We start from the raw sequence: 144,179 nt of genomic DNA on the forward strand, positions 1-144,179 counted from the left end.
ATACATATAATGACAAAATACAACCCAATACTCCACATAATGAAACTCTAAATTCTGTGATGTAAATAGATGAGCTGGAAAGAAAGGGAGATTTGAGTAGTATGGAAGTCTTATGTGAAAATGTGAGGAGTTCTGCAAAAGCCTTGTGGATATTTAATTCACCAAAGACACATATTAAAGACACTTATGGTCTGTTTAAATAATTAGGTGCTTAATGGAATACAGAGATGAATAAAATATGATTCTTATGTTTGGAGCTTTACAGTTTAGTGAGACCTACAGATGTATAGCTAAGCCCAGAACAGATATTGTGATGAGTACTACAATAGCAAGGGCACTAGGAGATTGGCTAAATGAATGATTTAATTCCCCAAAAAAGAACATTTTTTAGAGAAGGTGTATTTGAGTTAGCTCTTGAGGTATTGATAGGAATCCAATAAGAAGAATTGATGAAAGATGCTAGGGAGAGAAGAGGATGTGGTGTATTTATTGTATTCATGACCATAATTAAAATAGCCACTCTGATTCCATGCCCTTTGTCCTTTACCTTCTAATTATTTTGGGTGAGTAGGAAAATAACTTGTCTTAGTTGATAATTCTCCATATCAAAAGGAGCCAAATCTGAGATTAATGTAGACCTGATGTAAATCACAAGACCCTGAACTTTGATTCTGGTGTTGATTAGGTGAGACTCACGGGTGTACTGTGAGTGGCTGGGTGTCTTTTGCAAGCTGAGGGCCAGAGAGGAAGACTGCAAAATATTGATTGCATTAATGACCCTAGTTTGTTTTCTTCCATCTATGCCCTTTATCCTGTAACTTTACCTGTGGTCTCCACTCTGACTTTGAGCTCAGCCACATAATGTTGTAGCCAATGGGATGTTAGTAATGTGATGCAATCAGCAGCTTGAAAAGTGAATTTCTGTTGAAAGTCTTCCAGAGTTGTGATTCCTCTCTCTTGCCCAGGATAGCCTGCTGGAGGGTGAAAGATATAAAATAGAGATGAGTTATCTCAGCCAAGGCCATCCTAGATCAGTCCCAAGACAGGTATCTCCTAGATGAGTGAGTCAACCCAACTGAGACCATAGATCAGAAGAATCACCCCTTCTAATCTAGCCTATATCATTAACCTGTAGACTCAAGAGCAATAGTAAATGGTTGTTATTTTAAGCCACGAAGTTTGGAAAAATCATTTGTTATGTAGCATTATTTAACTGATACAAAGATTGTTCCAGGTAAAAGAAGATGAGGGATGTGTCCCTGTGGTCTGTCAAAAGACATAACAATATATATTAAATGATGGTTATTGAATGATTACTCTACTAGTCTCAGTTGCTTTACATGTACTCAATCATTTCTCATAATTCTTACGACAAAGTTTAAGTAAGTAAATGCTATTATAATGCCTATTTTGTCAATGAAGAAACTGATGTATAGAAAGGTTTAATAATCTGCTTGAATTCACACAGCTGCTAAGTAGCTGTTATAGTGAGAACACTACAAGAAGACCTAAGTGTGAAATACGAGCATTGGTCTGTGACTCACATTGAATTTTGAAGTCAGCAAGATTGTCCAGTAGATCACAGGTTTAATTTAGCAGTAGAGGAAAGGTCAAGATTGTATATTGAATTGGTGAAAAGTAATATAAAAGAAGGGCAAAGGAATAAGGCCCAGAGAGCATCAAGAATTGAGAGGCAGACAGGTGGAGACAGTAAAGGATAATAAAAAGAAAAAAAGAAAGTGGTCAGATAAGAGGAAAGAAAGGTTGAGAAAAGTGATGAAGGAGAAGAGAAATGAAAGGGGGAAGTAGGCAACCATGTTTCTTGCCCCAGAGAAGCTAGAGTAACTTCAGGACTGATTAGTTTCTGTTGATTTCTACAAAATGCACAATTGTGTAGTGCCCAAGCATCAGATGCAGAAACAAAGATGATTGATCCAGGATTAAGGCTGGTTGGGAAGGAGGAACAGAAGGAGAAGGAATGAGGCAGTAGAAGTTGCAGAGAGAGCAGCAAAGTAGTCTCTGTTGGGTCCAGGCTCAAGTAGGGAAGCACCTGGAGGTGAGGAAAATGAATAAGAAACACACACCCACCCCACACCACTAGGCCCAGGTCACGTTGGACTTTTCTCTGTTCCTTGAAAGCACCAAAGATATTCTCGATCTAGATCTTGTTCCATTATTTCTTCTGTCTGGAACAGCCTTCCCTGAGATCTTTACTTACAGATTCTTTCTTTTTATTCTGATTTCATCTCAAATGTCTCCTGTTCATGGAGGCCACATCTGTGAACCTTGTCTCAGTTGCTTCCCTCCTTCCTTCACACACTCAAGTAAAAGGTAATGTCTTTTGTATTATTTTGTATCATTATTATTTGTATTATTTTCTCAGCATCTTTATCACCTGCTCACTCACCACAATGCAAACTGGGAGAGGGCCTTTATCTGGTCTTAATGGGAGCATATCCATACTCTTAACATGGGGCCTGGTACCCTGGAGTGACTCAAGGAATATGTGTGGCCTGCTCAGGGTTGTGTTCAGAAAATAGAATCCAGGAGATTTGATAGGTGGACTAATTCTGTATGAGGAAAATATCGAGAATATGGCCACAGAGCTGTTGCTGAATTAGACTGAAGTGAGGTTACTGTCATTGAGGAGAATAAGGGAGAAAATCTAGAGAGAGTTTGATGGGGTCACCAAATGCTTTTTAAATCAACAAGATTTAGAATGCAGGGGAAGACAAAAATCTATGAATCTGGTTCTGCGACAACTGCAGTGAGTTTCAAAGGAAGACAAGACCGACCAGAGGACGGCCTGAGGGACTCAGAATAATGAGCAGGCTTCATTTTGAGACCTCAAAGGGAAGTGTGACCTCCAGAGACGGCCAGTCCTTAATCGAGGCAGGAGTGGTCTCTGAAAAAGCTGAGGAAAGAGAAGAATGTGTTTAAAATGAATTATTCGTTCCTGATACACAACGTGTTTCCTCCTCCTCCCCCTCCTCCTTCTTCTTCTCCTTTTTTCCTTCTGAATCTCTCAGCTTAAATCATGAACAAAACATGATATTTTAGAGTCTGAGTGAGAGATAATAGGGCCATAATGGTGGAAGCCTGTGGATCAGCACATATTAATACTCAATAAGTAACTGTTCAGTTACCAAATGGATGATGATAAATCTCATCAGGATCCAGAACACGTGGCCTTGATTTGATCTGATTTTCTGTCTCGGTGAAAATGTTGACATTGTTGTTATGCCCTAGAACTGCTCTATCCAGTATGGTAGCCACCTATCACATGTGGCTATTTACATCTCAGGTGAAATTAGTTAAAATGAAATCAAATTTAAAAGTCAGCATTTCTGTCCCACTAGCCGTATATCAGAGGCTCAAGAGCCACTTGTGGGCTAGTGGCTATAAGATGGGACAGCGCAGATAATAGAACATGTCTGCTATCCAGGGGAATTCTATTGGGGAACACTGCCACAAAACAAATGCAGCCATGGCCTCGTTTCCTAAATCATTCATCATTTTCCATGTATTTTTTTGATATTTCCATCTGTTCTATACTTGTTTTTCTAAGGCATTGGAGAACTACATTAAGATACACACTTTTTTTTTCCCCCATTGATGCTGTACTTAAGATTCCTGCAAACATGCTGAACATCAGGCCAACTTCAGCTCAGGTTTCTTAGACCAGCCTATGCTGGCTTGTTTCCATCTCTTGTGTGACCAACACAAGTCACAAAAGTCCTAGTATGCCTGAAGCCTGGAGATCAGAGTTATCAAAGTGAGTAGTGACTGATGGTCACCACAAGAGAAAAAATGTTTTCTGATGTTGTGTTTTAGAAGAAGATGCAAATAAAATTATATTCCCTGGTGGGGAAAGATGGGTATGAAAGACCAAGTTGCAGGTAAGTACTTTATTCTGGCTCCTGATTTTATCATTTGTTATTCTTGATTTTGTAAACATCTCTTTTTTTTTTTTTTAGAATTTTCTTTTCTGCTTTGATCATGGATATTGTTACTCAACTGCCCATTAAATTTTTCCTCCATTGTCCTCCTCTTCAGCATTTGGGTATTTAGCAAGTTTTGTTCCTTTATGACTGCAATCCCATCAGTATGAATTTGTGTCATATAGGGATCATAATTCAAAGTTTCTCCTTCTTTGGAATGTAGCCAACCTGATTTACTCATTAACTCTTTTCCGATTTGTTTGAAAAGTTCCTTTTAATTCTCCAAAATTCAAACATGCATTATATTATGCTTATTGAAGGTAAATACTGCAGAAGGAATATACCTTTACTATGTTAGTGATGCGTGCATACTTAAGTTTCTAAGTATGCAGTGTGCTAACAGTCTTGCCTGAACATGAAAAAAAATATATATGTATATAAACAAAATGTAATAAAATGCACATAGCCTTTAAAAATCTTATTACTGTTCTTATGTTCAAGAAAGAAATGATGTTAAACCAGATGGCAATAACATTGTGCCTCTTCAATTCCTAAAACATGTTTCTGAAAATCAATTGATTTAGAATTTCAACCTTTACTTTTTAGCAAATATCCACAATAGTAATGAACAATATACAAGTTTAGAATCTTCTTATCAAAAATGCATGTGAGCAGTATTATACAGCTCCACTAACATATAATGAAGGAAAATGGATTCTTCTTTCAGCCTTAAAATCTGAGACCTTTGCTGTTTTGTTATATTTGCAGTTTGCTAATAATCCAATCTAGGTAGACTTCCGCAAAAATGATGTCTCCCTTGATAGAATTAGAAAGGGATATACGTATTTCTTTGATTTGAATGGCCACTAAGAATGACGCAGGAGCAAGATGAAAGATCTTGCCTATATCTATTGGCTTTGCAGGTGTTGCAAACTCCTTCTTCCAATAATCTAGCTTTTCCCAGATATGTTGTGCCTGGCCTTACATGAGCCACCATTTGCAGTGGACACATTTTTACTTTTTAATAGATGTTTTGGTTTTACAGATACAACATCAGTGTGGTTCAGATTAACAGCAACTTAGTGAGTCTGTGCCTGTTCCAGGGCCAAGCGTGCATTCTGGTCATGGCAGTGCCAGTCTGTCTACAACGCACACTCAGAATGCCTGGGGTAACTGTGACCTAAGCTAATGAATTGTGGAAAAATAATTTCCTCTGCCTATTTTTCTCTTTAAACAAATTGCAGCCTCATATTTCAAGCAAATGACCTTTCTAAAGCTCCACAGTGACTAATTATAAAAGAACGAGAGGGAATTTACTATTACCAGAAATGAGATTAAGTTTTGCCATAACCTTGGGAGGCAACATAGCCAATGATGTTTATAATCTGGGGTGATTAGAAGGGGTTCTCCTCCAAAGGCTGTTGCAGATTGCTCCTGGCGCCGTGCTGCTGAGCTGAGTCTATCCAATGCCACAACATCAGCAGCTTAAATTCCCTGTCTGGTTTTTATGTTGCTAATAATCTTCAATTGAGTAATGTTGAAAGGAAGGAGGGAGCAAAGAGGAACAGAGAGGATGGGGGATAAAGTGACAATATGAGAAAATAGAAATAAGGAAAGGTAACAGAGAATAAATGAAGTATAACTATTTATCAGTTCCCAAAATATTCATTAAGAACTTATTATTTATAAAGCATGAGGTTCTGGGTATTCAGAGGGCAGAGTGGAAATGACATGCATCGTTCCCAGCTTGGAGGTGCCTATAATCAAGTTGGAGAGACAGACCAGAAATAAGAAAGCAAGTAAATAAAAACATAATCACATCTTGTGAAGTAGTCTAAAGAAAATGAATAAGGTACAGTGATAGCCAATACTAAGAAATTCTCTAAAAATAAGAGAATGGGTTTTAGATTTAAGCAGAAGGACGAGAATGATCTGGACAATTGCAAGATCTTAGAAAAGAGGAAAAGGGAACAGCATGCATGAGTCTAGGAATATGAAGAAGGTGGGTTCATACGATAATGGTACATAAGAGGCTAATGAGACAGAAAATGAAAGTACCATGGGGAGACCCAAAGGAGGGGGAGTCGAAGACATATGTCAGATCCTCTACAGTCTTGGATAACAGATCAATATGCTTGATTCCAAGTGATGGGATTCCTCCAGGGTTTTGAGTACATGACATGTCTGGTTTATATGTTACAGGGAGTGGATGGATTGGGCATGGACCAAATGGGAAGGGTAGAGTTGAGCAAGACGATCACATCAGTGTATAGGCACAAGATGGAGATGTGATGGGGGTGCAGAGTGAAACAGACATGGAGAGGTATGGCAAATACTTTAGAAGCAAGCAGTATTAGATTTACTGATGGACTGGATGTGAGGTGTGGAGAATTTCAAAACATTTCCCAGATTTCGGACTTGAAAAACTTGGTTGATGAATTTAAATATGTCAAGTAGGCTATCGTCAGTTCTAGAGCTTTGAAAAGGGACCAATACTAGTAAATTAGTCATAGTTCTCCAGAGAAATAGAACCAATAGGATAGATACAGGCATCCGTACAGACACAGATATATATATTGAGATAAATAGTATTGATAGGTAGATAGATAAATAGATACGTACATACATACATATTGAGAGAAAGAGGAAGTGACATTTATTATAAGAAATTAGCTTATATGATTATGGATTATGGAAAAGACATATCTCAAGATCTACTGCCCACCAGCTGGAGACCACAAGTGGAACATGGGTGTGTATTTTCAGTCCCAGTCAGAAGGGCTGAGAACCAGGAGTGCCCATGGTGTGCTTTCAATCTGAAAGCCAGCAGGCCCAAGACCCAAGAAGAACCAATGTTTCAGTTCAAGTTCAAAGGCAGGAAAAAACTGATGTCCCAGCTTGAAAGCAGACAGAAGGAATTACCTCTCACTCAGTCTTTTTGTCCTATGCAGATTCTAAACTGATTGGATGAGACAAACTCTTATGGGGAGGGCAATCTGTTTTACATACTCTACCAATTCAACTGTTAATCTCATCAAGGAACTTCTTCACTAGACACACCCCGAATAATGTTTGTTTAAATATTTAGGCACCTAGTGACCCAGTCAAATTGACATATAAATAACCATCACAGCTAGAAATAGAAATTTGAGAGCTAGAAGAATGGAGGCACTATTTAAGCCATGGAGATGAATGAGCTAACACAGAACTAACATACAGAGAGAAGAGCAGAGAGCCTTGGATTAGTCCCTAAGGAACTGCACATTTTAAACATTAGAAAACAGAGGAGGGGGGCGCCTGGGTGGCTCAGTCGTTAAACGTCTGCCTTCGGCTCAGGTAACGATCCCAGGGTCCTGGGATTGAGCCCCGCATCGGGCTCCCTGCTCGGCAGGAAGCCTGCTTCTCCCTCTCCCACTCCCCCTGCTTGTGTTCCTTCTCTTGCTATGTCTCTCTCTGTCAAATAAATAAATAAAATCTTAAAAAAAAAAAAAAGAAAGAAAAGAAAAAGCAGGAGGATCCAGAAAAGGAGACCAAGAAGGAATATCCTGGTTCTTTATGAGCCAGAACTGTCATGAGCTCCCCATTTCCTACTGAATGAAATTCTAACTCTTTGAAACTTTCTTTGTTTAAGGCTATCTGTGGACTTTCAGGCCTGTTCATCTTTTCCATTCTTGATGTGCTCTAGATAACCTTTTCCCTAATGTGAGTGCACATCCAACTTTTACTGTACTTCTCTTATGACCCACATATTTAAAGAAAATATGATCCATAATATTTAAAAATTGTGTGCAGGCTTCTTATCTCTACTGGAAGCTCAGCTTCTTGAGTATTCAGATTGTTTGTTTTAATTCCCCATGGGACTTTCAGAATATACCTTTTATATACTGTGATGGCTGTGGTCAATGGACATTGCCTTCTAGGAGATTTCTTGTGCTACAAGTTGTGCTAAAAATAACATTTCCCAGACACCTTCTAGCTGGTTCTGTGTGTAAGTTAGATTTTTGCCGAACAGGAGAAATAGCTTGAGAATTGGGAAGTTGTAAGTGAAGTACAGGTTGTCTTCCTTCTTTTGGCAGCTAGGGATGTGATGTTAAGAACAATGGCGGCCCCTGCCTCTCAACACTGGCCCCGTGCATGTTGCAGCAATCAAGATTCCTTGACCTCCAGAACATGACTGTGTGACCACAGGGCTGTGTCCTTTATGATAGTTTAGTGATGTCCGTCTGATTTCCACCTTCCAACAGTTTTGCAAAAATTTAATTTCCTATATTCGATCAGTTTATGCTCAAATTACACAGAGGTGTTTCTGTTTCATTCATTGAACTTTAAGAGACAAATAATAAGGATTCAAATAGAGGATGATTGAAGGTATCAATGAAATAAGAGGCCAATTATGACATTGTTGTGACATTAACTGCAATGAATTCTAAGTGACTCTTCTCAGTCAGGCTCTGGGATGTCCCACAGTTCAATGGTAATGGTAAGCACCTTACCAAAGGGAGGTAAGGTTCTAGGTGTCCGAGCAGAGAGGTTGATAGTCCCAGGAAAAGTGGCTGAAGAAACTTATATCAAAAGTGCATTATTTGGTATATTTTTAATATTCAAACAAAAGGGACTGAAATACTATATGTATGAAATATTAAAATGCTAATGTATATTTATGTCATATAACAAGAGCCTGAATGTCTGACATCCCAGGGTTGGTTTCTCACTACACATAGGGCCCTAGAACTTTCCATATTTGCTTAGACTTTTAAAGTAATAGTTCTCTTCATGGTAGTAAAACAGGTCTGGCATCCCGAAGCATTGTGTCCTCACACTACAAAGAACAAAAGCAAGAAGAGAGACCCAAACTTTCTTTATCCTGCTCTCCTTTTATATACCAAGAACAATCCTTTCCAGAGCTCACTGCGTACTTGCCCGTGACAGTTTCAAGAAGGCTGAGGAAGCAAGTGTCTATTCTTTTTTTTTTCTGCCATTTATAACATGTTTATTTATTTATTTTTTACGGCCATAGGCCAATTCTGGCCCTCCACTTGTTTGTTTATTTATTTTTTTATTATGTTATGTTAATCACCATACATTATATCATTAGTTTTTGATGTAGTGTTTCATGATTCATTGTTTGCGTACAACCCCCAGTGCTCCATTCTGTACGTGCCCTCTTTAATACCCATCACCAGGCTAACCCATCCCCCCACCACCCTCCCCTCTAGAACCCTCAGTTTGTTTCTCAGAGTCCATCGTCTCTCATGGTTCGTCTCCCCCTCTGATTTCCCCTCCCTTCATTTTTCCCTTCCTGCTATTGCAAGTGTCTATTCTTATAGAGTGGAAATTAAGTGTTAGGCTGAATTGTGTCCCCTAAAATTTTACATATTGAAGTCCTCACCCCCAGTACCTCAGAATGTGACCTTATTTAGAAATAACATTGTTACAGATACATTAGTAAGCTCAGATGAGGTCATCCTAGAGTTGGGTGGGTTCCTCATATAATATGACTTGTGTTCTTTTTCTTAGGGTGGGAGGGACAGAGGGAGAGGAAGAGAGAGAATCTTAAGCAGCCTCCATGCCCAGCACTGAGCCCTATGTGGGGCTCGATATCACAACCCTGAGATCATGAACTGAGCCAAAATCAGGAGTTGGACACGTGACTGACTGAACCACCAGGCACCCGGACTGGTGTCCTTACAAGAACATTCATGGGAAGATTGGAACAATGCTGCTACAAGCTAAGGGACTTCCAGAATCTAGGAGGAGGCTTAGGACATATCCTTCTTCAATGACTTCAGAGGGAGGATATATGGCCCTGCTGACACCTAGATTTCAGACTTCTGACCTCTAGAACTGTAAGACTATAAATTTATGTTGTCCTAAGCCACCCAGTTTGTGATACTTTGTTACAACATCTCCAGGAAACAAATATATTCAATATGTGTAAAAGCTACATGGTTTTCCTTAAATGTGGTTAGTAATATTTCCTTTAACTTAGATAATAAGTATAGATATCAGATTTATACTTAATGGGTTTTTTTTTTTTTTTGAGGGGGGGAGAGAGAGAGAGAGTGCACATACGTGCTGTGGGGAGGGGGCAGAGGGAGAAGGAAAGAATCTTAAGTAGGCTCCATGCCTAGCGCGGACTGATGTGGGGCTCCATCTCATGACCCTTAAATCATGACCTGAGCTGAAACCAAGAGTCAGACGTTTAACCCATTGAGCCACCCTGGCACTTCTATATTTGATGATATTTTTAAAGAATTCTGAAATATAAGGCAGAGTCATCATAAACCAGGAAATATATTTGACAATTTTCCTATGTATTTCTTTTTGTGGATTTTTAGTTCCAATTATAATTTTTATTTATGAAGATAATTCTATTTTATGTAGTTATTCTCATGCATGTTAATTGTCCTTGAGAATGAAGCCTAGAGAATGCCATGTTCCCCATTATCTTTGTTATTGCAGTTAAGAAATAGGACATATAGGGGGGTGGAGCAAGATGGCGGAGGAGTAGGAGACCTGGATTTCGTCTCCTCTCAGGAATTCAGCTGGATAGGGATCAAACCATTCTGAACACCTACAAACTCAACAGGAGATCGAAGAAAAGAATAGCAACAACTCTCTGAACAGAAAAGCGACCACTTTCTGGAAGGTAGGACATGCGGAAAAGTGAATCCGAGGCGTTATCCGGGAGGATAGACGGCGGGGGAGGGGCCTCCGTCGGCCGCTTCTGGCAAGTGATAGAGCCGCAGAGCACAAAATCGGAACTTTTAGAAGTCCGCTCCGCTGAGGGACGTCACTCTGGTGGCGAAGTGGGGGGTGGAACCCTCGCAGGACAGTGTGGTCTCAGGACCCTCGGGGTCACAGAGAGACCGGGGGTGCCTGAGTGCGGCAGAGCTCCCAGGTATCGGAGCAGGGAAGCCGGCTGCAGAGACGGAGCCCAGGCGCGGGCTCTCAGCTCGGGGTTGCTATAAACCGTGATCCGCGGCACAGTCGGGCCACTGCTCCTCCAGCAGGGACCCAACAAGCGGCAGATCCGGGGAGACTCACCTTCTTCCCCCGGGAGGAGAGGTGCGGGAGCACACCGCGAGGATCTGCTGGGTTTGGAGACTCCACCCGGGGTCGGGTGCCAGATAGAAAGGCGCGGTCACAGGCCGGGTGAGCACGGAGTGTGGCCGGAGACCGGGGAGACGGGAGTGACTGACTGCTTTTCTCTGGGGGCTCGCTGAGGAGCGGGACCCCGAGTTCTCGGCTCCGCCGGGGCGGAGACTGGGAGGCCGCCATTTTCACTCTCCGCCTCCAAAGCTGTACGGAAAGCTTGCAGGGAACAAAAGCTCCCGAGAGCAAACCCGAGCAGATTACTTAGCCCGGACCGGCAAGAGCGGGGCAATTTTGCCTCCGGCAAAGACATTTGGGAACCACGGCAACAGGCCCCTCCCCCAGAAGATCAGCGAGAACAGCCAGCCAAGACCAAGTTTACCGATCAATGAGAACGGCAGAACTCCAGCACTAGGGGAACACTGCACATAGAATTCATGGCTTTTTTACCATGATTCTTTAGTCTTTCAAAGTTAATTATTTTTTTTAACTGTCTTTTTTTCTTTTTTCTTTTTTTCTTTTTTTTGAATTTTTCTTTTTCCCTTTTTCAACCAACATCTTATCAATCCCTTTTTAAAAAAAAAAATTTTTATTTTTCATTTTTAAAGTCATATTCTGTCCCTTCATAGTAGTTACCCGTATTTTTGGCATATATATATAAGTTGTTCTCTCTTTAAAATCTTGAGATAGTTTCTTCTAACAGATCAAAATATACTCTAAATCTCTAGTGTATGGTTTTTTTCTACTCCCCTGCCTGATCACATTCTCTCCCTTTTTTCTTTATTTTTTTTATTTTTTTTAATCCTCTTCTTTCTTTTTTCAAACAACTTATCAAATCCTTTTTTAAAATTTTTTATAATTTCCATCTTTACAGTCATATTCCATCCCTTCATCATATCAACCCTTATTTTTGTACATATATAAGTTTTTCTTTCTTTAAAATTTTGGGAGGGACTTTCTTTTAACAGACCAAAATACACCCAAAATCTAGTGTGTGGCACTGATCTATAAACCAGCCTGATCATATTTGATCACATTCTGTTTTTGTTTTGTTTTGTTTTGTTCTGTTTTTGTTTGTTTTTATCTTTATCTTTATCTTTTTCTTTTTTCTTTTTTTCTTTCTTTTTCTTTTTTCTTTCTTTCCCTTTCTTTTCCCACTGCTTCAGGTCTTTTCTGATTTGTTTAGAGTATATTTTCTGGGGACGTTGTTACCCTGCTAGCATTTTGTTCTCTCATTAATCTATTCTCCTCTGGACAAAATGACAAGGCGGAAAAAATCACCTCAACAAAAAGAACAAGAGGTAGTACCGACTGCCAGGGACCTACTCAATACAGACATTAGTACGATGTCAGATCTAGAGTTCAGAATCATCACTTTAAAGATACTAGCTGGGCTTGAAAAAAGCATGGAAGTTATTAGAGAAACCCTTTCTGGAGAAGTAAAAGAACTAAAATCTAACCAAGTAGAAATCAAAAAGGCTATTAATGAGGTGCAATCAAATATGGGGGCGCTAACTGCTAGGATAAATGAGGCAGAAGAAAGAATCAGTGAGATAGAAGACCAAATGATGGAAAATAAAGAAGCTGAGAAAAAGAGAGATAAACAACTACTGGATCACGAGGGCAGAATTCGAGAGATAAACGATACCATAAGACGAAACAACATTAGAATAATTGGGATCCCAGAAGAAGAAGAAAGAGAGAGAGGGGCAGAAGATATAATGGAGCAAATTATAGCAGAGAACTTCCCTAATTTGGGGAAGGAAACAGGCATCAAAATCCAGGAAGCACAGAGAACCCCTCTCAAAATCAATAAAAATAGGTCAACACCCCACATCTAATAGTAAAACTTACGAGTCTCAGAGACAAAGAGAAAATCCTGAAAGCAGCTCGGGAGAAGAGGTATGTAACCTACAATGGTAGAAACATTAGATTGGCAACAGACTTATCCACAGAGACCTGGCAGGCCAGAAAGGACTGGCAGGACATATTCAGAGCACTAAATGAGAAAAATATGCAGCCAAGAATACTATATCCAGCTAGGCTGTCATTGAAAATTGAAGGAGAGATAAAAAGCTTCCAGGACAAACAAAAACTAAAGGAATTTGCAAACACGAAACCAGCCCTACAAGAAATATTGAAAGGGGTCCTCTAAGCAAAGAGAGAGCCTAAAAGCAACATAGACCAGAAAGGAACACAAACAATATACAGTAACAGTCACTTTACAGGCAATACAATGGCACTGAATTCCTATCTTTCAATAGTTACCCTGAATGTAAATGGGCTAAATGCCCCAATCAAAAGACACAGGCTATCAGATTGGATTAAAAAACAAGACCCATCGATATGCTGTCTGCAAGAGACTCATTTTAGACCCAAAGACACCCCCAGATTGAAAGGGAGGGGGTGGAAAACCATTTACCATGCTAATGGACACCAAAAGAAAGCTGGGGTGGCAATCCTTATATCAGACAAATTAGATTTTAAACCAAAGACTGTAATAAGAGATGAGGAAGGACACTATATCCTACTTAAAGGGTCTATCCAACAAGAAGTCTAACAATTGTAAATATCTATGCCCCTAACATGGGAGCAGCCAATTATATAAGGCAATTAATAACAAAAGCAAAGAAACACATTGACAATAATACAATAATAGTGGGGGACTTTAACACCCCCCTCACTGAAATGGACAGATCGTCTAAGCAAAAGATCAACAAGGAAATAAAGACTTTAAATGACACACTGGACCAAATGGACTTCACAGACATATTCAGAACATTCCATCCCAAAGCAATGGAATACACATTCTTCTCTAGTGCCCATGGAACATTCTCCAGAATAGATCACATCCTAGGTCATAAATCAGGTCTCAACCGGTACCAGAAGATTGGGATCATCCCCTGCATATTTTCAGACCACAATGCTTTGAAACTAGAACTCAATCACAAGAGGAAAGTCGGAAAAAACTCAAATACATGGAGGCTAAAGAGCATCCTACTGAAGAATGAATGGGTCAACCAGGAAATTAAAGAAGAATTAAAAAAATTCATGGAAACCAATGAAAATGAAAACACAACTATTCAAAATCTTTGGGATACAGCAAAGGCAGTCCTAAGAGGAAAGTATATAGCAATACAAGCCTTTCTCAAGAAACAAGAAAGGTCTCAAGTACACAACCTAACCCTACACCTAAAGGAGCTGGAGAAAGAACAGCAAATAAAGCCTAAACCCAGCAGGAGAAGAGAAATAATAAAGATCAGAGCAGAAATCAATGAAATAGAAACCAAAAGAACAGTAGAACAGATCAACGAAACTAGGAGCTGGTTCTTTGAAAGAATTAACAAGATTGATAAGCCCCTGGCCAGACTTATCAAAAAGAAAAGAAAAATGACCCAAATCAACAAAATCATGAATGAAAGAGGAGAAATCACAGCCAACACCAAAGAAATACAAACAATTATAAGAACATATTATGAGCAACTCTATGCCAGCAAATTAGATAACCTGGAAGTAATGGATGCATTCCTAGAGATGTATCAACTACCAAAACTGAACCAGGAAGAAATAGAAAACCTGAACAGACCTATAACCACTAAGGAAATAGAAGCAGTCATCAAAAATCTCCCAAAACACAAAAGCCCAGGGCCAGATGGCTTCCCAGGGGAATTCTACCAAACATTTAAAGAAGAATTAATACCTATCCTTCTGAAACTGTTCCAAAAAATAGAAATGGAAGGAAAACTTCCAAACTCATTTTATGAGGCCACCATTACCTTGATCCCAAAACCAGACAAAGACCCCATCAAAAAGGAGAATTACAGACCAATATCCCTGATGAACATGGATGCAAAAATTCTCACCAAAATACTAGCCAATAGGATCCAACAGTACATTAAAAGGATTATTCACCACGACCAAGTCGGATTTATCCCTGGGCTGCAAGGTTGGTTCAACATCCGCAAATCAATCAACGTGATACAATACATTAACAAAAGAAAGAACAAGAATCATATGATCCTCTCAATAGATGCAGAAAAAGCATTTGACAAAGTACAGCATCTTTTCTTGATCAAAACTCTTCAGAGTATAGGGATAGAGGGTACATACCTCAATATCATAAAAGCCATCTATGAAAAACCTACAGCGAATATCATTCTCAATGGGGAAAAACTAAGAGCTTTCCCCCTAAGGTCAGGAACGCGGCAGGGATGTCCACTATCACCACTGCTATTCAACATAGTATTGGAAGTCCTAGCCACAGCAATCAGACAACAAAAAGAAATCAAAGGCATCCAAATTGGCAAAGAAGAAGTCAAACTCTCACTCTTTGCAGATGATATGATACTTTATGTGGAAAATCCCAAAGACTCCACCCCAAAACTGCTAGAACTCATACAGGAATTCAGTCAAGTGGCAGGATATAAAATCAGTGCACAGAAGTCAGTGGCATTCCTATACACCAACAACAAGTCAGAAGAAAGAGAAATTAAAGAGTCGATACCATTTACAATTGCACCCAAAACCATAAGATACCTAGGAATAAATCTAACCAAAGAGGCAAAGGATCTGTACTCAGAAAACTATAAAATACTCATGAAAGACATTGAGGAAGACACAAAGAAATGGAAAAACGTTCCATGCTCATGGATTGGAAGAACAAATATTGTGAAGATGTCAATGCTACCTAGGGCAATCTACACATTCAATGCAATCCCCATCAAAATACCGTCCACTTTTTTCAAAGAAATGGAACAAATAATCCTAAAATTTGTATGGAAGCAGAAAAGACCCCGCATAGCCAGAGGAATGTTGAAAAAGAAAAGCAAAGCTGGCGGCATCACAATTCCGGACTTCCAGCTCTATTACAAAGCTGTCATCATCAAGACAGCATGGTACTGGCACAAAAACAGACACACAGATCAATGGAACAGAATAGACAGCCCAGAAATGGACCGTCAACTATATGGTCAACTAATCTTTGACAAAGCAGGAAAGAATGTCCAATGGAAAAAGGACAGTCTCTTCAACAAATGGTGTTGGGAAAATTGGACAGCCACATGCAGAAGAATGAAACTGGACCATTTCCTTACACCACACACAAAAATAGACTCCAAATGGTTGAAAGACCTCAATGTGAGACAGGAGTCCATCAAAATCCTAAAGGAGAACACAGGCAGCAACCTCTTCGACCTCAGCCGCAGCAACTTCTTCCTAGAAACATCGCCAAAGGCAAGGGAAGCAAGGGCAAAAATGAACTCTTGGGACTTCATCAAGATAAAAAGCTTTTGCAAAGCAAAGGAAACAGTCAACAAAACCAAAAGACAACCGACAGAATGGGAGAAGATATTTGCAAATGACATATCAGATAAAGGGCTAGTATCCAAAATCTATAAAGAACTCATCAAACTCAACACCAAAAGAACAAAGAATCCAATCAAGAAATGGGCAGAAGACATGAACAGACATTTTTCCAAAGAAGACATCCAAATGGCCAGCAGACACATGAAAAAGTGTTCAATATCGCTCGGCATCAGGGAAATCCAAATCAAACCCTCAATGAGATACCACCTCACACCAGTCAGAATGGCTAAAATTAACAAGTCAGGAAATGACAGATGTTGGCGGGGATGCGGAGAAAGGGGAACCCTCCTACACTGTTGGTGGGAATGCAAGCTGGTGCAGCCACTCTGGAAAACAGTATGGAGGTTCCTCAAAAAGTTGAAAATAGAGCTACCATATGATCCAGCAACTGCACTACTGGGTATTTACCCCAAAGATACAAAAGTAGGGACCCGAAAGGGTACATGCACCCCGATGTTTATAGCAGCAATGTCCACAATAGCCAAACTGTGGAAAGAGCCAAGATGTCCATCGACAGATGAATGGATAAAGAAGAGGTGGTATATATATACAATGGAATATTATGCAGCCATCAAAAGGAATGAGATCTTGCCATTTGCAACGACGTGGATGGAACTGGAGGGTATTATGCTGAGCGAAATAAGTCAAACAGAGAAAGACATGTATCATATGACCTCACTGATATGAGGAATTCTTAATCTCAGGAAACAAACTGAGGGTTGCTGGAGTGGGGGGTGGGGTGGGAGGGATGGGGTGACTGGGTGATGGACACTGGGGAGGGTATGTGTTCTGGTAAGCGCTGTGAATTGTGCAAGACTGTTGAATCTCAGATCTGTACCTCTGAAACAAATAATGCAATATATGTTAAGAAAGAAAAAAAGAAGAAGAAGAATGTAGCAGGAGGGGAAGAATGAAGGGGGGGAAATCGGAGGGGGAGAAGAACCATGAGAGACGATGGACTCTGAAAAACAAACTGAGGGTTCTAGAGGGGAGGGGGTTGGGAGGATGGGTTAGCCTGGTGATGGGTATTGAGGAGGGCACGTTCTGCATGGAGCACTGGGTGTTATGCACAAACAATGAATCATGGAACACTATATCTAAAACTAATGATGTATGGGGATTAACATAACAATAAAAAAATTAAAAAAAAAAAAGAAATAGGACGTATAAGGAAAATTCATGCAACGCTTTTTGGAAAAGTGTAATGTTGAAACTATGAATTCAATTATGTGAGAAATCCTGATTTATACTTATTTAACTTTAGCATCACAACTTATTTTTTCATTTCTAAAAGAAAAATTAGAAGACACAAAGTTGATTAAGTAAAAATCAATTAATTAAGGCCATCATATTATAGCTGCAAAAAACATGTGTGATAAGATTTGGCAGACTTCATGACACTCTTTGGGAAATCTAGCCAATATATTATCTGTACTTGGTATGAGAATAAAACCTAATTTCACTCAATGAATATATTGTGATGGAATGTTTATTGGCTTAAAAATAAATAACAGGTTCCTAAAATCCAACCAAGTAACAAAACTGATGTGAAGGATTCACTCATAAAAAAATAATAATAATAATAATCCACAGAAAATGCATACATATTGGAAATCTAGCGCATCAGAATGGAAAGGTCCTGGAAGACCACAGCTAAAACATCTTTACTGCAGCAGAAAAAAATTTAAGTAAATCTTAGGTGTCATAAAAACAACACGCCAGGTTTAAAGGAACTACAATGAAGATGTGCCATTGGCCTGCCTTACTTTCCTTTAAATGCGAAGAATATTATTATGATTCAGGCTCTTGTACAACTATTCACTCTCTTGTCTTTTTTTTTTTTAAGCTTAAACTTTTTTTTTTTTAAAGATTTTATTTATTTATTTCACAGAGAGAGAGCAAAAGCAGGAACACAAGCAGGGGGAGCGGGAGAGGGAGAAGCAGGCTTCCTGCAGAGCAGGGAGCCCGATGCGGGGCTCAATCCCAGGACTCTGGGATCATGACCTGAGCCGAAGGCAGACGCTTAACGGCTGAGCCACCCAAGCGCCCCTAAGCTTAAACTTTTAATAGTCACAGTAATGAAAGTAAAATGAAACAAGACCAAATTTTCCTGGAGTTAATTTCAACTCTAAGGTTTTTACAAAAGTACCTGGGTGGCTGTAATTGCTAATAGGCAAGCTTGAAGGTCTAATTCACACCCATGGCCCTGGCGTTTCCCCATACGTTAGAAAGAATGGTGGCTCCCAGGTGATTCTGTCGCAAGTGACCTATGAATGTCTTTTCCACCCGTGAAAGCAACAAACTCACTCTTTCCAGTTCAGGTGTTGGATTCTGTGGTGCATAGCACTGATTTCAAATTAAGTTCTTTAAATACTACTGGTTAGAATAGGACCAGAATGTGGATAGGAGGTATTAGCCTCTCTTATGAGAGAGTTCTTTGAAAATAGACAGTTTTTTTTTGTCCGTTCAAATCCCAATAGACTTGAGAAAAACAATGAACAATACAGCAAAACAAAACATTGTTGAAATGAAATAATTTGTTTCAAAATCTTGCTCAACCCTGGCTACTATCAATTTGCTTGCATTTAACCTTCTTTTACCAAACGCCTGTGTATGGGTGAAAAGACTGAGGTATAAATAATGAAAAGGCAGTTCAACCTTTGTAACCAAATTACTGAATAATAAAATCTTGGAAACAGAGAGGAGCCTCCCAAATCTAGTGTCCCTGCACGGATTCCTTAGAAATTCTCCCTGAAACACATTTCTTCAGTCTCTGCTTACAAACTTCTGGAGAGGGGGAACTCACCATCTTGAAAAGCTGCCACTGAATTTTGGGGCAACTGTTATTGTAAGAAATTTCTCCCAGTATTCACTTGGAATGTCCACTTATAGTTTCCTTCTACTGATGGACATTCAAACTTGTCCCCAAATAAATCTAATTCCTCAAATAGACTCCCAACCTTCCAGTATGTGAATCAGATAAAGTGAAATTGTGCATCAATTTAAGATCCTTCTTCCTCATTTTTTCTGACCTTTTATCATACCTGGGTTTGTCAGCTTTCTTCTGAAAGAATAGTCTGGCAGTAGGGTTGCAGATATGGAGTGAGGTCTACTTGGTTGTGGATACAGTTCTTCGATCAATGTGTCTGAGGTCCATGTTGACCTCAGTGGTGACTCAATCACCCTGCTGGCTCCCGTTAATTTTATAGCTGGCAAAAATGCCTCTAACATTTTAACCCATGCTGCTGTTCAGGCTTGCCTCTCCCTGACTCTTCTGAACCATATGCTTTCTGACCCTGTGGCAGAATATCACATTTAGCTTTATTCAATGTCACTTCTTAAACTCAACCCACCGTTTCAGCCTGTCAAGATGCTTTTGAATCCTGATTCTGTCATCCCCTGTATTAGTTATCTGCCTGAGCTTGTTGTCAGGCACAGATTTGATAACAGCCCTTCTTTGTCCTTATCGAAGTCAATGATACAAATGCTAAGGGGTGCAAGCCAAGGAAAGAGCTATGGAGCTGGCAGTCCTCCAAGCTGTGAATGCTGTGTGTATTTGAATTTCATTCAACCCATTGAAAAACCTACTCAACCATATTAAAATTCCATACATGACTCTATCTCATATGTAAAGATATTTTGAATCTGGTCCCTATCTTCTTCCTTGACATTATCTGGTCCTTTATTTTCAGCTCTTGTTGCATTCCAGCCAGACTAGCAATCTTTCCGTCCTTTGTGGGTACTGGGCTCCTTTCCCATCTCAGAGCTTTTGTAATTTTTGTTCCTGTATCTGAATTAGAACGTGAATTATGCTTCTACCAGATATTTGCATGACTGGCTCCTTATCGCTCAGGTCTTAGCTCAGAAATCACCTCCTGGAGCAGTGTTTCTCATCTCTATTTCTCAACTAGACATTTCAAGCTGGATAATCCTTGTGGGGGATGGTTTCCCTCAGGAATGTTTTGTGATTTTTTAATGTCCAAATCTTGCACTTCTTTTACTAAAAATATTCTGAAATATGCTATTATTTTGATGCTATTTAGAGTGGAATATTTCCTTTTAAACTTAGTCTTAAACATAAATCTTTTAAATATTTTTAAACATTAATCTTAGTGAATATCTTCAATATTGATTGTTAATCAAATAAAATCAGGTGCAGTTCTTTTTTAAGGAACTAGTTTACAAAAGAAAATCTGCCTATGTACCTGTTGTTGGATTTAAGGCTGTTTTAGGCATTTCACCTGGGTATTACATTATATATAAATAAATGCTCTCATTTCCTTAAATAAATTTCTATTCTCCTTCTGATCCTATTCTTAAAATAGAGATCCTATAAAATCACACTTTATAATTTTGTGCACTCATGTCTCAATAATACACTGAGAAATTACGCTAAAATGCCTGGCAGGTATTCTTACAAAACAAAGTGGAAGACTGGAAGAGCAATGCTAATTTTCTCTCATCTGATCTGGAACTGGGTCTCAAAGCAGAAAAATGTGCTGATTTGACTACATGTAGGTGCGGCGTGTGCATGCTTTAGCAGGAGTGTCAGCCTAAGTGATTTTCTTTCTCTCCCTTCCCACCAATTTGCTCCCTCCTTGCACCACTGTGACAGCAAAACAAGACTGAGGCTGTGGAGCTCCATAGCAGAAATAAAGGCATTTACTTATCCCACTTCCATGTCTTAAAACTTGGCTATTACTTGATCAAAAGCAAATTGAGGGCAGGAACCTTATTTTGTTCAATTTTACATTCCGCATGGCTTTCATTTTAATTATGGAGCAATAAAAGGTATAGACAAATGTGTCTTCTTTTGGTCTTCTTTCTTTTTTTGAGCTTAGAGATGCTTAATGAACTTCAGATAACAACAGGGGAAGTATATATCAAGGTAATAGCAACTTTCTGCTTGAATCTTACAAGTGAGCAAAAGAAGTCAAGAAGAGCTTTATCTGGCGCCTGACAACCTGTGTAAACTATTGATAATCACTCATTAGAATTTAGATTAAAATGCTCATGATAATGGTTCTGATTCACAAAGAATCGTCCACAGGTATTAAAGTTCAGGTTGACCTATAGGCATTAGTGCTTACCTGTGTAAGAACAATTATCATCTGAAATTTGCTGAAAACCAGGCAGACACAGAACTAAACAAACTTTACCTTTAACCTTAGAGTGTGGACATCCAATTTTATTTATTTGGAACCTAGGCTATATGCTCTGCCAGAGTACCTTCATAGGTACAACTGTATTAGAGCTATTTTTATGCTATGGGCTATTCTTCTTGGAAATTAATCACTTTGTTTAGAGAAATCGTAAAGAAATAAATATGTATGGAATTGTGTACACACTCATATATAATTAATTAATGTTAAGTAAAAGAAAGAAATGCTTTGTCTCTTTCTGGAGGCTGATGCATAAGCAGCATGTGCGTTAGCACATAAAATTCTTAGAAGTTCTGCAATGAGGGACGCCTGGGTGGCTCAGTTGGTTGAGTGATAGACTCTTGGGTTTGCTTCACTTCATGATCTCAGGGTTGTGGGATCTGGCCTCAAGTCCAGCTCCACACTCAGCACAGAGTCTGCTTCAGATCCTCTCTCTCTCTGCCCCTGACCCTGCTCATGCTCTCTTTCTCTCAAATAAATAAATAAATACAATCTTAAGAGAAAATTCTGCAACGAAACCAGTCAAACCTGATTCATCTCATCATTTTATCATACTTGACCATGAATAACTCTATTCAAGCAACACATATTAATGCTTGTGCTTCACCAATAACAGCTTGAGAAACATGAATGTGGGGCCATAGTGATAAGTTAAAGATGTATGTTATGTGACTTTCTATATAGTATAAAAACATTTCCCATAAGAAGGCAACTGTCGTTTTACGGATTCCAAAATGGTTATCTTTAGGTAGGGTTACCTTCTTATTATTGCTATTTAATATTTCTGTATATATTTTTAACAAAATTATATCTATATCATAGATGCTATAAAGAAAAAAGAATCAAATTATGATCAAAAAGGAAAGATCCAGAATGTACACACAGTGGCCCTCCCTTATCCTCGGTTTCACCTTCCAGGGTTCCAGTTACCTGAAGTCAACCACGGTTGGGAGGCAGATGATTCTCCTTCAGATGTATCTTTAGAAGATCTGTAGAAGCCTAACACTATGTCACGACGCCTACTTCATTCACCTCCCTTCAGCTCATTACGTAGGCATTTTAGCATCTCCTATTATATATCACAAGAAGGGTAAGTACAGTACAAGAAGATTTTTTTTTTACTTTTGACAATTTTATTTGTTTATCTGAGAGAGAGAGAGAGAGAGATTGGGAGCACAAGCAGGGGAGGGACCAGAGGGAGAGGGATAAGCAGAATCCCTGCTGAGCAAGGAGCCTGACTCAGGGCTTGATCCCAGGACCCTGAGATCATGACTTGAGCCAAAGTCGTACTATTAACCAACTGAGCCACCCAGTTTCTCCGAAGAAGATATTTTTTAAGCCTAGATTGACATAACCTGTATTATAATATATTGTTATAATTGTTCTCTTTTATTATTGTTGTGGTTAGTCTCTTACTGTGCCTGATTTATAAATTATAAATTATACCTTATCACAGGTATGTATGTATAGAAATAAATATGGTATATATAGAATTTAGTACTATCTGTGGCATGACTGGGGGTGTTGGAATGTATCCCCTGCAGATGAAATGAAGGGGGTCATTATATATATAATTTCCTTTAGAATAACAAGAATCATAAGGACAGGGATTATAAGTTTCATGCCAAAATTTTTCATATACTGCCTTATTCTAAAAATGAGATTCATTTTAATTCAACATTCATCACTGCAATTTTGTGATAGAACAAGAAATACATATTTTGGTCTTCATCCCTAGTTTGTGGCATATAGCTCCTAAAACCCTCGTAATTTTCTATATAAGAGCTGTGGGGTATCTTCTCACAATATTTAGTTTTGTTCTGAGTTCCTGAAATAGTTCCTGAATAATAAAGGTGAAATGGGTGTATTTTGTTATTCATAACAAGTCCCTTTCAACCACATTTCAGCTTATGTTAATGAAGTGACTTTTGGAAAGCCCTTAAAAATAAGAACAGGTTGCTAGAAGAATCAACTTTATCCTCAGAGTGTTGAAACTTTCCACCCACTCTCAGCCTCATTGGAAGGGAGAAGGGATGGAAATTGATTTAATCACGAATGCTCAATTATTTAATCAACCATGACTACATACTGAAGCTTCATAAAAATCCAAAAAGGATAGAGTTTGGAGCTTCTGGGTTGGTAAACAAGAATGCATTCATGTGACATGAGGGTGGTGCATCCCAAACCCAAGGGGATAAAAGCTCCTGTGCTCAGGACTCTCATCCAGACCTTGCCCTATGTATCTCTTCATCTAGCTTTTCATTTTGTATCCTTTAATGTCCTTGGTAATAAACTGGTAATCTAGTAAATAAATTATTTTCCTGAGTTCTGTAAACCATTCTAGCAAGTAATCAAACCTAAGCTGGGGTCATGGGAACTTCCAATTTATAACCCATCAGTCAGAAACACAGGTAACAACCTGGACTTGCAGTTAGAGTCTGAAATAGGAGCATTCTCATGGGACTGAGCCCTTAACCTGTGGAATTTGTTGCTATCTCCGGGTAGATAGTGTCAAAATTAAGTTGAATTGTTGGACACCCAGCTGGTGTCACAGACTTGCCTGGTGTGTGGAAAAACCAGGCTCTATCAAAAACTTCATGAGTATGGAAAAGTCATTGGATTTAGAGTAAGAAGATATGAGTTTTGGTCCAAAGTCTGAAACTCATGAGCAATGTTCTCTGGGCAGATCATTCAGTCTCCAGGTGCGACATTAGGCTGTTTAAATGTGGCTGCAGAGGACATTCTATGAGTTAGTAACATTCTCAGTGACGCATACTTAAGCCAGAGGACAGAGTCTTCAATAACACGGGATATGGATGAAAAGTATTATTATATCAGCTAAGGAATGAGGTATAGGTGTGCTATGAAATAAATTTCCATCTCTAATCTGCTCAGTTGAATATTCAAATATATGTCTGACCAGAGTATTTTCTCAATGTTGAAATTACGTGGAAAGAAACGGACTCCTTATTCCCAGGAGTAGATGGTGGTCTTTATAGTATTATACTAAAGAGTACTCCAGAACTGGTTTGCCCCATGAAGTGACATGTGCCTAAAATTTCTTGCAATTTTTTTTATTTCATTCCTTGAGCTAAAATATGTAACTCAATTTATGTTACCTGACTTATTACTAATTTGGAACAAATGTATCACTTTAATCAAGCACACACCGGGCTCTAGCAAAGTGAGACTGGCTACCACAAAGGGCAACCCAAGTGAAGGATGAAAGGGACCATGGCCAAATTGGCAAAGTCATGTCAAGGGCAAAAAGACCATCAAATTATGAAACAATTCCCCACAAATGAGGGAGAGTGAAATCAGGTGAAGTAGAGGCTGAAATAGTTATTTTTAAGTTGAAAGTGTTCTTCATTTCTTATTTGTAGGATGAAGGGGATAGAATCCTTGTAGATTTTAAATATCACAACAATTTGAATTCTAGGAGAAAGCTATACTCCTCACCACTAGTGAGAAATTGAAAATAATAAAATTACCTTTAAAGAGAACCAGAGTAGGAAATATGAAAAGATTCAAGCTGAACTTAGAGGGGGTAGTATGAGGATATCAATGTCATGAATTGACTGAGATGGCCCAGGTGAGGCAAATTTCTGAAGGTAAAGAGGGCATTATTTAATGTGGCATTCCATTGTTTAAGGGTAGAAGGCAGAAGGTGAGTAGGCAATGAGGGTGGGTCTGTCCACAGCGGACAGGATCATCAGCCTGGAGGTAGTCTGGGGTAGTATGGTGCTATACGCTTTGTGGTTTTGTCCAGTGGTAACTCAGAACTTGCATAATACTTTGCATTAGAATATATTACACTCAAAAATGGGGCGCCTGGGTGGCTCAGTCGTTAAGCGTCTGCCTTCGGCTCAGGTCATGATCCCAGGGTCCTGGGATCGAGCCCCGCATCGGGCTCCCTGCTCAGCGGGAAGCCTGCTTCTCCCTCTCCCGCTCCCCCTGCTTGTGTTCCCTCTCTCGCTGTGTCTCTCTCTGTCAAATAAATACATAAATAAATAAATAAAAAAGAATATATTACACTCAAAATATATGTATTTGTAGTATAGATAAAACGCAATCTATTGCACTTTGCTTTATTGAGCATCTAAGATACTTAGTTCTTGACAAATTGAAGCAAACTTGCATCGAGCAAGTCTAGTGGCACCATTTTCCCAACAGCATTTGCTCACTTCTTGCCTCCACGTCACATTTTGATATTTCTCGAAATATTTTGAACTTCTCTCTTATTATTATATTTGCTATAATGATCTGTGATCAGTGATCATGAATCACGAAAAGCTCAGATAATGGCTAGCACTTTTTAGCAATAAAGTATTTTTAAATTAAAGTATGAACATTGTTATTTTAGACACAATGCTATTGCACACTTAATAGACTATGGTATAATGTAAATATAACTTTTATGTGCCCTGGGAAACCAAAAAAAAAAAAAAAAAATCATTTGACTCACTTTATTGCAATATTCGCTTTATTGCAGAGGTCCGGACCCAAATTCACAATGTCTGTGAGGTATGCCTGTGTAGAAATCTCAATAAAGATAAATCACAACTATCATAATAAGAGACCTAAGGAACTAACATCACACGCACACTCTCATACACACATGCACACATAATTGATGTTGGATCATTCCATCTGCTTAGAGAGAAACTTGCATAAGAACTAAATCAAGTCACATTTACTCCCCAGAAAGGATTTCTTTCCCCACAAGCCAGACTGTGTCTAGTAAATTGAATACACTGTATGATTTTCATTCAAATACTGGCACAATTGAGAAATTGCACAAAACATAGTCGAATAAGTCATTTAGACATCTGCATCAAGATTTGAATAAGTTTACTCAAAGTTTACCCAACCAATTTATTATCTGTTTTCTTAAGCAATGAAGATGATTTGAGAGACAGAGCTCATCAGTCCAGGCAAGACTACTGGATGGCATATTCGGGTTCTATAGGGAAGTTTTACTTAATTTCATTTCAAATTTAAGAGAAGTGCATCATCCAGCAGTGCATAGTCTCTTACATTTGCTCTAATTTTTTAGTTACTTGTGTCTTAATATGCTAGACCTTTGTATATTGAGTCTTTAAAAAAAAATTCTCCTTTTGGCTCAAGGTGCTCATCAGCCATCTGGAACTCCTTCCCAAGCTTCATCCATTATGCAAATGAGATTTAGTACTCGTCATGTTTCATCTACTGATACTAATACATTAATGTTGGATGTTACAGCTCGAGCCCCTGAGAAGACATTGCCTTTTTATCAGTCATTGGCTTGAGCTCATACCTCATTACTTTTAATGGCTCTGTGGCACTTAAGGTCACTGGGCTCCTAACTGCTGCTGCCTGGGGTGTTACCAATAGAAGCAATTTTCTCTGTTTAAGTGGTGCAGCTTCCCCAATTCATTCTTTTCTTCCTGTTCTTTTGTTTCATTTTAATTTTTTTGTCACTGTGGAATTTTTATCCTTGGGAATAGATACTGATGGTTTGAACAGGTAGAGCTGTGTTTCAGAAATTTAGGTAAACAAAGCTATTTCTGAAAGGGGTTTAAAGAAGACCCTTTCATATATGTATGAAAGCTCTTACAGCATTTTTCAATTATCCCTCTTAAACACGTTCTTTCTTTTAACATAATGTTGTGGTTAAAACGTAAAACACTCTAGAAACAAACAGCTTGGTTTAACTCCTGGCTCTTCCATTTTCTACTCTTCCATTTTTCTAGCTGTGTGAGTTTAGGTAAATTACTTAATCTCTCTGTGCCTCATTTTTTTTTAATCTGGCAAATAGAAATAATAAGAGAAATTATGTCATAGGCTTGTAGAGACAATTAAATAAATATTAAGTGCTTAAATACTCTGGCACATAATATGTGTTAAACAAGTGGTTGTTAAATCAAATGCCATTGATGACAATAATGTATAAATCTAAAAATAATTTTAAAAAAACTATAAAAAAATCAAGCTATTATCTACATCAAGTTGTTAAAAATTAAATGAGAAAGGTGGCTCTTTTTAATGCTAATCAACATAAATATTAATAAAATGTTTAACTTTCAAAGAAAATCTTAAGATGTCTACAAAAATTAATTCGGAAATCCTTTTAGATAATTATGAAATAATTGTGTGCATATATATATATATATATATATACAAAGAGCTTCCTAAATGTGCGAGATCTGGACAACATTATAGGCAATACCCTCATAAACATTTAAGGAACAAAAATTTCCAGCACTCTGCAAACACGCCCAAACAAAGTCTTAGTGTGTGTTTATATGTACCAGTCTTTCTTGAATATAGATGTAAAAATTCTAAAACAAATTAGCAAACTGAATCCAGCATAGTATTAAAATAATATCATCATGAGTTTGAATATATTCCAGAAATGCAATAATGTTTCAGTAATGAGAAACTGTAACATTATTCATCATCTCATAAGTTAAAAGAGAAATAGTGTTGGGATTTGCCCTCTAAGAGACCCAGCTAAGTACATGAATTAACCTTCTCTCTCTCTCTCTCTCCAAATCCCATTGATACAGCAGAAAATGCATAAGAAAATGCACATTAATAATAGCTCTGGAAAACAGCAATAAGTATTAAAATAGAGCAGAAATTTGAAGGATGGTAAAATGCTTTCTAAACAAAGCCTCAGAGGTAGAAAGAAAGGTAAATATTGATGTATTTGATCGCATACATACTCAAAAATTATTTAATGCCAAGAAAATATAAACCATGTTAGAGGGTAAATAAGTAACTCAGAAAATTATTTACAACTTATATGACAAAGAATTAATTTGCTTTATGTATAAATCACTTACTAATAAAAAAGCCAAAGTAAAGCTCTCTAACAGACACAACTGAGTCTCCCTAAGCTGGAACAGTGCACTTTGGTGAAAAAAAACAAACACAATGACTCACAAAGAAACATGTACATAAACACATGTGCATATGTACAAACACGTACAACCACTCAGTCTTTTTATATAGCATTAAGTAATACAATATTAAGTACTATCCAAAAGTATTAATACTTACAGTATTACATAACATAAGAGGTTGCAAAACGTTACCTATTAGTATCTTATATATGCACTCAGTTATTATTCACAGAAGCTATGTTCTATATAAAGTCACTCCAAGTGCTGAATTATTGAATACAGAACTGCTTCTCCTAGAGCAAGTACAGGGGTAGTTTCCTGAAAGCCCCTGGTCACAAGATTTTTATTAACCTCAATATATAATTTTGTTTCATGTATGCTTCTATTTAAGGAATGCCTTACTTAGGGCACCTGGGTGGCTCAGTTGGTTAGGTATCTGCCTTTGGCTCAGGTCATGATCTCTGGGTTCTGGGATCCAGCCCTCCCTGGTATCAGGCTCCCCATTCAGCGGAGAGTCTGATTCTCCCTCTCCCTCTGCCTCTGCCCCCCACTTGTGCTCACTCTCTCTCCCTCTCTCTCTCAAGTAAATAAATAAAAATCTTTAAAAAAGGATACCTTACTTAATATGTATCGTTCATTCAGTAATCAAACTCACTGGCCACCAGCACTATAACTTATGCCTGAACGAAGTGTATATATAACACACATATTTTCTCTATAAAACATATCACAACTCTCTTGTACTTAGGTAGGCTGGCAGTACTTCAGCACGATGCTTGGGGGTTATTTTAAATAAGTAAATTACCCACAAAAAGCACAAAAATGCGACGTTACACTAAATCAACCACAAAAAGGACACTTGTTTACAGTATGAGAGCTGACACAAGAAGACAGAACGTCACCTTGTTTGACTTCAACTGGGAACATGCACATAAGGTGAGAAATTTCTCTTCATTCTTGGCATGTCCACAAATGACCAGGATAGCACCATGACCATTGATTCCAGGGTCACAAATAAATATCAGCAAGTAGACCAATTTGCAAATACAGAATCCATGAATAATGAGGACCAACTGTATGTACAAGTAAAGACCTTTTCAGATGGAAGTGATGCAATATGTCAAACTAGATGGAGTTAAAAGAAAATTTGCGGGATCATAAAATAGGAACAATCATGACATGAAACTTGCCTCAAGGATAACCATGTCGAGGTCTCCATTTTTCTGGCCTTCTTTTGTTCTGCTTTTCCTTCACTGAGGTTGTAGGGGTACAATCTTCCATTTGGCTAGTTCAGTGACTGTACTTGAGATAATGTGTCAATATCTTCAATAAAAGTCACGGGCAGCATCACGAGAGAGCGCTCCATCACATGCTTCTCTCTGAAACTGGGAAGTGAATCAGGTCTGAGATGAAGGAGCCTGCCTGGGACTCAAGCCAATGAAAAGCACCCTCTTGACCAACAGAGGGTGGTGGAGAAGGCCTGATGTGGATATCCTTGAGGACTTGGATCCACTCTTCTGGCAGGAGGTTCATTCCATCAATGTCCCTGTTTTGTGACCCTGTGATTTTCCTTTAGATTAAACTGGTTTAAATTGACATGTTATCAAATCCATCTAAACAATTCTTTACTAAAAACACAGACTGATATTGCAAAAAGGGATATTCCCCATAGTAAGAGGGATAATCCATTAAACTATTTGTCCAGGTAATTTCAGTGAATACATGCACACCAGAAACCATATAAAAATATGAGTTGCCAGCATTGGATGGAGGAATTTTAAATGACTTGATTTTGTTTGTTAGTTTATTTGAATTTTCTTTCTTTTCTTTTTTGGTCTATAATGAACATAAATTATTTGTGTATAGGAAACATCAGAATTAAAATATACAAAAATATAAACGTACATTAAAGTTAGCATTTGGAGAGTAGAGACAGAGCTAAAGTTGTCAATATTCACAGCATAAGACTCTTGTTTGGATCTGGTGGGATGTGGGTGAAAAATCAGCCTCCACTGAATTATTTAGCTCTCCTTTTGATAAGACTCACTGTCCTTGGTGCCTGGTTTATTTCTTTCCCTTTGTTGGAGGCCAGTTGTGCTGATTTTCAGAGGTAAGAAATTCAAATAATGTCACATATGCACTCTAAACCCAATTGAATGCAAACACATGATGTCTTTTGAGCAAAACCTTGATTCTATTCAATGTTTCTCAAAGTGTGGCCCTGGGCCACCTGCATCTGAATTATTATAGTACTTGATAAGAAGTAAAATCCCAACATTGGACATAGTGATCAGAATATTTGGTAGTGGGGTACTGAAATCAGCATTTCTAAAAAGCTTATAAGGTGATAATCCTTATATACTCCAAATTTTATAAACCAATGGTCTAGTGTAATAAAAACTTACAGTGTGTTCATGATAATATGTTCTGAACTCAAATTTATTTAAATTAATGTTCACAAGTAGACATTAGATAAAAGCAAATATCTTTATGTGATTTTCAGCTGAACACAAATACCCTCTCATATCCAGATCAAGGGGAAAAATTAAAAAGTAAAATGTATGTTCTCAAAGGTAGAACAAAGTTTTTATTTCCAAAGAGTCATATCTTAAAGAAAAATACACTGTTAGGCTTTAGTATTCAAGAAAAATAATAGAGTAAAACAATGGTTTTCCTGCCTTCAAACAGAAGAATAAAACGTATCTAAGAAGAGCAGGAGATTGAATTAGTGGTAGAACTAAAAGAAAATGGACCCTGGGATCAATTTCCAGCAAATAAGGGAATCTGATGCTACTGAATTGAAAACGAACTTTCATTACAATATATTTTGATTATAATCCATGCTCTGAGTTCATGTGTTACAAGAATTGTGTATCAATTTTCTGAGTCATTTTTAATCATTCCACAAAGCTGGATGTTGCATTTAAATGACTATAGAGGATTGGCACCACAGAGCTGTTTCTAAGAATCAATTCAGTGAGAAAATATATGGGAAGACACTTTATAAACTATTAGATATTTTTTAAATATACAATATTATTTGCTATTGCATTTGCTTAACAACTATAAAGCAGATCTACATCTTTTTTTAAAAGATTTATTTATTCATTTTAGAGAGAGTGCACAGTGGGGAGGGGCAGAGGAAGAGGGAGAGAGAGAATCCCAAGCAGACTCCACATTTAGCACAGAGCCAGACTGTGGGCTCTGTCCCACGACCATGAGATCATGACCTGAGCCAAAACCAAGAGTCAGATGCTCAAATGACTGCACCACCCAGGCGCCCCAGCAAATCTACATCTTAGTATGATATTGGTATGCTTTCAACACATTGAGACTAAGACACTTTAAAAATAAGTATCTTCACAATATTTGTTCTTCCAATCCATGAGCATGGAACATTTTTCCATTTCTTTGTGTCTTCCTCAATTTCTTTCATGAGTATTTTATAGTTATCTAAGTACAGATTCTTTGCCTCTTTGGTTAGATTTATTCCTAGGTATCTTATGGTTTTTAGGTGCAATTGTAAATGGGATCGACTCTAATTTATCTTCCTTCTGTCTTGTTGCTGGTGTATAGGAATGCCACTGATTTCTGTGCATTGATTTTATATCCTGCCACTTTACTGAATTCCTGTATGAGTTCTAGCGGTTTTGGGGTGGAGTCTTTTGGGTTTTCCACATAAAGTATCATATCATCTGCAAAGAGTGAGATTTTGACTTCTTCTTTGCCGATTCGGATGCCTTTTATTTCTTTTTATTGTCTGATTGCTGTGGCTAGGACTTGATAGTGGACATCCCTGCCGTGTTCCTGACCTTAGGGGGAGAGCTTTCAGTTTTTCCCCATTGAGATATTTGCTGTGGGTTTTTCATAGATGGTTTTTATGATATTGAGGTATGTACCCTCTACCCCTATACTCTGAAGACTTTTGATCAAGAAAGGATGCTATACTTTGTCAAATGCTTTTTTTGCATCTATTGAGAGGATCATATGGTTCTTGTTCTTTCTTTTATTAATGTATTGTATCACATTGATTGATCTGCAGATGTTGAACTTGGCATATAGTTGCTCATAATATGTTCTTATAATTGTTTGTATTTCTTTCGTGTTGGTTGTGATCTCTCCTTTTTCATTCATGATTTTATTTATTTGGGTCATTTCTCTTTTCTTTTTGATAAGTCTGCCGGGGGTTTATCAATCTTGTTAATTCTTTCAAAGAACCAGCTCCTAGTTTCATTGATCTGTTCTACTCTTCTTTTGGTTTCTATTTCATTGATTTCTGCTCTGATCTTTATTATTTCTCTTCTCCTCCTGGGTTTATGCTTTATTTGCTATTCTTTCTCCAGCTCCTTTAGGTGTAGGGTTAAGTTGTATATTTGAGACCTTTCTTGTTTCTTGAGAAAGGTTTATATTGCTATATACTTTCCTCTTAGGACTGCCTTTGCTGCATCCCAAAGATTTTGAACAGTTGTGTTTTCATTTTCATTGGTTTCCATGAATTTTTTAAATTCTTCTTTAATTTCTTGGTTGACCCATTCATTCTTTAGTAGGATGCTCTTTAGCCTCCATGTATTTGAGTTTTTTCTGACTTTCCTCTTGTGATTGAGTTCTAGTTTCAAAGCATTGTGGTCTGAAAATATGCAGGGAATAATCCCAGTCTTTTGGTAACGGTTGAGACCTGATTTGTGACCTAGGATGTGATCCATTCTGGAGAATGTTCCATGGATAAAGAAGATATGGTGTATATATACAATGGAATATTATGCAGCCATCAAAAGGAATGAAATCTTGCCATTTACAATGACATGGATGGAACTGGAGGGTATTATGCTGAGCAAAATAAGTCAATCAGAGAAAGACATGTATCATATGATCTCACTGATATGAGGAATTCTTAATCTCAGGAAACAAACTAAGGATTGCTGGAGTCGTGGGGGGTGGGAGGGATGGGGTGGCTGGGTGATAGACATTGGGGAGGGTATGTGCTATGGTGAGTGCTGTGAATTGTGTAAGACTGTTGAATCACAGACCTATACCTCTGAAACAAATAATACATTATATGTTAAAAAAAAAAGAAGAAGAAGATAGCAGGAAGGGAAGAATGAAGGGGGGGAAATCGGAGGGGGAAATGAACCATGAGAAACTATGGACTCTGAGAAATAAACTGAGGGTTCTAGAGGGGAGGGGGGTGGGGGGATGGGTTAGCCTGGTGATGGGTATTAAAGAGGGCATGTATTGAATGGAATACTGGGTGTTATATGCAAACAATGAATCATGGAACACTACATCAAAACCTAATAATGTAATGTATGGTGATTAACATAACATAATAAAAAAAGAAAAAATAAGTATCATTAAAATTTATTATAGAAAAGTTTTAAGAATAGAAAGACACAAAAAGCATTTATTCATTCATTTAGCAGACAATGCTGAGTTCTTGCTATGAACCACACACTATTAATGTATCGAGAGGCAGTTTAACTGGGAGGCAAAAATAATAGGTAAATAGATTGCAGCATATAAGTGCTTTGATGGGAGCAAGCACAGAAAGTTCTGGGTTTATGTAACAAGGGGTGTATACCTCAGACTTCCAGGGTCAAGGAATATTGTCCACAAAAAGAAACATTGATATCAAGCTGTAGAAGACAAGAAGTATTTTACCAATCTCATAATGGTGAAGGAAGCCTCTGAGGTAAGGACTGTTGGGTGTGGTATGGTTGGGACATCAATTTACATCAGGGAGTGCTTAGAGATGAGCTTGAAGACTGGTGTGGGACTTCTTCCCCAGGGATGATGGAAGACCTTTATTTTTTTATTTTTTTTAAGATTTTATTTATTTATTTGACAGAGACAGACATAGTGAGAGAGGAACACAAGCAGGGGGAGTGGGAGAGGGAGAAGCAGGCTTCCCTCTGAGCAGGGAACCCGATGTGGGGCTCGATCCCAGGACTCTGGCTGGGATCATGACCTGAGCCGAAGGTAGACGCTTAACGACTGAGCCACCCAGGTGCCCCGATGGAAGACCTTTAAAAGCACTTACCCTGGGGGACTATTTGATATTGGACAGGGGTTAGCACAATTGTTCTGTAGAAAGTAGATAACAAATACTTTAGGCTCCTTGGACCGTTTGCTTCACTTTCTTTGTAGCATAAAAGTAGCATAGATACGACGATATAAACAAATGCACGTGCTGTGTTGCAATGAAATCTTATTTACCAAAACAGGTAGCTGGCTGAATTTGGCCCATGGCCATAGTTTGCCAACTGCTGATTTTAAAGTTCACTATGGCTGAAGAATTAAAAATGGATTTAAGAGAGGCAAAGATGGAGGCAGAGAGAACATATAGGATAGCGTTACAAAAATGCCAAGAGTCTTAACTAAGAGAATAGCAGTGCCGTGATGGATAGAAGATGAACACAGGAAATAGTAGGAATTTAAAAGATAGGATGTAGGAGCTGGTGATAATGAAAGATGTAAACGGATGTGATAGATGTAGGTTGAGGATGACTTGGGCCCTGGGAAGGTGATAGTTCCATTTACTGAGATAGAAAACATAAGAGCTGGAGCAGGATTAGTGCCAAGTGGAAAAGAGATGGTTTCTGTTGTATACCACAAGGAATCTTAAATCAGCGACATCCAAATAAAGAGTGATGTGTCTAATAGGCCAGAAACTCAAAGCGGATATCTGGAGTGCAGATGTGACTTAGACATTCTAACTCTGAAGTTCATTTATCTATAGGAATATTGAAGCAAAGCACTATCTCAGCACAAATTAAAAAAAAAAAAAAAAAAAAAGGAAAAACCACAGCACCATCAAACGGCGAAGCCTATATTCTGTGACACATCAATGTGAGGGAGGTGGTAAAGGGGGCTTCCACTGAGAAAATAATTGACTATTGAATGATGTAGAGCAAAAAAAAAATTTTTTTGCATTATGCAGAATAGAGTACTTGAGGATAGCATTTTTTTCCCTCTCTAAACTTTATAATTCTAAGATGATCTTGTAACAATTATAAACCTAACATAATAAATTGGGAATGTTAGAAAGTAGTTAGTTCTCACGGACTCAATCTGAAAATGTCAGCCTGGTGGTTCCATACTTAATGAAAGCAGCTGGGTATTTCACTGACAGGCAGCTTTATATATATATTGAGGTAAAAGTTTTTAAGCCAATGATAATAAAAGGTTTTCTCTCCTTAATAATGGCAATGTCTGTTAAAATGATCTCTATTGAGTAATAACATAATATGATCAATATTGATTATGTTATTGTTTATACTCCTCTTTTTCTTTTAGCTTAGCAAAAAAAAAAAAAAAAAAATATATATATATATATATATATATAATTTCCCTAAATATATTTTCTGTATGCTAGAATTTCATGATAACATGTTTTATGACTGCAGAGATTTGGGACATATGGGAACTCAAAAAGCCCACTGAAACATAATTACATTTAGCAATACCAGGAAGATTTGTGTTAAGCTTATTCCTCTAAAGGTATGTAGTGAAAATGTCTCACCTGTGAAAAAGAAAACCACAGGTCCAAAATGGCATCACTTAGGCCAAGTCAACAACTGGGGCTTAATATTCAACCTAATTGCAGTTTTAACCTCCCCCAGAAATGTTTTAACTGGTCAATCAGGAATTTTTTGATAAACACCAATGAGATAATCTGTCACAGGGGCCCTCTCCATCCCCCAAAAGACAGGAGGCAAAATCTGCATGATAAGACCCTCCCTGCTTTGGTCTATGGGAAAGTGACCTTGCCTGAAACAATCCTTTTCCCTTTTTTTGTTTGTTTATAACTTTCTTGCCACACCCTTCTTCCTACAAAAACCTTCCATTTTGTACAGCTCCTTAGGGCTCCCCTCTATTTGCTAGATGAGATGTTGTGGATTCATGAATCATGTAATAAAGCCAGTTAGATCTTCAAATTTACTTAGTTGGATTTTTGTTCTTTAGTAAACGATATAGGTTTAGATTTTATTTTAGGTTAGTAAAATAATAGCAATATCCAGGGTCATTTTCCCAACTGCCTTCTGCTTAAATTACAATTGCATTGCCACTTTTATTAAAAGTGTGAATGTCATAATCCTAAACCTTTTGTCTGTATGTTGTTATTCTTAACATCGTATGCTACTTGAAGACATACTTGTTCATAACCCAGAGTAAATATTTTATCACTTACTTAGTACACTTTCCATGCTTTCACATTAAATGTCTATAAATATCTAAGAACAAATGTGAAGGGTCAAGGGAAACATGTCAGTGTTGATTAGAGTAGAGAAAAATAATTCTATATTTAGCTTACATGATCAATTATTTCTGTTCTCATGTATTCTGAGCTGAAAAGGTGGTATTTTCTTTTTTCACTTCACAGAAGAGAGTCAACTGGCTGGCAATTCTTTTGTGTAAAAAGTAAAGTTGCACCTCATGACTTAAAATTAAAATGTATGCATAAATAGGATTCAGAAATTTTATTGTCAAATGCACTGTTTCTTAACTGAAAGTTAAGAAAATAATAGAACTGAGTAATAACTATTGATCCATTGAACTGTGGCCCTACTCTGAGGCTAATTCCTTGGGAATGGATTCACCGTGTTGAATTTTATACATGTATTATAAAGGCTTGTGCAATCAACTAAGGTATTCCAGATGGAGTATTAGCATGTCTTGGTGAACATTTTATGACACTATTAAGTGCAAAGTCAATGAAACAGTACCAGAAGAAAGAACCTATCTATAAATCAAAGACAATTTGCAATGAATCATAAGAATATTTTATATGATAAATGCAGTTAAAATGTGCCATCAGGGATATAATTACAACCAAGGTTCATGATGACACCTCTTTGTTTTGCTCTCTCAAGTATGCTTTTCAGTGATCCACGAGACTTCATCATTATGAAGTTTATCATTCCCTGAGTGCTATACTTCATGTCTTGGATTTGTCATGAAAACAAAGCTTGAATGCATCAGTCTTCAAGAAATATTTGAAAGTCATATGTCATAAAGTGCTATCTCATAGAACTATATACAGAATAGCAAACTTGGTGTCATGTTTTCCTGTTTATATTTTACGTAGTTAAGTAATCAAATTTTCAACCTTCCTCTAAGCCATCCAAGAAAAATATAACCTCACTATGCAATAACAGTCATTTCGAAGTGACCCTTACAGGTTTCTTCAGCCAGATATTCAAGCAAAAATCTGACCTCTGTTCAAATATGTAAGATTGAATGTTAGTCTCCATGACTTTGGCCCAGACTAGCTGACTAAACTTGGAAAAATTGATGTGCTCAAGATATGGACTCTTTAACAGCTTTATGCAAATGACTTCTCTCAATTGGTCTGCTTCAAATTACCTCCTTCTTAATTCTTTCCTTACTTAAATTTGACAGCATTCTTCATTTAGTAAAATATTTCTAAAGGCACTGAATATGAATTCAGAATGGGAAACAAAAATTTTGAAGTTAATATACATCCTTCAATGTTATTAACTATCTTCAACAACATGAAATGGATCAAGTTTGCTGCCAAACATTAACTGTTGACTGTACTTTCCTTTGTCTCTTCAATATAATTCATCTGGCTATTATTTGTAGAAGCACATTTTGAAATAGGCATAGAAAATTGCAGTCTTTTAAATTTTCTGCATTTGCTACATAATATCAGAGCTAATTCAACTTTATTCATCCTCCTGAAATTGAGCTCAATTTTATATTTGTGCTTAAAATGAATTCCAACTTGGAAAATCAATAGGAAACTTGTAAATACTCTCTTACCCAAAGTTCTAGATAATTTTGGAATTCACAATGCATGCTCAGGTTGCTTAATACCATTCAAGTACTCTAAAGAGAAGTTTAATTTCATCTGGACTAAAGGCACACTGTGTAAAAAAGAATTCAGAATTAATCCCTGTGCCTCAAAAGAGCGGTATGTGACCAAGGGGTTTGGAATAAAAGAGAAAAGAAGGCAGATGTTTAAAAAAAGATAAAGAGAGATTAGAGCTGTGAAGTGATAGCATCACTTAATCCTTCACCTGTGTAAACTTGTGCTAAAATCCTTTCCAATGTTCCCCAACCCTTGATGCATTCTTTATAGAAACCTAAATTATTTACCCAAGTCATGAAAAATACTACCTATCATGTAGTTAGGTACACGTTCTGCCCAAAAATCTCCAGGAGGTGATGGTTTACATGATTCCCAAGGCTGACAAAGGCCTGAAGGGGTGTAATGGAGACACACACACACACACGTATATATGTATGTAGTTAGATAAATATTATATAGAGAGAGAAACAGTGAAAGAGCTGTGGATGTACTGTTTCTGGCTCAAAAACTTTATGTGTCTAGTTTCATATTATAGTTCCTGTTTTTAAAATAGTCATTCTAATTTGAGCATAAATTTGACCATTTCTAAATTCAAATCCGCAATGGTCACCTAAATACGTCCACAGCATCTATAAAAAATTATCTTTATTTTTCAAAAGCACAAATTAGGAGCAATTGAAATTATTTTACATAAGATTTAACCATAAATAAAGAATAAAATGAAAGAGATGAATTAAGAGAATCTTCAAGAAATATTTAATTATAATGATGTTAAGTTTCAAGCATCCAAGCCTGTATTAAAGTGTATATATTTTACTTATCTTTGAAAAATATAATCATGAATGCTTTAAAAGCATTCAGTGTGATTGCCTGAATCACCATTACATATGCAGTAATAATAATAGAATAATAATAATATTTGTTGTCTTTATATTATCAATAATTAGGTCCATTGTGTCAATTCTATAATTCTATTACCATTGAAGGAGATGAGCCACCATAACAAATCAGTTTATATAACCAAAAATCTATACCAGGGGTGTATAGTTATGCTTTAGCGTTGACAAGAATGTGTATTATTATGAAACATAAATCATCTCCCACTTCCTCTTCATCAATCTCCTTTCTTTTTTTTAAAGATTTTATTTATTTATTTAGTAGTGAGAGTAGAGAGTAGCTTGTGCATGCAAGCGGTGGGGGAAGGGCAGAGGGAGAGAGAGAGAGAATCTCAAGCCGACTCTGCACTGAGCACGGAGTCCTATGCAGGAGTCTATCTCACAACCTTGAGATCACGACCTGAGCCAAAATCAAGAGTCGCTCAATCGACTGTGCCACCCAGGTGCCCCTCTCCCTTCTTTCTGTTATCCCCACTCTCTTCTATTTGCATTGAGGACAAACAAGTTTTGTTTTTTTTTTCTTTGCCTTAACATTATTTGATCATGCCCTTCCTATCTGACTCTCAGGCACCTTGTACAATTTTCACAGCTGATTCATAGTTAGGGACATTTCTCCCCATTTCAAAGATGAAAGCACTGAGGCAAATGCAGCTGTTGACTTGTCCAAGGTTGTACCCAGTATCAGAGATTTGAATCAGAAACAGTTCTGTGGAATTCCCATCCTCACAGGCACAGTCTGGACATGTATTGTTAACAAATGTTATTTTCCTTCCCCTTCTGGCTCCTTCCATGTTATAACCATTCAAAGAGAAACTAATGGGTTAATGGCTGAGGGTTTCTTTCATAAACAAAATACAAATACAACTATTTGTACTGTGTTTTGTGGTGAACAGCTTTGGGGTTGTTTCCTTCTACACTTTAGTGACTTTCTTCCTGATCCACTCACCCAGCTTTAAGGTTACTTTCTTTGGAACTCTGTGACTGTCCAATACTGGGTTTTCCCCCAAGTGCAGCTGTCAGGCTAGCCTTCCTGGTGGCTGAGATTGATCCCTGAGTTGGCAGAGTGTCTCCGAGCAACTTGGTCATCCTCTTATCTTGCACTTTATACTTGCAAAGGTGTTAGCAATCTCACCTGCCCACAGCCACTCCAACTGTCAACTTCCTGACTGACATGTTTGCAAATTCTTCACCGTGTATTTCTTGTCTCCAGAGTTAGAGACCTTGGATGGTGATGTATCTACTGAATGCCATTGCAAGGTGCCAGAAGGACAACTTGGGGACTTGGTTTCCTTCTCAATTTTATTTTAGATGAAACTCTAAAATTCTATCACAGAAACACCTTTTTATTTCCAGACTCACAGCAGTCTCAAAATTATTTCCATTTCTTCTAATTTTATGGTTGAGCTTTCAATGCAGCTTTCTTGTATTTCTTTTCTACATCATGAATTTCTTCTATTATTTTTTTAAAAAATTATTCTATTATTTCTGTTATTAAACAAACAAACAAACAAACAAACAAACAAAAAAAAAACCAACACATAATGTGATCCTTAAGAACTGGATAAGGTTTGGAGTCACTTTTAATGTTACCAGAAATTTGAACAACTGTGTCAGGACATCTCTCTTTTTAGTCCCAAAGCCACAAACATTTCTTATCATCTACATGACTGCACAGCAATTCTCTGTTCCATCTGCTCATCCCACTGCTGATGCCTTCACTGAGGCTCCCGTCGACACTTGTCAGCCCCACCCCATTGATACCAACTCCACCCACAGCGATATATCCTCCTGGATTTATCTTTTTAAAATAGGTGATCACTTTATGACCCTAGCCCTGTATAAAATCTAACATCATTTTCTATTTCTTATAGGACAATCCTTCCCAATTTATCCCAAAACTTTTTTCTTGATAGATCCAATAGAAACGTTTCTGCCCTTAACTTACTACTTCCCTGTTAACTGAAACCCAGTTAACTACTCTCTCCAATTCAGTTTCTCTTACACGGAAAGACTCTCCAACCAGTACCTCTGGCCCTGACCGTCTCTTACCTAAAACATCCCCATGACACTTATAAACAGAAGGATACCCCCATAAGTATTCAGGAGGGCACAGAGGGATTTCACTGTCCAGTGTGGCTCACCTTCACCCAGCTCTTGCTCCTTATGCAAGCTAAACCAAGTGAACTTCCTCAAACTCATTCTCTCTCGGCTCAGGATCTTTGTCATGTCCACTCCCTGTGTTCTTCACACACATATGCATACACACAAAACACTCTCATTTGGAAGACGTCCATTCAGCTCAGGAATAGTATCCTCCGGAAAGCTTGGTTTTTATTGCCATTCTTGAAATGTCGTTGTGCATCTTCTTTTCAGTAATCATCATACTGGATTATAAGGTTCTGCATTTGTTTTTCCATTAGACTATATGCTTGTTTTTTAGAATAGGGCTATATTGTACTTTTGTAATTATTTACTAGTTTCTGAGATGATGTCTGCGATGGTACCAATTCCCGGTAAACATTAGAGACTCAAGCATTTAAATGAAGGAATCACTCTGAAAGAAGGGATGGTCCCCACTCTAATTTCACATGTGTCAATTTGTTCCTTTCCCCACCAACTTAACTTTACAGACTCTGAAAAGAAAATTGTTCCTTATTCCTAAATACGTATACAGTGGAACTTGTCTGTGTTGATGTACATGCAGTTGAGCTCCGACTAGTCTCCATCTGAATACTGACTCATCCTTCAAGACTTAGCACAGATATCATCTCCACCATGAAACCTTCCCTATCTACTCCAGCCACTCCCTCTTTGTGCCCCATGATATTTTGCATACATTATAGCACTTGTGTTTTATTTCACTGATGTGTGTGTCTTTTCTCTTTGCTCAGTTTTAGAGAATGATGTGTTCACCATAAACTATCCAGTTCCTAACACTGTACTAGGCACATATGAAGGATTCAATAAGTAATTGATGAATAGATGTGAACAAATCTCAAATAATTTCGGATTTGTCCTTATTTTCTCAGAATCCCTAGCATTCCGAGTGTGGCACATGTTGGGGGATTACGAATTATTTATTGATTGGATATTTACATGCTGAATTTAATCCGACTCCTTTTGGAATGCACACAACACATATTCCATTTTACTACATGCATTTTAAAATTTATTAAGGATAATTTTTGATGCTACATCTTATGTGCTAGCCTTAGAATATAAAATGAATGGGTCTATATCTCAAACCTCCTTATTGGCTAAACTCTGGTACTATGATGGTTTAACCACATATCTCATCCAATATTTCAAAAAAATGACTCAAGCTGTCATGCTTATCTGTATCTTTCCATTATTCAAGAATCTATTTCTTTATCCTCTATTTAAATATCCACTCAATAAATAACTTTTAATCCCCCAACATATGCCAGACTTGGAATGTTAGAGATTCTGAGAAAATAAAGACATGTTATCCATTGTTCATGCTCTTAGGTTACCAATTATTGGAGAACAAATTATCCCCAAACTTAATGATTTTTGAAGAACAACCATTTTATTATATCTTAGGAATTAGTCGATCAGGGATGTGTGCAGAGCTCAGCTGGGCAATTCTTCTTTTCCCTGTACTGGGTCTCGTACTTGGTGGTATTCAACAGAGGTCTGTGTTGGTCTAGAGGGGCCAAGACCATGTGAGCCTTGCTCACATTCCTAATACCATGGGCTGGGAGGTATGGCTGGAAGGCTGGGTTGAACTGAGTCCCCTTCCCTCCCTGTGGCCTCAGACCCTTTCCACATGCTGTCTCCAGAAAAGTAGAAAGACTTCTTATATCACAACATGGGAGTCCCAAACTAAATAGTTTAAGAGAAAGGAAGGGGAAGAGAAAAGTCGTAATCCTCTGCCTGGAAACTGTCTCATCACTTTCGTTATATTCTTTTGGTTAAAGAAACCACATCAAGGGAACAGCATATAGACCATAGTGGGTAGGGTAGCAAAAGTTTTGTGGCCATCTCTAATCTGCAACATCTACTAATGTTTTAATGGAGAAAGTATATTTATTAATACAAGGCTTTGCTGTGACTGAAAGAAGAGTCGCTAACATTCTTGATAAGATCATTTTCTTCTGCTAAGTGTATCTGGACAGGCTGCGTTAGAGCTTAAGTGACAAAATATTTGCTTTGCCAATCCAAATATGGATAAAGACTTAGAAACCTGAGCCTTAAATTCTTTCCACTTAATGCTCTGCTCGTTAAGGGAAGTGTTTCTGAGAAGGCAAAGACCACCACCATAATCAACAAGAATGTGACACTTCATTTTCCAAATCTCTCTGGCTCCAGGTAACTGATCTCTATAGTCCCTCAAAACTGGATCAGTGCAACAATGGCATAGTAGGGTGGCCACATGTAAAATTCAAGTAAGCAAAATCCCCAGCTCCCGGTGACCCTGCCGAAGAGTGAATATGGGATGGAGACGTAAATCTAATGTTCCCTTGGTTTCCCATGGAAAAGAGGAGTTATTTTGTGGTTATCGAACTCAAGATAATAACAATATTATATTAGGCCCCCGTCGTCTTGCACTGCTTAATGACCCAAAGTCATGTTGTGCAGAAAAGACTGGTTGGACGTAAATGTCAAAGATTAGTAAGCATCCCCACAAACTATCCATGATGCCACTGAAGCATTCAAAGCCAACCCAAAACTGTAAGAGAATTGCTAGAAGCATTGTCCTATATCCCATATGTAGCTGTATGTGAAGCAACCATCAGGAGCAGAGAATAGCCTCAGAGTAGAGGCTTTATTATCTTAGGAGGAAGACTTAGTGCATCCAGAAGGCAAAAATTGTATTTTCTCCAAAAGAACCAGAGCAAGATTGTTTTCTGTCTGAGGCTTCAACACCTGGATCCTCTTTTAAATACTGACTGAAGATTGTGTATTTTCATGAGGAATTAAATGTGTAGTGAAGCAAGATTGATTTTTAGATCTCTTCTTGAATTTTCAGAAGTGACAGAAAAGAAGAAAAAATAAAAAACTCAACAACAGCTTAGGCATCCTAAAATGGAGTGACTTTTTTTTTCTTGATGTATTCTGATCCTTGTAACATCAGCTTTACCTCTCCTGTGTATGCTATTAGAAAAAAAAAAAAGTACCACAGTGGGAAAGAATTCATTAACAGAAGATAGCTACATAAATTCACTTGTAATAAAATAAATTATTTTAATGAGTTATGAATTTTAAAATATTTCTTTCCCCAACATGAACAGTCTTGTAAAAATGATCTATTTTCTTACCAACATGATTATATACTGAAAATATGTTTGTAGCAGTACAAAAATCATTTTTAACTAGCTGGTTTTCAAAATTAGAAGTTTGATTATGAATTATCACACTTATTTTAGTCTTTTTAAAAATAACAGAACATGAATTAGAAACTGGGAATTGTCCACTCTTCATAAAAATATACTGAATTTTAGCTTTAAAGTATTTGATATCTAAACTATAGCTCTAACAAATAGTTTTCTTTTTACTTTGGTCAAAAGGATATAAACGATACTGAAAGGTTAAGTTAAAGAATGCTCATAGTGCCATCAAAATATAGCATTTTATATTTATCTAGCAGTTTACATTTCCTCAAGGTTTGTCAATCCCTTGATTTCATTTACTCCTCACAAATCTCTGTGAAGCAAGTTACAATAAGTGTTCTGATGTGAGTTGTATTTTTCAGATAAAGACACTGAAGTGCAATGAAACAATCAAATTAACAAAGTCCCGTTTGAACTAAAGTCCCTCCTCTGCTACCAAGGGTTCTTACCTGTGTAGACTAATGAAATGCTCAGTCTCTCGTGATTTTGGACCAGTTGGATGTTACACAAGTTGAACAGCTGACTGTTCTATATTTTAGTATCAGATGCTAAATATATGTATGCTTCAGCTCATTCTAAATTGCACTTATGATACTCAGTGAGAGTTTGCTACTGTCTGGATGTGGTTGGGACTGGCAGAATCCTTCAGTCAAGAACAGAAACCACTATGCCCTTTATTTATGTTCTAGCTCAAACATAGATATACGGCAGAACCATTTAGTACTCACTCACTAGGTAAGGATTCCTCTACCTTGTGCAATCTCCCTTGAGGTAAGATTACAGTCATGTGATTATTAATGGCCAATGAAATAGGAGCCAAATTGACATGTGTTACTTCCGGGTCAACACAGTTAATGGGGGCAATGAGTGTGTCTTCTCGATACCCTACTGAATGTTTCAGATTGTGTAGTTTCAGGATGGAGGAGGACAGCCTGACCTACACGCAAGTATAACCAACATGGTGTTAAACCATTAAACTCCTAGGGGTCTGTTTATTGAAGCCACTAGCTTCAAATATTCTAGTGAATACAACATAGTACTTTCAAGAAACAAAAGGGTTTCTGGATCTGGTGCAGGATTCATGATGGTTATCATAAATTGGGTAACAGCAGCATCTCAGCTACAGAGTATATTTAAAAGTCCCAGAACTGGGGCGCCTGGGTGGCTCAGTTGTTAAGCGTCTGCCTTTGGCTCAGGTCATGATCCCACGGTCCTGGGATCAAGCCCAGCATGGGAGCCCGCTTCTCCCTCTCCCTCTACTGTTCCCCCTGCTTGTGCTCTCTCACTCTCTCTGTCAAATAAATAAATAAAATCTTTAAAAAAAAAAATAAAAGTCCCAAAACTTTTGTACTGTTGGGGCACTTAGAGCTTAGGCTCACCTTGGAAAACCCTCATTCCCACTGACACCCAGATCATAAAAAAAAACACCTTCTCTGTTGTACGACATGCGACACATCATGAAATGTTCAGGTCACAGAAGAACTGAGAACCATAACAGACTGTGGCAGGGCCAATCAAGACAGAGAAATGATGGAAAAATGATCAGTCCCTGAAAGATATTTTGAGATGTTGGACAGAGGAATGAAGGCTTAACACATATGTAATTAACAATACAAATAATTAGAGATTTAAATGTAATAGCAGAGACATCTCTGAAATGACATTTCTCACTTCCATCAGTTAAAGATTGAAAGGTGGACACAGGCTTCCAGTTATGGGATGAATAAGTCATGGGGATGAAAGGTACAGCATAGCGAATGTAGTCAAAGATATCATAATAGCACTGTGTGGTGACAGATGGCAGCTATACTTGTGATGAATATAACAGAATGTATAGACTCATTAATCACTGTGTTTCACACCTGAAACTGATGTAACATTGTGTGGCAACTACACTTCAATAATAATAAAAAAATTGAAATACGGAGAGATCTACACTCTAATGAATTTTAAACCTGGTCGTAAAAGAAGTTAGTAGCTTTCCCACTGCACACGCAGGATATTGAAACAAGGGATATGTCAAAGGAGCCACAAAGGAAAACAGAGTTAAAAGAGACATTTTCTTTTTCTTTTTCCTTAAAGTTTACCTGGATAACAATTTTGCCAAGTCCTAAACACAAGAAATAGAAGTTAATACTTATACACACTTTGGGTATTCTATTTTGGTGTCTCTGTGTGGATAAAATATCTAATATGCTTTAAATAAATTAGAATTCTGAGTGGTGGGGATCTTAAGCTTTCATTCAAATATCCATAAAGCAACATCTGGTTTTTTATTGGATTGGACCAAGAGTAAAATCACAGTCCGGTTCTAGATTAAAGTCATCTCCTTTAGAATGAGATAAAGATAAATTTTATAGCTGGCTCTGATAAGCATCAGAAGCGAGGCAGGGCTTGCTTTCAGTGTTTACCTTGTAGCTGCCTGGACAGCTGAGATAGAAACTATAATGCTGTCTCCCATTCTGAAAGTACCCCTCAAGGCCAGAGCGAGGGATGCTGAGCAGTGTCACAGGGGAGAAGCAAGCCACCGAATTTGTTCTTGATCATGTTTCAGACCGTCGAGGAAAGAGTTCCAATTAGAAATGAGCATACAACATAAATGGTTTCAGTTAACTTCTGCTATTTCTTGAATCCTTAATTTAGCAATAAAACAAAGGGAACTAAGAGATCCAAACAAAATTTATTTTTTTTAAAGCACTATTTGATGTGACACTAAGTATTTCTGTTCTTCTTGGAGATACTTCTAAACACACACAAGCAGATGCGTACACACACTCCCAGGTGCTCACTCACACACACGCACCCACACACTCCTACACGTTCACTCACACACCTGGGGCTGAGGTAAGAGAAAAGGCGTAGGAAGGGCTGCAGGAACTTAAGTGTTCAGGTTCCCAGAATGTTTTATTAAATCACTGTATTGTCTTTCTGTATGTTTCTGAATGACACCAATGTTTGTAACTTGCCAGTAAATAGCCTGCACATATTTCATTGTAGGTGTTTAAAGCTGTGTTAGATTTTTGTATACCAGAGAGTTCAAAACCATCACATACAAATAACCTGAGCAGCAATGACCCTCTTACATCTCAAATCTTATAACTGATTTATGGGTAAATGATTCGTCAGTGATATTAAGTCAAATGTGGGAAGCTTTTCTAGGATTGCAAACACATTTAATTTTTTTTTTAATTCTATCCTCCCTTTCCCTTTTTTTATGATTTGAGTTTGCCTTGTGTGTTTATTCCAATCCAGGCATTATCTTGGTTTCAACCTTGCACATTCCCTGCCCCTGATAAATGAGCGTTCATTGATTTCTTTTCAAAACAGCATTTCCAATTTAATGAATGAGACATTTACTGTGTGACCTTAGGAAGAACACTTAACCTCTCTGGGCATTACCCTCTTTGTGTGTAAATGCAAATGAGAGATCAGGGATAACTCAGTGATTTCCTTATCTTGTGCTACTGGCTAATGTTTTTGTACTGTTTCCAAAGTGTATTTTTATTTCTCTTAAGTACATTTAGTACGACACACTCATCCTGCTGAGTAAAAGGACAAGAAAACGAATACATTTCTAACATCCACCCCATAATCCCAGATTTCTTTTTTTAAAAAGATACTTGCTTACACTCTGCTTTCCAGACTTGTGCTTCATACCTTCTATTGAAGCTTCTTTCCTTTGGGGAAGGGAAAAATTTGCATCACAGGAGTCGTGGTCCCTACTAATGCCTGTCCAAGGACAAGAATATATCAGAAGGGAAGGAGCCTTTGTCCTATGTTGAGGTTAAATACTTGCCACTCCTAGGGAAAGCTTACATTTCTTTTGTACTATGTGTCTGTGAATGTTTTATGAATCCATTTGAACTTAAGAATCAAGTTTCTCTGACAGACACAGTTTATTCTGAAGAATAAAGATACAGCAGAAAGTTATTGATTTTTGAGGGATCTACGCCTTGTGAAAAATTAACCAGACATTCCTTCAAAATCGATACGATTACCCTTGCTGCTTCAGGACAGTTACACCGAGATTGACACAAAGAACGTCTCCATCACAGAGGGCAGTGGTTGGTTTTGTGGGTCTTTTGAAAACCATGGGCAGGTGCTTTTGCCCTGTAATGAATCTCTCCTTTCTCCCCACAGTTTCCAATTCCCCTTGCCACACGCATAAAACACATCTTCCATTTTCTTCATTTTCTGCAACTTTGCTGCTTTCCAGGGCAATAGCATGGAAGCTTGGAGTAACCCACTGGATCCACTTCCAGCCTAGGTAGTTGGTAAGACACTGATATTAAAAGCTACCTCAATATCAGGTTTTATTGTTGATTTCTGATCAAGGTTATCACTCTGTTCTCTGTGACTTATCCATTCTGATCACTTTTGTTTTTTTTTTTGACAACTGAGAATGGACTGCCCTTTCCTATTTCTGCTCAGATGCAAGACTGTGTATTCTCTCCACCACTGAATCAATAAAATGTCATACATTTATGCATAGCTATATTCCTATCTAGCTCATTGGCAAGTAACTGAAATCCATTTCCAATATGCATTCACTGTAGGCCAAGCACTGTGCTTGCTGTGGGACTACCCAGAGGAACAAGATAGAAACCCCATTGTAAGGAGCTCGTTGACTCATAGTGTTTCTCCAAGGGGGTGCTCTTGGCATTTAGGCCAAGAAAGTCTTTTATCATACAGAATTGCCTTGTGCTTTTGCAGGACATTCAGCATTCTTAGCCTCAGTCCATTGCCAAGAACACCTCTCTGTTATAGCATCAGTCAAAAATACCTCCTCATATTTATGAAATAACATTGGAGAAATAGCACTGATCTTATCTGAGGCTCTGGTGGGCTACTTACCGTCTGTGTTGATGCCTGGGTACCATATATCTAAGCTCTTTCTGAACATAGACTCATGGGCTAAATTTTTTACTTTGATCTTTAGATCCCAAATGTGTTCACAAAAGCCCCTGGTTGCAGTGGGAACCTTAGTCCCTGAATGTCAACATTCTCTCTGGGTCTCTTGTCTAACACATCCATCCAGCTCTGCAGGTATCGCCTACCTTACTTGGTCTCCTTGATTGGGCAGCCAGGGCTACAGTGCTGTTAGTCACTTCCTGAGCAGAGTATTTGAGCTATAGGGGTACTCATTTCTGAGATTTTCTTAAGTAATTAACAATGTAATATAATATATTTTTCAGGGTGGTTTTACTAGGAAAAACTACTTCTTTTGCATTTTCATTAGTTCATTTATCTAATTGTTTATAATTAACTGAGCTGCTACTAAGTGCTAGGCATTTGACTGTTCTTTGGGAATACTGATCTAATCATAAACAAATTATAATACTTTCCTTTCAAGATCAAAGACACTAATCGAATAATCACATAAATAAATGAAAATTAAAATGATGTTATGTGTAAAAGAGACGAAATGATGTTATGTGTAAAAGAGAAAGAACTCTGAATGAATATAATGGGGAAATCAGCTTTGCCGAAGAGCAAGATGAACTGCTACTGAGGATGAGGTCTAAACTTTAGAGTCTAGAGAAATAACAGGAATTAACTAAATGAAGACAAGAGGGGAGGATCCAATCAGGACTAGTCTACTTCAGTGAGTGTATCAAGATTTATACCTTTTTAAATCCTTATATATATTTATATATACAGATAGAGGATTTAAGAAAAAATATATATATATATGGATTTAAATATTTTAATATTTGAAAGAAATTAGCTGAATTCTCCTCCCAAGTCGGTTTAAATATTTTTATTTAGATTAGATAAATAATGTAGCCTCTTCAGACCTCAGTTTTCTTATATGAAAAGTGAAATAATGAAATAAAGTATTTTAATGGTCCTTTAAGTTCAGGCTTATAGATTTGTTTAGTAAAAATAGGCAGGGATTTAAAGCCAGGCATGACACCAAGCCAGCTTTGCCACTCATATAACTCTGTGAATATGGGTGAAGTATTTAAATTGGCAGAACCATAGTGTCATTTAAACAAACAGTACAGTAGATCCACCAAGGTTCTCTGTATGTATAATTTCTAGCCCAAATCAAATAAAGAAAAAGTAACTATCACTGCTCCTTAAAATACCAGAATTTGGAAATTAAGGTGAAGGAAATTTTTAAGTTATTTTAAATATACATGGTTTCAAAAAAGTTTTAACAACATTGAATATTTTATTCAGGTTAAAAACATAAAAATTATGATGTTATGGTAAGAGGATCTTTTAGTGAAAATTTGATTTTCTAGAAACTATTAAAAAAAATTAAAGCCATAGTAAAATGTAAAGCATAGGGAAAAATACCTTATATTTGAATATATGAATATTTCTTCTCTTCTCTTTTTTTAGCCTATAATTGGTCATTACGCACATGTATTTTTTGACAATATCTATGGCTATTTGGGGATTTGCAATTCAAAAATGGTGCTTTTTTTTTGTTTTCGTTTTTATGTTTTTGGCCCATGCTAAGTGACACTGTTACAAGGAGTAAAGGATACAAATGTAGCCATCTATCTGATAGTAGGACAGATCACATGTCCCATGCAGGTTAAGCTAGTTTGTGTATCAGTTATTATTAGGTTAAATCCTAATAATCTCAATGAGATGCTCTCTCATTAGTTTAATTAGCTCCACTTTAAATTGATGGTTTGAATCTGTCTTCCATTCATAAACCAAATTCTGCCAGAAGGAATGTTCTCGAGAATTATTGTTACCAAAGTGGATTAAACTGAGTCCAGCAGATTTTAGTCCCATCCAGCTGTTTTGTTCAGCTAGACATATCAGTCCTATCAACTCCTCATTCCTTTCTCCTTGTTTAACGAAGTCATGTTTGAAAAGAGATCAATGGCTTTCCAACTATGCTTTTTGACACCTTTGGGTTTTGAAGAAGCACTCCCAAAGATGCCTTGAGAAAAGATAAAAGTAAATGTTCAGTCTGCAGAACAGATCTACTTTTACTGATTTATATTTTGGCATCACATGGACGATTTCATATAATGAAGAGTTCTGTGGCCACACAAACAGAAAAACACATTGAACTGGATTTTTTCTGATGTTCCTCACATTTCTAACTTTCTATTGATTTATGAATTCATCAATGAATGCATTAATTTTATTTCTAAGAAGGAGAAGAGTATCTATACAAACTTGGCTAATGCTCGTCTTTAAGAGAACATGGACTTGTATGTAGGAGGGTAAACAGAAACACTTCCTCAGACAGCAAGATAAGGCAATTCAACTTCTCAAGAGAGACTGATTGATTAATTCCTTCATTTGGTAACATGCTGTTGGTACAATGGTGAACCAAACATAATCTGCTATCTTGAAGCTCATGGTATATTGGAGGAAACAAAAATAAACAAGTACACACACACACACACACACACACACACACACACACACAAAACTGCATGTCAAATAATGGTGCAGGACATTGAAAAATAAATCAGGAGCAGGCATAGTAACTAAAGGGGAGTTTACCAATTATCTATTGTTGTATAACAAGCAACCCAAAAATGTAGGGGCCTAAAACAAACAAGAACAATTTTATTTGTTCATGATTCCGTAATTTGAACTGGGCTCGGCTGTGTGGTTCTGCTGTCCCTGCAGGAGATATCATATGACTGCATTCAGGAGGCTGAGGAGCTGTGGGCTGGACTCCTCTGGATGGTTGGGCTTCTCTCCCTCTCTATTTGGTTTCTCCACAAAGTCTGTGCACCTGATCTCATGGGGTTGCTCCACACGTTCTCCTCAACAGTGTAAGCCAGACTTCTGGTATGGTGGCTCAGGGCTTGAATAAACACAAAAGCAGAAGCTCTTGGGATTACTTAAGACTTATGCTCTGAATCACTTTTATTTGTTCTATTGATTAAATTGAGCCCTAGGGATAGCCCAATTCCTGGGGAGGTGACTACAAAAGTGTGTGAATACCAGGAATGGTGTTCTTCTTAAGAGCCCCAATATAACACAACAATCCCAGGGGAGTCTAGTGTAGAGAGCGTGACTAGGAAAGGCAGAGACCTGAAGTGGGAATGAATAGGAAAGTGCAAGTCATTGAAAGATCTGAGGAAAAGCTTATAAGGCAACAGAAAAGTAAATCCATGACCCAGAGTGGGAAGACTTGCTTGTATAAGGACTGGAAAGAAGATGAGTATGGGCAGAGTGGAGGGAATCAGTAGGAGATTGATAAGAAATAAGGTCAGAAAGACAGTTGGCATCAAAAAAGGGCCTTAGAGATCCTAGCCAGAAGCTTGAATTTTATCATTTTTCCAACAGGAAATCATGAGAGAGTATTGACCAGAAGAGTGACACATTTGATTTAAAAAAAAAAAAAAATCACTTGTCTTTTGTGTGAACTGAGTGATAGAGCGTAACACAGAAGGGGTTAAGAGGCAATCATTGTCTTGTATATGAGAACATTACAAGAATCGGATGGGTGGTAGTGAGCATTTAGAGGTAGATAGATTCTGGAAATATTTTGGAGGCAGACTGACAGCATTTGGTAAAGCATATGATATGGATCATTGAGCAAAGAGGGGCATAGTTTAGCAGAAAAAAAACAGTTAAAATAATGTCTTTTATGGGTATGGAGAAGACCAGAAGAACTGTTTGGTAGGAGCTTGAGAAATCAATAGATCTATTTTGGACCCGTTAAGTCTGAGATACTTAACTCAACATTCAAATGGATTTGAAAACTGACCAGTTAGATGTTACAACTCAGGGACTGGAGAGAGTCGGAAGCATTTTTATGGTCTTTAAAGCCATTAGACAGTATGATCTCACTTAGGGCATGAATAAAGATAGAGACAGAGAAGACTTGAGCTGAAGAATGAGAGATTTTGGGACCAGGAAGAGGTGGAAGAACCTTGCTGACTATGGAGAACAGCCAGCACCGTTATCAGATTTCCTGAATGATAATTCTAGCCGCAGAGAGAGCTTCAGTCAGATGAGGGCGGCCCCAGTAACAGGGATGCAAATTAAGAGGCTTTACAATAACACAGAGGAGAGAGAACAGTCTTAAATTTAAGGAGTAGAAACAAGAGGGCGAGGGGAATTGGGGGTTCATTTAGGGAGAAAAAAGAGGATTTGGTGGCCTGAAGCATATGGAAGCACTGCCAAGCATTTTCTTTAATTAATTAATTAAACATGAATTAAGTATTTAAGACTGCATAAATTAGGCATTTAAGACTTTGAGGCTGGGGCGCTTGGGTGGCTCCGATGGTTAAGCGTCTGCCTTCAGCTCAGGTCATGATCCCAGGGTCCTGGGATCGAGTCCCGCATCAGGCTCCCTGCTCTGCAGGAAGCCTGCTTCTCCCTCTGCCTCTGCCTCTCTCTTTCTCTCTCTGACTTTCATGAATAAATAAATAAAACATTAAAAAAAAAAGACTTTGAGGTCAAATAGTTCTCTTAATTGAAGACTGATCATTAAAAAATCATGGAAATGACATAGAACATAGTTCATGTAGAAATATTGGACTAATAGAGCATTGGCTGCTTTATAACCCAGGACAAGACAAAACTGGTAATGTGTGGCTTCTTCAGCACAATTTGGGCTATCTTAAAGGGCTGAGTTATATGCAAGTATCTCCTATCATCATTTTTCCCCCTTTGTATTTTTTTTTAATTTTTTTAAGATTTTATTTACTTATTTGTCAGAGAGAGAGAGCACAAGCAGAGGGAGAAGCAGACTCCCCGCTGAGCAGGGAGCCCGATGCGGGACTCGATCCCAGGACTCCAGGATCATGACCTGAGCCGAAGGCAGTCGCTTAACCAACTGAGCCACCCAGGCGCCCCAATTTTTCCCCCTTTTTAAAAACTCAACATTTCCTCAATCTCATTATGTCTTTTTTCAGTAAGTCCTATTTTGGTTGCTTACAGTCCTCTAAATGACAAGGTCAGAAGGGCATTCATGGGTAAAAGAAATGTGAGTGAGAACTCCTTACTCCTAGTATGAATTTTGGAACCTGAGAGAGTACCTTGGCTCTGCTTCCGGTTAGATAAACTCCTGCTGCCCCCTAGTGGCGCATTGTTGGGGGAACAAAATCTCTGCGTCTTGTTTATTTTGTGGTGGAAGCGTATATGGGCGACACCAATATAGTACGTGGGGGACAACTCTAGAAACTAAAGCATTTAATAGACATCAAAACTCTATGTATTCATAATTGCATTAAATAGTGATTTGACTGTCATCACTGCAATCAAAGAAGCTCTTAATTGTTCAGTGGTAGCACTACCATGTCATGTCAGTCAGAAGTCATTTCTTGATGGGTCTAGAAATTTCTTCTTTTTAATTACTGGAATTCTGAATCTTCTTATCCACAACCCAGGCATCATCATCATCATGTGAACAGTTTGGCTACTGAACCCCGAACAGGCATGAGAGCAAGGGATAATCCCCACCTTGTAGTTTATTCTACTCCTCAGTTTTTATTTCCTGATCTCTTGTCCCATGTTTGAACTCTTGCCCAGTTTACTGACTATGAGAAATGCCATTTCCTTCAGGAGAAACCCAACTCCCACTCGTACTGTTGGGATATTGCCCTCTGGCCTGAAGGACATAATCATATCGGAACACAATAATCCGACTTCGGTGTTCACCCTCTATTGGCCCTTTTCATGGTTTAAATAAAGAACATGTATTTATAATAGTAATTATATTAATATATAACTGTTTATTAATTAATCATAAGATTTTTTTAATTTACATTCACCATCTTCCCAAGATTCTTCCTGTGTAGCTTCTCATTTACAAATGACTGCTCAAAAAAGGCTGCATGCAAATCTAAAAGAAAACCCACAATTTACAAAGATAAGAAAGGTGTTCTAAATCAAACAGGAAAACGTAATATTTCTCCCCAAGGAGGCATGAAACAAATTGCATTTATTTATTTATTTATTTTGCTGGAAGAGACATCCAATTTGATTTACCAAACAAAACAATCCATTTGTAAACCCAAGATATCTGCATAAGGTAAAGAATGGCTTAGGTGTTCCAGGAGTGCAATGGTGAGTAACTGCTTTGCACTCACCTAATATTTCTTTTGGTGATTCTTTTTGCAAAACAGGATACCTGTTGCTTTTGTAGGGTAGAAAACTTTTCCCTTTTTCCCTTTTAGGTTTTTTGGCTGGTCTTATAATTAAATTGACATAAGACATATTAACAGGACAAAAAAAAAAAACAAAACATTGAATTTCATTCTTACAGAAACCCCAAAGATGTGAGACTCCCCAAAATTCAGACAATTGAGGCTTCTATGCCATTCTGAGCTAAGAAGAAGGAGGTGGGGGTCTGAGACTTCAAAAGGGAGGAAGACAATTCACAGGAAGATGGAAAGAGCAAGTATTTTGTAAACAGATGTTTGCCCTGCCATGTTTGTAAGCCTTGTAAAAAGTTATCTCTGGTGATAGCTTCTCCCTGTGCAGGCTCCCTATCTAAATTCTCTTAGGCAGTGAAGGGAGAGGTAAAAAGCTCTTGTTGAATTTGTTGGACCTTGATCGTCTCCAATTCAAAACAATCCACGTACCAAAGTGGCACATTCTGGGGTGGCCTGCCCTGAACCTCCTCATTTCCTCTAAATTCATCTCCAAGGAGACAAAAACTATTTTAAAAGAGTTTAAACAACATTTGCCATTTTAATTGTAGATTTTTTGTGTGTTTTCCCCCTACATTCCATACCCTCTAAAATTAAAAAAAAAAAAAAGTTTGAATGCATCTCACTCTTAAGGTATAGTCCTAGGAAGTTGACATGACTTTGTTCCACCCGTTTGTCCTCCTCTTAGACCTCTGAACTTCTTAAAGGCAGAAGAAATGACAAATCCATTTTTGTAATGCCAGCACCTAGAGATAATCTGGTTTACAGTAGATGATCAATGAAAGTTTGTTGAACAGAACCAAGAAAAGGAGAATATAAGCAATGTTCACAACAAGAGACAAAAACTTAAGTCATGTCTACTGAGAGACAGGATGTCATCAAGGGGACAGCTGTGAGAGGATCTAATATTGATTGACAAGGAATAGAAATTCCTCAATTATACCTTGAATTAAGGACTTATGGTTGATTCATGGTAAGCCTTTAAATGTGAATTTATCTTTCAAAACATCGAATAAGTTGTTAAGCTGAACCCATCGATGTGAATTCCAGGTAAATCTGAGATTGGGTCTAGATACAATGGAGAAGTAGACAAGACTTGCTATTAGTATCTTCTGTCTCTCATTACAGAATACTTCCTTTTCTACCTACATTGGCCAGGGATATCCTGCCAAGAAAGGATGTTATCTAATATGTAATCTTCATTGCTGGAATATAAATATCTTAAAAGAAGACTCCAGGGAAGAGGGTGATGATAAACATACAGTCATACTATTTTGATGGAGGTATTTTAGGTATGGTAGGTAGCACATTTTGTGAAGGGCAGTCTGGGAAATAATGTCCCTCAATTATGAGATATAAATATCACTTGATATCACTTAATGAGTCTATAGGTCAGCTAGTCATAATTATTACACCTTATGGCATATCCCTCTGGGCTCTTTAACTCAGAGCTTTCATAGTTTCTACCCATGCACGTTAAAGAGCCAGAAGCTCAATACCATTTTTCTCAATAAGCTTCCTTGTGACTCTTATCTTCCCTTGAAATCTTATGTTTGCATCAATTTTTAACATTTTTGAAATATATGCTGCTCCTTATAAATGAACAAAAACATTCAAGATCTACTTGTTGATATTCCAGAAGGCAGAGATATCAAAAGATCACCTTTTAAATCAGGTGCTGAGAACCCCTGTAGCGTATTCAAGTCTCAGTTTTTATTGTAGTAATAATTGATGACATACCTCCTTTCATCCCAACAATTGATATAGATAATAATAAGAGTCAATAAATATTTTCCAGTGATTTTAAACCCAATCCATTTGTTTCAAACTCTAGGATTGATTTTTCAGTCTGAAAGGAAATGAGTTGCTTCAGTTTTAATTTTAATCGTTTTTTAAGCCCTCTTTCATAAGTAGTACTTTGTTTCTCATGTTTTTTTTCCCCCATAGAGATTTCTCTAAGTGGCATTCCTTCTTGCTAGTCATGAGTATAGAAGTGATTTCTCCAGATTTCATTTGCTTTGAACTGACTGTCCAAAATGATAATTCCTGCAGAATAAGGGTAGTATAAAGCAATACAAAGAGCACACATTTTAAGGTAGACCCAACTAGATCAAAATCTTACTTCTGAAACTTACTAGATAGAACATTGGACAAGTCAATTTCAGCTCTTTGATTTTCTTCTTCATGTATTACATTGTGCACAATATCTTCCTCCTAGAGCTATTTTGAAGATTACATAAAACAACACCCAGTAAGACCCTGATGAAAATAAATACAGAAGAAAGATTAGCTCCCATTATTTCTTATCCAGTTTTTCATTAGGTATTGTGTGCAGGTTTTGCCAAAATATTCTATTAAATCCCTAAATAAAGTGAGCATTTACAACAATATAATTTATTTATTTAATATATGAAGAAAGGTGTAATTAGACGCATCTTGAAAATAGCTTCAGAGAACTGAAATGTGTGTTCCACATTTATGTACTTTGTTTACCAATAAAACTTGGTAAGAGATAAGAAAAATTTAAGAACATCGGCAGAAAACTGAGCTGGAACAGTCTGCTGGACCCTATATAATGCATTAACAGCCGTAAAGAAACGAGCAGAAATGAATGTAATTAGGTGCCTCTCTGTAAATAAGGTTTACTATGCAGTGCTAGCTGAATAAGCTAATTAAAGAAAGACATTTTAATTATCAGAAAATTATTTCTGTAATACCTTAGACAGAGTGTCTTAAACATGGCCTTAAATATACTGTGGATATCAGTTAATTGCTTAAACAGTGAGGTTCATTTTACTACTTTTGGGGACTCAGTTTTTCTATCTGCTAGATGAAGTTAACCAGGGGAAAATAAGTGTAAACCGAGTGTTTAAAAGGTGGGCAGACATAAAAGAATGCATTAACAAACTCTGCTGAGGTCATGTTTTAGAAATACTTTAGGCTGTGCTGAGTGAATAGGATACTATCAAAAATAAGTAAAAAGGCTCTTCACATTTGAAATTGAAAAAAATTCCCCTTGCTTATGGAGTTTTGATATATACACATCATGTGTTTTAGTGGGGTCATACTACACAGACAAAACATGCAGGCATCTCTCCTTCCTTCCAGGAATTTAAAATAATAAATAGCTTCATCAGATTCCAAACACAGCTGGTTATTTTCTAATAATATTTGTAGAAGCTAACATCAGGCAACGTCATGTGCATGCTTCTCCAAACATAAACATGGCACCAATAAAGTATCGTTTCATTTATTTGATAGAGCAAGGAGCTGGAAGGATAATGGCAGATGTTTCAATCATTTTATCAGTGCCTTGCTCTGCAACAGTCTGTCAGTCAATAGGCTTTTGCTCCTTTCTGTTGCTGAAATGGTCAATGGTAATGAAGTTATCCTTACTCTTCTTTGACTCAGTTATTACCAAGCGAATTGAAAAATAGCATTTATTAGATAGGTTTTGCCACGTACTTACTGCACTCATAGCACTCTCAAAAACGGAGTAAAAGAAGGCTTGAAATGCTGCCCAAAACAATTCTCAAAGAGAATTATAGGACATCACATGGCAGAAAATTATAGGGGATAAATTGGCTTTGGGGATGAAATATGGCATTAATCTGTTATCACCACAGGTCATATTATCCCCATATTCTAAATCCAGTCCTTTAATTAGTGTGTGCTGCCCTGGAAACATTTGAATAAAAGAATCCCAGGGTTGGAAGTAACCTTTAAGAAAATTTATTAAAGTATGAGTGTGATGGAATATCATAGTCACGTCGTTATCCAATGCAAGCTTGAACATTCACCGCTATGCAGAACACGGATGTCACCCCTGAAACAACTTTGACAATGACAATGAAATTCTTTCTATTAATCCCAAATTTGGCTGCCTCCAGCATCTACTCTAATTGTGTTTTGTGAGGAGATAATAAGCTACCTTGATCACTTTTCTTTTTTTCTTATTCTGGAAGCAATTTAACAAATAAGAATTATGTGCCTGATATTAACGAGGTATTGTTTTGGATATAGTAAATAAGATAATGAATAAACTCCCCCAGCCACATGAAGTTAACCGCCTGACTGGGGGATGGCCAGGAAACAGGCACGCACATAAGCAAGTATAGAATGGTAACATATAGTGGGCTAAGGGTTTGCCCAGTGGAATTACCCCAGAGGCAGTTAGATTAGAGGTGATGCCTCATGAAGGACAGAAATGCAGAATATTGTTTCCTGTCAGGAAACAGTGCTCACATTTACAGCAAGTTTATTAGCTAATAATAAATACCATGCATGGCTAAATCCTATCACCATGGGGCAGCCACTTAATCATGTACCTTCCTTAGACTATATCACCTAATACTTACAGGTGCCGTATGAGACAGTTATTATTATTCTTTCCCTTTTACAGATGAAGGAACTGAGGTTTGGAAAGGTCAAGTTACTTGCCCAAGGTCACACGATGAGCAAGTAGCTAAGTGAAGATTTGAATCTTAACCCGTGGATAGCATCTCTCCAGGGTAGTACTATGAGAATGAACTCTACAGCAAAGCCAATTTGTGAGGTTGATTCCTTTTTTTTTCCTTTTAAGATTTTATTTATTTATTTATTTAGAGACAGCATGAGCAGGGGGTGGGGTGGGGGAGGGGCAGAGAAAGGAGAGTGAGAGAGTCTTAAGCAGACTCCCCGTTGAGCGTGGTGCCCCACATGGGGCTCAATCTCACAACCCTGAGATCATGACCTGAACCGAAATCAAGAGTTGGAAGCTTAACCGACCGTGCCACCCAGGTGCCACAGTAGATTCCTTTCTGACAACCTTTTTCCTTTTAAGAAACACTAGATAATTTCTAGAACTTTAAGGGAAAATATTTGGTTCACAAATCAACTTCTGGCAACTTGGGACATTTCACAAGTTAACAGGACAAGCACTAGTGTCACCCTGGATTCCTTTCTGAGGTCAATTCCTCAGTGAATTCTGCTTTAAACAAGGTCTCCAGAGCCTGACCTTTGCCTCCTTCTTCAATGTCCTCTAAATACCTTCCTGCTAGCTCAGTGGACTCCAGCCAACACCACTCCCAAAACGTCCCTCAAATACTCCTCAAACCTTCCCACTCGGGGCCTTTGCATTTGCTCTACCATCTTCCTAAAACATGATTTCTCCCCATTTTCCAATAGCCCTTTAGCTCCTTATTGTCTCAGATCAGACTCAGGTAGACAGATTTGCTCCTTTAGGCTTCCAAGGCTCTCCATACCCACAGCTGAAAGTTCCCTCTAGCTTAGCCTACATTATCTTCAGCGTACTCATGGTCTGACCGATTATGGATATTTTTTTTTTAAAGATTTTATTTATTTATTTGACAGAGAGAGAGATAGCGAGAGAGGGAACACAAGCAGGGGGAATGGGAGAGGGAGAAGCAGGCTTCCTGCCGAGCAGGGAGCCCGATGTGGGACTCGATCCCAGGACCCTGGGATCATGACCTGAGCCAAAGGCAGACGCTTAACGACTGAGCCACCCAGGCGCCCCGATTATGGATATTTATTTGCTTAATTATTATCTTTAACACTCTCTACTGGAATAAAAGCAATAGGAGGTCCAGAACTCTGGCAGGCCATAGTCAGTGTCTAGCTGGTGCTAAAATAAAAGTGTGACCATGGAGAGAAATCAGAGAGGATAGAGAGCAACTAATTCAGCCTGAGACAATCAAAGAAGTTTCTCAGAAGTGACTTTGTCACTGGGTTTAGAAATTTGAGGAAGAATTTGACAGGTGGAGAAGAGCATCCAGGAGACTTTGCTCACAGAAAGGAAGCAGTGTGCATAAAAGCATGGGTGTGCAAATGAATAGAGATCCATTTTACACCTGCCTCCCTGAAAATAGCCTGCCATGGCAGCAGGGTTTTATAAGTTGCTTGTAAAAATATCTACAAAACAAGATTCAGCCACTAAAATTCAAACCACGACATTGATAGCTATCATTCAGCCCAATGAAAGTGTAACAAATCAGCACCTGGTTCCATCTACCAAGTGCAGATGGACAAATTGAACCCTGCTGGGTAAACATCAAAACCTTGCTGCAGGGAAAGGGTTGAGCACCAGGGGTCATGGGCTTGCCCTCTTTATATATTAGATTCTCATACAGGATGCAGATTACAGTCTGTCCTCTTTACATTCATGTTCATTTGAGACCAGCTATCAGATCTACGAGGTTAACTGCCCATTGAATAGCAGCGTGAAGTCTGTGAAAGAGAATGAGTATTGATTGTCATGCCTCATGAGATGAGCAGGAGTCAGAGATTTCCTCAGAGACCAGCACACACATTTGTATACTGAAGTCATGGGAAAATTCTTCCTGAGACAGATTTGTTATAATTCAAGTAATTGTCAAAAATATTCATTATTGATGTAAATATTAAACAATAAAGTTACCCATGTTTCCCTTCTGTGTATTAACATTAAATCCCCACTCTACAGAAAAGACTCTGGTCTATGGAAGAGAAATTTCCCGACAGGTTTCTGATGGTGTGGATGTGCTAATGCATCTCACAACCGAAGTGCATTTTATTTTCCTGCCAGAATCATTGTCCATAACAACTTTCCCTACACTGGGCTTGGAACAAGTTAGGTTTATTTAAAGAACTATTCAAATAATGTCTATCACATGGAAGTAGGTTGTTTGGTACATGTCTGTGTGTTTGCATGAGTGTATCTGTGCATCAGTGTGTGTTTCTCCAAATATTTTATTTCACTTTATTTTTATAATTGAAATGAGAGCAAACCTCAGTTATCAGATATCAAACACTACAAAGGCCATTTTTCTGGTAAATTCCTGTAGTGGATTCTTTTGTAGAGGTGTCCCCTTGAATTGCTTGCATTTTAAACATCTGTAATAAGTTATGTACCATTTCTAACTGTATTAGCATTGAATCATTTACTTTTCCAGGAAATAAAATCTTTTTCTCTGTTTCATCACTTTTTATTTCATGATCATGCACATGTAAATGTCTTAGGTATTTTTTTTTACCCTCAGGGGCTTTACATACCTACAAGAAATGAAAATGAGAAGAGAGTTACCCAACCCTTTAAACATCTCTCTCTCCAACAGCCAGTAGGAATGCATTTGTGAGCTAAAAAAAGTGCTATGGTTTGATCTAGGGGAACTGTTCAATGTACCTTTAGAACTCTATGTAGGATATAAAATTCTGGAGATACAGCTCTGTTTCTACTTCATCTCAACCAGCTTTAATTTCTACACAAAGGGAATATTAAATCTTGAAAAGACCTAGAAAAGGACAAAGAGTATTTCTTTGTGAGCACATTAAATATACCAGGCTTCTACTTTGTTATAAAACTTGTATGAACAGATATAAGCAGAGGCAAGGAATAAGGGTCATTTCTTTTTCCAAGCTAAATTCACCAACAAATCATTTACAGATTCTATCAAAATGTGAGCTAATGAATTATAGTACAGAATATCCACTGGAACACCATTTTGCTATTTTTTTTAAATTTTATTTTATTATATTATGTTAATCACCACACATTACATCATTAGATTTTGATGTAGTGTTCCATGATTCATTGTTTGCGTGTAACACCCAGTGCTCCATGCAGAACGTGCCCTCTTTAATACCCATCACCAGGCTAACCCATCCCCCCACCCCCTCCCCTCTAGAACCCTCAGTTTGTTTCTCAGAGTCCACATTCTCTCATGGTTCGTCTCCCCCTCCGATTCCTCCCCCTTCATTTTTCCCTTCTTATTATCTTTTTTTTTTTTAACATATAATGTATTATTTGTTTCAGAGGTACAGGTCTGTGATTCAACAGTCTTACACAACTCACAGTGTTTACCACAGCACATACCCTCCCCAATGTCTATCACCAGCCACCCCATCCCTCCCACCCCCCACCACTCCAGCAACCCTCAGTTTGTTTCCTGAGATTAAGAATTCCTCATGTCAGTGAGATCATATGATACATGTCTTTCTCTGACTGACTTATTTTGCTTAGCATAATACCCTCCAGTCCCATCCATGTCATTGCAAATAGCAAGATTTCATTCCTTTTGATGGCTGCATAATATTCCATTGTATATATATACCACATCTGCTTTATCCATCCATCTGTTGATGGACATCTTGGCTCTTTCCATAGTTTGGCTATTGTGGACATTGTTGCTATAAACATTGTTTGTTTTTTTTAATATCCTGCTGAACCAATTCTTTTAGATGGAAAGAGGTAAAGAATTAAGTTAATTAGCAATAGGCTTATTAATGTTTTCATAATAAAGTTGCAGAAATTCTTACTTTTTGTGGAAAATAAAGGAAATAAGTTTAAAAAATGGTTATTGGAGGGACACCTGGCTGGCTCAGTCATTAAGCGTCTGCCTTTGGCTCAGGTCATGATCCCAGGGTCCTGGGATCAAGCCTCACATCGGGCTCCCTGCTCAGCAGGAAGCCTGCTTCTCCCTCTCCCACTTCCGGCTGCTTGTGTTCCCTCTCTCGCTGTGTCTCTCTCTGTCAAATAAATAAATAAAATCTTAAAAAAATAAATAAATAAAAAATAAAAAATAAAAAATGGTTATTGGATGTAGAGAACTTAAGTGTTAAATTTATACAAAAAATATCTCCTAGAGGAGCACTTGGGTGACTCAGTCTCTTAAGCATCAAATTCTTGATTTTGGCTCAGGTCATGATCTCAGGGTTGTGAAATTGAGCCCCGAGTTGGGTTCTGAACTCAGCAGGGAGTGTACTGGTGATTCTCTCTCTCTCTCCCTCTCCCTCTGCCCCTACATCCTCTCTCTCTCTCTCCCCAAATAATAAATAAATATTTTTTTAAAAATCTAGAACATATCCAAAGTGATATTTGTAGAATTAAATTTGTGACTTGAGCTACTAACCCACAAGTCCTCATTTATTACAGAGATCATTTCATGAATGTACCATAGAGTAAGTTTTCTCTTTTTATGTAATTTTTGGTGACATGCAGATATATCATGAAGGGCCCTATTATAGTGAGTCTCTCTAAGTTTGGACAAAACAGAAATGTGAATAAGCTGGTTAAGGATGGTATACACCTGCAGAGTTGAAATACATCCTTTTAAAAATATTTTATTTATTTTTCAGAGAGAGAGAAAGAGAGAGTGAGCACAAGCAGGAGGAGAAGCAGGTAGAGGGAGAAGCAGGCTCCCTCCTGAGCAAGGAGTCTGTTGTGGGACTCGATCCCAGGACCCTGGGATCATGACCTGAGCCAAAGACAGACTCTTAACTGAGCCACCTAGGCATCCCAAAATACACCCTTTTGTTAATATTAACCCACAAACATGATTTCTCCAAGGGTCCTGGAAATCGAGAGTCAAATTCTTTCTTAAAATAAAAAAGAAATCTCAGATTTGATACCTAAGTTAGACTTCAGTCCCATAGTAACTTGAAAATGTTTGATTTGCTATTGGTTCAGTGGGGAAATTCGAGCTGGTTTGGGTTTCCAGTTTAAAATAAGTGAGAGCCCCACCATCTCTACGAGGAAAGTTGGAGTTGACAGTAAGGATTCAAAGGTTTGAATCTCTACAACAGCACCCTTAAGAGCTACTCACAGCTATGCTTGGACCATAGTACATCCCCTCATCCATGGTTTTACTCTCTGTGGTCAACCCTGGTCTGGAAGGAGATGATCCTCCTTGGACATATTGTCAGGTCAATAGTGGCCTAATGCTACATCATGATGCCTACATCATTCACCTTGCTTCATCTTATCATGTAGGCCTTTATTTTATCATCTCACATCATCACAAGACGAAGAAAGGTGAGTATAGTACAATAAGGTATTTTGAGAGAGAGAGAACATATTCACATAACTTTTGTTACAGTATATTGTTATAATTGTCCATTGTTATTATTAGCTATTGCTGTTAATCTCTTACTGTGACTAGTTTATAAATTAAATTTTATCACAGATACTTATATGTATAGAAAAAAATAGTATATATTGGGTTCAATACTATCCCCAGTTTCAGGCATCCACTGGGGGTCTTGAAACATACCCCCACAGATAAGGGGGGATTATTGTATAGAAATTGAGCTTGAAATCTTAGCCATGGAAAACTTGCTTTCCTTCCAATATAGATGGTGCTTTTGAGTTTTCATCAAATCAGCATCATCTGAAGGATACCTTTGTCACTGGATTTCTTACTTTTTCAACTAGAACCTTAAGAAAACTGCCTACAAAGGCAGAACTGTGTATGTACAATCTATTGATGTCCTTCTTACTGGAAGACAACACTTCTTGCTGGTGATTCATGTAATAGAGGAACTGAGAAGAATCCTTTGCCTCCTTCCCTTCAGTTATTTATAGGACCACATAAAGTCTACATTGCACAAAGCAAAAAATGGTCTAAAAGCAACCAGAGCTGGAGGAATCCTACTATTTTTAAAATCATAAAAGCACAATTTCTTTTCATATGGAGTGATGCATTGAAAAGAGCCTAGTTCTAAGATTATGAAAAAGATGACCTTTTAATTTTGAAAGCCAATAAAATGGGATTTCTTTAAAAGCTCCTTTTGTGGAAAAATTATGAGATTAGCTGTATTTGTTTTCCATCTTCATTCCTTCTTTGCCAGCTCCACAAAGTAACTTTTAAAAATAGCTCTGTGGTAACAGCCAAGAATGGAAATGGTTTTAGATCTTTTAATTTCTCTTCTCTTTTTCTTTTTTCTTTCCTTTCCTTTCCTTTCCTTTCCTTTCCTTTCCTTTCCTTTCCTTTCCTTTCCTTTCCTTTCCTTTTCTTTTCTTTTCTTTGTAGGGTACAGAGAGGCACCTGAGGTGATGTGACATTTCTTCTGTTTAGGAAGCTTTTTATTCAAAAATCTGGGTGTAGATGATGAGAAGAAAATAGAAAGATTTCATCACAACAGAACTTAATAGACTAGGTATTAAGAACTTATTTGCAATGGAGGCCAAATCTGGAAATTTTAGCTATACATATGTAATACATTTATAAGGCAGTCACTTAAAATCTGTAGTCTACAGTGTATCTTCATCTTTATTATTTTTGGGCCTGATCTTTGTTTGGCAGTACATGAGATTTTAACTTGGCAGAGGGCTTGCAGTTAGCAGTTCTTCAGTGTTCTTCGAGGCTACACAAATCAACTAGAGTATAGAAAGCTAAGGAGAAACCGGAAGGAATGGAGAGTGGTCTGCCATTGCTTGACACTTGTCCTGAATTCATTATGCATCCATTCCTTACTTATTGGGTGACCATTGACCTGTTAATGGTCCCAACTTAATCTCAGGATCTTCATCTGTAAAAAAAGAATAAACGATGTTTGCCTCAACACATTGAGCTGGGGCCTGGAGCTGGCATAGGTTTTGAGTCACCCTCACCCACCCTACTGTAAGACAGAATTTAGCCTCAACAATAATAACTGGTTAGTAGGTACTACCTTGTTTCCATCTTTTTTATCATGTGAATATACAAATGTGTTTAATGTCTCCCATATGAAAAGTAAAATATACCATCCTTTAATTCGACTCCTTCTCTTGCACACATGCCAGCCAGCTTCTCTGTTACTATGAAAGAGGTAAACCTGAAGGAAATATAGTCACCTCCATATGTTCACCTTCCATTCTCTTTAACCTTAGTCCAGTACTGCCTCCATTTCTCTCTCATGCTGTCAAATACCTTAAGCATTTCTGTATACTCATATTATTTGACAACATTCAACATAATCAACCAATTCCCATCTACTGAAACATTTTCTTCTTGGCCTTGTGACATACCTATTTCCCAATTTTCTATTGACCGTGTTGGCCTTTCTATCTCAGACTTTCTATAAAGTTGTTACCTCTAAATAAGAGTATTTCTCAGTTTTAATCAAGGATATTTTTCAACTAGTGTTATATATCCACCATGTGGTGTCATCCACTTGTATGGCTTTAAATATCACATATAACTGAGAAATAAACATGGGACTCATATGCTTATCTCCAGGTCAGAACTCTCCTCTGCATGTGAAGCTATCAAGTTGAAATCTTAGACTTTTCTTGTCCAGAATGATGCTCGTGATTCAACATTTCACCTCTACTTCAACTCTTCAATGTCTCCATCATTCCAAATGTCTTTACCATTGCTTACTTGCTCAAGCCAGAAAACTTAGATATCAGTAGATATAATGACCAGGAGCATGTTTTCTATGGTTCAAATCTTGGCCCTGCCATATTATGCTAGCTGATGGTCTAAGTCCAGTCAGGCTGCTATAATGAAATATCATACACTGGGTAGCTTAAACAATGGAAATTTATTTTTTACAGTTTTGAAGACTGGGAAATCCAAAACCAAGGTGTCTACAGATTTGGTGTCTGGTCAGGTCTGCTTCATGGCTCATAGATGGTCATTTTTTTGCTGTGTCCTCATGTGGTGGAAGGGGCAAAGCAGCTCTCTGGAGCCTCTCTAATCCCATTCATGGGGGCTCTACCATTATGACCTTATCACCTCCCAAAACTCCTCTTCTAAACATCATCATATCTGGGGTTAGGTGTCTATATGTCCATTTTGGAGGGACATAAACATTCAGTCTATACTAGTGACTCTGGGCAATTTTCTATATTTCTCTGAGTCACAGTTTCCTCACTTGTGCTTTGGTTGGTTTGGGCTGCTTTAGAAAATACTGTAACCTGGATATGGTTAAACAACAGAAATTTATTTCACATAGTTCTAGAGGCTGGAAAGTTCAAGATCTTGGTGCCATCATGGTCAAGTTCTAGCGAAGGCCTTTTCCTGGTTTTCTGATGACTATCATCTTGCTGTATCCTCAGGTGGCAGAGAAAGAAATAATTTCTCTTGTGTTTCTTCTTATAAGGGCACTAATTCCATTCATGTGGGTTCCACTCTCATGAGCAGATTTCCTCCTAAAGGCCTCAGCTCTCAATACCATCACATCAAAACAAGAGCTTCAACATATGCATTTGGGTAGAACACAAGCATTCAGTCCATAGCAACTTACAAAATGGAGATAATAATTAGTAATACCTATATATTGAGGCTATTGTAAGGACTAAATCAATGATGTTATTAAAAATGTTTTGCTCTACCTAGAGAAAATACACAATAAATGTTACCTATCATCATCACCATCATCACCAAAGTCGCCTTCATCCTTATTGATGCTTCATTATGAACAACAGCAGGAGCATCATAATCATCATTTTTTGTTTTTGTTTTTGTTTTTAACTATCACTCTCCACATCCAATCCATAAGAACTCATGTAGACTTTAAATATATTTCAATATTTTAAACCTACCCACTCCATCCTTCTCAGCCACCACTCTAGTTCAAGTCAACATCACTTCTTACTTGGATTATGACAGGAGCCTTCTTGTTGGACGTGCCAGTTCTTTTCTTATTGCTTTCTAGTTTTCCACTTTGGGAAAAATGAGTTTCCAACATGTCAATAATTTGTCTTCCAACTACTTCACACTGTAATTTAGAATAAAATTAATGCTCTTCACTAAGCCTTAAAAGTCTTATACGATATGGCTATATACCAACTCTACAACTTCATCTTATTCCAATTTCATGTTGGTTCATCAGGAAAGTAATACAGTTCTGTATTAAAAAAAAGTGAGTGTAGGGTGCTTGGGTGGCTCAGTGGGTTAAACATCTGCCTTCAGCTCAGGTCGTGATCTCAGGGTTCCTGGGATTGAGTCCCACATTGAGCTCCCTGCTCAGCGGGGAGTCTGCTTCTCCCTCTCCCTCTGTTCCTCCCCACTGCTCATGTTCTCTCTCAAATAAATAAATAAAATCTTAAAAAAAATGAGTGTGATTAGCCACTTCTTGCCTCAAGGCTTTTTCTTATCCGTTATTTGATCTAACTTCTGTTTATAATAACACATTTGTTTTTTATTAAATAGTTTTAAATATTTATAATGGAAAAGGAAATATATCTGTACACTAATTGGCAAATGAAGATTACCAGAATTGCTTCTGTAGTGTCCAAGATTGATAATTGGTTGTCATAAAATCAGTTTTTAGACACGAATTTTCTAAGTTTCCACAGTCACTCAACTGGAAATACTAAACCACCAAACAACCAAAGGAAAAAAAAAAGGAGTAGGGAAGGAGGAGGAAGAGAAAAAATAATGCAAAAATTCAGGAAATGGATAAAGCAAAATTCTACTAAAGACAATATTTTATGGCTTAAATGTTACTGCACAACAAATAAATTTATATATGTATGTGTATATACATATACATATATACATATACATACATATATATACACATACACACACATATAATGCTAGAAAACCTAGCATTTAAAACAAAGTAAATGATGTATCAATCTATTTCTTGTAAATATGTATTTATAGATTTATCTATAATACCTCATTCTCAATATCAAGGAGCAAATTATAAAGTCAATTTTATTTTTATTGCAAAGGTGTTTTCTTACTCATTTGAGAATAATGTTATTTAAGTAGCTTTTCATATAGGAAATTATATAATAATAAAAATAATAAGAAAAAAATTCACCAAAGGCCAAAACTCAGATGCATTCACTATTATCATTTTGATGCAATGGACTCCAATTATACCTGTTTTAACAAGGTGAACCTGTATAGGTTTCATAAAGGTTCCTGGCAAATATTAGAATATATGTAAGTAGGAAATTGCCATTAGCTCTGCATGCAATAGTCTGACTTCCATTAGATAAAAACTTCTCAGTATAGTGAAGGAGCTGGTTCTAAACTTTGCATACATCAAAAGCAAGAACAAAAGCAAAAACCAATGTAATTGAATCATCTGCAATATGATACAGACATTTCAGGAGAAATATTTTTTGAAATTACATAGAATGATATTTATCTTAACTGTAAAACATGCTTTTTTCTGAGTTTTGTAGCCTACAGTGATATAACCAGATAAAATATCGGATGAAAACCTAGTGCTTATAACAAAGTAAATGATGCCTCATTCTATTTCTTGGATTTTTATAGTTTTTTATTCATTACACACTTTGGCAGATAATATATATAGTTCAGTGAGTTTGTACTGACACTTTTTATGTGTTATCTCTTAATTTTTTTTTCTTTAGCAGTAAAATTTTATCATCTTTTGATTAGATGTACAGAGAAATCTGAAGCCAATTAAAAGCTCCAAGCATTTGTTGAGGTTCTTTGAGTTCACTGTGTTTGAAGCAAAAACGTTGTTTCTTAAATTGGAGGCAGAAATCTAGACAATCAAATATGATTTCTCAGGTACCTGCATAGCCCTATACAATTTCAGAACCTGCCCAAACACTTGTGTTTATGACAGTGTTGACACAAAATAATGCTTACCTAAATACACATGTTGACTTAAGAAAAAGAACACAATGGCAAACATAACACATAAATGATGAATTCAAACTGAAACCAGACTAAGCAAGACTATGGCATACTAAGACACAGCAAAGGTGATGTGCTACTAGAAAATGCAAAAAATGATTAAAAAAAAAGCTGCATCACCATGCGGTGCATAGAAATAACAGTGTATGAGATGAAGTTAAACAAATAGCATCTTAGCTGTCAGAACCGTATTCACCTTGTAATTGCTGATTTAGGGTCAACAAAAGAACAACATTTGTCACAGTAAACTAATGATGTTAGTTTGGATTTTATTGTTTGTTTAGTTTTGTTAGCACTTAATTTATAAATTCTTTTGACTTTATAGCTTCCTATAAGCTATAAGTAAATAAATTTAGGCACTTTATGTTTAGACTTATTTAACTAACATTCTAATAAAAGTAATACAAGTCAGCAAGGAAGGCTAACACATATACCATGAATTCTCAAAAAATACTATAAAAACTGAAATATTTGTTGTGATATTTTGTATTATCTACATACACGGAAGTCAGGTATAAAAGCAAGTAAATAAGGAGACTTAATGCTCTTCCACTGTATTGTTTTGTTCTTTAAAATGTTTATTTTGGGGGGCGCCTGGGTGGCTCAGTTGGTTAAGCGACTGCCTTCGGCTCAGGTCATGATCCTGGAGTCCCGGGATCGAGTCCCGCGTCAGGCTCCCTGCTCAGCAGGGAGTCTGCTTCTCCCTCTGACCCTCCTCCCTCTCATGCTCTCTGTCTCTCATTCTCTCTCTCGCAAATAAATAAAATCTTAAAAAAAAAAAAATAAATAAATAAATAAATAAAATGTTTATTTTGAGATAATTTTAGTTTTACATGCAGTAATGAGAAATAATACATTGAAATCCAATCTTCCCTTTACCCAATCCCCCCATGGTAAATGTTATAAAGCTATTGTACAATATGCAAAGCAGAATTTTGGCACTGATAAAGTCAAAATATTTCATCACCAGGTTCCCTCACGTTTCCCTTTTATAGCCAAACCTACTTCCTTTCTACCTTTACCCCACTTCCCTTAACTCCTGACAACTACTAATCACTAATCTGTTCTCCATTTTTTATGTTTGTCCTTTCAAGAAAGTAGTATAAATGAAATCATACAGGATGCTAGCCTGTTAATATGGTAGATTACTTGGATTTTTAAATATGAAAACAGGCTTATTTCCCTGTAATTAATCCTACTTGGTTATTGCATATATTTTTTTATGTATTATTTATATTGTTGTGTTCTACTTACTATTATGTTGTTTAAAGCGTTTGTTGCTTTGTTCAATGGAGATATTTTCAATAGTTGTTTTTTGGTTTGGGGGTTTTTTTGAGTGTCAGGGTAATGTTAACTTAATAAAATAATTTGGGAAGTGCTTTTTTCCTGTTTTATTTTCTAGAAGAGACTTGTAAAATTTGTGTCAATTCTTCTTTAAATAATTGATAGAATTGTCCAATGAAACCGTCTACACCTGGGAATTTCTTTTCTTTGGGGGAAGGCTTTTTAAACTACAAATTTAGTTTCCTTATTAGTTATGGGAATATTCAAATTATCTATTTCATGTACAATAAGCTATGACAGTTCATGCTTTTTGTGGAATTGGTCAATTTTGTCTAAGTTGTAAAAATTGTATGTGTAGAGTTGTTACTAGCATCCCCTTATTTTCCTTTTGGTGTCTCTACAATTATTAGAGCTATTTCCTGTTTCATTCATGATATTAGGAGTTTGTGTTTTCTCTTCCTTTTCTTTGTCAGTCTTGCTAGAAGTTTCAATTTTGCTGTTCTTTTCAAAGAACCAGCTTTGTTACATTTGTTTTTTGTTTTTTTTTCCTGTTTTCAATTTTAGTTTTTATGCTTTTATCTGTACTTCCCCTCCTTCTGCTTGCATTTAGCTTATTTCTCTCTCTCTCTCTCTCTTTTTTTCCCCCCCTAGGTTATTGCTGTGGAATCTTTCATTATTGATTAGAGATTTCCCCTCTTTTCTAATGTGTACATTTAGTGATACAAACTTTTCAGCAGTGCTTCAGTTTTGCCTCATGAATTATGCTATATTGCCTCGAGTTTCCATTCAGTTCAATGTGTATTGTATTTCTCTTAAGACTTCTTTGGCCAATGGATTTTATGAAAGTCTGCTTTTCAGTTTTCAAATGTTTGGAGATTTTCCTTTTATATTTCTATTATTCGGCCATAGTTTGATTCCACTGTGGTTGGAGAACACACACTGTATGATTTAAATTCCTTTAAACTTGTTGAGATTTGTTTTACGGCCCAAGATAATGGCCTCTCTCGCTATATGTCTCATGTCAACTTGAAGACATGTGTCATTTGACATTGGGCTTGATCCCAGGACCCTGGTATGATGACCCCAGTGAAGGCAGACCCTTAACAGACTGAACCACCTAGGCACCCTTGGGTGGTGCTTTTTAATCCACTGTTGCAATATCTGTTTGTTAATTGATATATTTAGATAATTTACATTTGATGTAATTATTGATATTAGGGCTTAAGTTTGACTTTTTGTATCTTGTTTTGTTTGTTCACCATTTCTCTTTTTGTTTTTTCATATCCTCCTGTAGATTATTTGAACATTTTTAAGAATCAGCTTTGATTTGTCTTTAGTGGTTTTTTTTATTATTATATTCAGTTAGCCACCATATAGTACATCATTAGTTTTTGATGTAGTGTTCAATGATTCAGTAGTTGTGTATGACACCTGTGCTCATCACAACACGTGCCTTCCTTAATGCCCATCACCCAGTTACCCCATCCCCCCACCCCTCTCCCTTCTGAAACCCTCAGTTTGTTTCCCGGAGTCCATAGTCTTTCATGGTTTGTGTCCCTCTCTGATTTCACCCCCATCAGTTTTCCTTCCTTTCCCCTATGGTCTTCCAAGCTATTCCTTATGTTCCACATATGAGTGAAACGGTATGATAATTGTCTTTCTCTGCTTGACTTATTTCACTTAGCATAATCCCCTCCAGTGTTTTTGAGTGTATATCTCTGCATAGCTTTTTTGAGTGGTTGTTCTAAAATTCACATAATACGTACATAGCTTATCATTGTCTACTATAATTCTCATTTTACCAGTTAGAGTGAAGTGTAGAAACTTTATATCTTTGTACATTTCTTTACCCTTCTTCATTTGCAATATAACTTAAATACTTACATTTATAACCACTTCAGAAAGTGTTAGAATTTTTCTTTCCACCACAAATCAAAATTTAGGAAACTCAAGAGAAAAAGGAAAGTCCATTGCATTTGTCCATATTTTGGCTAATGTGTTCTTTCTTACTTTCTACTGTTCCTAGATTACTTCTTGTATTGTTTTCTGTCTGTTTAGAAATTTCTTAGAGCCATTCTTTCAGGACAGGTCTGCTAGTAACAAATCCTCCTTATTTTCCTCCATCTGAGTATGTCTTAATTCCTTTCTTCCTTAAGGACATATTTTGGGGGTACAGGGTTAGCTGTTATTTTCTTTCAGCTCTTGAAAAATATTGTCACTTCCTTCTGATCGCTATAGCCTCTGATGAGAGATCTGCTATTATTTAAATTGTTTTCCCACTACAGGTAATATGTTATTTCTTTCTCTTTCTCATTTTTTTCTTTGTCTTCTGTTATCAGGTGTTTGACTATAATATATCTCAGTGTGGATTTCTTTGAGTTTATTCTATCTGGGGCTTACTTAGCTTCTTGAATCTATAAGGATTTTGCTAAATTTGGGAAGTTTTTGTCATTATATTTTAGTGTTTTTTTCCTCCCAACCCTCTTTATTTCCTCACTCCCCTCACACAAGGATTTTGATAATATGAACATTAGTTCTTTAAAAAAAATGTATGTGAGTATAGTTGACACACAATATTACATTACATTAGAATAATATTACATACTTTATTAGACAGGTGGGCAACATATTGATTCAACATCTCTTAACATTATGCTATGCTCACCACAAATGTAGCTACCCTCTGTAAGCCTACAAAGCTACTACAATATCGTTGACTATATGCCCCATGCTGTGCCTTTTATTCCAATGACTTATTCATTCCATAACCGAAAGCCTGTATCTCCCACTCCCTTTTACCCATTGTGCCCATTCCCCGACACCCCTTCTCTCTGGCAAGCATCAGTTTGTTCTCTGTATTCATAAGTCTGATTCTGCTTTTTGTTTGTTCATTCATTGTTTTGTTTTTTGGATTCCTTATATGGGTGAAATCATATGGTGTTTGCCTTTTACTTAGCATAATACCATCTAGGTCCACCTGTGTTGTTGTTGTATAAATGACAAGATTTCATCTTTTTTATGGCTGTGTAATATTACATCATATATATCATAATCATCATATATATCACATCTTCTTTATTCTTTCATCAATTGTTGGACACTAGGTTGCTTCCATATCTTAACTATTGTAAATAATGCTGCAATAAACATAGGGGTGATTATATCTTTTTTGAATTTGGGTTTTCTTTTGGGGGGGTAAATACTTATTAGTGAAATTATTGGGTCATATTGTTTTTCTTTATTATTGTCCCACATATCCTTGGGACCCTTTCCTTCTTTCCTTCCTTCCTTCACTTTTTTTTTCTTTTTCTCTTTTTTGTCTATTTCTCTTTATTGTTCAACTGGGCAATTTAGATATTGTTATATCTTCCATTTTACTAATTCCTTCCTCTGTCCCCTCCATTGAGTTTTTTTCCCCTATTATTTTGATTATCCGCTATTATTTTGATTTTTTAAAATTCTAACATTTTTATTGGTTCTTCTTTATATATTTTATTTCTTTGCTGATGATTTTTATTTTTTTTTGTTTCAAGTATGTTTGTAATTACTCATTTAAACATTTTTATGATGACTACTTTGAAACATTTCTTAGATAACTCTAAAATCTGTCACCTCAGGGCTCCTGGGTGGCTCAGTTGGTTAAGCCTTCAGCTCAGGTCGTGATCCTGGGATTGAGTCCTGCATCGGGTTCCCTGTTCTGCAGGGAGTCTGCTTCTCCCTCTGCCCCTCCTCCCCCTCATTCTCTCAATCTCTCTCTCTCTCTCAAATAAATAAATAAAATCTTTAAAAATAAATAAAATAAAGTATGTCACCTCAATTTTGTTATTTATGGATTTTTTTCTTCAGTTTGAGCTGATCTTGGTGCTTCATGTAATTAGAGATTTTATATTGAAATTTAAGACACTTTTATATTATGTTCTAAGATGCTGGATCTTATTTAAAGTTTCTCTTTTAGGTTGTTGCTCTGGCAGCACTCAGGCAATGGAGGGGCATTATCTCTTTAGTGCCAAATGCAGTTAGAAGTCCAATTTCCCCAACACATTATGACTGTGTGTAGGGATGTAAGTTCTGGCTTCCATTAAGTCTCCACTGATAACTCCCTTACTGGGAGGCATAAGAGTCTCATTATTGTTTCCAGTATAGACTTCAGTGACACCATGGGTAAGTGGCTTATTACTGGTGGCTGATGGTAAAAATCTTGACTCTTCTCTAGACCTCCTCTGACACCATTCCAATGAAGAAAGCCAGAAAAATCTCTTCACTGTCAGGTGGGGTGAAAAATCTAGGCTCCTTATGGAGTCTCCCATTGGAGAGGAGTGGGAATTCATTACCACCTGGTGGGGATGAAAGTCATGGCTCCCTATTTGGCCTTTTTTGATACCACCTAGTCATGGTTGTTGAAGGACAATGTTACAACTCATGAAGGTGGACATGTGGGCTTCTCATTCAGTCTCAGCTGAAGTGAGTGGTGAGGAGACCAGAATTTTGTTGTTGTTTTTTGTTTGTTTTGTGATGTTTGGCTAGAGTAGAGTGGTTATGATCTAAGACTTTTTTCTTGCTAGACTGCCCCTTTCCTGATCCTTTGGCTTTTGGAGAACATCTCTGTCATCACTTGTAAGTATTTTCAGGATGCCAGCTTTTTCAGCTCAAAGTTTGGGAAATATGAAGCAAAACAAGAACTCACATTATGTCCTTCCTTGGACCCTGACATCCTTTGCTGGTCTGCCTTCCTCTCTCTACCTTTTAGAGTTTTCTTATGTCTGTTTTACACATAATTTGCAAAGGTTTTAGTTGTAGCCTTAGCAAGAAAAATAGTGAGTAGTATGTCTACAACATCTTCTCAGAAGTGGAACCTTTCCCTTCTTTTTAACACAAAATACTGTAGAGAATCTTACAACTAACTCATGTTAGTCCCAATGTATTTGTCTTTTCTAGTATCTACACTTTCAACTCCAAGGTCCACTAAATCTTTGCATCTACCTGACCTTCTATTTTACATTTTCCACATCAATTCTCCCATCTGAAAGAGACTGGCATCTTCTTCTATATTCTAAATGTACTTGAAGTCTGTTGTTACTTTGTCTAGGATAGCCATCAAATTTTTAACCCAGGCTCCTCCCCTTTACTCTTTGGTTATTTGTTTTTATTTGCTTGTCTGATGCTTTTCTGTTGCATCTTGTCTTCCATTCCTTCTTTTATATTGTATCTAATTGAGCCAAACTTTGCCTTACAGAACAAAGTCTGCATGACAGGACCTGTCTTTACCTTCTGTTCACTACAGATCCCATAATTAACTGCTGCTGATTTTTTAAAAAACACTTAGAGATACAAACCATCTCAAAGGATGATGCCTCATAGGACAGAAGACAAAAGAGTTATGCCCTGTTATCAAACTCTGAACTAGATTTCTGAGACTCAACTAATTCTTGTTCTTCCTGACTTCAGGGACTTAGCTCTTTCTTCTTGACTTCTGGGCCTTTGAGTTTTAACTTACTCTTGGCCAAATTGGTCACTCATTGAGTTAATTCAGCTTTTGATAATCACTGACATCTGCCTAACCTAGCCCTTGTTATGTTCTTTCCAGACATTTTCTCCCACAACTTGTCCATCCTCAGCCAAGCATTTAAATGGTTTTGTTTTGATTATTAAATCACAGCTCTGGAAACCTTATATTCTGCTAATCCCTCTTTAAACTAGTTGTTTTATGAGGTCTATGTGAATGTACTTAGAAAAGTTAAAAACATCTTTACTGAAATGAAGGGAATTATTATCTTAGGAGTTTATTTTAAAGTAATTCCCTACCCGGATATGTTTATGTGATTCAGAACTCAAAAATGGCTAATACTCCTGGTGGAAGTAGTATATAGTCAGCCTTTTCAGGATGAGATGGGGGGAAGCGCATATCCCTCCAGTAGTCTCCTTTATTAATATAACACTCATTTATTACATATGTACACATTTACATATAAATGCATATTTTCTCTACAGCATGGCATAATTTATTATCATTTTATAAATGGTGAATTTGCATTAATAAATCTGTATTTTTAAATTTTTTTGAAGAACAAGAAAAGTCAGCCAAACAAAGCAATAAAGAAAGGGAAATATTTTGCACATTGCTTAGATTATGATAAGCAATTGTACATAAGATGTGATTCTGTTCCAAGTTTAATTTGTAAATTTCCTATGTTTAATGAGAATGCTCTTTTTACATCAATACTAAAGGATACCACATAAGCAGAACACATTTCAAATGATTTACTTGTTTATTTCTGATTGTGTCTCTCTTCTGTGAGGAAGAAGACACAGAAGAATAGAAGATATAATGGAAGCCATCATTTTCTCTGCTCCAGCCTCCATTTATTTTTCTCTAAAGGATAGAAACCCTGTTTTTCTTTGGAAAACTTCCTCCTTTGTTATCAATATTTTGTAAAGAAATATACCCCATCTCTGGTTCTCAGGATGACCACTCAACCTAGCTCTGACTGATTGACACACTCCAGCTACAATTAGTCATCCTAACCAGAATGATTAGTTCAGCAATGACCAAGTGGCTCAAACCGGGCAAGTAAGCTTGAAATTTTTCATTGGAAATAATGAGAAAGTGATGGATAAAAATATGAGAAAGAAGAGGCACAGACTAGTGACTAAGACACACACCCTAGAACTATATTGTCTACCTCTAAAGCTTATATCATCATGGGTGAGTTTTTTAATTTCTCTGTGCCTCAGTACCTGCGAAATGTGGGTAATAATAGTGCCTATCTCATAGGTATTCTCAGGATTGAATGAAGAACTGTGTCTAAAGGGCTTGGAATAGGTGTTTATTATTTTCTTACTGACATTTTGTTAAACAGTAGGACATAAATATGGAGCTTCTAATAACCATTTTGCTACAAATATTAGAAAATAAATCCAACAGAAAGCAAGAGTATAGATAGCTAAGAGATGGAAAGAAAGAAGCCCAGTCAGCATTATGTCCAGCTCTGTCTTGATTTGCAAAGTTTATAACTTCTCTTTAACCTCAGTCAATGTGTATTAGTTGTCTGTGCCCTGCAAGTGAAGGTGCCTGTCCCCTGTAAGTGAAGGAGCTCTGAGGAACAAAGGAAAAGGAAATAAACTGTCTGGAACAGTCTGTCCATGATCCAAAACCTCTAACAGAAGAGCTAGGTCCCATATTCAGTCAACACATTTAAAAAGCATTTATTGAATGACTACTACATGTCAGGTACATGGTAGGAATTTAAGATACCAAAGAGCTATACCTACATTAGAGGAGGTTACTATCTAATGGGGAGATAAATGTATTAGCTCAGGCTTCCACGACAGAGTACCACAGACCAGGTAGCTTAAACAATATAAATTTATTTTCTCACAGTTCTGGAGGCTAGAAGTATAAGATCAAGGTGCCGGAATATTAAGTTTCTGGTGAAACTGTCTTAGAGATGGCTTCCTTCTCACTGTGTCCTCACATGACAGAGAGAGAGAGAGAGAATGGGAAAGATCTGATATCTCTTCTTCTTAAAAGGACACCAGTCTTACTGAATTAAGACATCACCATTATGACCTCATTTAACCTTAATTACCTCTCTAAGTGCCCTGTCTCCAAATATACTTACATTGGGGGTTAGAGCTTCAACATATGGATTTAGAAAGAATATAATTCAGTCCATAACAGCAAGTAACAATGCCACATGAGTCAGGGAAATGCATGGTTAAATAATGAATTATCAAGCATTTTCTAAAAATATTCATTCAATGAAAAGCAATTCTTGAAGACAAATACACTCAAAGGCAGTTTCTCATAAATAAATGCCTAATATAAAAATATGCATTACAAAGATAATTTTTAGCAGAAGTAATTCTGCTGTTCCAAAAGACATTTTATAGAAAAAAAATGTTTATTTTGCAAGATAAATTGGAAAGCATGTTAATCACATGTTTATGGATTTAGCTACGGATACAGAGACAAAATTAGTACAAAATACTCTATAAGATCATGCCAAAGCCTGGCTGTATGTGTTAACTTCACCAGGTAATTCTGCTGAACCAGACAACGAATGCAATGAAAAATAAAAAAATTAACCAAATCAGGAATTTGACATTCTAGAAAATTAATATACATAAGTAAAAAATCTGTTTGTTGATCTGACAACAGATTGAGTTGACAAATGGTTGAATCAATTAATTGACTTAAGCCTTTGTAATTCCAAGCACTAAAAAGGTAAAGCTTCCAAGGTCAAGTTGGTGATAGAAATGCATGTGTTGCAGATAGAAGGTGCTGCTTGATGAGGCGCATTTGGTAGCAGAATGCCAACAAAGAACAAACCAATTCTAAGCACTTTTCGAGTGAAATTGCTTTTGATTTTCACTACAAATCTAAGTGGTGGGTATTATTGGCACTACTTTATAGACTAGGAAACTGGGCAAAAGATTTTTGTTCCCCAGGGCTCAGCTCAGCCACAGAAGTCGCATCTTAGCCAGAACACATGAAACTGAATACAAGACCTTGCTCTTTCTACTTCAACACACACTGAGCCAGGGAATGGCCAGCATTAGCTACAACTGCATCTGTTGATGGGTGTGATTAACAGTGAGGGAGAAAAGCCATGGCATGTCCGAGATAAAAGAAGTCCAGGATCCCATGCTCGGTGTCATTATTTTGCTTTTGTTTTCACAATGCACATGGAATCGCATGGCGTCTTATTTAACGGTTTAACTATTTTTAAAATTTTATCATGCTCTTGGTTTGAAAAAGCAAAACATCTAAAAATCCTTACTCTACAGAAATAAGAAATACCAATCATCTGCTTCATTTCTTGCCAGTCCTCCGTCCCCTTCCCCAGAGGCAATGATTCTCTTCACTTTTACCATGTTCTTCTGCTATTTAACAAATCTCTGAAAAATGTATTTAGGCAGTTATTTCTTGATTCAATTATTTCAAAATTCTCTATCGACTCCCTGTGTTGGCATATGAGGTTGTAGCTCTCTATAAACCTCCCGCCACTCCCACTTCCTCTACATATAATTAACAAATCTCTATTCCCTATGAGACTATGTAATTATATTTTATTCTTGAGCCAGGTGGTATGCAATTATCACATTTTCTTGTACAGTTCTTGTTTTGTTTTGCTTTGCTTCATTTTAACTTTTGTGTTGTTTTCTTTCACTCTGTAGAAGCTAGCCAGGTGTTAGCTTTTCCATGTTTTGCTGGAGGCATCCTGCTGGAGGCCTCCCACTTGCGCAATCAGGATTAGATGTTCTCTAGGGTGGTGTCCTGGAACGTCTCTGCCTTTCCCCCCGCCCCCGGATCAGATGCCATCTTTGCTGGATCCCAAATGTTCTTCGTTTTGCCGAGGCACATCTGCCAGTAGCTCCTTGAGAGGAGAGGGGAAGGCATGAGTGTAAGAGATTCATGGTTTGAGGCCATGCAAGCCTGGAAAACATCTCTACTGTACCCTCACGCTTAATTGGTAGTTTATCAGGTTACAGATTTCCAGATTGAAAAACACTTCTTTTCAGAATTTTGGAAGCAATATTCCACTGCATTCTATCTTTCAGTGTCTTGAGAAGTTTGTTGCCATTTGATTCTAATTTCTCATATGATATTTGGTATTTATCCTGAATCCCAGAATAATTGAAGATTTTTGCCTCTGGCCTTTTAAAGTTATATGATTATGTCCTTAGAGTTACTTTTTAATTCACTGTGATAAGTACTTGAAAGACTTTTGTTTAAAGATTTATTTATTTTAGAAAGAGAAAGAGAGAGAGAAAGAGTAGGAGCAAGAGGAGAGGCAGAGGGAGAGGGAGAGAGAGAATCCTCAAGCCAACTCCCCACTAAGCATGGAGCTTGAGGTGGGACTCGATCCTAGGACCCTGAGATCACTACCTGAGCTGAAATCAAGAGCTGGCTGCTTAACTGACTGAGCCACCCAGATGCCCCTTGATAGACCTTTTTAATATAGAAGCAAATGTCCTGCTTGGGAATTTTTTTTTTTTTAATTCTATTATAGTATTTTCCTTGCCTCTGTTGTCACTCCTCTTTATTTCTGAAACTCCTTGTGGTTGGATGATATACCTTCTTTATCAATTCTTTGTCTTATTTTTCCACTCACATTGTCCATCTACTTGTCTTTTGGTTTCAGGAAAGCCTAGGTATTATCTTCCATATATTTTACTTTTTAAAAAGCTATCATGTTTTCATTTTATTTTCTGGTTTTAATCGTATTTTCTGGTATTAATAGTATTCCATTTTTGCATTATAAATGAAATATATTTTCTTGTCTCTTAGAGAATATTAATGATGGTAAATTGGGGGGCACCTGGATGGCTCAGTCATTAAGCGTCTGCCTTCGGCTCAGGTCATGATCCCACCCTGGGATCAAGCCCCGCATCGGGCTCCCTGCTCAGGCAGAAAGCCTGCTTCTTCCTCTCCCACTCCCTCTGCTTGTGTTCCTGCTCTCACTATCTCTCTCTGTCAAATAAATAAATAAAATCTTTAAAAAAAAAGATGGTAAATTGAAGTTTTCTTCTGTTCTCTACATTGTCTCTGAAGTACTATTCTCTGTTTCTTTTTATTGACCTCTGATCTCTTGCTAGGGCTTTTCTTCAAAAATACTGCTATTTTTATTGTGCATTCACTTTTACAAGTTTGAAACACAAATTCCGATTGGGTTGAGACTTCTGTTTTTTTGTCTTTGTTTTGTTTTTAAAGATTTTATTTATTTATTTGACAGAGAGAGAGATAGCAAGAGCAGGAACACAAGCAGGGGGAATGGGAGAGGGAGAAGCAGGCTTTTTGCCGAGCAGGGAGCCCGATGTGGGACTCGATCCCAGGACCCTGGGATCATGACCTGAGCTGAAGGCAGACGCTAAATGACTGAGCCACCCAGGCGCCCGGGTTGAGACTTTTGACTGGTAGGGTGGTCAGGCAGTCTGCTGGACTTTTGTTCAAAATGCAAAATGTTATATTGTTACTTTGTCTGGAACTGTTCAGTCTTTGCTGAAGGGGATCTTTCACCCTCTTACCCAGGGGTTATAATTCTTTATTTTCAACTTTCTCATGTCTGGTGGTCCTGAGTTCAGAGCGTCCACATTAATTTCTCTATTAAAGGTATCTGAGGTAGGGAGACTAATTGCCTAACAAAATAGGGTGGGCTGGGACAAGAAAGTTTAATTGTTCTTTTCATTCCCTTTCAAAATAGTATCTTCTTTCCATCATCTGGATCACCCTGCCTCTCTTGGTGTCTGGTGCCTCCATTTCTGAGGGTTGCAGTTTGTCATCATCCTCTCCTTCCATGGGCACACAGTTCTTGACCAGTTCTGCTAATGGATTCCCACTCCTCCACGTACTATCCATCTTCTTATGTTATGGTATGGGTATTAGACATTTCCTAGTTTCAATAATAACACTTCTGTGCATATCTTTCGATTTTTAAAATTTTTTTGAAGACTACTTTTAAGGAAAAAAATGTTTTGGGGTCTTAGGAGACATTTTCAATCCTATCCTTTTTGAAATTAGAAGTAACATGCTTTATTTTATAGAAGGACATGATGTGGTTGCCGAACAAGCTTTACCTGAAGTAGGAAGTCAGAGAAAGGCAGTCTCTGTAGCAGACTGGACAATCATGGATCAAATGTTTGGAGCTATTTGTTGTGTAAGAACCATCAAGGAAATCTATAATGGATTTTAGACATATGTAATAGCTATTGAGGGAAAGTTTTCTCCAAAAGGACTTTAGTATCTTACTTAGGCAAGACTGGGTTTTCTATTGTTGTGTAGCAAATTACCACAAACTTAAAATTTGGCATGGAATGAGTGTTCTCGGCGTAGGGTAGCACAAAGTGAAAACTAAGGTGTTATCCTGGCTGAAATATTATCTAGAGTTTCTGGGGACAATCATACTTCCAAGCTCATTCTTGCTGTTGGTAGAATTCAGGTTTTTTGGTTCTAAGACTGAGATCCCTGTTTCCTATCTGGCTGGAAGGCAGGGGTTGCTTTTGGCATCTAAAAGTTGTGTGTTTTCCTTAACACACAGTCGCCTCCATCTTCAAGCCAACAATAGTGCATAAAACCCCTTTCTCCATTTTGAGTCTCTGACTTACTTTTGTGTAATGAATCACAAAGCTCTCTGCTTTTAATAGGCTCACATGATTAGGTCAGGCCCACCCAGATAATCTCCTTATCTTAAGGTCAACTCTGCCAGATAACATAGCCTAATTATGGGAGTAAAATCTATTATATTTAAAGTTCCATGGATTATGTAGGTCTGTATATCAGGGGGTGGGAAATCTTGGGGGTTATTTTAGGATTCTCCTGACCTCAACTAACAACACAAAATCCCGTCTTATTTATTTTCTATTAAACATATATTTGAAGCTGCTTTTAAACTTATCAAAAAGTTCCAAAAATATCCCATATTCCATATATCACTCATCCAACCTCCTTTAATGTTAACATCTTACATAACTATAGTAGAATCCTTAAAACCTGGAAATTAAACTTGGTTAATGCCTTAGTCATCTCTTTCACCCACAGAAAACTGGCATTATAACTTCCATGCGGCCCTCTTCCTTCCTTTTAAAATTAGTACCCTCTTTCAGGTAGAACAAAATTTGGCTTCTTGGGGGTCCATTCTCCATCCCTCAATGCACTACAACTTTTTGCAAATGTTTATATTATTTACACACTTACACAAATAATTAAAAAACAATATATCTGTTTCTTCTATCTATAATGTGTATGTATTCATCATCTATTTGTTAAGAAATTCCATAGTTCAATATTGCAATCAGGGAGCTACTGAACACCAAAACCATAGGTATTTACCTTCTGCCTGCCCTGCTCTCTATCGAGTGTAAACCCCAGAACTCAACGTGCTATTTATTAACACTGGTTGAATAAATGAGGTATATGATTAGTCACAAAAACTGTGATTAAAAGTTTTTTGGATCTCAAAATATACTGAAATGACATCATTATACATTAACATACACAGTATATATTTTTACAAACTGAGGCTTGAGGGTTATTTATTTTTCCTTCAGGTTACTACATTAGTGTGCAAATTTTATTTGTCTGATATGGGTAATAAATAGCAATCTGTGTAGTCATGTGTCTTTTTAGCCCATACATATTCTCACAGACCCTTTTCTAAAATTAATGGAGCCTTTTTTCTTTTTTATTTCTGTATGCTAAAAATGAATCTCCTGATAATAATGCTTTTAAATCCATTGACTAGGCCCTCAAAAGCCACGGCTTGGCAACTATCTGGGTAGTAAAAGAAAATGCACAACTGCAGGACTTAATTCCATGACATTCCACTCTTCCATGCATAAAGGAAATGATGGAATGATGAAATGATGGCTGGTCTCTGCCAAGGACAGAGCAGGGAAAAGGGTGCCCTTTAGAGCTCCACCCTGTAGAGCAGGCTTGCTCATCAGGAAAGACCTCAGAGCAGAAGGGCACTTTCCCATGTAGCATATGGAGAATATCACATAGCCAGCAGGACAAATTAATGACCCCATAATAAAATGTTTTCACATGCTATTAAAGCTGTTGTCACACTTCATTGCATAGATGACTGGAAGCTCATGGTGATGGAAGGTGAGGTCAGCCTCCTCAGCCAGCCTGAGTTACGAGTGGGCAGTTCTTTCCCATAAAGTCCCCTGGAGTTTGGGGAGTTCTCTGTGTTCAGTTTGGTCACTTTCGTTAAAAGGAAATAAGTAATGGCCCTTCTACATGTAGACTTGGAAATGGAGGTGCAAAATGGTCCTTTCAGGTAGGCACTGCTAACAGGGGTTCCATCTAGATGACAAAACCAGAAAGGTAACTAAATTTCCTTTAGGAAAAGTAGTTGCTTACCTATGGGGTATCTGAATTATGGAAGACGGCTTATAATTTCTGTGAAAGGGAGAATAGGTCGACACTTCTAGAAACTAATGGCTTCCAGTATGTATTACATTAGCATTCTGTGTAAAAGTAACCTACAGGAATTTGCTTGGATCTGCATTATGGACCACCAAAACATTTCAGTAAAAAGTTCAACTTCTTCCACTCAATGATTATTTAGGGACTTAGATATCAGAAAACCATGCCATTTCCCACTACCTGATAATGTTGGGTTGTAGAGGTTACACATTTTTGAAGAGCCCGAACAATCAAAATAAGATGGTGCCTTATTTAATTTTTTACCACATAATAGTTGCTCAATAATATTTGATATTTTAATATATGCATATCAGAACACTGTAAATTGTGGTAGGGTAGAAATGACACTGTGTTGGGAATCAGGAAAATCTTTTTGCCAATATTGGGTCTGCATCTCCCTTTCTGTGTCACCCTGGACAATCATGCTACCTTTCAGATTCATATTTATCTCATATTTTATTTTATTTTTTAATATTTTATTGATTCATTTAGAGAGAGAGGGAAAATGAGAGTGTGTGTGAGCAGGGGAAGGTTGCAGAGGAAGAGAGAGAGTCTCTAGCAGAATTCTTGCTGAGCATAAAGCCCAATGCAGGTCTCAATTCTATGTCCCCGAGATCCTGAGCCACAATCAAGAGTCAGCCACTTAACCGACTGAGCCACCCAGGTGCCCCTATCTCATATTTTAAAATAAGACCAGAACCAAGGTAAATTCTCCATTCCTTCTTTCTCAAGAATTCCATGATTTTTCTAGAGCATCAGGTAATAGCAACTTCTTGAGGACAGAGGTTGTAAAAGTGTTGTAAGGAATAAAATGGTAATTATAAATACTGAGCATCATCACTTCATAATTTGTCCTTTATTTCAGGACCCTTTACATATAATGTTTCTTATAAACTGCAGACCAAACCAGTTAATCACAAAACTTCTTGTTCAAGAGCTGAATGCTTGTCTTGTCTTATATGGATCACAACCACTGCAGTTGACCTGGCACATAATTTATCACTGCAGAAAGAGGTGGTGAACTCACAGAAACAGGAGGTAAGCTTCCCTTACGCATTCTAAGCATTAACAGCTTTTGCTTTTTGTGTCCCCTCTCAGGCCTTAAACCCTCTCTCTCTTTTACTCATCTAAGACTCCATTTCCTGAGCCTAATCTTATAGATGTCTGCATTCACCTGTGACAAGACTGTGTAAGTATTGCAAGGTCATGTTATCGGCAGTCAGAGCATTAGCTGACGGGTTGAAAAATCTAAGAGAAGGTTCGCAGACCAATGTATAGTTAATTGCACATTACTGTGGACTGTATACAATCTTCCAACACAAGACAGTAAATACCTAAGCAACAATGGGGAAGATTGTTTGCATTTTACTAGGCTGTTATAATATTTTCTTAAACTATAACTGGAATGCAATATGTCCGTCTGCACACACAAATATACATTTAAGGCACAAGGTCATGTTCCCCAGGATAAGGTTTAGAGAATTCTATAGGTTCTCAAATACAATAAGAAAATCTTCTAGCTGATTTCCCTATTTCAAAAATCTATCAGTCATGAATATAAAACTTATAAAGTAAAAACTACAAATGACCAAATAAGCATATACAATTTATTCCCACTAATGCTTACAAGACCTGCAAATTAAAATAAAATAGAAAATATCACTTTTTGGCCAAAAATAAGGCATTAAAATATTTAATGTTGAGGTTAGAGCAATAAGGGAACATCTCCCTTACCTCAAAGCACTATCTGCTAAAGAGTAATGGATTTGAACACATGCCGATTTCCTTAAGTAGATTTATAAAATCATAAACATATGTAACATAGAAATGTTTACAATAAAGAGTACACAAAAAAGTTACATAATTGAGGATTTCTTAATGATGTATACTTAATTATAAGTATATAATTAAGTATATTATGTATATATTATACGTATATAATTAAGTATATATCATTAAATATATATGTCTTATGTATATATAAGATAGAAAATAAAGAAAAAAAATGCTCTTGAAAGGTTCAAAAGTAGGAGGAATCAAATCATCAATATAAAAAGAGAAATCAGAAACAATCCAAGAGGTTAAAATTATTATTATTAAATTAAAATTATTATTATTCAAATAAAATGTTCATGTTTTCTGTGTAAGTTCTGCCTTCTGCCCCCTCTTCTCTGATGAAACTCGCTAACATCTCCATTGTATTCTCTGTACCCTGAACCTTTAGCTTAGCTCCAGGAATTATTTATTAAGCAGATATTTATATATCTATCTCTCTAAATGTAGTGGAGTCTTCCAAGGATTGAATCAAATCATATTTGTCTGTTTTCGATACCTAGCAGAAATTACCACAACTTGACTAGTCAAATGAATCCTCTGAGCTGCTTGTATGCTTAAAAATGCATATTTGAAGCAGATGCTGACCTTATCTGAATCTCTGCGAAAGGGGTTCAGGAATCTGTGTTTTAGTAAGCGTCCTAGATAATTCTTATGTTCAGATTAATTGGGAATAATATCTTAATATAAAATAGGGATACACATTTAGTGAAATACTATGCAATGTAAATTTGAGACAAGTATGTCAATTACAGGATCCTTACTGCCTCAGCATCAGCTGACACGGCATCGAGATGGATCGGCTTTTAGGTGAATTATATTTTACCTTCCTGCTTTTGGGAGAAGTCATTTTGGTGGGAGAGGGCTGTCCTGACATTAATCTGCCTGAGGTAGTGTCTGGTGTCCATTGTCTCAGAGATCAGAGTGATGATAAATGCTTGGACAACTTTTGGTAGGCTTGTTATTTCTGGGTTACATCCCTCTCCTATTCACCAATCTTTGCCAAATGGAGTGAGTACAAAGGCTGACACCACTCTCTGGCCCTCCAGCTTCTGCAGTAGCATTTAGGATGGGAACAATGCTGCACTCTGATGTAGTTTGGTACCATTCAGCTGCCTATAGCAGAAAAGTTATTGTAAGTGTTAGTGATGGTGACCCTACATCTGAATATTTAAGTGCCTCCAAGGAATGAGAATTCCCCACTCTGCTCCTTGAAAGGAGCAGCTCCAATCCTACCTATCCCATTATTTTATTGTCAAACTATTACATTACCTTGGCTTTGCACACTTTATTATGGTACATTTCCTTTGTGAAAGAATTCCATTGCAAAGTACTTTAGTTTACAAATTCTCTTTATAACATTTCAAGCTAATATAACTCACTACCACCTTTTTGTAAAAACAAAAAAACAAACAAAAAAACAGATAATAAAAATAAAGCACAGAGAAGTTAAGTGGTTTTCCAAGCTCACATGCTTCTGAAGTGTCAATAAAGTGGAGGGTCGGGATATATTCCTCTCCCCAGACAGCTTCTGGCCCTTTGCTGAAATGGTCTGGACAACAGGAGAGGGATGAGAATCCTTGCTTGGTGAATTATTCTGGGAGTAACTTCGCTACATAATAATTCCCCATCTGTCACTAAGACTGTAGCAAATTGAAACTTGTAGATTTTTGAGCATTAATCTTGATTAATTTCTTAATTGAGGGACTGGAAAATAGAGACTTGGATTAAATCAGCCCTTACTGAAGGACAAGAAAATTAACTGATTTGGTAAAAGTTCAGGAAGATATTTAACTAAAGAATTAGTTCTTTAATGCCTGACAAGTAATAACCAGCCCCATGCCTTTTTGTTTGTTTCACACTGTCAGGTGACTTTATATTTCCTATGACTCATATGAATATTTTTTTTCACTAAGATGCTTTTCTCTTGTTAAACCTCAGAGCAGAAAAAACATGCTTTCTTCAGAAAACACTTTTTTTTTCCTATCAGCTTTACTATTCAACATTTAAAGGATTATCCATCCTGTTTTTATTTTACTTGAATGAAGAACATTACATATCAGAGCCCAGTGACTAGGAAATTATATGTTTCAACTGTTCTTCTTTACTAAAAATCCAATATTAGGTTAGTGCTTATGTAAGTATATTTTAATTTGCCAATTGTTAATGGACTATCTCCAGGACTTAAGATCATGAATTCTGAGGTACATTCTTCACCACAGAATTCTGTGCACTTCCAGCCAAGATTAGCACAAGTGCATAGAAAAAAGAGTGCCTTTCTCAAGTACATATTCCTGTAATTGTTGTCACTTCCACCCACTCGGCTCATCTCATGATTAAATCAAGTTCAGTTTGTGCTTCTCAACCCTCTCAAACGCCATGCATCATTCTGTGGAAAAATATTTATAAAAGGAATTAAATCAAATATTCACACACACCCCAGTCATTATGGGTGATTAATTTTCTTTTCTCGACTCCATTAAGGGCCTTCACTGATATTTTTACCAGAGGCTGAGGTCTCTAATTTATTTCCCTCCCTCTCTCCCAGAAACCCCCTCCTTTGAATGGTCCAGGGTCATGCTGGGATACTCATTAGTTTCCTGCTAGCTGTTCTGTCAAGCAGCCTCTGAGGCCTCAGCGTCACCTCAGAAATCATTAACATAACTGGCGTTGCAATCTCCACCTGCCAAGCGGAATCATTTAGAGAATGAAGCCTGCTCCTCCGTAAATGAGCATTTTGGGGGACAGAGAAGTAGGGAGGGAAAGCTCATGTGTTGGAGTCATTTTCTCCCAACAAATGAAATCGCAATAACAGAGATGAGGAGCCAGATGTTTGCAAGCATCCCGGTCATGTTTGGGGAACAGAAACGGTGTGGCGTGGAGGCGGGATGACTTACTTTTGGCCAGAGGAGTAGATACAATGATATATTGAAGGGTAAAGGATGTCTAATCACATTTGTGATTTTCGAGAGCTGCCTTTCACTTCCACCATGCTCATACATGGTGGTGGAATCTCTTTGCAGATGCATTCTGAGAATGTGATGATGCTGTTTCTAGCCAGGATATGGAAATCCCATTCGCCCTTCCATCAAAAAAGAATGCTTACACATTTATTGATATGTGGTTTATAGGATTTTGGTTAAAGACACAGCTGCTCCCATTCTTCCTTATGTCATCATTCAAAATTATGTTTTATGCACTCAGGAGTGCATGAACTCCATGTTAGGATTAGTGATCTTAAAATATAGTTCTAACACAGGGTTACTGCTTTGTTGGATGCATAGAAAATGTAAATCTTTAAAAAAAAGAAAATATAAATCTTGCGTGGGAAAAATGCAGAAACTCTGCACAGAGGGGTTCCTATGGATGAAAACTCTGCCTCCCCCCACCACACACCGTAGACATCAGGAACGTTTTATCTGCTTCATGTGTTTGCTCACTACAAAGCCTGCTTTACTTCTGCCTCCCAAGGAGCCTGGCATGGAGGGGCTAAGGAAGCTCTGTGTTCACCCAAAGCCAGGCAGGATGGAGGCAACAATGCAAAGCTGTTAAAAATATGGACTATGGGATCCCATAGACCAAAGCTGAGGCTTTAGTCACTAGTGGTGTGATCATAGGCATGTTGACTTAACCTCTTCAAACCTAGATTTCTTTATTCATAGAGTTTGGCTAATAACAGTGTCTCAGTAATAGTATAATGGTTGAATGCTGTGAATTCATGTAGAGTACTTAGCACCAGTACTTGGCATACACTAAGCAATCAATGAATAGTAACCAAAGTTGGCTACTTAATTTGCCAAGCCCAGTGCAAAATAAAAATGTGGAGTCCCTTGTTCAAACATGTCATGGTGTTTGTCATTTTTCGTTTAACCTCATACTCTCTTAGGCACCAGGATACTCACCCAGCAAGTGCAAAACTTTACAGGTGCCTGAGGGTGCTCCATATGACCCAGGAGCAAAGCAAGTCTTACCACCTCCCAGGGTCTCCCCTCCTGCCAGATAACACACTGAATCTTCTCTTCCCAGAAGCCTGCTGCGACAATCCATGGCAGGCCTGTGAACCTCAAGAGATTGCAATTGGGACCAAGGTGGAGGAGTGGACAAGAAGTGTAAACCTGCTTAGCCACCCATTGAATACAACATGGATCTGCCAGCCTGGGATGGAGAGGGCCACCCCCACACCCTGGCCTGAAACATGGTATGGGGTATAAAACTTTCCTTGACCCTCCCAGAGACCCCACTCAGCTCTCTTCCAGGAGTGAAGGGCAGGAGCAGAAAGGGGGAGGCTGGCTGGTCCTCTGAGACCCATGAGGCAGGCCATTGGGATCTGGTCCTGGAGAGGGGGAGTCAGCAGGATGAAGAATCACATTTGAGGCTCCAAGCCCCAGCACATGCCCCTTTGTCCCCTTGGACTTCACTTTATAAAGCACTGCTTAAAGATAAAATTGTTAAGGATTTTAAGACATCAGTCACAGAATGTTAAATCTCAAGTAAAGGGTCCTGAGAGCCAAGCTTCCTGCACTGGTCACACACAACTCCCTTGACCACCACCCCTACTACCAGCTTCCTATCCTGCTTTGCCAATAAAGGGCCAGATGAACTTGGGTATTGCACTTACCTGTTAGGTAGTGGGGCCCCATCAGTAAAATGAAAGGTTAGATGGTATCTAAGTTCTCACTTTTTCTGAGCTTTTCTTTTTTTTCTTTGCTAAATTATTTTGGTTTTTTCCCAGGTTTGCTGGGATATAAGATATAATTGGCATACAATGTGTAAGTTTAAGGTGTACAACGTGATGATTTGATATACATATTGCAGAATGACCGCCACAATTAGGTCAGTTAACACATCCATTACCTCACACACTCAACCATTTTTATGTGTGTGGTGAGAACAATTGAGATCTACTCTCTTAGTAAATTTCAAGTATACAAGATACAACATAATATTAACTATAGTCTCTGTGCTGCACATTAGATCCCCAGAATTTATTCATCTTATAATTGAAAGTCTGTATTTTCTGATTGGTATCTCTCCATTTCCCTTACTCCCCAACCCCCGGGAGACCACCAATCTACTCTTGGTTTCTATGAGTTCAACCTCTATAGATTCCACATATAAGTCAGTTCTTTCTTTCTGTGTCTGATTTATTTCACTTAGAAGAATGCCCTCAAAGATGCAAATAACAGGTATTCCTTCTTTTTTTTTTACATCTGGATACTATTCCATTATATAATATACCATGTTTTCATTATCTATCTGTCTGATGATGAACATTTATGCTGTTTTCATGTCGTAGTCACTGTGAATAATGCTGCAACAAACATGGGAGTACAGATGTCTTCAAGATAGCAATTTTATTTCCTTCAGATATGTGCTCAGGAATGGGATTCCTGGATCACACGGTAGTTCTATTTTTACTTTCTTAAGGAACCTCCATACCACTTTTCACAGTGGCTGCACCAATTTTCATTCCCACCATTGTACATTCCCATGTACAAGAGTTTCAACTACTCCACAGCCTCGCCAGCATTTGTCACCTCCAGCAGAAGTGAGGTGATATGGAGATGGTGGTTTTGCTTTTAAGAAGCCATTTTGGGGCGCCTGAGTGGTTCAGTCGGTTAAGCGTCGGACTCTTGATTTCAGCACAGGTCATGATCTCAGGGCTCTGAGATTGAGCCCCACATTGGACTCTGCGTTAAGCACAGAGCCTGCTTAAGATTCTCTTTCCCTCTCCTTGTACCCCTCACCCTGCTTGCGTTCTCTCTTTCTCTCTCTTTCTCTCTCTCTATATATTTGTTGTTGTTGTTGTTGTTTTTAAAGAAGCCTTTTTTTAAGGACAGGGGCTATCCTGTAAGTATTTTTATAAAACTCATAGTATGTTGTCCACAAAGGTGTTCAACAAAAAATGCTGATTTATATTCAATCATAGACTCTATTTCTGTGACAAGATCACAAATTCCTTGAGGAAGAAGTCATGTCTTACATACCATTTCAAGGAGGCAGCTTTATATAATAACATAAAAATGGGCCCTGGAACTGACCAACAGAGTTTACATCTTTGGTCTATCATCTGCTAGCTATATTATTTGGAAACAAAAACTCTCTGAGGTTCTCAGCTTCACATCTGTAAATCAGGAATAAAATGCCTATTAGATAGAGGGGTTTAGGGCTTTAATAAGATAATGCATACTAGGTATTCTATGTCATCAGGTGAGTGTTTCATAAATGGCAGATCTCTTATTAAAACGCGGTCACCATATGCAAATTGGCTTTATTTGAGTTAACTAACAGCATAAGCCTTAATATTATTGTCTCAGTTATTTTATTTGTATAACTGGCCTAGACACCGTTCCTGTGCAAATGACTTATGTGGGACCTGATCAAAGGGACTTCCCTAGTAAACTCACTGTGATGTTCTTCAAAACCATTTGGGGTTTGGCTCAGTGTCAAGTTCTAAAGCTGTTGTATGTCCCATTCGTGTCAAATGGCAGGAAAGACAGAGCACTCATGTACAGGAAGGATTGACACTGATACAATAAATGGTCAGCCAGCTGTCTCTGCATGCCCATTCACCTGGCCTCTTACTTTCTTTCCATTCTCTTTGACACACTTTTGAAAGATTCTTTTTTTTTTAGTATTTTATTTATTTTATAGTTTTTTTTTTAAACAAGCAGAGGGAAAAAAATATATAGAGAGAGAGAGACACAAAACAAGAAACAGACTCCTAACTATAAGGAACACTCCCTAAAGATTCTTTAAGAAATCGTTCCCCTTGCAGGTCACAGAGTGCTATTATGCTGGTACTCCATGGAATTTTCTAGGTCAAGGAAGAGCCAAGCCAGTAAGTGAAAAACTGCTTTCTCTGACTTCTTCTCTTCTCATCTCTGATCAGATGCTGGCTACTTAGCAAAACAGTTATTCCCATAGTGACATACGTGACAGCGACAAATTGAACTTGTCCTGTGATGATGGATGTTGAAGCTAGGTTATGATTTCCAGGTCTGCAATCAACGGCGTCTGTGGAGTTACCTTCTCACTACTCAGATACTACCGTGTTCAGGCCACCAGAACAGTGTGAAGTGTGTCTGAAGAGCTTTATCTTAACCTTATCAGGCCTGTCCTTTATTGTCTGGCTTTGTTCACAAAGTAGCTTGATAGCACATTTCTTTGCAATTGCATATTCATTTGTCTGTCACTGTCATTGGACTGTAAGCTAATGGAAGTCACATCTATACACTTCTTTATTTATTACATTATCATGGAATGATTCAGTCCCTGGTACAGGACATTTAGGAAGGAAGGGATGAAAGGAAGGAGGGAAGAATGGAAGAGAGTTTTATGAGGTTTTCACTAATTTTTAAGAAGACTCAACTGTCATTCATACGAAACAGTTGGACTTTGTCTAAACTTTGGAGTAGGTTTGAATACTTTCTCTATTTGGTATAATAAATGTGCCTTGATGCGATGAAAAAAAAATATTGTACAAAAAGTGACCATACCATGGTTCCAGATATCTTTTACAAATTAATTATGACACAGCAGTATGTGTAGATGTAATTCATCATTTTATACATAATCCAGGTCAAAACGTTGTGTTAAGGGCATATTTGATATATAAAGCACAGTTAAAGACCACTAGGAACTTGTATTTGTTGCAGAATACCTACTTGTGGAAAATCAACTATAGCATAAATTCCTGTGTTTTACTCTTCTCCAAGTAACTTGGTAGTTAACAAACAAATATTGAGCTGGGAGAGGTACAAGAAACTGGGCTGAGCACAAAAGGAAGATACAAAGTAATAAAAAGAAATTTGATTGTAAGGGACTTATAGACTATCAGTAAATAACATTCAATGAAACAATAAGAATTTTTTTTTTGTCTCTAAAAAAGGAGCAATGACAGCTTGGATTCTTATCTCTCAGGTATCAATATGTTCCTTTTGACCATGCATACATGATGATGTGGTGTGTGTGTGTGTGTGTGTGTGTGTGTGTGTGTCCAATAGAAGCTATACAACTCAATTGATAAGCTTTAAAATTCCCTGGGTTTTGGAATGGGCAAGTCCCAGATGACAGGAATCATTCTAAGCTGTGAATGAACATCTCTTAATGTGAGAATATTATACAATAGCAAGAAATATGATGCATTAAATGATGGAGTGATTATCTTCTAAGAGCATTGCATATGTTGCCAGCCTCCGTGGCAGGGTCCAGTGGATGGCTTTTACATTGTGCTGAGTCTGCCGGCCACCTGTGGCAGTGGGGTTATGCTGTGATTCAGTGGGCAGTGACATCCTAGGTTGCCAGAAATGTGAACACGGGAACCACATCAAAACATTGAGACCACAAATTAAGCGCCTCGTCTACATATTGTGAAAACTGAAAAGAGTAAATATCTTCACCTGCTTGCTGCTTGCTATTTTTCTCAGGGTGTTTTCTGCTTATATTTGTCCTTTTCTTTTTTTTTTTTTTTTTTTTTCTGGAAGGGAAATAAATAGAGCTCCAAGAATTCACCTCTCTCTTCTCCCTATAGTAAGACGGTGGAGAGAGCTGATATTCTGTTACTACTAAGCAGTTCCCACCATGATTAGTAGAAAGACATTCCAGTTTAGTAACCATTAAAACAGGAAGCGCTATGTAGCTAAAATGCGTGTTAGAATTGAAATGCTTTCGTAATACTGAATCTAGACAAGAATGTGAGATCTGAAAATAAGGGAGTGTTAACATCTTAGGGGTGAGCTGTGCATAGGACAATGCTAATAGTAAACAAAGGAATTCTAAAACTTTCTAAAAGAAAATGGGAAAATAACTGACCTGTTCAGTTTGGGATATGATCAGAAACAAACCCTTTTACCACAGACATTGGTAACTCTTTCCTTCCCTCTTTCCTTTTTTCCTTCCTTGCTTCAGGCAATCAATCATAAAATATTTATCTAATATCTATTATGCATTAGTCATTTTGTTAGGTCATTAGGACACAACTATTAATAAATCAAGAATCCTTACTTTTAAGCATCGTCAGAGTCTATATGTTAGATATCCTGAAACCACTGTTTCTTTATTCTCTGGCATGCTTGGCTTTATGACTGAAGTGATCAAGAGCAAAGTTTTTTGTATGATTCTGCTACTCGTTAATTCAGCCAACATTGAGTTTGGTGAAGGATCCAAAAAACTTAATTAGATTAGCCTAAGATGACCATAAAAGTATGCTTGTCTGAGAAACCTCCCATTAGAAGTTCTGTTTTTGCCTAAAGACAATAGATGTTTTTAGTACTTGCTCATCTCCTCTGATCATTAATCTTTTTCCAACATAGGCAGAGTTACAACTGGTCAGTCCTTCTAGAGAGACAGCTCGGGCATCCACCAGCAGACGTACTTGGTTATCCATCTGAGAGGCAACATACCCTCAGGAATCTGCCACTTCACAGCTATTGATCTCCTATAAGCCTCAGTTTCCCCATGTGCAAATTGTTATGGCAATATTAATATCTGCTTTGCAGATTTATTTTGACAATGATGAGTGTTAAACAATGTCCACCAGATAAGAGAATATTCACTTGAATATGTTTCAAGAAAACTTTATTCTTCTCTGTTGGACTGTATTTTTTCACTGATGATATAATCAATTAATGAATCCAAAGAGTAAATAACAACTGAACTATTTTAGAAGAAGAAGGAAAAAAACCTGCTCTGATGACTCTAGCTGTCCCACATTGAGGAAGGCACTCCAGAAAGTTGAAACATACCATCAACAAACACTCACAACAATATCAACATCCCAGTAGAACTGACTGCATTTCATAAAAACTCTCTCAATATGTTTCTTAGAAGAACTCTAAGATTCAAATTAAGGGATTGTAATGTAAAGAGTATACTTAGAAGTGGTTTTTGTACATGAACTCTGGCCCCAGTTTACCTGCTTTGAATATAGCTGGAGGAGGTGGAGGGAGAAATGATACATATGTAATATTAATATTATTTTATTTAAAAACTATATCTTTCCTCATTTACCTGGTCAGTTATTTGACATCTTTATTTCCCAGATTAGTCTTCTGGATCTAAAGAGGAAATATTTAGGGGTGCCTGGGTGACTCAGTTGGTTAAGAGTCTGACTCTTGGTTTCAGTTCAGGTCATGATCTCAGGGACCTGGGATAAGCCCCATCTCAGGGTCCACGCTCAGCGGGAAGTCTACTTCTCTTCCTCTCTCTCTCCCTCTCCCTCTGCCGCTACTCGCTAGTGCTCTCTCTCTCTCGCTCAAATTAATTAATTAATTAATTAATTAATATTTAAAAAGAAATTAAAAAATAAAGAGGAAATATATAAGGAACTAGAAATAGAAATAACTAAATAAACACAAATGGCTTTTTTTAAAAATCTGAAGATAACAAATAATAGATACTGTAAGCATCATATGATAGTTTTTGAAATCTTTGTTTATGTAGGAAGAAGGTAGGTTAATAGTATAATAGCAGGATAATGAATTTATATATAATCTTGTGAAAATTCACTTGGATAAATGACCCTATGACTTGCGGTGAAACAAATCTAATTATTTATTGAAATGATAGAAAAATAATGAAGGAAGTCATAATTCAGAAAGAAGATAATGGAATCATGGAAAACAGGCAGCATGAGACTAGAGCTAATAAATCATGTTATATCAACTTCAGAATACTACCAAAATTAATAAGATAATAAATACAAAAAGAAGAGTGTTAATATTGCATGCAGTTTTTGCAGTTAAGACAGCACTTTATATTTTAAGAAAACATTTGAGGTTGTTCACGTACAGTCTAATTTAATATTATTTGGAAAAAGTGATTGGTTTCTATCTCATTGCTGACTAGTTTGTGTGGTACATATAGGAGTGGAAAGGAAGAAAAAATACAATATGTTGATGAAAATAGGCGTACTCTAATGCATTCACATGTCATCATGAAATGAGAACATGAATCACTTGGATTCCTTCTTGGTTACATCATTCACAAGATGTGTGAACATGATTATATCTAAGAGCTTTTCTGCACCTAATTGGGCTAAGCAGTCTATGGTGATTGCATATAAGATAACCAGTCTTACCTGATATGAGGTTGAATCCACTAAGAACATTAAGATACTTTTAACTCAATTCACCAATAATCTATAACTTTCTACTTGTGCTTTGGATTCTTCCTCCTTAAAATCTCTTTTGTTTCCATTTCACAATAAATCATGGTATCAGTTTTCATTCTAAAAGATTATATTTTAATCTGTTTTATGTCAACTTTATTGCAATATAATTCGTATACCATAAAATTCACCCCTTAAAGTGTACACTTCAATGGTTTTTTTATATTCATGGATTTGTACAATCATCACTACCTAATTTTGAAACATTTTTCACTACCCTACAAGGAAAGCCTGTATTATCAGTCATTCCCTATGTGTCTGCCTCTAGTCCCCACAAACATTCTTCTCTTCTCTTTCTTTATGGATTTGCCTATGATGGATAATCTATATGAATGGAATCATACAATAGTGGCCTTTTCTGAATGGCTTCTTTCACTTAGCCTAATGTTTTCAAGGTTCATCCATATTGTAGCATGTATCCTTTATTTCTTGTCATTTCTGAATAATATTCCATTGAATGGATATATCATATTTGATTTACTCATTTGTCAAGTTGATGCCCATTTGGGTTATTTCCACTTTTTAGCTATTAAGAATAATTCTGCTATAAACATTAGTGTACACTTTCTTTGGGACATTTGTTTTCATTCTCTTTGGCATGTACATAGGAGTATAATTTTTGATCATATGATAAGTCTAGGTTTAACAGTTTTAAGACTGCCAAACTATTTTCCATAGTTGCTGCAACATTTTACAATCTCACCTGCAACAATGTCTGAGTGTTCTAATTACTCCACATCCTCCACTCCACTTGTTACTGTCTAGCCATACTAGTGGGTATGATGTGGTATCTCATTATAATTTTGATTTGCATTTCCCTAATGGCTAATGCCTTTGGCTATCTTTTCATGTGCTTATTGGCCATTTGATTATTTTCTTTGGAGAAATATCTATTCAAATCCTTTGTTTATTTTTTTAATCAGATTGTCTTCTTTTTGTTGAGTCAGAAGTGTTCTTCATGTATTCTGGAATTAGTTTCCTGATAATATATATGATTTGCAAAAATTCTCTATTTTTTATGGGTTGTCATTTCATTTTCTTGATGGGATCTTTAGAAGCACAAAAATTTTAAATTTTTATGGATTCTGAATCATCTAATTTTTTGTTGTTTGCACTTTTGGTGTCATAGAAACCATTGCCTAAAACAATGTCACAAAGATTTACTCTTATGCTTTCTTCTAAGAGCTTTAGCTTTTATCTTTAGCCTTGTGATCTATTTTGAGTTAGTTTTTGTATATGATTTTAAGTAGAGAGTACAACTTCATTCTATTACAAGTAGATATCCAATTACTCTGGCAAATTTGTCGAAAAGACTATTCTTTCCCTCATTGAATTATCTCAGCACCTTCATCAAAAAATCAATTAACCACAAATGCAGGGTTTATATATGCATTGTCAATTATAAGCCAATGATCTTTTTGTTTATTTTTATGCCAGTACCACACTGTATTGATTACTGTAGAACTGTAGTAAGTTTTGAAATCAGGAAGTTTGAATCATATAACTTTGTTCTTTTTTTTTCTTCCAAGATTTTTTTGGTTATTCTGGACCCCTGTCATTTCTGTTTGAATTTTAAGATCAGTTAGAAAATTTCTATAAAAAAAAGCAATTGGAATTTTGATAAGGATTGTATTATATCTGTTGATCAATGTCGAGAGTCTTGCCATCTTAAGATAGTAAAACTTCCAATCTATGAACATGGGGGTGGGGGTCAACTCCCTTTATTTCTTTAATTTCTTTCAGCAATGTTCTGTGCTTTTCAGTGTACAAGTCCTATACTTTTGTTGTTAAATTTATTCTTAAATGTTTTAATATTTTGATGTTATTGTAAATGGAGTTGTTTTCTTGATTTCATTTTCTGATTATAAAATTAATTTAATCTGAACACTGTCTTCACTCCTAAAAATTGATGAAGTCATTATAAACATATAATTCATGATATTCCTTGATTTAAATATAATAGCTAATAGCTAACATTTACGTATTATTTATTACATAGCTGGCATTATTCTCAATATGTTACATATATTCATTAATGTAATCTTTATGCCACACTATGAGCTACCATCTTACAAATGAGACATAGTTTAAGTGATCCTTTCTTACTAAAATAACAACAACCACAACACCAGCATATTCTGTTCTATCTTTCAGATCACTTACAGTTTCACTGAATTTTTCTTCTGCTCCCTGCTTTCTCTTTGTTTCCAGTGAGGTCACTTCTTCATGTTAGTTTATGTTGGAGTTTGTCTTTCATGTCTTATGAAGCATGATCGTTGACTGGAACTCTTTGTCCGTGTAGGACTTTTAAATGGTGGACCTCAGTGTAGGAGACCCTGGCTTTTCACAGGGAAGACTCCTTATCCTATACAAAGATACCTATGGTTTTTCTTTGTGGGCTCTTCAGCCTTTCCAAAAATAGACCTGCTACTCTTCCATTGAAGGGTATGTGAACTGAATACAGGAATTGTGGGAACAGACTACGAGAAAGGGATATGAGCTACCACTGTGTCCTGGTTGGTAAATTTTCACTGAATCCTCATTTTCTGTGTGAAACCTCACCTTCACTTCCTGTTTCGTTTGTGTCCCTGAATTAAAGGCTCTGTTATTTTTGTTTTTTTGTTTGTTTGTTTGTTTGTTCTTAGTGGATAAATGTATTCCTAGAAGAGGATGGCTGGCTGGGAGGGAAGAGAGACAAAGTGAGATTTACCTTGTAGATTGTCTATTTTACATCGTCCTCTGTTGTGATGTGTCTTCCTCATCTTGTAAAGTACTTGTATTTTCTAATTTTAAGGCTTCCTGATCTCATAACGTAAGTCAATAGGTTATGACATAGAGCCCACTCTATTCAGGAGCTTATGTTTCAGCCTTTTCAGGTGTGTTGGCAGTTACTACACTTCGCAAAAATAAATTCACATTTCTCATTCATTGTGTTTCCCCTTCCATTCTTTACATACTAGTGGGCTTATCTATTTTGCTCTCCGTCATTCTCATTTTAGTAGTATTTGAAGAGATCTTAGGAGTCAATGCACATAATTCATTCACCAAAATCAACTATAAGTATCCCAGGTATTTTTTTACACACTTCTTTGTCTCTTGAAACTATCACAATGCTTGGCACATAGTAGGTAATTAATAAATTATTGGTGAAACTAATTGAATTGAATGGAACTGAATGGGACAGAGTTTGGAAAATGATTTGTAACCAACATAACTAAACATTATACTTCAGTAAATTACTATAGAATGACTTGTGAAAAAACATGTTTTTGTTTTTTTTTGTTTTTTTGGTTTTTTTTTGCTTGACTTAGATAAATTAACTGCTAATATAACTGAAATATATGGAGTAAGAAAGCCCCTGGAAATAAAGACACTTAGTCAACAAAATCTAGAACTCTGGCAGTGATGGCTAGATATTCACTGACTATTCTTGTTGCTTTCCCTGTGTTAAGTTTGTTGCTTGAAAGCCACAGCCCAGTTATTGAATAGATTCAATGTCCTTTTTGTATCCCAGTTGAGACACTGAGACTCATTTCTAAATGATGGAGTATAGAGTGAATCAATATATGGTACAAATCTTGGCCCATAAAAAAATAAAAGTTCCACCTTTACTTTTGAATAGATATCAAGGTCCAGAAAAAGCACATGTTAAAAACCGTGGAGTCTATGTCAGACTTGGTGCCTGATGACATCACAAAAGAGAGCTCCCTCATCTCTGACCTCTGTGACAATTTAAACATAAAAGAAATAAGAAGTTACATTATGTCATTATATAACATTAGGACTTGAAAGTTTGTTACTAGCATTACCCTAATAATAAAAATGATCTATATAATGCCATCAGCATGTTATTAATGGAAAATAAATATGAAATTGGTTTGAAAATAGGTCAGTTTATAGCATAATCTCTGAATAGTTTGCAAAGCCCATCTGCCTTCTTCAGTAATTACTTCAACTAGGAAATCCTGAAAGCAAAGCATTTTGATTAAATATTTAAAAATACATATTTCTGTTTATTCTACTGTGTGTGTTGTTCTCATAATGTAAAATTTTCCTAGCCTAAAAAAGACAAAGACATTACTTAGTGATTAAGTCTTTCTTTAAGATGAAGGTCACATGTTATTGACCCAAAATCCAGATATAGACTTTAATTATTGTTTAATTGACTAATATTGAAAAACATTAAAACTTCACATCAGAATCTGAAATTTTCAGCTTCTGTTGACAGTAAGATCTGACAAGTGTGCTGCCTCCAAGCATGGCCACAAGGAGCTGGAGCTGACTGGCTTCTCCTCCTTAGAAAAGGTGTCTATTTTCCTTCCTTCTTAGGTGCAGCCATTCTCCCAATGTATGCATGCATCCTTCTACCTGGCCTCATTTATGTTACCTGTCTGGCCCCAATAGGAATTTGGATCACAACCATTTTTGCAATGATGCAAAACAAAAACAAAACAAAAACAAAACAAAACAAAAAACCTGGCACATTTAGTCATAAAACTAAATATATTAAGTCTGCTTCCTGGCATTTGAATTTTATAATTGTTACACAGATTTATTATCATCATATAGAGCTTGCATCTGTGATTATCTTAGCTGAGTGTCAGAAAGGTGGATTGCTATTATTATCTTACCTCTGCATATTAGTTAATATTTTTCAAAAATCTGTTAGTTACATTTTGTCTCATCTACTTATTTGCAAGGGGGAAACATGAAGCAGTGGTTGTGTTTCATCTTGAAATGGAGAGTAAATTTTAAAAATATGAACTATTATCCATATGTGAGACTACATAAGGCTCATAAGAATATGTATATTATCCATCAGACTTCCAAAGGTATTTAGAAAAAGTTGTCATCAACTCACACATGCGCTCAAATTTCCAAATATTCTTAATAACAATTTCAGATGTGAACTTGGGGAAATCAGTGTTCGTTTAATTTTGCTTAATGTTTAAAATGGAAATGAATTTTATTTATTTTATTTTTTCTGTTTCGCTGCCCAGGATCTGGGGAATTCTTGTTTAGTTTTAAGTAATAGAAAACTTGAGTTCAAAGTCCTAAACAAATAGGGGTTTATTTTTCTTAAATTACAAGAAGTCTGTATCTTGTTTTTGCTGGCACTCATTCAGTGGCTCCATATTATCAGTATTTGCATCTGTAATTTTCCTATCTTTGCTACAGTCAAAGCCCATTGCTATGACTCCAGGCCCCATGCCCACTATCAAAGCAGGGCAATAGGGTGGGGAGAGAGATGACATCAGTTGAAACTATCTTTATTATCAGGAAAACCAAAAACATCCCTGGAAATCCATCTACATAATTCAAAATATGTCTCATTGATGAGAAAGATTTCAGATGGCCACTTCTAACTCAAAAAGAAGCCTGAACTGAAAATATTTAGAGGAGATGGTCAAGGGGAAAGAGACAGGAATGAGTGTTAAGTTAGCCAACCATTTGTATATGCCCATAAACCGTATGGGGTATGATAGGGAAGCACATATTATTTCCTACTAGAGTGGAATTACAAAGCACCAGATATTGACTTACCCAGTCACTCTTACTAAGCAGGTGCTCCCAGTGCAGGCTTCTGGCTGGATCTTTGCTAAGGAGCACAGATAGCAGGAACACTCCAACTCTAGTACCAGCAGTGTCAATAATGTGGTAGCAATTTCTAGAGGAAGTAGGGTGATAAAATCACTGCAAACTTTGGCAGCCAGTAATCAGCGTTAGTATTAGACTGGTTTGGGGCATGGTGCCACCGTGGTCCTGGCTAATACTCAACTTACCATATTCCTATCCATTCCCATGTCTGATTCTATAGACTTCTTGGATATTCTTTGAATAAAGTACCCCAGTACTTTATTTTGTTAAATCCCTTATTTGTTTCATGTATCCAAGAAGCTAACATAGGAGTTGGCACAAGCAGTTATTACAAGCCAAAGACATTCACAGAAATAAGGAGAATCTGGGATTTGTTACTTGGAATTAGTTGAGACTAAAGGCAATTTTAAAAAATCTAATAAGCATTAAAGGATGGGTGTCTGGCAGCCCATGACATGCAATAGAAATGAAAACCCAATTATGTTATTATCAATGGTCACCTGGAAGAAGTGCCAATTGAAGACAATGTTCAGAAAGCCATTGGGTGTAGGAAATAAAATTCAAGACTACAGAGTGGAGTGATTTACTCCAATGGGCCTGGGAAAACAAATAGACTGATAAGTTCAAATTATTTTATTGTTGTTTTTCAAATGCAGGTAGAAAACCAGAAAATCTCTATGGCTTCTCTGAAAGAGTTCCTTATGGTCTTAGAGCCACTAGACCAAGAGCCAAAACCCAGACACAGAGTTTGCTTCTGTGGGTTGCCAGATTATATTAGTTGGATTCACAGCCTTTCAGGAAATTTAGGGCACTGATAAGGAAAGAATGGGCCTATAATCTTTAGAAAAGGGACATATGTGAGGGATCAGAAGATCGTGAGTACCAAAACTCAATCCAATCTTAGACTTCTTTGACAATAGAAGTGACCACTCTTCCCAAGTCACTGAAGCTGTCCCCAGCCTTGCTGAAAGATCTTGAAAGTTTTGAGATGCAGATATTTAGCGATTCCTGGTTTAGAAAGGATGGTCAGGGACTTACAAGGAAGTTGTGTGGTTGATAGTATGAGATTTAGAAAAGAATTATGTATGCGGAGCTCTCAGAATTGACTCAGGGGGTAGGAAAATTTGTGCCCTACAGGTTTCTTTCTTTACAAAGATGTCCCCACTTTAATGAAGGTTTTCAATAACCAAGGAAGACAAAATGACTTTTATAGCAGTGTCAGCTAGTACTTTTTCCAGTCACCCTAGAAATTTCTAAATTGGATCATGAACAAATAAGTAAATTAACCATGGTAGTAAATATGTATAAATTATATTATAATGTATAAATGCATAATATAATGTATAAATTAAATATAATTTATACATTAAATTATAAAAGATGTAAAATTATATTTAGACTCAGCTTTTATCTCCCATTGCAAAGGTCCCTTATCTAATGCTATTGCTGACTGATGTACTTTCCAGGAGCAATGCCCAAACTGAGACCAATATGGCCATGTACACCAGAGAGACCAGACAATCACCTGCTGGCATTTGGCCTCCTTCTACCATGGTGAAGGTAATAATTTACCCTTACTAGAAAAACCATATTCTGGATTTGGTTTTGCTTTTTCCAGCTTAGAAATAAAGATGCTTTAAAGCAATAGTAACACCCCACAAATATTAGTATGTTTGGGCTGTCATAACAATATACCATGGACTGAGTGGCTTAAACAACAGAAATTTATTTTCTCACAGTTCTCAAGGTTGGGAAGTCTGAGAACAAGGTTCAGCAGGGTTCAGTTTCTGGCAAGAACGGTCTTACCAGCTGCCTTCTTGCTACGCCCTCACATGGCTGAAAGAGAGAGCTCTGGTCTCTCTTCTTTTTTTTTTTTTTTTACATTTTTTAAATTTTATTATGTTATGTTAATCACCATACATTACATCATTAGTTTTTGATGTAGTGTTCCATGATTCATTGTTTGCGTATAACACCCAGTGCTCCATTCAGTATGTGGTCTCTCTTCCTTTTATAGTGACACCAGTCCTATCAGATTAATACCACAGCCTTACCATCTCATTTAGCTTTAAAGAATCTATCTCTAAATACAGTCATATTAGGGATTCATGCTTCAACATTTAAATTTGTAAGGGGACAAAATTCAGTCCATGGCACCACACACCACTGTTGTTGACCTAGGAATTTTCTTTACCAATAAACAAAGAACCTCATAAACAAGGGAATGAATATATAAAAGCAATGTATTGATGCCCACTGCTTTTGTAGGTCTTTTCATGTACCCATAACTCAGAAGCAGCTGACCACACAGAATGATAGGATGTATTTTAATGTATTTGTTATGGTGCGATTGTCAGAAGCCCCCTCATGATAAAGGTGATGTGCTCGGAACCACAACTGATTTATGGTGTTGTTTTTCCTGTAGCCACTATTCATAGACACAGGAACTAAGGGGGGAAAGTGGGAGTGTCAACTTTTCCTATTACATATATTGATCTACTCACAAATCTTTCCCTCATGACTCTAGACTTTTGTAGTTCAGAGGTTTTATTACACGAGGGAGAAAACCATCCCTCAGTAGACTTAGCAGGGCCCAATTCTATTAAACTGGAAGCTAAATTACCACTTCTTTGGTGCTGGTCATTTGGTGCTCTTCCTGCCAACAGATGAACAGAACAGTGCTGTCTGATATGATTGATCCTGCCAATCAAAGTGAGGTAGGATTGTTGCTATACAGTGGGGACAGGAAGGAACATAGATGCCATCGGGCTTTACTGTATAAAATTCAAGAACTATCTTGTTCAGTGCTAAAAGTTGATGAAATTCTATAGCAACTCTATACCGATGGGGCCAACAAGAAATCTAAAACAAAGGTTTGGATCACCTCATTCTATAAAGAACAGCAATAGGCTGACGCCCTGCTTGAAAGCAAATGACAACAAATATGAACTGCTTAGTTGAGGAGGTAGGTGGTAAATTCTAAATACGGGCTATGAACAGCTCTGGGAATGAGGGCCATAACACATATCTTTCTCCGTGTGTGTGTGTGTGTGTGTGTGTGTGTGTGTGTGACTGTTTGATTTAAATCATCCTGAAACTGAAATCACAATGTATAACTAGATAATTTAATCAATCTAGACCTCCCCCCCTCCAGTGTTAGGATTTTTAACACCACTGCATTCCAACATGCAAAGTTTTATAGCAAAACATTATGCTATTGCAAAACATTACAGTTATTGCTCTAAGTGGGGCATGTACCCTGAGTTGTTGTTTCAAGGGGGTCAAAACTGTGTTCTCAGCATTTTCATACTTAATTCCATTGTAGCCAACGGCATGATTTGAGTAAAGATTCAGAGGAATTTACTGGATTGCTCACAAACCATTTCTCAGGGGAAATTAACCCAATTTGTTGGCTTCTGGAGTATTAGGCTCTAACAAATTGGAATAACTGATCATAGATAATTGTAGTAGTAGAAGTCTTTAATATTGCTGTGTTAATAGCTTATAAGGTTCTGATGTATGGATTACTTTGTTGGCTGTTCCAAGAAGTAGGCATACATGCGTATGAACTTATTTGTTTGATTGATGAGGAAACGAGGCCAGGAAGATTGCAATCACAATCACAAAGCTTTTAAATGGAGAAGCTTGAACTAGAATATGTGTTTCAGAACCCAGATCAGTCTTTTCACCATGTGACATTGATGGAGTTTATAGACATACTAAAAACAATACAAGTGACCTTTATAAATAAACTCCAACTCTGATAGCTTTGTTGCATGAAAGTTTTCCAAAGGTGTCCTTGAAGCGTAGCATTAAGATTTTCATGATTTGGGGTGCCTGGGTGGCTCAGTCGGTTAAGCGTCTGCCTTCGGCTCAGGTCATGATCCCAGGGTCCTGGGATGGAGCCCTGCATCAGGCTCCCTGCTCAGTGGGAAGCCTGCTTCTCCCTCTCCCCCTCCTCCTGCTTGTGTTCCCTCTCTCACTGTGTCTCTGTCAAATAAATAAATAAAATCTTTTAAAAAAAAAGATTTTCATGATTTATGAAACAGCAGTGATTAAGTATAATTCTTAGTCACTTGTTTTATATCCCCTCTCTCTTCCTGGATGACTATGAAAGCCCTAAAATGGTTTACATTTTGGGCATAAGGGAAGATGTTGCTTTAACTTTACTCCTTAATAATGGCACGAAAAATTTTTGATCTTTCCCTACTTCAAAATACTTTATGTCATCCTGTTTTAGAAGTTATTTAAAAACACACCTAACAACTAATGTTTTGGGGAAACTCTACTTGGAGTTGTCACTTGGAATCACCTCAAGGATTGATCATGATATTTTCCTAAAAAAATTTGTATGGTTATTAGACACCCATGTTAGTTCATATTTGTGGATACAAGAAGCTTCTGCTGATCTCTTCCAACTTTTTTTTTGTATGAAAATTCATGAAATGAAAGAAACCCTGTCCTTACCTCCAATTTTTGGAGCAGACATTGTATAAGTTCTGAGATCAGACAAGAGTATTTAGGTAAATATTGATGAAATAATGAAACTAAAAGAAACATATATTTGCACTATAATATCATATAATACTCAAAATGAACAAGCTAAGGACATATCAATAAAGAATAAGCAGAGTAAAAATTCATAAGCAACAATGCTTCATCCTTCTTTGTAGAAACAGTTCATTTTCCATTTCAATTGACACAAATATAAAATGCTTTTCTTTAACTGAATATCCATATTGATTTTGCTTTATGATCCATGCATCTTCTTTGTGACTTCATTCCCCTTACTAAGACCACAAATAAGTCAAAATCCATCCATTCTCTAGAGTAGTTTCAATTTTCATGATAGATCAACACAGTTTTTGACCAGAATACCAACAGTAATTCTCTTGTCTCTTTTGACAAGTAATTGTATCAGCTCTATAAAAAAACAACCCTCATTAATCCACATTGTTCTTTTCAAAACCAGAGGCTTAAGATTTTATGTTAGATGTTGACTGACCATGCATCTCAAATACCTTTTTATTATATTGAAAAGGTTCAAAAGATGTTACTCGTAAATGAACTCCACACCTTGGAAAACAATGTGGTTAAAAAGATAGCATAGATGCCTGGGTGAGACCTGAATTAACTAGACATTTTGAGAGTGCTGAACGTTTCCATTTTCAGCACATCTAATTAACCTTGTGGGTATTACCTTCCAGTCGATGCAGAGAAACTCATATACATGCATGAAAAAATCATTGCCACAATGGAGTGGTGAGCGTTCCACACTTACACCCCTACAGGCACTTTTCTTTTCTTCAGAATTAAATACACATCAAGCTGAATATTGGAATCCACTTGAAACTTTTCCAATACTTGCTCCTCTTCCTTCATGTCTTTTCGCTTTTAACTCCTAGTGAGAATGGAAAATGGATCCTGGGAAGAACCATGGAAGAAAAATTCTGACCATATTCTTCACCACAAACATAAAGAAAACAGCTTTCACACTTCATGGGACTTTGTTCTAATCAAATTCAATCCCTTACAGATTTATTCCTCTGCTTCCAACTTAGGAAGAAATGTCAAATTGTTCATTTTCATGAGTAAAATTAGTGAAAGTTTACTCAACTCGTTACTTCCAATGCAGAGTACAAATGACATCACTACATGCTTATGTATAGGAAGCCCTGTTCATAATCTGGTACTTCCTATACTGACTCTTGAAAACATAAATGACCATTTGGAAAATTTCTCTCGTGGGCCCTGTATACCTTTTGAAGTCAAATTGAGAGTTCAAAATCAGACTTAATAAAATGATACTCATGGTTATATCATAAATTCCAAATCACGAATAAAGAATATATTATTTTTATTTTTTTAAAGATATTATTTATTTATATAAGAGAGAAAGAGAGAGAGAGAGAGGAAGCACAAGCAGAGGGGAGGGGCAGAGGGAGAGGAAGACTCCCCGCTGAGCAGGGAGCCCTAAGTGGGACTCGATCACAGGACCCTGGGATCATGACCTGAGCTGAAAGCAGATGCTTAACCGACTAAGCCATCCAGGTGCCCTGAAAGAATATATTCTAAAACTATATATAAAACTATAAGTTCGGCATGCAAATGACTCAAAATAAATCCATTTCAAATAATAAATAAAACAAGCAAAACAATAGATCAAGAAGTCACTTTGATGCTTTTGACACTTAAATGACCAGCTAAGAACAACTGCATATTAATTCAATTGGCTGTGTAAAAATTTGTCATTCACATGGTCAAAAAACTTAGTCACAAAGTGTGCCATTTATAGGGATAAACAGCCTCTGCCTACACTGACTGAATAGAATATAAGGCAATTTCTCCATGAAAAAAAATGCAGAATTTGCACATACATGCAAGCAGAGGAGATGACTTCTTCCAGACTTGATTTTTTATTCCTATGTTTGTTCATATATTGAAGTTTTGGTGTTGTTCTTTTATTTTGCTTTTGCTCTGGCAGTTTTGTTTTTATTTAGTTGTCGGTAGGGACCATTAAACACTTTGATGACTTACATTTTAGCCCAGAAGCTAACATCATTTTGTCCTCTTTTTTTTCCTCCAATTGTCCATTAAAGATATTCAGGATTAAACTTATGATATTAACATTTCTCAGAAACAGTGCCTCACACAAATAATTTCGAACAAAAACATAAAAACAGAGGGGGAAAAAAAGAGACAGGATTATGTAAAACTGAAAACAACCAGGAATTTCCCCCCATCATAATGTGGAAAAAATAATTTATCTCTTTAAATTTTAGACATAAAAAACTTTCTAAGAAGGAAGCGAGTTCTGCTTAATCTCTTTGGCAAATGTTTTTCTTTTCTCCTTTCCTCGCTTTTCTAAGATAGATCTAGTGTGCACATCAGAGAAGTAAACACTATATTCTGCAGATCCATATTACACACACAGCAATTTGTATGATAATTTTTTTCTTGATTGCAATTTACTCTTTAAATATGCAAATTGTATAATTACTGCCGAAAAATGTCCTCCATGTGTAACAACGAGAAAGAGATGCATAAAAGTGCTATAAATTTTGCAGAATAATGGGTTTACAGATGAAAAAAGGGGTGAACTATATTAGGTAAGTCCATTATGGAAGAAAAACACACCAGGTTGAAAATCCTTGGAGTTAGAAATGTTTAGGTTGTTGTTGATAACTGCCCAAAGTCCCAACTCTCTGAAAAATTGCATAGAGGGTAAATGTTTCTTCCTCTCTGATAGATTATCTAAACGATATCAGGTAGGTCAAAAGTGATGTTACAAAAGTCTAAAACTAAACATTTAAAACTGTAACTACCTGAAATATAAGTACAGCAACATAAAAATTAGATCTATGTTCACAATCAATTATACAAGTAGTTGAAAATAGGGACTTCAGAAATATATACACATACTTACTATATACATTCTCCATATATCTTTTTGCTTGACAATTTTTTTTATGACTACATAGAAGAACAATGCATTCCTCTAAAGAGGAGTGTCATCGTAAGTACCAAAGTTGGTAATATAAGAGCTAAACTTTCCTGAGCACCTGCTATTTGCCAAGCTCTGTGCTCAGTGAGTTATAAACATCAGATCCTTTACAGTTCCCAATGAGTAGGCATGAATAGCATCTCAGTATACAGATAAGAACCTGAGACACAAAGATGGTGATTAAGAGGTAAGTCACAAAGCCCAGATTTAATTGTGCATATCTGATCCTGGAAACTGCACCCATATCGTTCTACCTAATTCTTCCCCCTGGGAAATTAGCAGACCCAGTTGCCAGTTGGCTTGCTGGGCGCATGGGCAAGTTAATTATTTGGTGTGTGCCTCAGTCACTCACATCTGATAAATGGAAAAGCTAATTCACTTGCTTGCCTAATTCACAGAGCAGCAGTGTAACATGATATGAATGAGCTTTGAAAATTCATGTATTATGTAAATGTAAACTACAGAAACTTTTACAAATGATTATTTATGATGCATCGAGTTTAAAAGATTAAGCAGTATGTATAACGAATAAATATCATCTTCAAAATGAAACACATATAATCAAATCCTGAATTTATCCTTTAATAGCTAGAAAATCACAGAAAACATTCTTAAACCTGATGACACTAATTTTTCTACTCTGTAGAATGGGGATAGTGAGTATTAAAAAATTTTGGGGAGAACTTGAATAATGCATGGAATAACAACTTGACATGTAGTAGATGTTAAATCATAGCTATTATTTTTTTATAAATCAGAAAAAATTTCTGAGCATCAAATCTGTTCTGAAAATCTTGTATGCCTTCTCTATTTGCATATTGCTTTTTTTATGTAAAACCTGAGTGAAAAAGAATCCTAAATTTTTACTCAGAAAGTAAATAAATGTAATCCTTTCCCCTTCCTAAAATCAGCTGTAACTGGATTAACCATATTAGAGAAAGCCATTCTGTCTATGGCATATTTGTAACATGCCATCTTGAATCAAATTTATGTTGCATGTATAATTATATGTTAAAACATGATTTACTTGGTGTCAGTTTCATGTGAAGGACCAAGGGAATAGGAGGTGCCAGCCCTCCTATGCTGGTCTTGCTAAGGAGCTAGGAACAAACCAGTTCTGTGACACTTTGATGACCATCAATTCTAGCCTAGTTTATCAGAGAGTTTGAAAAAGTAGCAGGGGATTAAAAGGATAATTCTTTGGCAAGAGATGGACTGTGAGTGCCACACCTCTTTTGTGGCGGAGCGGTGGGCAATGTTATTCCCATTTTGTGTCTAATGAAAAAGGCTTCAAAGCCACCATGCAAAGAAGTTGACGTATGTCCTCTACAGTTGTGGGCACAGAAGACTGGTGTTGGGTCAATACCCAAGGAAAATAAGGTCCAGAGGTTTGCCTGATGACATACACACCTGAAGTTTGTCAGGTTCAAAGGATGCATGAGTGCTCCCTGTGGACCAGATTGGGGGCAAGTGCGTAAGAACCAGCCTGGGCGTGTCTTGGATTATGTTCAAGAACGTCACCTTGTGAGTAGAGGAAAACTGATAGAATAGCTGGGGCCATCTTCCTCCTGGTTTGAGAACAAGGCCAACAAACAGAATCTACAGAAGTGCAGAGTCAAGAGAATGAGCAAGGAGTGATGTTTCCGATGTCTGTTTAACTTCTGGTCTTCTGGTATTTTATGATAGAGTGTTATTACTACCTAAGCCAATTTTGGCCAAGGATTTTATTTCTCATAGCCAAAAGCATCATAACCACTACTATATCTTAATGTACAGGATTGGTTGTGAGAATTAGTAAAAAATTATGAAATACCATTAGTAAGATATCTTTGAACATAGCTGACAGGCACTGGATAAATAGCAGCATTTTTTCCTTAAGATTTTTGATAGAAAGGAAGAAGAGAAGAAAAGGATGGAAATAAATTGAAATTTATCAAGGAAGATAAAATATGAATGCAGAAGTATGTAATAAACATTATAATGTGTTAAATGCTACATAAAACTATATGTTTTCAGAGGAGGGAGAGATTATTTCCAGCTGAGGACATATGCAAAGACGTTAATTCAGAGAGCACTTGCTCCCTGGCTTCTCCCAGGCAAGTTTCTGCTCACAGATGTGTTTGGCCATGTATTAATCAGGGTTCAATCAGAGAAGCATAACCCTATGAATTACATAGAGGAAGGAATTTGTTATGGAGATTAGACTTTACACAGTCATGGGAAAGATCTATGATGGGGAGATCTACGCAAAGCTGTTGGCTCTGCATCTGGTCTTGGATCTGAAGCTGCTATAGATCAGCCAGGCGAGCATTTGAGGAGGAAAGTTGGACATGAAGTGTGCTAAAATAAGGAAAACCTGGCATCTTCATTGATGAACAGAAACACACAAGGATAAACTAAAACCTGCGTCTGTCTCTCTTTCCCCAACCCTTTTTGATATAAGTAGCCTTCCACTGTGGTGGCACTTTTGATAATAGACCCGCACAGAGGCCTGGGCCTAGACTTAAAGAAACTTTAAAAGCTCCATTGTGAATTGGAGGCATGAGAGGGCTGGACACTGCCCCACACCAGCAGCATGAGCTCACAGGTCAGAGGTATCATGCCAGACCACAAGGAGGCTAACTTTCAGAGAGTAAAAACGGCTACTACTTCACTTGCAACTTCCAAATCTCCAATTTCCAAAGTTCTCTTGTGGCCAGCCTGACTCAAAGGCACACATTCTGACAAATATAGTCACAGCTTAGCTAAGTAGCAAAGCTGCCACAGCCAATCCACTATCTTTGTTATCAGAATGATTAGATAGCATTTAAATATTAGGAGGTTTCACATAAATGACCAAATATTTGAACTTCCCTTGAAAGAAAAATGATCACGTAGATATTGACAAACTGATTCTAAATTTACACGGAGAGGCAAAAGACTCAGAAAAGTCAATATCATATTGAAGGAGAACAAAGTTGGAAGACTGACCCTACCTGCCTTTAAGATTTACTGTAAAACCACTGTAATCAAACCAGTGTGGTATTGGTGAAAGAATAGACAAGTAGACCAAAGAAGCAGAATACAGAACCCAGAAATAGATCCACATAAATATAGTTAACTGACCTTTGACAAAGGAGAAAAGACAGGGCAGTAAAACAAAGATAGTCTTTCCAACAAATGATGTTGGAAAAACTAGATATCCAAATGCAAAAAAAAAAAAAAAAAAAAAAAGAATCTAGACACAGACTCACACCCTTCACAAAGATTAAGTCAAAATGGATCACAGACCTAAATGTAAAACACAGAACTATAAAACTTCTAGAAGATACATAGAGAAAACATAAATGACCTTGTGTATGTCAATGACTTTTTAGATAGAGTGCCAAAAACAAGATCCACAAAAGAAAAATTGATAAACTAGAGTTCATTAAAATTAAAAGTGCTGGCTCTGTGAAAGACAATGCCACAGACTGAAAGAAAATATTTGCCAAGGACATAGATGATAAAGGACTATTATGCACAATGTAGAAAGAACTCTTAAAACTCAAGAATATGAAAACAAACAACCCAATTAAAAAATGGGGCAAAGACCCTAATAGACATCCCACCAGAGAAGGTATACAGATGACAAATCAGCATATGAAAAAATGTTCTACATGCTATGTCATTAGGGGAGTACAAATTAAAACAGCATTGAGATCACACTACATACCATTCAGAATGCCCAAAATTTGGAACCCTGATAGTATCAAATACTGATGAGGATGTGGAGCAGGAGGAAAGTTCATTCACTGCTAGTAGAAATACAAAATTGTATAACCATGATGGCAGACAGTTTGGCTATTTCTTACAGAACTAAGCATACTCACACATAATCCAACAATCACACTCCTTAGTATTTACCTAAATGAGTTGAAAACTTATGTCTGCACAAAAACCTGCTATAAGCAGATGTTTATAGCAGCTTTATTCATAATTACCAAAACTTGGAAGCAACTAAGATATCCTTCAGTATATGAATGGATAAATGAACTGTGATATATCCAGACAGTGGAATATTATTCAGTGCTAAAAAGAAATGAGTTATCAAGCTATAAAAAAGCATAGAGGAAACTTCAACCTGTATTAATAAGTCAAAGAAACAAATCTGCAAAGGCTACATACTGTATAATTCCAAATATAAAGCATTCTAGAAAATGCAAAACTATGGAGACAGTATGAAGATCAGTGGTAGCTCGCAGTTGTGGTCTGGGGCGGGGGTCAGTAAGCAGAGCTCAGAGGATTTTTAGGGCAGTAAAAACACTCTGTATAACACCATAATGATGGATGCATATCATTATACATTTGTCCAAACTTACAGAATGCCCAACAGCAAGAGTGGATCAGAATTGAAACTATGGACTTTGGGTGATAATGATGTATCAGTGGAGGTTCATCAATTGCATCAAATATATAACTGGTGAAGGATGTTGATAATGGGGAAGTCTATGAATGTATTAGGAGGGGTATATGGGAAATCTCTATACCTTCCTCTCAATTTTGCTGTGAACTCAAAACTGGGCTAAAAATTAAATTCTAATTTAAAAAAAAAAGAAAAAAGTCAGCTAGGCTGGCATTCATACATGACAGCAGGTGACTAGAATTTGGGAGGAGCAGCCTCCTGTGCTTTCTTATTTGCCATTGTCTCCATCATTTCCTATTAACCTCCATTACCAAAACCATTTTGGTTATCATTTACCATTGCCAGGGACTGGATGTTTGTGCCCCAACCCTAGTCCATATGTTGAAGCCCTAATCCCCCATGTGATGGTATTTGGAGGTGGGGTCTTTGGGAAGTAACAAGATTTAGATGAGATCATGAAGTAGGGTCCCCATGATGGAATTAGGTGCCCTTATAAAAGGCAGACATGTGAGGACAGCACAAGGAGACAATTCTCTGAAGAGAAGAAGAAGGGTCTCCCCAGAACCTGACCATGCTGACACTTTGATCTTGGACTTCTAGCCCCCAGAACTATAAAGAATAAATTTCTGTTGGTTAAGCCACCCCATCTGTGGTATTTTTTATAACAACTAAAGCTAATTAAGATAACCATTGTGAGGGCGCCTGGGTGGCTCAGTTGGTTAAGCAACTGCCTTCAGCTCAGGTCATGATCCTGGAGTCCCTGGATCGAGTCCCACATCGGGCTCCCTGCTCGGCAGGGAGTCTGCTTCTCCCTCTGACCCTCCCCCTTCTCATGTGCTCTCTCTCATTCTCTCTCTCTCAAATAAATAAATAAAATCTTTATAAAAAAAAAAAAAGATAACCATTGTGCTGTTCTTTTCCTTTCTTTCTTTCTTTCTTTCTTTCTTTCTTTCTCTTCCTTCCTTCCTTCCTTCCTTCCTTCCTTCCTTCCTTCCTTCCTTCCTTCCTTCCTTCCTTCCTTTCTTTTCTTTCTTTCTTTCTTTCTTTCTTTCTTTCTTTCTTTCTTTCTTTCTTTCTTTCTTTCTTTCTTTCTTTCCCCCCATGAAACCTGAAGTTTCATGGTTTCATGTAAGTTTCATTTGGGATCCCATTTTCTGAAGGAGTCTTTGGGTTGAGTGTGAGAAGAGTTTGTGGTTGACATGGGAAGTGATAGGTATTTCAGGAAGTGTTATTGAAACACATATTTTTAACTCGTGAACAGTCTTTGGTTTGGCAATGTTTGAAGTGTGAAGGCGAGTTTGGTGAAATATGGTAGTTTGAAAGTAGTTTGGGGCCAGATGGCAGAGGGTCTGGAATGCCGGTTTTATTTAGGAGACATCGGGAAACAATTGAAGCATTTTAAAGAGGTGAGGGAAATGCCTATCCCTGTGGTATAGGAAAACCAATCTAGAGGTTGTGTAACAGTGAATTAGGTGGGAACAGAGACAGACATGGGAACTATCTGCTGTGATGCAGCAATGTTTACTCTATTATCAGTCTTTGCATGAAAACACAATCTGGTTATTGTTGTTGCCACTGAGCCATTGTCTCAGTCCCATTTAAATATGGCACAGAATTTGAAGCTCTAGATTTATTTATCACTGTAGTTGATGGATAGAACTCCAAGTTTTCTTTTGTTTAAATCAAACACATTCAAGCTGGTAATCAATTTCATATCCAAGCTCCCCAGATAGTTTGGTTGCCAAGACTGTTCTGGAAATCTTGCAAGCACTGTTCTGTGGCATTTTAGCCCTGCTGCTTTCAATCTTAGTTGGAAACCATAAAAATAATATTTCATTCATTGTGCTGTAGAAGAGGCCCTTAGAGCTTCATACTTGAAAGAAGGGATATTATGGAGAGCATCACATTCCTATGCAAAATGAAGCACCAGATTGAGAAACAGTGAAATTATGACATAGGGGATAGCAAATAAATTATCCATTACACTATCACCAAAAAGTTATGAGGTCTCAGGTACATCCTTTGAGTGACTGATTGAGAGGGAGATTATTTAAACTAGTGAGCCTGGAAAGACACTTCAGTTCCTTCTTGAGCAAACCCATGTTTGCTCCAAATTATAAATGGAGTTGGTGTCTTTCAACAGAAACCCCCAAATCAAAATAAACCAAAGGGATATGACCCTATTGATTGCATTTCAGAAAACAGAATCTAAGAATTCAAAAGCAACATGGTGAATAACCCCAAAATCTCCAATGAATTCAAAATGCCCAACTGCTAAAAATAGATTAAGAAGTAAATAAACAAAAATATTTGATGTACATTAAATATTACTGAGATCTTCTGCTCTCGAGTAGAAGAGCTTGACAACAACTCAGCAAAACCACCAGTCTGTTTTCTAATCTGGTATAAATATCATGCTCTCCCTCTACCGCACACATCTCTGGCTTGATTTTATTGAGAGAACTTCAGGGTTAAGTGACAGAGCTACAGCTAAAAGGTGAATAGATGTGATTAAGATGAGAATGAATGCATTGGTACTGAATCAAATAAAAGAAGGGCTCATGTTAGGGTAAGCTATCACCCTAGAAGTCCTGTGCCCTGAAGTTCGCTGTTGTCAACTTTGGCACTTCCAAGCCCTTATTCCATTTTGGGCAATAGGACCTGCTAGACTTTATCTCCCTCCAGAAAGAAAGCTATTTCAAGGTAGGACAAAGACCTTATCCTACAACCCATGGCCAATTTCCTTTATTTCACTTTTGTGTAAGCCAACGTACTCATACAAGATTCACTTCTATAGCTTTCTGGTTCTAAGTCGATTTGCTTTTTGCTATCCTCACACCTGGTTTGAGCCACAAATCATGGCCAGTTAGTGGTTTATAATCAGAGTGTATGAGTCAGCTCAGACTGCCATCATAAAATATCACAGGATGCATGGCTTTAACAACAGAAATTTATTTTCTCATGGTTCTGGAGGCAATATCAAGGAAGTCCAATATCAAGGTGCCAATCAATCACTTTGGTTCCTGGTGAGAACCTTCTTCCTGGTTTGCAGATGGCCACCTTCTCACTATCCTCACATGGCAGAAAGAGAGAGAAAGAGAGAGAGAGAGATGACAGATCTTCCACTTTTCATCAATCCACCAATCTTACTGGATTATAATCCACCTCCTTTAACCTTATTTATCTCTTAAAAGCCCCATCTCTAAATAAAGTTACATTGAGGGTTAGGACTTCATCATATGCATTTTATGGACACAAAATTCACTACATAGCACGTAAGAAATTACTTAACTTTTAAGCTTCAATGTCCTCATGTTGAACATTGGTATAACATCTTCTTCAAATGGCTGTTGTCCAGAACAAATGAGATAGTACATTTTAACGATATCTTAGTTGCACAGTAAATCTAAGCTTTCCCCTACATTAAACCACCTGGATAGGTATCCATACTATTCCTGGGCCTGCACTTTGTCCACATCCCTGCCTCTACCCTCCTGCTGGACTTGCATCTTCAGCCAGTGTCTCCAGGCCCAAAATAGCTAGGATCAGACCTCTGAATGCCTACCCAAATCACCTGCTTGTGCCCAGCAATGTTTACCTGTTTACTGGTTTCTCTATACACCCTCAAAAATCCCAATATAGATGAAATATGTAGATATAGATATGAGCTATATAGATATGTATAAATGGATGAAATCCCTGATTTCACTTATGCAGAGTTTGTACTTTTCCCCACCTATTTGGAAGCCTCTTCAAACAGATCCTGGTGTCAGATGCCAGACGGGCTAACCGAAAATATTTTAAAAGAAAGATGAAAAAGATTAATACCAGTACTCTTTCGACTTATCTGGCCCTCTCTTGCTTTTTATTTCTATCTTATTACCTGCTGCTTCTACCAGACCTCTAGATCAATCGTTCTCTACTAGCAACATAAGAAAAAATGGCATCAATTGTTCTAAGGATGCTTTTGAGCAATTCCAAATATAATGCTTTATTTGTGAAGAAACTAAGCTCAGTGTATAAACATAAAACTACTTTATATTTCCAAAAATTGCTGTACACTGTGTACTGTTGATCCTTTCACCTTTCCTACTGTGACACTTGTGATGCTTGATATAGCAACTGCTTTCCAGTTTCTAAGGCATGCCTGGTCTTGTCTCATCCTCACAAAACCCCATATGGGCAATGAAGCACAGAAAGATAGGTGACCTGCCCAAAGTCACCCAGCTAGACAGTGGGGAAGCCAGAATTCAGACTCAAGCAGTCTGTCTTCATAGACTACACTTAACCATGGTGCAATATCACCTTGAGGTGGAGAGAAAAGTGGAATCAGCCAGTGTCTGTGGGATCGTCCATAACCTTGGCTGTGTCTGCCTGGGATGGCATGCCACCTCTCACGTGTCTTGTCTGCCCCTGAACAATGAATGGTCAATGCAGCTCATGTATATTCTTGTGGGAAAGAAGATCACATCGTAGAAAAGGACTCTGAGAGCACAACAACCATCAGTCACGTTTCAGTTCAATGAATTAAATCTGACCAGAAGCAGTGGATTACAAAATCTCCTCCCCAAATCCTCTACCTTTCTGTTATCTTAAGGTATGATTTGTGTCCAAGAAAACAGTCCTAGAATGATGCCTCCAAGCTGAAACTATTCAGAGAAGGACTTCATGTCTGCATTCGGACTTTAAACTTACATGATAGAAACAAAATACAGTACTGGCCTATTACGTTTGCATTCACACAGGAAAATAAGGAATTCTCTTTCTCTTAGGCCTTGGACAGATTGGCCCCTAGAAAGGGCTCAGATCCACTAGTGATTGGGAATTAAGCCCTAGCATGCTCAGAATGAGAGAAATTCTGCTTTGTAGAACAGCAGGCAGATCGGGAATAGGGAAAATGAAAGAAAAGACAAAGAAGGCATCTTGATTCAGGTATTTCAGACTCCATATTATTAATCGCACAGTATTCCTCAGAGATTTGATATTTGCCTCCTTACTGGTTGGAATGAACACACTTGTAAAAGGAAAAGACTACTTTTAGGTGTTATTTAGGGGGGAAAAACAGCATAGAGATTTGAACTCAGCTTTAAGCACCCAGGTGGCATTTAAGTCATTAATATAATGTAAATGCCCACCACTACATGAAAGGTAAAGAAAAACAGTATAATATGGTAGACATATGGGTGCTGGAGTCTGAATTTTCTTATTTCTGAAATAGGGATTCATCCAATGGAGTTCTTATGAAAAGCAACGAAATATCTCTAAATCATCACATTCAGGGAGAGCTAGCATAGTGTAGATTAAGAACAGGTACTTGGGAGCTGGACTTTTCTCAATCTCACCTTGCTCTCAGTTATTAGCTGTGTGAGTTCAGAAAAGTTACTTTACCACCCTGGACTTATAAAATGGAGTTGATGAGAAGAGTGCCTACCGCATCAGATTATTATGAGGATTTAATAAGTAACTACTTGTAAAGTGATGGGAACAGTGCCCAGATCAGAGTAAGTAGTATGTAAAATTTTGAAAAATAAATAGTATGTTGACTGTTAACGGTCTGACATTTACTTTTTCTAATTCCAGAACCAGTGTCCCATTTTGGCTTTGGGGACTGTCCCCACAACCTGTCTTTGAGTATAGTCTTAGTGACGCAATCAATTCAGGTGCCACAGCCAAACCTTGTGTGGCTCGGGGTGATGGTGGTGACCTGAGCTAGGCTAATCAGACACTCTCTCCCTGGAATTTGACTCATAAGGAGAAACCACACAGACTCTGTATTATACTGTATTCATCCTGACTCCTGCACCCTAAGGATACCCGTCATGAATTCCTCACTCTAAGATTTCCAAGGTTGCCCCACTGTCTGCCCAGTCTGGGACCTTATCCATCAATTCTAGAGACAGCTTCTTTCAAAAAATGAGCCCCTAAAAAAATTCCAATAAGTAAGTAAATAAATAAATAAGCCTCTTTTTTTCTTTTTTAAATCTGTATCGATGACTTTTAATCAAATATCCCCATATGTCCACAATGGGTACCCAAATACATTTTATTCATTATTAGAATCAGAGTGATCATTCTAAATCATTCTCTTATATTGAAATTAATTTATAGTTATATCGGTGTGACCCTCCTTCTCCCCAAATCAGTTTCTGTTTGTGCTCACTTCAACTCTGATGGAGTTATTTAGTTCCATACCATCTTGATTCCCACCTGTGCCAAGCAGAAAGCTATATAACTATAATCCGGTAAGGGTTGGCAGTGTGTATGACCAGGAAGGGATGTCTCCTCAGTGACCAACTCTAGCTGTGGGATCTAAGACACTATTTGCCTGGCCAATGAAAGGCTCAGGGTTTAGCTCTTCATTTCTGAAAGTCTCAGAGGTGCATACTACTAAATAAATATTCAGAGATGGGAAAGAAGTAATGTCATTGATAATCATGAATTCTTGGTGTTGCTACTATGCCCCTCCTCTCACTGTTAAAATATAGAATAAAATACAGCAGAAAACAAAATATAATATGTCTGAATAATTTGAGAATGGCTAATTGGACTTTGAAAAATACGCATATACAACAAAATAAATTTCTAATTGCTATCATTCCAGACCCTAATACAAAATAAATAACTTCATACTGAGATGTTAGAGATCGTGTGGTGAGCAATTTGGAGAAAAAAAAACTTTTTCTGGACCAGCTAAGTCATTTATCAAAAATTATAAGCAAATCTATAGAGACAGAAAGTACATTAGTGGCTGCCTAGGGCTGGGAGATGGTGGTGTGGGAAGTGATTGCTAGTGGGTACAAGGCTGCTTTGGGGGCTGATGAAAATGTTCTAAAATTAGATTATGATGATGGCTGCAAAACTGTAAATATACTAACAATCTGTGAATTCCGCACTTTAAGCAGGTAAACTCCATAGTATGCAAATTAGACCCCAATAAGTTGTTTTTAAATGATTGAATTCCCACCTTTTAAGTTATTGGAAAACTCTAGCTAACCTGAATGAAAGTCAGCAGATTTGGATTAGGGGTGTCCAGAATAAGGTGGAAAACCTAAAAATCAATAAAGTGCACGCAAGTCAAAATCCACATTCAGATCCCTTGGGTCAGTACCAGACAACCCAAGGAAACCAGGGTCTACTGCAAATGAGAAATGGGGCTGTGTTAAGAAGGAGATGGACGTGAACTGAGCAGGAGTAAGTTCAATTCAACATGTCACCCTTATTGATTGGGCATCATGGTCTAGTGAGCATTTCTCAATGAGAGATAGTCTATCTATACTTTCTACCTGCTTGGTGTTGAGTCAAATAGCACCGTGCAGTTAGAGTACCCAGTATTCTTTAAGGCACCCTTCATAGTTTTCTTATTTCCGTATCTCAGTCTTAGTAAGTACTCTCAAGCTGTAGCCAGCTGCTAACACACTCCCTTAGAGAGTGTGGCTACACAGGTCTCACACCTAGCTGGCCATGTGGAATTCCAGGCGTTTGGCTAAGTCAGTGGATGGATGAGGCTAACTGGTAAGGGCCTTCTTGCTTGATGTCTCTAAGTGTGCATGAATAGCAGCTCTCACCGTGAAGGACAAAGCCCTGCTGATTATTTACAAAACATATACTCTTTGCATGCTGAAAGGAACCTAAGCTAGAAAAAGAATGAGCATTTCAAAAAGTGATATTTAAGAAGAAAATAGTTGAAATCCAAATGTTTAATTTTCTTACATGATTTGTAAATTCTTCTACACACTAGGGTTTTTTGTTTGTTTCTCTGTTTGTTCGTTTGTTTGTTTGTTTGTTTTCAGAGCTTAAGGGAGATTCAAACACAGTCCACTCCAGAAGTGCTCGGCCATTTTTTTCTGTTAGAACACTTGGGATCGATGGCATTAACACAACTCACATTTGATGAGACAGGAGCAGGTACACTGTAGGGTATAGGAAATCCCACCTTTTCCTTTCAAGGAAGCATGCCAGGTGGCAGACCGATGAGAATAATATTGTAGAAATACTCCAAACAAACATATAGCAAAATACGAATCATTAACAAAAGTTAACTCTTGTCAGTAATAATTAATTTGAAATTTCCCTCACAGTTGATTGTTGCACACACAAGTTACACACAGATGTCATGAAAGCACTCCAGAGAGCCTCCAAAATAGTCCCCCTTCATAGCTTTATATGTGAGAAGAAAGAGGATACAGAGATTTGGGGCATTTTGCTCAAGCATTATCAATCTAAATTAAAGTTGACTGTAAGATTAAGGATGTCTCCCATTACACAATCTCCACCCCTTTTAGACCAGTGTGTCTCCAGATTGAATGTACAACTTGTCAATCTTGTCAAAATCCAGAATCTCACTTTGAGTTGTAAGGTTCTACCTGTATTTGAAAGCACCTCTGTAATTTGCAAAGCACTTTACATAGGGTAATAGCATTTGTTACCATGACCTACGAAAACAGAAAATTATAATTGCAGTCTTATAAACGGGAATGTGATACGCTTTGCATCATACACTAAGTGATAGATCAAGAATTCAAACTGGATCTGTGATTCTAAATCTTACGTCCTTTCCCTTGATCCCATTTCTCCTTGGTAGAAACACATGTTCTGTGACTGAGATATAGAAAGGGGCTGTAACTTTTCCAATTGTCCTCTTATTTCATTTACTTATTTTTTTCACCCTCTGTCATAGATTTTTCTTGACATGTTTTCTATGTGTAAATATGACCCCATTGTAACTTTTACTATCAATCTCCGCAGTGAACCCTTTCAAGGTAAAGTTGTATTTCTTCCTCTAGGTTACTTACATATTTTCACGCTGGTTTCAAATCTCTTCCATAGTCGGTCCTTTAGCCATGGTACATTAAACACATTATATTCCCATATTTTATTTCTGTCTACTAATTTGCCTTTTAATCATATTTGCTGTTTGCCTAGAACTTGCCTGAACTTCTTAGCTCCATTTTTGTATCAAAGTAATTAAAAGGAACACAAATAATCACAGTCTCAAGTTTCTTGCCTCTGAATCTATACAGCAAATCATTTCTTTGCTCTTTTCAAGGACTTTTATGAAAATAGATTATCAAAGGGTTCCAAATGAAATTTTTTGGTTACTTATTTATTTTGAATTTAAGAAGTCACAGGAGGAAGAGAGAGAGAACACATTTGGAAGGATGATTTAGTGGAATTATAACTTGCAATATTTAGTTGCATATTATTTTATTGGGATCATGGAAAAATATAAAAGATACACTACAGCTGATTTTTCTATGTAGAGTTCTTAAAAATTTATATCATCTACATTAGTTAAAAAGACTTTATTATTTGTAATAAAAATATTTAGCCATCCTATTAAGAATAAACCATGACTCTATTATTAATAGTATTTCATCTTTCTATTATATGAGTAAAGACCACTGGGTGGAATAATAATCATTCAAGAAAACACAGGGGTGAATAACAACATTTCTAATTTGAGAGCCATGTTTTCTTTCTGCTTAAATTTTCTGAAATGATATGAAACAAAATCTGCACCACCCATTCTGGTTATATAAGCTGATTCAGACCTATGTCCTCGATTTCTCCATATATAGAAGGAAGGAAGAACCCCATGAAGGAGAAAAATATAAATGCCCCAGAGAGATGATCTACTCTGTAGGTATCCAATAGCTTATACCATCATATTATTGTTTGTAAATAGTTGCCATGCTGGAGGCCAGCCCTAACTGTCCCACAATATGCAGGGCTGATAGGATCAAGATGCACAGGCCTCTGATTCCAGGACAATTTGTACTAAATGCTGATGAAAGATCAGAGGACTACAATGTAGAGACGCTCAGAGTAGTTTCAGAGAAGATATATGTTGTTTTAATTGCCCACTCTTAGAACTAGGATATGGTCTTAGTATCACTTACTACTGCTAAGGATTTCTCCCAGGATCTAGGTGTGTCTACAAGAGAATTTACATTCCTTCTAGTCTTAACTGATTTCTTTACTTTCCTGGAGATGTAAGAAGGACCCCGACATTTACCCTACAAGAACAAATCCCCTTAAGAAGAGAGAATCTTGGTCCTACCTAGAACAATGATCCTTAACCTTGGCTGCATGTTAAAATATATGAAGAAATTTTTAAAAACTGCAAACGTCCGTGTCCCAGTCCTGGTCCAGTTAAACAGGATTCCTACAGAAGAGCTCTCAAGCTTTAAAACTTCTCAAATGATTTCAATATGCACCAATTTTAGAGGCTACCTTGGAAAAGACTTAGTTAAAAATAAAAATAAATATAGTTAAAAAATAAAAATAAATCCAAAATAAATTGGCAACAGAGTTAGGATGACTCCTTTCTAATCAAGGGCTCTTTGTACTGCAGAGAATTGTTGCAAATAAATTTTAAAGAGGATACACATTGAATGACTATTTAGTAAATTGCAACTGAAAAAGACATGAGTATACATTTCAGTAAGGTAGGGCAATAGAAATCAAATTTAAAACCCCAGGGGGAGGAAATCACCAGGGTCAGTGAAAGTTTGTAGCTGGGGAGATTATGTCACATATTTACATTATTATTTAATTGTATGTTAAACAGGATTTGTAAAATGAACTACAAATCCAAATACCCCCACAGAGGCAGAGTGCTAAAAACTTTCATCTCAGGTTGACATGGATTAGAGATTTGAAAGCCCACTTCTCCTTTTACCATGTCAAATTATAAAAGGAAAAATAAAATGCTGATTCCAGTCTCTAATGAAAGGTAACTGTACAGTTATTGGAAACATACTTCCAAGGCGAAAGAGGATCTTATTACAGCAGAGAGCTAGGCCTGCATCTTCCTACCTTAAGGTTTTGATGGTGAGATTGCTGTTTACTTTCATCTGGTTCTCATTTGAAAAATCCCATCTGTGCTAAGCCTGAAAGAATTGTAAAAATACTAAAGTTACAAGCATTTAAGTAAGGTGAACAGAATTTCCTGGGTTTACTTTGCTAAAATGATGTTTAAAGAAGATTTTGGTGATGTAGGCTGTGAGACCACTATAATATACCTGCTCCAACTAATTATGTGTCTGAGGTGGGAGGCAAAGCAGGACTTCCACCAGAGGGGAGGGGAAATATGCTGGCAGCCTCACACGCTCAGACTAAGTACAGACATTTTCAAAAGTGAATGTGTTATACTTAAACTCATTATGCAAAACTTTGGATAATAGCATATTTATCTGCCATTTTATATTATAATCTAAACACTTGTGGCTACACACATAAAAGCTGAAAATAATGGAGTGGAGAAAAGAATGTTTCTGTATTTCAAAAGAACTAAGAATCAAATCAAATCAAATAAGCCAGAATGTTCTCCTTTTATATATTACTCATACAGGATCAGGTTTGCTATGAGAAAACAATATGTAGCTTAGTTACTCTAGCATCAGCGAATGAAGCATGTCTCAGTGAAAACAGGAGAATTGAGAGAAGTGGAAATGTTAATAAGTTAAATGTGAATTTTTAAAAGATATCTTGGTACTAGACATTATAGAAAGAAAAGAGAGTGTTTGGGTCAACATGGTGTTTGGGCAAGTAGGACACATATCATCCCCCCACTCCCACCCCGTTTATATTAATGGAAATAATTCAGGCCAAATATTTGCAAAGATGACTTAGATATTTCTTTTTTTTTTTTAAAGATTTTTATTTATTTATCTGAGAGAGAGAATGGGAGACAGAGAACATGAGAGGGGAAGGGTCAGAGGGAGAAGCAGACCCCCCGCTGAGCAGGGAGCCCGATGTGGGACTCGATCCCAGGACTCCAGAATCATGACCTGAGCTGAAGGCAGTTGCTTAACCAACTGAGCCACCCAGGTGCCCAGACTTAGATATTTCTAAGGTGCTCATTCCAGAGTTCAAAGGAGGTTCTAAGCAACCATCTGCCCTTTGCCCAACTTTGGATGATCATTCACTGACTGTTTTGATGAAGTTCAGACCTGCCATTGGTCCAAGAAATAGTATCTGTTTAGGGAATTTTAATCCAGCTATTCAAATCCTTTGCAAGCTCTGCACCTATGACTAGTTGCCCCCAGATACCTTTGTGTAAGTCCAATTCAAACTTCTGAAAAAGACAAAACTTGATTTCTAATTCTTGCCTGGTTATAAAGTGCAGAATTTACAAAAGTTCCTCACCTCCAGGACCCATGAAGGAAAACGGGTCCTTCATTGCTTCTGTGAAGGATTATTCTGGAAATTTAAATGCACAACCACACACACACACACACACACACACACACACACACACACACACACTGCAGGAAAGAAGTAGACAGAGCCAAATAAGGAAGGGGCATTTGTTACCTGGGGGTCTGTCCATCAAGATGGGCATGAGTATATATATATATTTACAATTCAGAAGTGAGATGATCATTGAAATTTCCCTTCTGTGGCTGTTTGCTCTCACTGGTCACAAGTCAGTTGTGTCACAGTCTCCAGGTAAAGTTTCCTGAACCCTGATTCTAGTAGATTCTATATGCATATCCCCCCATTACATTTTCGTAAAGATATTTGCACTTAAAATAAAACTTGTGACACTTTTTGGTTACTTAATGGTTAGTTTCTCCCCCAGTACTGTAAGATCCTAGAGGGCAGACACAGTATCTTATTTGATTCTCCACAAGTAGGCATAAATAAATATTTTGAGACTTACTTAAATCTCAAATAAATCAGGATATGAATGAATATTTAATTTGCTTAAATTAGGCAGATGTATAATTGATTATATCTATCTGCAAGAGCTTTGAGATCCTCACATATCCAGCATCATGTTTAGAATTTTCATTCTTTCCATTGTGTTATATAAATTATTTTAGATTGAGCTTCAATAATTTTTAAAAATAGATTATTTTTAGACAATAGAGAAGCCTAGACTGACACCTCATAATCATCCATAGTGTATAGTTTATATTAAGATTCATTCTTGGTGTTGTACATTTTACAGGTTTTGAAAATTGTACAATAATATGGATCCATCATTATAGTATCATACAGAACAGTTTTATTGCCTTAAAAATTCCCCATTCACTATCTATTCATCCCTCCCTCCCCCATAACTCTTGGTAACCACTTATCTCCTTACTATGTCCATAGTTCTGTTTTTTCCAGATGCCATATACCTGGAATTATAAAATATGTAGCCTTTGCAGATTGACTTCAACATTTACCCATTTATGATTCCTCCATGTCTTTTCATGGTTTGCTAGCTCATTTCTTTTCAGTGCTGAATAATAATAATATAATATAATGTATTACATTATATAATAATAATAATTATTATTATTCCATTGTCTGGGGGAAAACTGTCTTTCCAGTGGTTGTATCATTTTGCATTCCCACTAGCAGTGAATGAGAGTTCCTCTTGCTCTTCATTCTTAGCAGCGTTTTGCATTGTCAAGGTCTGGGATTTTGGCCATTCTAAGAATCGTGTAGTGGTATCTCCTTATTTCAATTTGCATTTCCCCATTTCCCTACTGACATGATGTTAAGCCTCCTTTCATAGTCTCATTTGTTACCCATCTTGCTTCTTTGGTGAGGTGTCCAGAACTTTTGCTCATTTTTTGATCAAATTCTCCATTTTTTTATTGTTAAATTATTATTTTTTTTAATTTGGAAGATTCACCTGAATTTTTTAAAAAAATTTTACCAAACTTTTAATCAATAAGCTGCTCAAACAGTTCTCAGAGATACTGATAAGTGGCTTTCGTGTCTAATTTCCAGTTTAAATGTTTAGAATTGTACTTATTATTTTATCTAAATTCACTTTTTATTGCCAAACATTGTTTAAATAACAAAGTGAATAGAGATTCTAACAATGAGCATCCTGAACTTTCATACATTGAAGAAAGCAAGGTTCTCAGAAAGTGAATACATAGAGCAGTAAAAAATATTATAGAGTACTTTAAAATTTAATTTTCTAAAAATTAAGTAGTAGTATGGATTTAATTCTAAGAGCCAGACCCCCCCAAAAAAATGTGTAATAAAACTGAATGCCACAGAGGCCACATTTCCCAGCTTTATGCCCAGTTTTATAATTTCTTAAGAAATATCCAGAAAGAGAAAACTCTGACAATATTTGATGCCTGTATTTAGTCATACTCTAGGACTTATAAATGTTATTTCAGGTAATTTTAATGAAGGGGGAGAAAGAGAGAGAGATTGGGAGAAAACTTCCCTCACAATTGGCCACTTCACATCTTTAGCCTTTTAGATTTCCAAATACTGTTCCTGCAGGGTAAGCAAAGCATTCTTGCCATGACTCACTTTCTGTACAACAGCTTGTTAGAGAACAAAAATGGAATTCCCAATTAGAAATATATACATAATGTTCAAGCTATGTCCAGCTCTGCAAGTGGAAGGGGCAGAAAATAGCAAATGTAGTCCATTTACATAAAACAAACACACTTTCCTCTATAGGAGGCATCTATTAAAGCAGGACTCTGCCCAACCAATTTGAGCTTCATGCAAATCCAAATAAGCCAAGAATCAGAGATTTCTGATACCCGGTCCTGGCTTTCACAATATGGAATTAAATTTTCTAAGAGAGGGAAAAGAAAATCAAATTATATTGTTAATAAGAATTGCTGAAGTAACTACCTGAAGTTCAGGAAATTCTTTGAATATTAAAACAGCTTTAATAGCTGATACTGGGAATATTAACACATTCAAAGAAGAGTTTAAAAGATACTCATCAGGGTACCTGGGTGACTCAGTCCATTAAGCGCTTGCCTTCAGCTCGGGTCCTGATCCCAGTATGCTGGGATCCAGCCCCATGTTGGGCCCCCTGCTCAGCGGAGAGTCTGCTTCTCCCTCTCCCTCTGCCCCTCCCCTGTTCATTCTCTTTCTTGGTCTCTCTCAAATAAATGGATAAAATCTTTACAAAAAATAAAAGATATTGATCATTCCATCACAATTGTGTATTGTTGCAAATTGACAGCCATCATTTTCTTTCCAGAGCACATACAATCAATACTGAGTATTAATCTTGATGAAGGAAATGATTCCACCCTGTGAATAAGAATACAGTTCGGCAGCTCTACTCCTCACTGTTGATACTGCTCAGGCAAGCGCTGTTGCATGAACTACCTATATATCCAGTTGATTTATTCTGTAATCTCTTTGGAAGCAGATGTTTACCTTGCCTGCCAATCAATGATTATTTTATTGAGTGCTCAGTATGTTCGGTGGAGTATGTGGTACTTGTCCTCAAGGGGCTTATAACTGGTGATTGGATGTCTTGATTAATTTAACAGCTATCTAAAGTAGGAACTCTGTTTGTGTGCCAGTTCCTACATGGAGAGGCTCTTAATCTCCTGGATATTCCTATGTGATGAGGGTTTTTATTGCCATTTTACAGATGGGGAAATAAAAGCTCAGAACCCAAGCTCTCATTTAGTAATGCTGGAATTCAAGCCCAGAATGCCATGCTCCAGAAGCCAGTGTGATTAATTTTACATATTTTCCTATGTTGGCTTCCCTTAAACTTCTGAAAAAGGCTTCCTCCTCGACCTTTGCTCTTTTTGTGACATAAAATAGCTTTATTTGCATTTGACATCCTTTGCACTGGTGACAGTCATCTTAGTATATTTTTAGGCTGTAATGACTTCAGAGGAAACCGGAAAAAAAAATGAGGAAAATTATCAAATATTGAAAAATGCTCAATACGTAGATAAGAGAAATTTCTACTTGGTCAATAGGCTGAGAACCTTAATTTTTTACAATGAAAATTCACTCTGGGGCGAATAAGTGCCCTTAACATTAACAACAACAGTAACAGAATTCATTTACCAGTCTCTTTCCCCTGTTAAGAGCGTTCCCAACGAAGGGATATAGTAAAATGATATTTTGGTCTCAGAGAATTAAAAATAAAGTATTTATGGAAATAACAGTGTTACATTTTGGTAGATTAGGTTTAATCAAATCACTGAATATATGAAAGACAACAAGCTGAGTAGAAATGTGCTGTAGAAATAAAGATGCTAAGTAAGCATCCTGTGCAGTAGTGATACTGGGGGTTCTTGGGTAACCACCCTGCCAGCCCGACAACTCAGAGGGGCCTGTGCCTACAGATTTTATTATTATTTATTATTATTATTATTTATTATTTACATTTTATTATTATTTATTTTACTCATTTGTTTGTTATTTATTTTGATGATTATTAATATTCCATAACTTATTTTTCTCTCAATTTAATTAGTACTTATTGAAAAAGTAAACAACTTAGCTATTCCATGAACACTGACTGAACATTATTTAATGATTTGACACATACTTTCATAGCACTTACTTGTGCCAAGTATTGTTCCAAGTTCTTCACAGAGAGGAATTACTTATTTCTCTTAACTTCCTTAGTCTTCTTTTTTTTTTTAACATTTTATTTATTAGAGAGAGTAAGCCCAAGTAGGGGGAGAGAAGCAGAGAGAAAGGGAGAAGCAGACTCCCTGCTTAGGGGGAGCCTGACATGGGGCTCCATCCCAGGCCCCCAGGATAATGACCTGGGCTGAAGGCAGATGTTTAACTGACTGAGCCACCCAGACGCCCCTACTTCCTTAGTCTTCTTAATAATAGTTGTACTATTATCCCACTTTACAATTAAGGAAACTAAGGCAGAAGAAAGCTAAAAAACTTAGCCATGGTCAATTAGCAAGCAGCAGATACTTGACTCTAGGATTCATGCTATTAACTATTATATTATATGTCTCCTACTTTTTAAGGAAATTGTCTGGATTATTTAGCCCTGAAGAAGTCGTGCGGTGAGGAGACACATTTTGGTTATGGTATCATAAAAGAAAAAGAAAATATTTCCTAGCAACACTGAAGAACATTCACACAAAAAAATAATTTACTGGGTCAGATGTAAAATATAGATGTTCTTAAAAATGTAATGACCTAAGGGTCAGACCTAGTAGGTCAGATAAATGAACGAGAGAAAATGCACCCTCCCTCTTAGCCACAGGAATGTTCATATCCAGGCATGTTTACGGGGAAAAAATTCATTTGAAGATGATACTGAATTACATTTTTTATTTTGAAATTATATGTGTGCATTTGCAAAGCTCATTATCTACGTGCCATCCACTTCTGTATGGTATTTATCACCGCCAATTTCAACAGAAGGAAGTCTTGGTTGGTTGAACCATCTGTAGAACTGTCTCTGTTCTCCATTCTTCTGGTAGCAACAGGGGCTGTAATGAAGACTTGCAGAAGACATGCTGGCTGTCCGCCCTCATCCTGAATGCAGAGGGCAGTTAGTGGAAATTGCTTTACAAGTCAAGGGAGAAAAGCATGGCATGGGGGGAATGGATCCTCGTTTCCATATTATACTACAAGGCCATGACAGTAATGCTCAAAATCAGATGTGCCCTGTGAAGAGTTTGGTCATGCTTGACTAAAACCCTATGTTTATTTTGAGACTCTTGAATACAAAAAAATCCATATTTATTTGTGTTATCAAATTAGCCAAAATTCCTGATTTTCACAGCTTTCCAGTTGAATCTGTCTACACAGATCACGTAATCCTCACACAAATCAGATCAGTTATCATTAGCCCATTCTTCTCTTTGGGACTCCCAAATCTGCAGTTAATTTCCTCAGCCATTGAGAGGAATTGGTGTCTGAGAATGGCATCTTGTTTTATTTACACAAATAGGCATGTTCCTTAAAAGAATTTCCATAACATTTGAAATGGGAAATGACTACTTTCTCACCCAATATTACTGTCAAAAATTATATTCAGAGGGCTAGGTTTCTAGGACGAGGGTTTTAAATAATATATAGCACATGTGCATACCATAAACAAAAATATATTTGAAGTACATGAATCGTATGTTAGGGTTTTTTTTTTTTTTATTGTTTTCTTTCTTTTTGAAGAGGGAACGAGGAAAATAAGCCATGTTTCAATCTGAGAGAATTAAATGTCTCTTATTTGCAGAAAACAAACAATTTGGCTGATCATGTTTAATCAAATTATTCACGTGTGAGGGCTGGTATATTTTCTTTGTGGGAACGACAAGCTGAGTGGAAATGTGCCATCATTGTAAAGCCTCTGCGGGTGAACATACTCCGTGTGGTCACTTTATTGTCTGCTATTTGCTGAGTGGGGAAGGCAATCAGACATGTTTAAAGTACTGGTCACCTACTAATTTCAGACCTGCTCTTGTTATTCTCCTCTGATGTTTTCCTCTCCTCCCTTGATAGTGATAGAGGTCAGGCCAGATTTCTTAAGTGAATGTGAAGCAAAAATCTGTTCTTAAATATACCCTTTAAAGACATTCCAGTGGTAAGTGTAATCACACTGTGGTAAAAATTCCCTTTCTCAACAGTTTCTAATTTATTTAATAGCAATTGGCATGCCCACTTTCTCTTTCTTTCTATTCCTCCACCTCACCCCTCCACGGCATCCTGATTATTTTCAAACTGGTTTGCCACAGAGAGAGATACAAAAATTGGGGGCTCAAATGACAACCGAGGGGGCGCCTGGGTGGCTCAGTCTTGAAGCATCTGCCTTCTGCTCAGGTCATGATCCTGGAGTCCCGGGATCAAGTCCCACATCGGGCTCCCTGCTCGGCGGGGAGTCTGCTTCTCCCTCTGACCCTGCCCCCCTTTCATGCTCTCTCTCTCTCTCTCTATCATTCTCTCTCTCTCTCAAATAAATAAATAAAATCTTTTTAAAAAATGACAACTGAGGAGAATGGTGGAAAAGTGCTCAGCTGTGAAATCTCTGAATGTTGTAATAGGAATCAGATGAGCAAGTGACATCACTATGGTTCAGTCACTGCTTTGGCAAAAATCTGGTCTCAATTTTTCAGTTGCCTAGAAGCAAACATAATATTTAAGCAAAATGGGTTATAAAATCAGTGTGTTAGTCGGTATCATGTAAGTCAGTCATTCTATCACTTTAAATATCTAAAAACATCCATGTACATTAATGAGGCACTGGGATTTAGAGCAGGGAACAGGACATTGGGACATCAAAATAAATAGAGAAGAGTTAATGTGCCCATTACTCATGTGTTTTGAAGGGTCATGGCAATAGCTAGCTCCTCATACATCACTATAGCTGTTTCCTATGTGCCTTGAAAATGGGGTTGAGGAAGGGAGTATGGGGCAATTTTATTTTTCTTTACCGTTATCTCTAATGAGTTACAAAGAATTTTTCCTCTTCTTCTCCCCTCCCCCTCCCTGTATAAGCTATTTCTTGGGCCAATCTTAAGGGTTTTCACGTATTGTTGAGCTACTAAAAGTCCAGTCTGGTTGAATTCCATACTCACATCTCCAACCCGGCTGTTCATGCATAATGTCGGCTCTATCTGGGAGTCCAAGAATGAATGATTTTAAGTAAGCTTTTGGGTGAGACTCCTTAGGGCAGAGCTTCCCGTTCTCCAGCCAGCCCTCAGTTCCTGTCCTTCAGTGTGATCATCATAGTCTCTTGGTAATGTGGTCTGCTCACCAGCCAGCCAACCCTGTGGGTGAGTTAACAGCCAGAGAGTGGATGCTGAACTATCTGCTATAGTGTGCACAGCACACAGGGTACCCAGCCATCTGTGCCAAAGAAAAGGTGCCAAGTATATTCAGCTTCATTGTTGGCCCCTCTCTATGCTCAAGTATCTCTTTCTAGATGTTTCCCTTATATCAGGTAAGTGCAGAAAGAATAAACAAGGTTACTACCTAGACTGGTATCCACTGTGGGAAGGAGGTAACATCCTTCTTGCAGAAATCCTCCATATTTATAAGTGATTTTCTTAGTGCCACCTTCACTAGATATGGGGTCTTTAGCATCCCCTTCCCTGTAGGGATCACAGGGAAAACCCTAGCACTCCTCAAGTCAATGCCTCTCAAATCTGAAGCTCCTTTGTCTTTTTAACTTTATAAAGTTGTGGGGGGGGGGGCGGGTGGTCACAGCTGGAATGGGAGTTAAGGCATAGAGATTATTCTTATCCATCCCCGAGGGATGGATAAATGACGGACTTACTCACTTTGGGCATGTTCCTCTTTAGAATATCAGCTCCTCTGTGTCCACTTCTCCTGGGCTTTGAGCTTTAGTCCTCCATTCCCAGACTACCTAGAAAGGGATTTCTAACAATTATGTGATGCTGTCTTAGCACCATGTGCAATGGTTACTCTGCAAGAGGAATAATTTTCAGTAACGGAACCAACTAAAAGTACTGTTAAATTTTGCATTTCTGTTAAATGCCAGATTCTTCCTCACTCTATCATTCCTATCACCCCTCCTGAGTTCCTTCCTATATATGCTCCAAGTTAAAGAGAAAAATAATTAATTTTATTATATGTTTGAAGTATTCCCCATTTACCTTGAGAACCCGGGACAGTTCAAACCTAAAGAAATCCCACTTTAGGGCGCCTGGGTGGCTCAGTTGGTTAAGCGACTGCCTTCGGCTCAGGTCATGATCCTGGAGTCCCTGGATCGAGTCCCGCATCGGGCTCCCTGCTCGGCAGGGAGTCTGCTTCTCCCTCTGACCCTCCCCCCTCTCATGTGCTTGCTCTCTCTCATTCTCTCTCTCTCAAATAAATAAATAAAAAATCTTTAAAAAAAAAAAAAAAGAAATCCCACTTTACCCACGTGGCACCCAGTGCTCTGGACTCAGTGGGTGTTTATCAAATGCCCTGTCGTAGAAATAATCAGAAGACTGAAGAACTCACGCATATCAGTTCTTGATCACTTGCTTGATGTGATCAAGATGACAATAGTAAAAAGTAATATATATGAATGAAAATAGAGATATATTTTCCTCCAAAGAGTTAAAGTCTTTGTAAAAGTTATTATGTTTATTATGGAACATTTTATTTGAGATAAGTACTATTCATCTTCAGATTTCATGGATTTGAAATTTGACAAACTGATGCACACAGCGGCTCATTCCAGTGCTCACAATCTGAGTGGTTGAGGGAGCCAAATCCAAAACATGGGCTTTTGGAATTTCAGACTAAAAAGGCTGGGTTGCATGAGCTCGGCTTAAAGGAGGTATCTTGCTAACCTACGTGCCCATCCCTGCCTAAGATCAAATTCTTTTATCCTAGAGCGATCTGGCACATTCGAGGACCTCAAATTGCAGGAAATAATTGAGGATGGCTTATTGTGATCTTTCGTAACATATGCAAACCTTATGAGGTCGGTGAGCTATGTGGAATAACACTGCTGCATCCTCGCCACGGAAATTATCTGTATGAATGGTTAGTTGACTCTGTCACTCCAAACCTCAAATATGTATAATGCTACTTTCATTCAAGTCATATGTGCTTAGAGCTCTTCAACACAGCATAAAGTTACTGTGAAAGCAACAGCTAGGCATCAATTCCACGCTCCACCCAATGCCATACTCAGTATTCTTAACCTGTAGATGCAGATTCTTCTGAAGATATCATCTTGGGCTTTCCCTGTCTTGTTTGTAAGAAGCAATACTGAGATGAACCATGTCTCAAAACACAGAAGTAAGTTCTGACAGGACATATATTTATCTTCTGCCAGGATTATTTAGAGGATTTTTCTTAAAACTTGGCTTCTGAAAAAGAACAGCTGAGTTACAACATGTAATAGAGCAGTAATGATTTCTGAATGAGGGGAAAAAATGCCTTTAAAGGCATGGAACTATATTCACATATGCGAACGTGTTTATACAGACACATTCATGCATATGCTGATATATTCAATTTTACTTCCTTTCTTTATAGCGCAGGGATAGAATTTGGCCAATACTTTAAAAACATCATTTTCTTTGCTTCCAAACTTTATTTCAAAACACGGACAGCCTAATGCTATCTGGTAAGGATAAATTGGAATACTATTTTTTTTCTATATCTCATATGTTACTAAATTCCCCATATTCTGTCTCCCTCTTAGTAAAAGTAAATAGGTCCTATATTTTTGCATTTACATCAGATGTCACACTGTGACAAGTCACTTGCTGCACCTGACAGACAACTGTATCCATTTTTTATTAGTTCCAGTTCTCCCGGTAACTGAAATCCTAAGGAAGAAGTTGCTCTGCCCTGAAGAAGCCAGTGTTCTCTCCAGAGTCGAACAAATTGTCTTTCTTGCCGGTGCTGATTCCTTCGACACTCTCTGGAACTTGTCAAGGACGAGGAGGGTCAAGAATAGCTCTCCCATTTTAAGCTACATGACAAAACAGCAGAAAGTGTCCCATTTCAGCAAGACTGCATGAAGTTTATTCCTGTCTTTGGTGCAATCAAATCAAATCTGTTCACCAGAAGTCAAGTGTATTAGCTCCATTTTTTTTTTTTTTTTTTTTTTTATAAATTCAAGAATTAGAGAGCCATCTACTGGCCTAATCTTCCTAAGTGGTTTTCTAAAGAGCTAGGGGACTGTCATGAAGAAGTGAATCATAGACCAAAACTTAAAGCCACACAAAAAGTATGTACCTTTCCCATTATATTTGGGGAAAAAGAAGTAAATGTTTTCTCCTTCTGAGACTAAAGAAGAAAATAGAAGTATAATTTCTAGGAAAGATGAGATAAAACGGAGTCTATATTATATAAGTAAAATGAAATGATAATGAATGTTAATTAACCAGTTAGTTAATCAGCAAGTAGTTATGAAAAATGTGCTATACGTTTAGAGTTTCTTTTCTGGTTAATTACAAGACATGCTAATTCTTGTCAGAGAATTTATATGCTAATTTGAAATAAAAGAAAACAAAAACAGGACACTGAATGCATGATATACCATTCTGGCATCAAAGCAAATATACAGGACTTACAATTAGAACACCTGAGTCTAGGAGCACCTGGGTGGTTCAGTCGGTTAAGCGTCTGCCTTAGGCTTAGGTCATGATCTCCGGGTCCTGGGATGGAGCCCCGTGTCAGGCTCCCTGCTCAGTGGGGAGCCTGCTTCTCCCTCTCCCTCTGCCCCTGCTCATCTGCTCATGCTCTGTCTCTCTCTCAAATAAATAAATAAAATCTTAAAAAAAAAAAAGAACACCTGAGTCTAAATGTTGCATATACCACTTGGGAACCTGATAACTTGGGGCAGCTCACTAAGCCTTAGATGTTCTGTCTGAAAATTGAGGAAGATAATATATGCCTCATAATTTATTATAATAATATGCTCAAATTTTAAAAAAATGTTATATACATGCAGGGTATAAATGCTGGAGTCATAAAGTCTAAATACATGAAATCCTGAGATCTAAACGCTGCAAAAGGAGTAGTTAAGGCCAGAGTACTTATGGGTGGTGTTGTAAAGAGGGCCTGAGTAATGCGTCCATAGGTGAAAGTGAGTTGGGTGGGCATTTTATAAAGTATTTAAGTACTCTAAACATAGAACACATCAGTCTGAAGGGGAGAAAAATGTTAAGACACATGATTTCCCTAGGGCTGGTAGCAGTTTAATTTATAGTTAAGTGTTTGAAGGATGGGAGGGAGGACAGACTAAGTTGAAATTTAATCTCCAGCTAGCTGAACATAGGTTTTAAAAAATCAGCGAGGGAGAGAATAGAAAATCAAGTATGGAATAAAATGAAGGGAAGATGATAGAGATAAAGTTTCCAAGGGCATTAAGCTGAAAAGGGAGACTTCATAAAATAGAAGTGAAAACTTTGAAAGAGTCAAATTAGCTTGGAAAGCAGGAAGTAAAAATAATCATGCTAATGACTAAAATCTCTGGGATATCTAGAGGTTTCTGTCAGCGTTAGGACTATAAGGGGGGTACTTGTTATAGACGCACAGAAGTGGAATGCAGTGACCCCGAAGAACACTGCTCCCTTCATTCAAAGCCCACTGAAGATCAGGAATTTTGAACCCACCTAGACAAAAGATCTGAGATTCCTGGGAAGAGTCTTTGCAAAGGGAATTCTAAAGCCCACCTTTGTTTCAAGTATAAACGCAGATATGAATGTTTCTTCTTTGCATGACTTCATTAAAAAAAAAACATCGTGTTTCTTTAGAATGTAATAATAAAAAAGCCTGAAACCATCATTTTCCTTGTCGGTTTGCATAATGATAGTGAGTAATATAGCTGTCGTTAATTTTTAGACAATGAAGGTAAATTAATACTGGGCTCTTTTGTGTATTTTCCAAAGCCTTCCATATATTTAGTACCGATTAAAGAGCAGATTTGCCCCTTCAATATTTCTAATTTAAAAAAACTCATTAAACGAGATTTGTATCAACATTAATAGAATTAATGGAAAATGCTTAGGATGCTTAAATTCTTACATTCTATTTTCTGTATAAAAAATTTAACCATCCACAGTCTACAATACAGAATTCAAACATAAACTCCATTTTTTTCTCACACATACCATCTTTAAAGGTCTAATTTACAGGATACCTCCTTCCTGAAGCAAGGTAATTCCTGGTACTGGAAAAGTCAGAAGGTGAAACTCACAAGCTCTTAAAGCACAGTCTGCTTAGTTAAAGGAACATCGCCACCTACAATGAACTAGAACTTATGCGTATGTGTCTCTTATTTTGCTTCCATTCCTTTCTTAATTGCTCTGCAAAATATCTCTTTTGTGCTTGAACATTTATTTCATCTCTCAAATGAAAATCCCATCTCCTTCCCTCTGAAGCCCCAGAGGTTTTACTGGATTCCTCACTTATGATATTTATATTTCCCTTGCATTTTAATTAGTGTTGTCCTTAATAGATTCTAGCATAAAGTGTTGCTTAAAATAGATGTCGCCCTCTGGGAGGGGTCAGTGGATTGGTGGATTACCCTCTCTCACAACACAAACCACAAGCATACACTCACACATCTCTTAGCCCATATCAGGATGGAAGAGGAAGGAGAACAAGGTGCATCACCCCACTAGGAATCCTGCTGTGTTGATTAGGCCATTTATGCCAGGGATGGAGTCATTGTACCTGATTAAAGGATCTAAGAAGAGGTTGCCAAAACTAGCTAGACATCGAAATGACCTGAACTTAAAAAAAAGGGGGGGAGAAAAAGAGCTTACCTAGGCCTTATCTTAAAAATTCTGAATTATACTCCCCCCAGGATTGAGTCCTAAAAGTTGTGTTTTATTTTTTTTTTTTTAAGATTTTATTTATTTGAGAGAGAGATTGAGAGACAGCACGAGAGGGAAGAGGGTCAGAGAGAGAAGCAGACCCCCCGCTGAGCAGGGAGCCTGATGTGGGCCTTGATCCCTGCACTCTAGGATCATGACCTGAGCCGAATGCAGTCGCTTAACCAACTGAGCCACCCAGGCGCCCTAAAAGTTGTGTTTTAATAACCCCTTAGTGATTCTTAGGCAATCATCCTACAGTTCATATCGGAAAACAACTGGCTAATCCAAAAATACATGAGATCAGCTAAATCTTGAGATCTGAATTTAAATTAGTTTGAGGTATTTATGCCTTCTACCTTCTAACCTAGCCAACTAGAATTCCTTGTAAGGTTTTAGGGCTCAAGAGCAATTTAATGTTCTCTTTGCTTTCCTTTGCCTTGTTTTGTATGTTTCTGCCTCAAAGTCCATTCAGAGTGGAATACGTTTTTGCAAGCAGGATCCTGGATACTGTGTTAGAAATCAGGACAGCCTGGCATAATCTAAATTCTCCAGTCCCACCCCAGGTTTTCCATTACTTCTAACACTTACAACTTTGTCCTGGCATTAATAAGGTGAGTTTAAGGTGAATTGAATTGAAAGTTAAGGTTAGAATTTGAGAAGAAGCCATCAAATCATTAAGGCACACTTTTTAACAGAGATAAATTGAGCACAAGACCATAATTCAAGCCATATTTTATAGCCTTGGAAATCTTTGGAGAGCTATGGCTAAGTGTACGGATTTTCACATCAAACCATTGAAGTTCAAAGTACGTGTTCCATTTGTTTGCAATTATGTTGACGCAGTTTCATCTCTCGGAGACTCAGTTTCTTCATCTGTCAAATGGTGATAATTATACTGTTAACATCCTACGATTGTCATGAGGAACACATGTCCTAACCCATGTAAATGTTCTTAGCGCAGTGTTCAGAAAATAAGTACTAACACCTGCTAGTTAACACTATTTTTACTATATCATCATCATCCTACTGTAAATTTAATACAGGCACACCTCAGAGATATTGCGAGTTTGGTTCCAGACTACAACAATAAAACGAATATTGCAATAAAGCGGGTCAGTGAGTGTTTGGTTTCCCAGTGCATCTACAGGTATGCTTACACTGTACTGTAAGTGTGCAATAGCGTTACATTTAAAAAATATACATACCTTAATTTCAAATAGTTTATTGCTAAAAAATGCTAACCCTCATCTGAGCTTTCAGCAAGTTATAATCACTGATCGCAGATAACCATAACAGATATAATAATGATAATGAGAAAAGGATTTGAAATATCGCAAGATTTACCAAACTGTGACACACACAGAGACATGAAGTGAGCAAATGGTTTGGAAACATGGTGTCGACAGACTTGCTCAATGCAAGGTTGCCACAAACCCTCAATGTGTAAAAATGCAATATCTGCAAGGCACAGCAAAGTGAAGCACAATAAGATGAGGTGTGTCTATGATGGATACCCCGAAACAGTTGGAGAATTCAAGCTGGTTTTCTTAGTTTTTTTCATCCCTAGTACGCTTGGCCAGATCATCTCCAGTACTGTAAAGCCCAAGATGAAATTCGCCACTAGTAGATGCGCTTAGTACTTGGACTATTGCGTCTTACAGTGAACTAAACTCTGGAGCACGTGTCCCTCGTGTGTCCCTCGTTTGCTTCCACTTCTTCCTCAAGCGCACTGCAAAGTATCTCTTGCACGTGAGGTTCACAAACACATAATTGCCAGAAGAAGCCTGGGGAAGTTTTGATTATAACCCCAACAACTCCCTTTGGGATCATGGGAAAGTTGTTTCGTCTCCTTCCTTCTTACTCCACCTTTAAAGCAGAAAAAAACAAAATCTGTCCCAAACTTCAGCATTCCTACAGAAAAATATCTGTGCGGGATTCAGTAATTACAAATACTGAAGGAGATGGCACTCGGAGATAAATTGATGAAAAGCCAAACCTTCAAGGAAAAAAAAAAAAAAAAGATTAAGTATGTGTGTAATGACCCAGACTTTTGCCTCTACCATTTGGCTAGTTTTCATCTTGGCCTTGTTCATTGTAGTTGATTGAATCAATTGATCTCTTAACTGTGACAAGTGGATGGATTCTGTACATCTCGGACAATCCCTGGTCTCTGTGTATTTAGTAGCTGCTGCAACATGTTGGGGGGTTTCATCTGTGCATATTTATGCCTTTGAAAATGATCTCAGTATGAGCTGTTAAATGTTATTGGATTTGGTCAATACTCCATGTGAAGTGGTAAGTACAGCTCAGCTAGTCACCTGACAAGTCCCTGCAGTTAAGGGTTTAATTTATAACACTTTCCAGAATGAAGGAATAAAACTAAAGTACCACTTAAAACTCACATCACATGATATGTCTATGTATCTCAATTCCTCCAGAGGCTGAAGCTGCTGAGCCAGCCGGACAACTGAAGAGAGTCTTAC

This window comes from Halichoerus grypus, chromosome 8 (assembly GCF_964656455.1).
Source record: "Halichoerus grypus chromosome 8, mHalGry1.hap1.1, whole genome shotgun sequence".
NCBI classification, from domain to species: Eukaryota; Metazoa; Chordata; class Mammalia; order Carnivora; family Phocidae; genus Halichoerus; species Halichoerus grypus.